The 142,101-nt window shown below is 32.7% G+C and overlaps 15 protein-coding genes and 4 non-coding genes across 24 annotated transcripts; 5 read left to right on the top strand and 14 right to left on the bottom strand.

The window, feature by feature from the left end:
• Nucleotides 1-7,946: 7,946 nt before the first annotated feature.
• On the bottom strand, nt 7,947-8,069 carry LOC112418841 (small nucleolar RNA SNORD14). Its single transcript, XR_003008918.1, has one exon. It is a non-coding gene; the product is annotated as a small nucleolar RNA SNORD14 (small nucleolar RNA).
• A 213-nt stretch (nt 8,070-8,282) lies between these two features.
• Nucleotides 8,283-8,405, bottom strand: LOC112418840 (small nucleolar RNA SNORD14). Its single transcript, XR_003008917.1, has one exon. It is a non-coding gene; the product is annotated as a small nucleolar RNA SNORD14 (small nucleolar RNA).
• Nucleotides 8,406-8,641: 236 nt separating this feature from the next.
• On the bottom strand, nt 8,642-8,763 carry LOC11412269 (small nucleolar RNA SNORD14). Its single transcript, XR_003008916.1, has one exon. It is a non-coding gene; the product is annotated as a small nucleolar RNA SNORD14 (small nucleolar RNA).
• A 199-nt stretch (nt 8,764-8,962) lies between these two features.
• Nucleotides 8,963-9,060, bottom strand: LOC112418797 (small nucleolar RNA Z43). The gene has a single exon (XR_003008877.1). It is a non-coding gene; the product is annotated as a small nucleolar RNA Z43 (small nucleolar RNA).
• A 2,444-nt stretch (nt 9,061-11,504) lies between these two features.
• On the bottom strand, nt 11,505-12,380 carry LOC11414435 (uncharacterized). Its single transcript, XM_003591341.4, has one exon. It carries the CDS (start codon nt 12,303-12,305, stop codon nt 11,565-11,567), a length of 741 nt encoding a protein of 246 aa, XP_003591389.1. The 5' UTR covers nt 12,306-12,380; the 3' UTR covers nt 11,505-11,564.
• A 1,269-nt stretch (nt 12,381-13,649) lies between these two features.
• Nucleotides 13,650-14,725, bottom strand: LOC11414434 (uncharacterized). Its single transcript, XM_003591340.3, has one exon. The coding sequence runs from the start codon at nt 14,465-14,467 to the stop codon at nt 13,703-13,705; it is 765 nt and encodes a 254-aa protein (XP_003591388.1). The 5' UTR covers nt 14,468-14,725; the 3' UTR covers nt 13,650-13,702.
• Nucleotides 14,726-17,418: 2,693 nt separating this feature from the next.
• On the bottom strand, nt 17,419-22,353 carry LOC11414433 (probable serine/threonine-protein kinase PBL7). 3 transcript variants are annotated; one of them, XM_039829801.1, is made up of 8 exons: nt 22,070-22,353; nt 21,782-21,973; nt 20,793-21,164; nt 19,803-20,009; nt 18,939-19,310; nt 18,575-18,818; nt 18,342-18,489; nt 17,419-18,175 (listed from the first exon to the last, which is right to left on the bottom strand). In XM_039829801.1, the coding sequence occupies exons 1-8, from the start codon at nt 22,071-22,073 to the stop codon at nt 17,798-17,800; spliced, it is 1,917 nt and encodes a 638-aa protein (XP_039685735.1). In that variant the 5' UTR covers nt 22,074-22,353; the 3' UTR covers nt 17,419-17,797. The 3 variants fall into 3 exon arrangements, with proteins under 3 accessions (XP_039685735.1, XP_039685736.1, XP_003591387.2); XM_039829802.1 differs by having other exon boundaries at nt 21,965-21,973; XM_003591339.3 differs by having other exon boundaries at nt 21,782-21,964.
• A 4,962-nt stretch (nt 22,354-27,315) lies between these two features.
• LOC11412268 (beta-carotene isomerase D27, chloroplastic) lies at nt 27,316-30,102 on the bottom strand. Its single transcript, XM_003591337.4, has 8 exons — nt 29,920-30,102; nt 29,750-29,839; nt 29,555-29,659; nt 28,568-28,667; nt 28,357-28,448; nt 28,182-28,262; nt 27,815-27,883; nt 27,316-27,728 (listed from the first exon to the last, which is right to left on the bottom strand). The coding sequence occupies exons 1-8, from the start codon at nt 30,025-30,027 to the stop codon at nt 27,591-27,593; spliced, it is 783 nt and encodes a 260-aa protein (XP_003591385.1). The 5' UTR covers nt 30,028-30,102; the 3' UTR covers nt 27,316-27,590.
• Nucleotides 30,103-33,799: 3,697 nt separating this feature from the next.
• Nucleotides 33,800-36,587, top strand: LOC11414882 (pentatricopeptide repeat-containing protein At1g02370, mitochondrial). The gene is made up of 2 exons (XM_003591336.4): nt 33,800-34,157; nt 34,981-36,587. The coding sequence occupies exons 1-2, from the start codon at nt 33,906-33,908 to the stop codon at nt 36,169-36,171; spliced, it is 1,443 nt and encodes a 480-aa protein (XP_003591384.2). The 5' UTR covers nt 33,800-33,905; the 3' UTR covers nt 36,172-36,587.
• Nucleotides 36,588-38,657: 2,070 nt separating this feature from the next.
• Nucleotides 38,658-46,466, bottom strand: LOC11412267 (uncharacterized). Its single transcript, XM_003591335.4, has 8 exons — nt 45,960-46,466; nt 45,801-45,868; nt 44,934-45,000; nt 43,783-43,937; nt 43,589-43,665; nt 41,928-41,996; nt 40,169-40,269; nt 38,658-39,122 (listed from the first exon to the last, which is right to left on the bottom strand). The coding sequence occupies exons 1-8, from the start codon at nt 46,215-46,217 to the stop codon at nt 38,820-38,822; spliced, it is 1,098 nt and encodes a 365-aa protein (XP_003591383.1). The 5' UTR covers nt 46,218-46,466; the 3' UTR covers nt 38,658-38,819.
• Nucleotides 46,467-60,980: 14,514 nt separating this feature from the next.
• LOC11416788 (WRKY transcription factor 23) lies at nt 60,981-63,112 on the top strand. The gene is made up of 3 exons (XM_003591333.4): nt 60,981-61,506; nt 61,922-62,065; nt 62,190-63,112. The coding sequence occupies exons 1-3, from the start codon at nt 61,118-61,120 to the stop codon at nt 62,632-62,634; spliced, it is 978 nt and encodes a 325-aa protein (XP_003591381.1). The 5' UTR covers nt 60,981-61,117; the 3' UTR covers nt 62,635-63,112.
• Nucleotides 63,113-71,035: 7,923 nt separating this feature from the next.
• LOC112419303 (uncharacterized) lies at nt 71,036-71,906 on the bottom strand. Its single transcript, XM_024776809.2, has one exon. The coding sequence runs from the start codon at nt 71,708-71,710 to the stop codon at nt 71,219-71,221; it is 492 nt and encodes a 163-aa protein (XP_024632577.1). The 5' UTR covers nt 71,711-71,906; the 3' UTR covers nt 71,036-71,218.
• A 2,856-nt stretch (nt 71,907-74,762) lies between these two features.
• On the bottom strand, nt 74,763-75,410 carry LOC11417068 (glutathione S-transferase T3). Its single transcript, XM_003591330.2, has one exon. The coding sequence runs from the start codon at nt 75,408-75,410 to the stop codon at nt 74,763-74,765; it is 648 nt and encodes a 215-aa protein (XP_003591378.2).
• Nucleotides 75,411-80,861: 5,451 nt separating this feature from the next.
• LOC112418634 (uncharacterized) lies at nt 80,862-81,401 on the bottom strand. Its single transcript, XM_024775074.1, has one exon. It carries the CDS (start codon nt 81,399-81,401, stop codon nt 80,862-80,864), a length of 540 nt encoding a protein of 179 aa, XP_024630842.1.
• Nucleotides 81,402-93,405: 12,004 nt separating this feature from the next.
• On the bottom strand, nt 93,406-94,053 carry LOC112418633 (uncharacterized). The gene is made up of 2 exons (XM_024775073.1): nt 93,892-94,053; nt 93,406-93,795 (listed from the first exon to the last, which is right to left on the bottom strand). Exons 1-2 carry the CDS (start codon nt 94,051-94,053, stop codon nt 93,406-93,408), a joined length of 552 nt encoding a protein of 183 aa, XP_024630841.1.
• A 3,323-nt stretch (nt 94,054-97,376) lies between these two features.
• Nucleotides 97,377-100,872, bottom strand: LOC112421996 (uncharacterized). The gene is made up of 4 exons (XM_039829800.1): nt 100,506-100,872; nt 99,917-99,958; nt 99,674-99,811; nt 97,377-98,561 (listed from the first exon to the last, which is right to left on the bottom strand). Exon 4 carries the CDS (start codon nt 98,435-98,437, stop codon nt 97,613-97,615), a length of 825 nt encoding a protein of 274 aa, XP_039685734.1. The 5' UTR covers nt 98,438-98,561; nt 99,674-99,811; nt 99,917-99,958; nt 100,506-100,872; the 3' UTR covers nt 97,377-97,612.
• A 1,785-nt stretch (nt 100,873-102,657) lies between these two features.
• Nucleotides 102,658-106,219, top strand: LOC25484746 (uncharacterized). 2 transcript variants are annotated; one of them, XM_039829799.1, is made up of 5 exons: nt 102,658-102,817; nt 103,082-103,250; nt 103,347-103,631; nt 105,631-105,774; nt 105,902-106,219. In XM_039829799.1, the coding sequence occupies exons 2-5, from the start codon at nt 103,082-103,084 to the stop codon at nt 105,916-105,918; spliced, it is 615 nt and encodes a 204-aa protein (XP_039685733.1). In that variant the 5' UTR covers nt 102,658-102,817; the 3' UTR covers nt 105,919-106,219. The 2 variants fall into 2 exon arrangements, with proteins under 2 accessions (XP_039685733.1, XP_013469155.1); XM_013613701.3 differs by having other exon boundaries at nt 103,082-103,631.
• Nucleotides 106,220-118,498: 12,279 nt separating this feature from the next.
• Nucleotides 118,499-120,526, top strand: LOC11408756 (probable glycerol-3-phosphate acyltransferase 2). The gene is made up of 2 exons (XM_003591324.3): nt 118,499-119,297; nt 119,411-120,526. The coding sequence occupies exons 1-2, from the start codon at nt 118,575-118,577 to the stop codon at nt 120,314-120,316; spliced, it is 1,629 nt and encodes a 542-aa protein (XP_003591372.1). The 5' UTR covers nt 118,499-118,574; the 3' UTR covers nt 120,317-120,526.
• A 9,842-nt stretch (nt 120,527-130,368) lies between these two features.
• LOC11407634 (probable pre-mRNA-splicing factor ATP-dependent RNA helicase DEAH2) lies at nt 130,369-135,401 on the top strand. 3 transcript variants are annotated; one of them, XM_003591323.3, is made up of 7 exons: nt 130,372-130,829; nt 131,667-131,869; nt 132,002-133,086; nt 133,499-133,624; nt 133,731-133,969; nt 134,081-134,199; nt 134,850-135,401. In XM_003591323.3, the coding sequence occupies exons 1-7, from the start codon at nt 130,563-130,565 to the stop codon at nt 134,974-134,976; spliced, it is 2,166 nt and encodes a 721-aa protein (XP_003591371.1). In that variant the 5' UTR covers nt 130,372-130,562; the 3' UTR covers nt 134,977-135,401. The 3 variants fall into 3 exon arrangements, with proteins under 3 accessions (XP_024639155.1, XP_024639158.1, XP_003591371.1); XM_024783387.2 differs by lacking the exons at nt 133,731-133,969; nt 134,081-134,199; nt 134,850-135,401 and having other exon boundaries at nt 130,369-130,829; nt 133,395-133,531; XM_024783390.2 differs by lacking the exons at nt 133,731-133,969; nt 134,081-134,199; nt 134,850-135,401 and having other exon boundaries at nt 130,369-130,829; nt 133,385-133,518.
• The last annotated feature ends 6,700 nt before the right edge of the window (nt 135,402-142,101 follow it).

The following is a 142,101-nucleotide window of genomic DNA, read 5'->3' as shown; positions in this document are numbered from 1 at the left end:
CAAAAGATCGTGTTTGGCAAAAAATCAACTCTTGGAATAGAAAATGCCTTTCTAAAGTAGGTCAAGAGTTCATGATCAAATCGGTTATGCAAGCTATTTCATCGTATCCCATGAGTATTTTTCTTCTCACTAGTACACTTATTAACACTATTGAAAAAAATGATGAATTCTTTCTAGTGGGGTCATGGTCGGTCCAATCATCGTGACATTCACTGGTTGTCATGGGAAAAACCGTCGGTTATAAGAATCATGGGATATATGGATCAAAGATCTCACTGCTTTTAATTTGGTTATGTTGGATAAGTAAGGTTGGAAGTTTCACATTGAGCCTACTTCTATAGTTTATCATTTGTTATGAGCTCAATACACATTCCAAATGGGAGCTACCTTACGACTACTATAAGGCATAGTTCACGCGAGCTCGTTTAGTCTAACGAATGTGTTGAGGTTGTTGGCCTACGCAAATTCGTTTACAGGATAAAGGTGTAACACCCCGTTACCCAAAACAAATAAAATAGCTTATATACATCAGAGTAATTCCACAAACGGGCATGCTACACGTCATTTGTAAAAATTCTTAAATAGAAAATAAAACTATTTAATCAAATCAACTTATATATATGAAAACATAGCAGCGGAATAGTTTTCAAAATCCATATCCTCATGAACATCCAACAATAATCTATGGCATTAAAACACCACCTAAGCCCAGCTTAGATGCATCACAGTATACAACAAACGGTTCTTCTGGTTTAGGCAAAATCAAAACAGGAGCAGTCGTCAATCTTCGCTTCAACTCATTGAAACTACTCTCACACTGAGCATCCCACACAAAAGACTTACCCTTACAGGTCAACTGTGTCAACGGAAGAGCCAACTTCGAAAACCCTTCTATGAACCTGCGGTAATAACCAGCCAAACCCAGAAAACTTCTGATCTCAGTTACCGACTTCGGAGTCTCCCATTGTGATACCGCATCAACCTTTGAAGAATCCACTGCAATACCACTACCAGAAATAATATGACCCAGAAAGCTCACTTCACTTAACCAGAACTCACATTTCGACAGCTTAGCATACAACCTCTTTTCCTTCAACACTTGCAATACAATTCTCAGATGCTCTGCATGCTCCTCCTCATTCTTGGAATAGATTAAAATATCATCAATAAATACCACAACAAACTTATCCAGGAAAGCATGGAAAATTTGGTTCATGTACTCCATAAAAACACCAGGCGCATTAGTAACACCGAAAGGCATCACCTTGTATTCGTAATGTCCATAACGTGTCCTAAAGGCCGTCTTCTGCATATCTTCATCCTTCACCTTTATCTGATGATAACCAGACCTCAAATCAATCTTACTGAAAATCTTAGCACCAACCAACTGATCCATCAAGTCGTCAATTCTAGGAAGCGGATATCTGTTCTTGATCGTAACTTTGTTCAACTGACGGTAATCTATACACAGTCTCATACTACCATCCTTCTTCTTTACCAACAACACCGGTGCTCCCCAAGGTGAAACACTGGGTCTTACAAACTTCTTATCTAACAGATCCTCCAACTGCTTCTTCAACTCAACTAACTCAGAAGCTGACATACGGTACGGTGCCATCGACACCGGCTTAGTTCCTGGAACAAGATCAATTGAAAATTCAACCTCCCTCTCTGGTGGCACATCAGGAATCTCATCAGGAAATACTTATGGAAATTCATTCACTACAGGTAAACCATCAATCACAGCTTGATTTTCTAACGACAATTGTGCCATTAGAGAATACATCAGGATACCATCACGTTCAAACTGTTTCATCTGTTTCGTAGACAGAAGCTCAACCTCACCTTCTTCTTCAGCAGAAGAGAAATGCACCGTCTTATTATAGCAGTTGATATGAACTCGATTATACTCTAACCAATTCATACCAAAAATCACATCCATACCCGTCAACGGCAGACAAACTAAATCAATCACAAAATCTCTACCAAACATAGATATAGGACACCGCAGACAAACAAGAGAAGTGGTTACTGAACCCTTAGCTGGAGTTTCAACAACCATTTTCCCTTTCATATCAGATACATCCAAACCCAACTTATATGCACATTCAATAGCAATAAAACAATGAGTAGCACCAGTATCAATAATAGCAATTAAAGGAGTACTATTAAAGAAACAAGTACCTCTGATAAGTCGGTCCTCATTAGGAGTCTGCGTACCAGTCAAGGCAAAAACCTTTCCACCAATTCTAGTCTTCTTCGGCTCAGGACACTGTGAACTGATATGACCTTCCCCATTGCAGTTGTAACAGACAATGTCCCCACGCTTGCATTCAGCTAAACTGTGACCCTTCTGACCACACCTGAAGCACTTCCTATCATCTCTTCCACAAACATTACTCTTGTGGCCTTTCTCACCACACTTGTAGCAAACAATCTCAACAGGAGCATCTCTCCTCTTGGGCCTCCTATCATCACCCATCCTCTGCTTTCCTTTGTCAGCAGGAGCACTGTAAGGTTTAGGACGATTCTGTTGTCCCTTACCCCTCCTCCCACTCATTATCTTGTAATGAGCTTTGGTGTCTTCTTCATAAATTCTACATCTGTTTACCAACTCAGAGAAGACTCTGATCTGCTGATACCCAATAGCTCTTTTGATGTCAGCTCTCAACCCATTCTCAAATTTGATACACTTAGAGAACTCAGCTGTCTCCACACTATAGTGAGGGTAGAACTTGGCAAGTTCCACAAACCTAGCAGCATACTCCGTAACGGACATATCACCCTGTTTCAGCTCCAGAAACTCAATTTCTTTCTTACCTCTGACATCCTCCGGAAAGTACCTACTCAGAAACTCCTTCCTGAACATAGCCCAAGTCACCACAGTATCACCCTGTTCCAGCACAGGCAACAAACTCACCCACCAGTCGTCAGCCTCTTCCGCTAACATATGCGTCCCAAACCGCACCTTCTGTGTCTCAGAACACTGCATGACCCTGAAAATCCTTTCAACTTCCTTCAGTCATTTCTGAGCACCGTCAGGATCATACCTACCCTTGAAAGTTGGTGGATGATTCCTCAGGAAAGTCTCTAACATCATGGTTCCATCACCACCAGTCTCAACCTTAGGTTGCTGTTGAACAGCTTGAGCTACAGCCTCAAGCGCAGCAACAAGAGCAGCATCACTACTTCCAGTCATCTCGAGATTCTACACGACAAACAACAACTCAGAACAACAACAAAAAGCAACATTAAAGTTGACACTCTATCCTAGGTGGCTCAACACGACTCTACTACTTGGCCGGACGGACCAACCTGCTCTGATACCAATTTGTAACACCCCGTTACCCAAAACAAATAAAATAGCTTATATACATCAGAGTAATTCCACAAACGGGCATGCTACACGTCATTTGTAAAAATTCTTAAATAGAAAATAAAACTATTTAATCAAATCAACTTATATATATGAAAACATAGCAGCGGAATAGTTTTCAAAATCCATATCCTCATGAACATCCAACAATAATCTATGGCATTAAAGGCCTTAACATAATTCAACATCATAGTTCAAAGACAACAAAAAGGCTCCACACTACAAGTTCCAAAATTTGATACATGGAAAGGAAAAGCAACAATAACAAAAATGATAATTCCCATCCCACGTATCAGAGCCCTAGACACGACTTTGAGCCACCACCTACTACTCAGGATCACCTGCAAGTTACCCATAGGAAGGGCAACGTTTTCAAGCAGAAGGGGTGAGATTCACAACAATAAATATAGATATTAAAATCATCAAATGAATCTAACACCCTAAAACTTCAAATATAATAATCTTGCAAATATCAATATTTAATTCACAAGTCACAACAACATCACCATAATAATCCATTTAGCAAGTATGTATACAATGTACATATTACCAATAACATCAACAACACATCAAGATCGCAATGAATATATATAAGTAAATGTATATTCAACATCAACATCAACATCAGATAAACCTGAAACAACAACCAAGACTCATGCAAATGACATGACCACTGCTAAGACACCATCTTAAACTTCTTAATGAAATGCATTATGCATGTGGTACCAATCAGGACCGAAGCCCTCACCGCTTTTGAATGGTTAAAGCATTCATCAGGACCGAAGCCCTCACCGCTGTTGAGCAACTAGTACTCCAGGACCGAAGCCCTCACCGCTGTTTTATGCATATGCAATGGACCTACTTGTGTATATCTACATACAACTGACCATGCAATGCAACTTCATGTGACTCCACTTAAACGACATGTATGATTAATAATTAAAACATACAATGCATTACTCATCATCAATCAACATCCAACAGAGATTCAACCATTCAGAATGATGCACAATTAAATATAATTATGCTTAAACAACAACACTCAAACCTTATTAATCAAGCAAGCAAAACTGCACTCAAACTGCACTAGCTCGCCTCGCGAGCACATCTGCTCGCCATGGCGAGTTCACAAAAACAGTAGCTCGCCGTGGCGAGTTCAAAGCGAACTCAAGGCGAGTGAAAATCAGGTACTCTCGGGAAAAGTGACATTTTCTCACTCAAACTCCAATTCTAAGCTCCCTATTCATCTTTTTAACCTAAAACTTTCACCATTCCTCTTTATTATCATCTAGGTACCTTAAACCAACCCCAAAACATCTTATAACAACTTTTCAAAAATCAAGTTTTGATCTGGGCTACTCGCCATGGCGAGTTGGACTGCTCGCGAGGCGAGCTATGAAGTTGCTCACTCGCCATGGCGAGAACAGCTACTCGCGAGGCGAGCGATGAACTTCAGTACGGGCAGAAAACTGGTTTTACCCAAAAATCCCATTTTCCTTCCAATCACTCCCCAAATCAGTTTACAGATGCAAATTAACTTTCTGTATGTACTTAGAACCTATTTCTAACATCAAATTTACACTCCCAACTCCAAAATCCACAATTTCAACATAAAACCCAAAATCCCCAATTTTTACCAAAACCTGTTAAACTCAAAATCAGACTTTAAATTCTACACTATTGAAGTAAATCTCACCCTTACCTTAGTTCAGAATGAAAATGCACAGCAAAAATGGATTCCCTTGGTTCTTCTCTCTTGTTCCTGGTTTCCTCTCCCTTGGCTTGGTTTCACGTAAAACAGTTTCTGATTCTTTCTTTTCCTAACTTCCCATTACTTAACTCCCTATATTTTCACTTAACTCCCCATTAACTTTAATAAATATTAAATAACTCCCCAAACTCCAAAATAATTATTATTTCATACTTATTCTAATTATTATTAAATAAACTATATAATAAAATAATACACCACATAAACACTCAAAATCACATGTATATATATATATATATATATAAATATATATATATATATACTCCGCATAAATCACTAAACATCATATATAAAAATATATACTCCACATAATTCAAATTAATTAAATAAATAACTAGGGCGTTACAAAAGGTGTCAAATACCCTACACTCATCTACATTAACTTGTTAAGGTGTCAAACAACCACGATAGCTTTCGTGGGACAGTCATCTACATTAACATACGCAAACACTCATGACGGTGCTTCAACCTCTTTCCCATCTTCTTCTTGATAGCAGTGCCCTCAACGTAGGCGTCTCAAATGTAACATTGATTCCTCTTTCTCACGTCAATGAATAGAACATGCATGGATGTGTGTTTGCATGAAAAAGATGGGGCTTTTGCATTGGTATAAAATCTATCCTTTATTCCTTTGTATCATGTGGATGTCGGTGAAACGCTATTTCATGCTTTGGGAAGGCCAAGTGATTTTCAGTTTGATAACGTCGACTTTGTGCTATATTTCAAAATGACGACAAATGTTTTCCACAATACGTATGTAGTTGCTACAAGAGCTTAGAAATATCATCTCAACATGAAGAAACTTATTTGCTTCTCATTTTAGAAACTATTGGGTGGAGTGTAATAGACGACAAACAAATGCAATTATAACTCTCAAGTTTTTAGGCTTGTTATGTTGTCTTCTTCCTCGGGGGTCAAGTGGTGGTGGAACCCATAGGAGTGTTGAAATAAGTCATTTCCAAATGTTTAACTGGGCTCGATGAGAATATGAGGCTCTGTTTTGAAGGATTTTGATCGGTTGGATTGTTTTTTGGAGTGGTTTGGTGAGCATAAGTTGTTAGGTGATTGGATTTAGTTTTTGTGGTCATTCATGAGAAAGGTTGGAGAGTTAGCTTTAACTTAGGCGTTGAATTTGATTTAAACGGTTAATTTTTTTTATCGATGTTAGTGATAGCCATGAGTTAAATGGCGTCCGTGTGGGGTTTTTATAAGTTTTTTTCATGCTTTGGGAAGGCCAAGTGATTTTCAGTTTGATAACGTCGACTTTGTGCTATATTTCAAAATGACGACAAATGTTTTCCACAATACGTATGTAGTTGCTACAAGAGTTTAGAAATACCATCTCAACATGAAGAAACTTATTTGCTTCTCATTTTAGAAACTATTGGGTGGAGTGTAATAGACGACAAACAAATGCAATTATAACTCTCAAGTTTTTAGGCTTGTTATGTTGTCTTCTTCCTCGGGGGTCAAGTGGTGGTGGAACCCATAGGAGTGTTGAAATAAGTCATTTCCAAATGTTTAACTGGGCTCGATGAGAATATGAGGCTCTGTTTTGAAGGATTTTGATCGGTTGGATTGTTTTTTGGAGTGGTTTGGTGAGCATAAGTTGTTAGGTGATTGGATTTAGTTTTTGTGGTCATTCATGAGAAAGGTTGGAGAGTTAGCTTTAACTTAGGCGTTGAATTTGATTTAAACGGTTAATTTTTTTTTATCGATGTTAGTGATAGCCATGAGTTAAATGGCGTCCGTGTGGTGTTTTTATAAGTTTTTTTTATGTGTTCCGCCTATATTCAATGTCTTCATGGAGACAAAAAACAACAAACAGTTGCATGTCTACATTTCATAATCCAAATAATCTTCTCCTTAATTTCATTACTTACGAAGCTGGTGGTAAAGATTAGAGTGTGATCATCTCTTTTCTTCTCGCCCACATTCATTTGGGGCTGTTCCAAGGACATGCATGTATTGGATTTTCATTTTCTTTTGTTCGTCTTGATTATGTTTAAATTAGAATAAAAAACTGTTTGACCGTCAAATTAGTGACCTGCATGCAAATTAGTTGTTGAGAAAATGGTGACACATCACCATATTCAGTCCATTGAGTGCTAAATCTCGCACAGACAATGACATCTTTACTAAATTGCAAGTAAAAATGAACGGATTTTGTTAACGAGTGCATCAGAGTACCCTTTTAACATTTCTCTTACTAATATAACTTGCCAAGAGGTACAACATCTTTAAAACTATTCAACCAATTATGGGTACATACAAGGGCATTCTGTACTTAGACAATACAGAAACCATAGTTGTAATGTCAAAGTTTAGAATGTAACAAATTGCTGCAAGTCAAGGAAATCAAATATTCTTCAACTTCCAATATTGATGGATGTCTCATCCCTGAAACTGTCTAAATTCTCGTTATACTCTTAATTGGATGCATGATTTCAAAGATGTTGACAATAACTGTTAGTAAGTTGGGATTAACAATAATATTTCATTTTAACTTAAACTTTTCTTGTATACTGAATTGCAGATGTGTGAAGAGTATAAAAGATTTCATTGTAGGAATTGTGTTTCATAGTCCGAAAGATTGGAAATGTGGAAAACAAGTGGACACGAAACAAAATTATCTCATTACATAAATATAAATTAAGAATGAAACATGTAATGCATCTATTACCAAAAAGAAAATGCAATCCATCACTCTTTCATAGCAATACATGCTATTGACATGCTAATTAGATGATTAGAACACATCACCAGACTTGCAAATCAACCCAAAAGCAAATAGAAATTAACCTCAGACATCCAAGGAAGGAAAGTAACTGCATTAGCTCTCAAGCCTGGCGAAGGCGAAAGCTATTAGGCAGCCACTGCGAATGTTTTGAGAAACAAGCCTTAGATTTATCATCATTGAGTTATAGACTTGGTAAAACACATGTCATCAAAGTTGATCATAATTGTGAATCACAGATTGTTTATGCAATCAAAAGGGAATCAAATCAATGACATCAAATTTTTTATATCAATCAAAACAACAATTAGATTAACTCCTGACTCATTCAAAATACATTCTCTGTTTCAATTGTAGTAGTAAACACATACATCAACAAAATCACAAGAGAATAATTTGACCTCAGACATCCAAGGAAGGAAATAGCAGCATTAACTCTCAAGCCCGGCGAAAGGCGAAAGTTCTTAGGCGGCCACTGCGAATGTTTTGAGAAACAAGCCTTAGATTTATCATCATTGGTCATTTATAATCAAATAAACAAAACATCAAAAATTGTCATTGTTCAATTTACATGAACAAGACGAGACACAAGATCAACTTTGCAGACACAATTTCAAGTCTTAAGCAAGTATTGGATCTTTTAACATTGCCCAAAAAAAAAACAAAAAATTGTGCTAACTACTAATAAACAATTTCTCCAATCAAGAGAAACAAGACAAATCGGTGTAATATGAACACAAGATATTCAAACAGACATTGTCTCAGACATCCAAGGAAGGATAAAACAGCACTAGCTCTCAAGCCTGGCGAAGGCGAAAGCTCTTAGGCGGCCACTGCGAATGTTTTGAGAAACAAGCCTTCAAGATATCATCATAGACAATAATCATATGACCATATGAAAATGATCCAAAAATTGGCATAAAAATCATGCACTACGTCATAAGAAAAATAAGTAGCACACAAAAATAACAATAACAATAACAATATCAAAAGTTATAAAAAGTTAAAAAATAAGAATGAAAAATCAACAAAAATTTATAATTTCAAATAAAAATAAGTAATTGTGATTATGAAGAAAGGACTCAGAATATGGGTGGTGATATAACAGGATGGTCGGCAAGGTCGAAAAAGACCAATTACGACGAACGAGACCTATCACAGAAATCTTCACAGTCCAATTTGTGTTTCAGATATCAAAAATCAAAAGTTTAGAACAAAAGGAACATAGAGATTAAACAACAACCCAGAAACTAAAATAAAACATAAACAATGAAAATAAAAAACAAACTTTGCATTGTGATTGAAAAACCCTAGAAAGCGATCCGGGAATTATCTAGGATCCATGTTGCGGCTAACTATTCTACGATTGTGAATGTGAGGGTTAGGGTTTTAAAGAGAGAGATCTGTTGGGCTTTTCTTTAGAAGACTAGAATGTTCTATTTCAAATTCATCCCAAATAAAGAAATTTATTTATTTAAAAAAAGCGCTTAAATGCTCTTTTGGTCTCTTAACTATTTAATTGGTATCACCTTATTTAATTGGTATCACCTTGGTCTCTTAACTAAAAAAAAGATTGTTTGAGGATTTTAAGTTTTTTTTTTAGTCTCGTTTTGGTCTCTTCTGTTAGGTTTCCGTTAGGGTTTTAAAAAAAAGTTAACTCCTGGACACGTGTCACCTTATAATTGGCTCTGACTTTTTTATTTTTTATTTTTAAATAATAATCTCAAAGCCAATGACAAAGTGACACGTGTCCAGAGTTAACCAATGACAAGGTGACACGTGTCCACACTTAACGTTTTTTTATTAAAACTAACGGAAACCTAACAGAAGGGACCAAAACGAGACTAAAAAAAACATAAAATCTTTAAACAATCTTTTTTTTAGTTAAGGGACCAAAGCGATTCCAATTAAATAGTCAAGGGACCAAAAGAACATTTAAGCCTTTAAAAAATTAAACATTTTAATTAAGATTATTTTTTTCATAAATCTTATTATTTAAACTTTTAAAAGTGTTATTAGTGCACTTGTTAGAATTTGTTTACCTATTATATTAATATTGGTCGTGCTAACGAGTGCCTTTAACGACATTGTTTAAGGAACCAACAAAAAGGGAAGTTTGTCTTGAAAATTCAAGTCAAACATATATAAAAGTCATAATTACACAATTTTCAATGTAAAAGTATTATTTTTAGATGCTTAAACAATGTCCTAAGAGCACCCACAATGGAGACACTCATTTTTGGGTTCTTAAATGGGTCTCACGTGTACATATCACTCATTTATAATTTTTTAATAGTAGTACCTAATAAGCACTCGATCACTCAAACTATTAATAACTTTATATCATTATATTTTAATTTTTTAATATTAAAAGAGTACGAGTCCCGCTTAAAAGTATGAGTCTTAAATAAGATTCCGGGTCTTATAAGACCCTGAAAAAGATTCCCCCCATTGGAGGTACCTAATAGGCACCGGGTCTTAAATAGTTAATACACTCTCAATATACGGAGATGGTCTAAGGGAACTTGTTAGCATTTTCATATTAATATTCATTAATAATCAAAGGGTAATAATGAATTTGGTATCTGAATGTGTAACGAATAGCCATAACAATTACTCAAGTGTATCAAAATTTCAAAATAGTCTTATTGTACATTTCGTTAATCAAAATAGTCTTTGGCATTGAAATGTTTCATTAATATTGTCATATTAATCTCTCAATATACTTACTGTCATATCAATCCTCATAAGTTAATGTCAGCATTGAGAGACTATTTTGACATTAAGAATTATTTTGACTAATAAAGCGCACAATCATGAACTATTTTGTAATTTCAATACAATGAGGGACTATTGTGACTACTCGTTACACGTTTAAGGATCAAAATGACTACTACCTTATAATCAAATTAAATATTGTGGTTAATTGTATCGAGTAATTATTTAATGAGTTGGTCCATAAGCACTAGCTCAACTATCATAATTGTCGAAATTGTTTGACGGATGTCATGATTCGAGTTCAAAATTTAACTTTTTCACTTATGTATAATTTTTCAATGATCATTGTCATTGATACTATATATTGAAAAAATACATAGTTTTGTGTTCACTTTTTCACTTTCAACTATACCTTTAAACAAATTTACATATAAAAATGTTAGATTTTTGTGTCATTCAAAAAGATAAAAATCTATATTATATTTATTATATTATATGTGTATTGAAAAAGATAAATATAATTTGTTCATGTATTAATGCAATAATAAAAAAACAAACAAATGGACACAAAATGCCAGTTCAAACACTAGTTATTCATATAATATTCATTAACTTTTTACTCAACATAATTAACCACATATTTAAATTATGTTATTTATCTAAATTGTTTCCAAATTTTAATGGGAATGCGTTATCCATTTTTGCAAAACATACATACTCTACCCTAATTAAGATCCTTGAACTTGCAATCATAGTATAGGCATCTATATTAATTTTTTCGGGAACTTTATCATTTCCGATGTATATTAGTCATCAATATACATATTATGATAATATCATCGTATTGCATAACAATATGAAAAGGGTACATAACATAGTGTTACTAATGAGATATAGCCTCACCAGTCACCACCTCCTTCTCCCTCCCATGCCATGCTCTCCCATTTCATGAACTAATTTATTTAAATCTTGTGGTTATTAACTAAAGTGTTCATGATGCCCAAACAATTACCACCCAAATCAAATAGAGTACTTGAATCCCGAGAAAATGGCATTTCAACTCCAGGAGATTTCACAAAAGCATCCTCACATGTAGTTTTGTATGATATCACAGAACTGAACTTGTAAAAAGAGTCCACGACATTGTGTTGTCCAAGTAACTCAACTGTCTCATTGATTGCATCCAGCATTGATTTGTATTGTGTTTGGCATATCTCGAGAGCCTTGACTGCTTTTTTGTCGGTACTAGGGTCTTTAAGCAACTCTGTAATGATAGCAGCTACACTCTTGGCTTGTTGGAGGGTGAGATCAACCTCAATCTCAAGTGCCTTGAGGGGGTCAAAAGGACCTTTCAAGAGTGATGAAATAGTTGCAGCACAAAGAGATGGACTTTCTCCGTCGACACATAATTTTACGATCTCAGGATCGGCATTCTTGGCAATGTCTTCTGAAACAGTTCCTAGCAAGTTTGGATCCTCTAATCGAAAAACGAAATCATCTGGAGAAGCGGAATTCTCTGGCATATTGAGACCAAAGTCTGTTTGCTCTGGGACAATGTAATCAATAACTTCGCTTGAAGGGGTTGGGGTTGGGACAGTTGTGGAAATGGAATCATCAATGCGAGTTGATGGGACGGCATTGGAAAATATAAGAAGAGAAGAGAAGGATAGGATGATAAGGAGGCTTTTATTGAAATCCATCATCTCTTCTCTTCGAAAAATATTCAAAGAGGAGAGACAAATGGAGACCGTAAAACTCAGGTTGTAACATATGACTCTTGTTTATAAGGGTCGAGTTTAATTTTTGTAGGTGGAAACAGAATTTCCACACAAATTTTGACACTTTTTTCAGTTATTAATCATAGGCTCTCATTATATTTTGCATAATAATAGTAACCTAAAAGGTTGGTATTCTTATCAGTAATTGTCGTCCGTACACATACTTAGAACCTTACACAAGGTTACATGCATATATAGAAAGAGACAGGTTGACTTGGTAAACTATTGAACTATAATTGAAATTTAATATAATGAAACTAATTCACTTTTATTTACTTTTTCCCTGAATTTTTTGGATTATAATTGAAGTTTTAAAATCAAATAATTCTAACATTCCACTCTCATTGCATGATTTGCCTGCGTAATTTAGGAATACAAAATTAGGAGATAAGGAGACTAATAATTTATCAATATATATAGAACGGAATATTGGAAGATATAGCGACCAATAAGAAAAAATTAGAAACCAGTCATCACCATTATTGTATTCATAGAAATTATTTTTAATAATTTAAATCAATAAGAAATAAATTTTATAATTCTTTAAAGTATGATATTTTTGGGCCTAAATGTACATATTTCCTATTGAGCCTGAATTATAGACCACCTAAAGAGGAGCCAAAATGACTTTTAGGCCAATTTCAGTCCCAAGGGCATATATATCAAGATATGGATAAAATGAGGAAGCTGAAAATGATAAACTATACGGATTTTTATGACCAAAAAATGCATATGATTGATTGATTCTAAATTAAAAAATGACATAAAACCATCTTCTTAGATGAGGGAAGGAAAAATAGAATTTAGAGAGAACATGAAGAATCTCTCTCTAAAATATATATTTATATGACGAAAGATCATATATATCCATATTGTTATTTCATTTTTTTTTATCACCAAAAAATATCATTTTTTTTGCTACCAAGCCTCCTTATTATTATTTTTTTTGAAAGGTAGTAAGCCTCCTTATTGTTTGCTTGTAAAGAATTAGGATATTTATATATAGCCTAAGCCTAGCAATTGCATTGAAGTGGTTAGGAGAAACAAGATTCCTTCAAACGCACGCAATTGGTAAAATGATTATATTGATCTATTCTTAGGACAGACGTGCCAATTACACGTTAAGCTTGTCTCTAATGAACTTGCAATCATAGTATAAGCATGTATATTAGTCATCAATATATATTATGATAATAGTATCATTGCATATATAACAATATGAAAATGGTACAAAACATAGTGTTAACAATCATACAACCTCACCAGTCATCACCTTCTTCTCCCTCCCATGTCATGATCTCCCATTTCATGAACCAATTAATTTAAAACTTGTGGTTATTAACTAAAGTGTTCATGATGCCCAAACAATTACCACCCAAATCAAATAGAGTACGTGAATCCTGAGAAAATGGTATTTCAACTCCAGGAGATTTCACAAAAGCATCCTCACATGTAGTTTTGTATGATATCACAGAACTGAACTTGTAAAAAGAGTCCACGACATTGTGTTGTCCAAGTAACTCAACTGTCTCATTGATTGCATCCAGCATTGAATTGTATTGTATTTGGCATATCTGAAGAGCTTTCATGGCTTTTTTGTCGGTGTTAGGGTCATTAAGCAACGCTGTAATGATAGCAGCTACACTCTTGGCTTGTTTGAGGGTGAAATCAACCTCAATCTCAAGTGCCTTGAGGGGGTCAAAAGGACCTTTCAAGAGTGATGAAATGGTTGCAGCACAAAGAGCTGGATTTTCTCCGTTGACACATAATTTTACGATCTCAGGATCAGCATTCTTGGCAACGTCTGCTGCAATGGATCCTAGCAAGTTTGGATCTTCAAACTGAAAATCGGAATCATCTGGAGAAACGGAAGCAGAGTTCTGTTTTTTAAGCGGGACAGAATTCTCAAACAGACCAATACCAGCGTTCGGTTTTCTTTTCGGGAGAATGTAATCAACATAGTGGATTGAAGGGGCTGGGGCTGGGACACTTGTGGAAATGTGAGTTGATGGGACGGCATTGGAAGATAGAAGAAGAGAAGAGAAGGATAGGATGACAAGGAGGCTTTTATTGAACCTAGAATCCATTGTCTCTTCTCTTCAAAAAATATTCAAAGAGCAGAGACAAAGAGAGACGGTGAAACTCAGGTTGTAAGGGTTGGGTTTTATTGTTGTAGGTGGAAAGAGAATTTCCACACAAATTTTGGCACCTTTGCAGTTTTTGATTATAGGCTCTCATTAGATTCTGCATAATAATAGCAACCTAAAAGGTTGGTATTCTTTCTGTCAAAACAAAAAAAAAAAGGCCGGTACTCTTGACATTAATTGTCGTCCGTACAAATACATAGAACCTTACACATAGTTAGTATCCACTCCATTTATAATTACCTTCATTTATTTCATTTGGAGAGGTAAAAACACAAAGTTTGAAAAATATTATAAAATAGAGAGACAGGTTGGCTTGGTAAACTAAATGATCTAAAATTGAAATTTAATACAACAAACTAATTCACCTTTATTTAATTTTTCTAAATTTACGATTCAAGTTTTATAATTCTAACTAACATTCCTCTCATTGCATGATAGACTGTGTAATTTAGTAATACAAAATTAGGAGATAAGGGGAATGATAATTTATCAGCATATATAGAACAAAAAATTGGAATATATAATATATAAGCGATCAATAATACAAAAATAAAGAATAAAATATTATATATTCAGATAAAAATTTGAAACCAATCAACGTCATTATTGTATTCATATTCTTCAAAAAAATCATTATTGTATTCATAGAAATTATTTTTAATAATTTAAATCAATAATAAATTTTACAATTCTTTAAAGTATGATAATTTTAGGCCTTAATATAGACCACATATTTCCTACTGAGCCTGAATAATATACCACCTAAAGGGCATATATCTGGTTATGATGATAATATGGATAAATTGAGGAAGCCAAAAATGATATTGAAACAATACGGATTTTTCTTTTTAATTAAGATTATTTTTTCTAAAGTCAACTAGTTACAAACCCGTGCTTCGCACGGGTTGAATAACGTATTTTTTTAAAATTTAGTTTCGAAGGAAAAAATCTTATAAATTACAGAAAATTGTTGTCATTTATAAATGTGAAAATCAAAGCTGCGTAAACCAAAATTTTGCAACATAGAGCCTAAAAACTACATGAAAAATAACATAACAACTATTATAATATCTTATTCCTTAAAATTAACTCGAACGCAAAATTTTGCCCAAGATTTAACCTAACTTCTTTGCTTAATTTTACTGTATTAACCCTATTTAATTTAATCAAAATGTTAACGTTAATTGTTAGGGAAATCAAAATAAACAAATCGCTTCTAATTTTTCTCCTTAATTTTACTAAACAAATTATATTAATCCTAGATTTAATTTATGCAAAATGTCATCTCTTATTTATAAACGTTAACCCGTGATGCAATATTAACCCTAGATTTAAACTAATTTTTTCGTGTGACTTTACTATATTAACCCTAGATTTAATTTATGCAAAATGTCATATCTTAATTTTAAATGTTAACCCGTGACGCAATATTAACCCTAGATTTAACCTAATTTTTTTGTGTGACTTTACTATATTAACCCTATATTTAATTTATGTAAAATGTCATCTCTTATTTCTAAATGTTAATCCGTGATGCAATATTAACCCTAGATTTAACCTATTTTTTCGTGCGACTTTACTATATTAACCCTAGGTTTAATTTATGCAAAATGTCATCTCTAATTTTAACCTAATTTTTCCCTCCACACTTTTGCATTTAATGTTTATCTAAAGTAAAATAAAAGTATATATGTTCCCAATTATATGATGTTTTTTTTGGAAAGGAATAACCGTTAACCCGTCTAACTATACTTAACTTAATCTCTTACTTATAAATGTTAACCCGTCTTGTTATACTTAACCTATTTTATTTTATTTCTTAAAGTTAACCCAGACGCAAAATTTTGCCCTAGAATTAACCTAACTTCTTTACTTAATTTTATTGTATTAACACTATTTAATTTAATCAAAATGTTAACGTTAATTGTTAGGGAAATCAAAATGAACAAATCGCTTCTAATTTTTCTCCTTAATTTTACTAAACAAATTATATTAACCCTAGATTTAATTTATGCAAAATGTCATCTCTTATTTATAAAAGTTAACCCGTGACGCAATATTAACCCTAGATTTAACCTAATTTTTTCGTGTGACTTTACTATATTAACCCTATATTTAATTTATGCAAAATGTCATCTCTTATTTCTAAATGTTAACCGGTGATGCAATATTAACCCTAGATTTAACCTATTTGTTTTAAAAGTACTTTTTTTAGTAAGTACTTAATTGATATTGTGTTTGACCTAACTTCTTAAAAATGTAGAGAAGTTTGAAAAATGTCGGGTCAAACGATACCTTAATCTTCCACAACGGAAATGTAGAAACAACTGAATTTGGGAGAAAAAATTGAAAGAGTTAAAAATATAAAAATTGGAAAATAATTAAAAGTTATTAAAAATATAAAAATTATAAAATAATTAAAAAAAATTGGTTAGAAAATTCATAGGCCATTGTTAAAAAAAATATATAATATTAAAAAATAAAGAAAAGGTTCTCGGCGTAAGTTGAAAAGAGATGTTTGTGAAATAAATTGTCGAGAAGTAGTTTTTTAAAGTAACATTCAACACCTTCTGGTCAAAGCTCATTCCATTCAATTTTATGCGTTCAAAAAAAGTATTTTTTTTAGTAAGTACTTAATTGATATTGTGTTTGACCTAACTTCTCTTTAAAACTGTAGAGAAGTTTGAAAAATGTCGGGTCAAACGATACCTTAATCTCCCACAACGGCAATGTAGAAACAACTGAATTTGGGATAAAAAATTGAAAAAGTTAAAAATATAAAAATTGGAAAATAATTAAAAGTTATTAAAAATATAAAAATTAGAAAATAATTAAAAAAAATTGGTTAGGGGCAAAAAGGGAAATTCATAGGCCATTTTAAAAAAAAAAACTTAACCAATAAGTAGATTACCAAATTGCCCCTTATAGGGGCAAAATGGTAAATTCAATGGACATTTACTTTCTTATTAGTATATAGATCTGAAAAACAAAGTAACATACTACAATGCACATATGTACAAAATTTTATCCACTTGGAACTACTGTCACTTAAGGGAGAACAGGACTGTGGTTTACCGTGGAGGATGGCGAAAACGACAACAGAAGAATCCCCTTCCTAGCGAACCAGCAACAACACATATAAACCTTCATTGCCCATCGGGTATGGTTCCATCCACCTTCAGCCATGATAAATAACAGATCTCTAAATTAAGATGTAAAAACATTTGGATTGTTTGCCGGTTCATGGTTAGCTTGCATTTCAAACTACATTCATCGTCCTTCATGAAGATCTTCAGAGAAAACAGCTGTCCTAGAAATGTTATCATAGTCAAAGGCACTTAGACCAGAATAAGGACCAGAAGAAAACATTGAAGATGCCCCATCAGAGTCATAAGTGGCAGAGGACTGTCTCAGGTTGGGCCTTGTGTTGGATGACGGTAATGCAGGATCATAATTTTCTGTGATGCGCTGAACCATTTTAAGTGACTGTACCACTTCCCCCATTGTAGGTCGTTGATTTGCTTCAGGTGCAACACAGGCTGCAGCAATAGTGCAAACACGGAAAAAATCTTCCTTTGGATACCTTCCCCCAAGCCTTGGATCAGCAAGTTCTTCTAACTGCTCCTTAACTCTAAGAATTGGCCTTGCCTGAAAGTATAGTTTGGTAAATTATTTTCTATGACCTATCAAGTGTAAACTACAAAGGACGAATTTAGTTTCATATTCCAATCATTTCCAACAGAAACCAGGTGGAAATGCTTTCGAGTTTGAACTGAATGAGAATAATGAGGAAATGTTGAGTTATGAATCTAACCCAAGTTACAAGATTCTCTTGTCCAGTTGGCTGTGACATTTCCACAGGTTTCCTTCCGGTCAACAATTCTAACAAGACAACCCCATAGCTATAAACATCGCTTTTAACGAGTAGGTGTCCAGTCATAGCATACTCAGGTGCTACATACCTACATAATAGTTTCATTTCATCTTAAATCTTCACTATAGATCAAACGGAAATAAAAGTGAAAGAAAGAAAAGAATGAAACTAACCCAAATGTGCCCATAACTCGAGTAGACAGATAATTAACTCTGCCTTCAGGTGCTAGTTTAGCTAGACCAAAATCAGCAACTTTAGCATGAAAGTTGTTCTCAAGCAATATATTAGATGCCTTGAAATCTCTGTGTATGACACATGGCTGTGAATCTTCATGCAGGTAAGCAAGTCCTCTTGCAGCATCAAGTGCAATCTTCATCCTGGTGTCCCAATCCAGAGAGCAATTTATTCCCAAGGGACCTAGGGAAATCAGGGAAAATTTCAATTAAGCATAATGAAATTATTTCTGAAAATAACTATCAATGTAACAGGTCATTCAAGATTAAAAAACTGAACCCATTATTCGAGAAATTACAATACCGTGAAGCCAGGCCTCCAAACTTCCATTTGGGACAAGCTCATAGCAAAGTAGGTTTTGTGATGAGTCACGATTGCTATAGTATCCAACTAGTTTTACAAGGTTACGGTGATGCAGCCGGCTAAGCATCTCAACCTCAACCAAAAGCTCTTTGTCACCCTGCTGCCCTCCATTAGTAAGCCTCTTAATCGCAACAGCAGTTCCATCATTCAAAACACCTTTAAAAACTCTACCAAAACCTCCTTCTCCAAGTACACTTGCTGGTTCAAAATTATTTGTTGCTTCTCTAAGATCTTCATAAGAAATAAATCGTGTACTGGTTGGGTGGCGATGTGATGCAACAGATGAAACTACATGTTCTATCCTTGGCTTTTCTGCAGGAAATAAAGCAAAGTGTCAGTAGCAGGCATCAAAGTATATACCACACATTTTACAGACGATAATAGAAATAATATTGTTTGTAAGTGTGCATCAATTTTCTAGTCCCAATTCAATAGATAAAATTGTACACTTAATCAAGTTTCTTGATCAATCACAAAAAATTCATACAGGTTCAAATTCAAATCTAATAAAAATTTCTCTAGTCTACAAACTTCTTTGAAAATACTTGTGCTAAATAAAAGCAATGAATTTGCTTCAGTCCAGAAAACTTTCTATCCATAAACTGCTTGTGTCATGAAGTAGTTTTTCTTTGAAAGGAACCCAATTTGCCTCGATTTAACTGTTACACTCACTGCCTTTATGATATCCAAATCAAGAAAGGTGACCAAGTGTATAACTTATAGCAGTTTTCACCAATAGAATGCTGTTATAGAAATGCAAAAATGAAAAATAAATACAATAACAATCACAACTAGAAAACTTGCCAGTTTCTGTAGGTCTTTTTGTTTTTGGCCTCAGCGTGCATAAACAAAGTATAAGTACACAGATAATGGACATGATGAGTATCCCAGTAACAATTCCAAGGATAACAAGCAAATTTGAATGCCTTCCCCTGTCTGAAGTACTCGATGATGTAGCTGTAGGTACTCGTCTCTCAGGAGTTTTCACAGTTGATGCAGCAAAAGTAGGAGCTGCAGTAGAATGCAAAGATACATTATAATACATAAATGCATAGGTATTTATTCTTAGACCCACTATCCAGGGATCCACCCCCAGAAGGAGGCACATGATTGCTATTCAACTTCTATCGGTAGTCACAGAAAAGTCTCCGGTACTATGCAAAATAGATGCAGTTGCTTAAATGGTCTAAAGCTTTGAATGAGCAAAAAACCTAACAGTATTCAGTAATGTTGCTATAAAATTAAACATGACTAACTAAATGAGTTATATAAAATTCGGGAACAAGGAAGACTGAGAGGCAGTAACATCTTTTAACGGTGAACGTATACAAGGTGCAAATCTATGATGGCTAAAATCTTCTAAGCATTGCTATGACATAAATATTTAACTATGTACAGTCAAAAATCCAGATTTAAGTTTGATAAAGAACAATGCAGCATAAGATTTTCATGAGCATCAGAATTACAAGATTTGGGCTAGCAGGAAAAATCAGAATAAGTCAAGAAGCCATGGTGAGTAAATATATTTTTCTTTCTTTCCTAACCGCATAGAAGTGAAGTAACAATGAAACAAAACAAATGGACAAGTAATCCATATACATGAAAATAATACAGTCTAAGTTTTTAAAACAGCAAGATTACATACATAACAAAGGTTTCAATACCAAGTGAGAAAAAAATTGACTATATATTTTTTGTACAATGATGATCTCATTGCAAGTACTTTTCAAATATTATGAACACCAAAAGATCACAATCTGTGGTGACATATTTCAGAAATTCAGACCAATTTACCTTTAGAAGGAGTTGGAGGTTTAAACCAGGTCAAATTGAGAACCCTGTAATCACCCACGAATCTACTGTCTAGTCGAACCTTATGAAATAAAAGGGAGGAGTTTATTTTAGATGCTTCCTTGGCAGAGAAACTGATCTCTTTTCGCGGAGTGATATACATTGATATATTCCAAGTCGATAAGCTGTGCACATAAAAGTTTATCAGCTCAATTTCTGTAGCACGCATCTCCAATTGTGCGGCCAATTCATCAAGAAAAAGATTCCAGTCGGGGTTTTCCGAGACATTCAAAAGTAGCAGGTCTAACTTTATAGGAAAAACACAATGGCAGCCTTCACTACCTCGTTTCAACACCATGTCTTTTTGACAACAATCTGGTCGAATAAAAAAATCATACTAAGTCATATAGCAAAACAAATTTACAACAACATATTCTAATTAATGGAAAGCAGCATTAGAAATCGGGAAAAAAAAAATCCCTTTACTAGCATTCTTTGATTTTTCATTTTCACTTAAACTTAAAAAAAGATTACAAAAAACAAGATTCAGTATTTTTCCCAGCATTTTCTTTTACCAAATAAAAAATTGTAAAAGAAAATGCTAACCATTTTCAAAAGTTTCCATTATTTCCAAAAATGCAGTCTTCCTACAAAGGCTTCCATCTTTTCTATGTCACAACTCACAACGGAGTCCATCATCTTATTGTTAGCAATTTAAAATAAACGGTTAAATATCTTTTTGATCCTTCTAAATACATCAATTTTCATTTTTAGTCCCTCTAAAAAATTTCATTGAATGATGATCCCTATAAACTTTTCCGCCTTCAAAATTAATCCCAACTAATTAACTCCCATTAACGGAAGCTGACACGGCAGATCCGTATTTAACCCTAAAACAAATTAGTATTTTTGAGAATGAAAATTGAAAATATTTATAGAAAGTAAACAGACCCATAATTTTCTTTTTATTGCAAAAGAGTGTAATGGCTTACTGGAAAGATAAGGGGACAATGGTGGATGAGCCATAACAGAAGGAATTGCATGCATAGGGGAAATAGATAAATGAGAAGCTTCTAGTGTTGTATCATATGCACCACATTCAACTATAAACACTGTACTAAATAAGAACACAAACACTCTTTTCAGCAATATGCATTGACCCATTTCAAACCCACCTGCATCAATTGTGAAAAATACTGAATCAGCGTAAATATATATCATATAGTATGATGAGGCATTAAATTAAGATTGGTTATTGTTGTAATGAAAAGTATAATTACCCATTGAAGAAAAAGGGGGGATTTTTGGGATGAGATGGATCTAAGGGAATTTGGATTGGATTCAAAAAGGAAAAGGGGGGATTTTGAATTGGGGAAGTGAAGTGTGTGCTTGCATGAGGAAGTTGAATCAGTGGGAGAGTTTGGTACTGTTTACAACTATCCCTGTGTGTCTTGTGTGTTTATTCTTTCTTTTTCTGGGTTTTGCTTTGGGAAAGGATTGGAAAGGATTTAGTGGTTTAGTTTTGTGTCATTGCTAGAGTGTGAAAGTGTCATCATGTTTGAAAATTTTGACCATTGTGGTCACATTTGAATAAGACTTCTTGGTGGAAAACCTAAAATGTCCTTCATTTTATAGACTAATATAACGATCTAACTTTTTTTGATATTTCACTTCTTCTAGCACCAAATTAATCGTCATATCGTAAAATGGACTCCTCTCAAGATAAATGTGTTAAGTTGAATATTGATGAAAGTTGTGAAAAATGTGTTAAGTTGAATATTAGTGGAAGTTATGATACTTCCCGTAACATTAGTTTTGGTGGTTTTCTTCGTGACAACAAGGGAGATTGGATGGTTGGCTTCTTTTCTAACGAGGAGTTGTGGGATGCGCTTTTTACTAAGTCATTTGTGGTTTATCATGATTTAATGTTGATAACAACTTTATTTAGCAGGTTATTTGCAAGACATATTCTTTAAAAGTCTTCAATCTTCTTCAACATCCAAATCACTCGCATATACGGTTCTTGCTAGTGATAATTTTTAATGGAGAATGTTAACGAGTGCCCATTCAAAGTTCTGTAATAGGCAGGTTTACATTGAAAAGTGGTATAATTATTGCTGAGACAAAAGTAAAGCCTTGGATTTCCAAGACAAAGTTTCTAATAAGAGATTCTTTAATCAAGGTCCTTAGTGCATTCGTTAGCAAAACTTTTTATTTTATTTAAAGGAGCTTATTCCTAACATTTCTTTTCAACATATGTTTAGAGAGGACAATTGTTGCGTGGATTTCTTGGCCAAACTCAAGCGCTCTTCAAGGCCAGGTGTGACCTTTTGACAGACTTTCCAGTCGGAGTTGGTAACACCCCGTTTTCGCAACTTGAATTTTTTTGCATAAATCAGAGTAAAACAACTCAAACAGGATGCTACACTTCTTTCAAATCTGAATATAGTAAAATTACTAATTATCTCAATCATCAAATTAAATTTTATTGCAGCAGAAATTATTTCAACGTTTAAAACAACCTTGACACAAAGGCCTCAAGGTAAAATCTCATAAAATTATTCCAACAACATGTTCATAAAACTTCATAAAATTATACGTAAGGAACAGAAAGCAACAACAAAATTATCATCTCGTTAAGTATCAGAGCACCTAAGACACACGTGAGAGAATCCACTCACGACCGCAACTATTTTTGGTTACCTGCAAGTTACCCAATCGTGAGGGCAACATTTCCAAGCAGAATGGGGTGAGATTTCACATTCAATAATAATAAGCATATAATTCATCAAATGCATTTAACAACTTAAACTTCATCAATTAATAACATTAACTCTTCATATAAGACTTCATTAATAACTCAATCAACTTCTAATCATCATTAACTTCTTGTTCAAAAAAAATCATCATTAACTTCATATTCATCACATTATATACAACATCATATAGCACATAATAATCAAATCATAAACATCATCATATAACAACATAATCATCACATCATAAACATCATTTTATAACATCATATACTTCACATCATAACATCATCTTATAACATCATATACTTCACATCATCATATAACAACATAAACAACAACGATTAATAAATATTAATACTTCACATAGTTCTTTATTAACAACTCATTGATAAATGACAACTTAACGACAACGACAATGCGACTTCTACAACTTAAACTCAACATATGCAACTTCAACTTCTTAATCATGCATGTGGTACCAACCAGGGCGTCAAGCCCTCAACATAAAGAGCATAAATACACTCACAAGGCATCAAGCCCTCAACATAAGAGCAAAAGCTCACAGAGCATCAAGTCCTCAACGTAAGAGCAAAAGCTCACAGAACATCAAACCCTCAACTTCAAATGAGTATGCATGGACTCAACAACTTACAACTTAGACAACTTCAACAACTCATATGACTCCAATATCTTGGAATAACAACTTACAACTTTGACCAACATATGCAACTTAATGATTTAATAATCAATAACAGCAGAAACAGCAACATACAACAACTTGAATCATAGCAACATTAATAATAACCACTTGGATGGTATAACAACATTATTTCTATATCATACAATATTCACATAATATATGTACCTCAAATTATTCAACAACAACATTCATATAATATATGTATTTCAAATTATTCAACAACAACATTCATATAATATATGTATTTCAACTTATCCAACAAAGATATCCACGTCAAACCAATTAGATCCATCACAACATAGGTTAAATACTCTTAAACCCCCTTAATTAAACTCCTAGTACTTCTAGTTTTGAGTTTTGTAATTATTCTCTAAGTTTTGGATTGACTTAGAAACGGTTATGCTGAATTTTCATAAAATTTCACTAAGACCTCTTTGGAGTATTTTCATCATACCTCAAAAATCAAAAATCATTTTCAAATCAAACCAAAGCCATTCGAAAGCTAACAAAATTATCTACAACTTTCATGTTTACACTAAAGGCCAATTCAAAACAAAAACGTGTGAAAAAGACGCAAGAACATGAAACAGAAGATGCTGTCAATGTGCAGCTCTCGGGAAAAACCCATTTTTCACCCCAAAATCCCAATTTTGACTTCCCAATGCCCAAATTTGATTCCAAAACTTGTCCAACCATTTCTATACATGATAAGGCACTCAAACCATATAAAACTTGACCCAAAACATTATTTTAGAAATTCACCAATTATCAACCTAATTCATCAGTTTATCTACTCTTTCTACGATCACTTTTAGTTTCAAACCCTAATTCTACAACATCAAAACCTATTAACAACTACAAGATTAAACCCTTTTTCAGGATTACATACTTATGATTAAAGAAGGTTAGTTTCACCCTTACCTTAGGTTAGATGATCACAAGTTTCTACCGCTTTCTCTTCTCGACTCTTCTCTTATCTTGGTTTCTCCCTTTTCTCCCAAAAACTGTTTTCACGTATTGTTATTTTCTAATTCTAACTCTCCCTTTTATATAAATCATTAACCTACTTATTTTCTATTCTAATATATATATATATATATATATATATATATATATAATATAATATAAAATATTTCTATAACAAATAACAAAAATATCTCTATAACAAATATATTTCTACACCAAATAAATATATATTTCTACACCAGATAACATTTATATTTCTACACCAAATAACATATATATTATACTAATAAATACCAACATATAACATAACAAAATATCACTCATCAAAATAAATCGACTAAATTATAAAAAGACATCTAAACTCAATAAAATAAATAAATATTAAAAAAGGGCGTTACAGGAGACAATGTTGGGGCTTGATGCCCGAAGTCGAGCCTTGTTTGTAAATTTTTTCTTCTTTTTTCCTTTGTCATTAAAAAGAAAAGCAACTATTAATTTTAAATGAATAGTATTACTTTTTTTTTTGTCAATAAGTCCTAGCTCAACTGGTAAAATACCGAAATTGTTAGGCCAGACGCCTTGACGGGGGGTCGAACCCCCGCCCCTCCACTTGTGTGTGTGAATTTATAATGGCTTTGCCATTTCGTCTATCTAACAAAAAAAAAAAGTATTGTATTTTTGTGTGTGAGAATGAATGAATATCACCACCAAATTATATATTTAGCAAATTTAATAGTATTATATTTTAGACCTCTAGTTTTTCAATTCTCAAAAGTCATTCTTTTAGGAAAGAGAAATTTAATTTTTCAATGTTATTTCATCGTCCTTCTATTCTTGCTCAATGGAAACAACTATAGAATGTTTTCCCAACTTTTGGAATTTTCTTTTCAGCTGCAGGATTAACATGCATTTCTCCTTCGGTGATAAACAGGCGTCGAGACAGAAGGGGAGAGATTACTCAACACAGATCAAAGCAGCTTATCTGAATTAACGGGCATGCAAAGGAAACAAATACCGCTTTTACAAGTAGAATCCGACAGAAAATAATAACAACAACATTGCCAAGTTTTTGTTTTGGATAGACAAAGGTTGATGGTTAAATCGTTAGATTATTACTTTTCCCATCTATGACCTTCTCCCGCGCCGCGCCCTGTAAAATTTTTAAAATTGTCCTTGTGCATTCTCGATTTTAAAATCCAGATTCATGTTTACTATTTGGGGTTTTATAATCCGGACAATTCTTATGTATAATCAGTCATCAAACTCTCATATTTAAGCAGTTTTGAGTTTTGCTTTTAAAAACAACAAAAAGACTAAGTAAAAAAATGCTAAAAACCTGTCAAATAAAATCATACAAATATAAAAATAGCACCAAAAAATTCTAAAAATCAAATAAAACTAATGCAAATTTTTTCGGATTTTTCTGAGAATATGAAAAATAAAAATGAAAAATGGGTCTAAACGATGGAATTTTGAATTTTGAGGGGCGGAGTCCCATAAGAAGTCCCTTCCAGGAGAGTTATGGTGCTTGAATTTTTTTTTATTTTTTGGGAAAGTTTCGGAGCAATCCGATCAAGTAGCCCGAAAACCCAATTTTTAACTAAGAACAAGTAACAATGACCCAAAACAGAAGGATGAGAGTTAGGAAAATTAATATTGTCCTTAAAATGACACATGTTTAGAATTTGTGCTGATACAGTTCGGATTATATAATCCGAAATGTTTTACCTTGAAAAAGGGTGTTTAAGGGGTTTCCGGATTATGTAATCTGAAACATCATGTAACACGCCCTCTTTTTTTAAGTGTAATCCGGAAAAATCTGTTACTCATTTTTTCACCCTTTAACAAAAGAAAACACCATTCCGGATTATATAATCCGGAATGCTCCGAAGGTAATTTTGGAAAAAAATAGGGCGCGCGAGGAAAGACATAAGGTCGGAAAAGTAATGCTTAAATTGTTAATGGATGGTAAACTGTTAGCAGCTGGGATCCAACGCGACATTCAACATAGAACTCCTTCGATATCTTAACTCAAAAATCGCTAAGCTACTCATTCGGTGTCTAAGATAAACCTCATCAACTTTGACATAGATTCATATTCTTGTTTTGATAAAAATGTTTTCAATGAATTCATTCGGGGAATACATTCATAATATACAATGAAGTCCAATGAATTAACAATATATTTACAGCGATGGGTTGTATTAATTAATAATTTCAAATACGAGCTATGTCAAAGATGAATTATCGTTATGGAAGACCCATTACCCGAGCCTTCAGTTCCATCTTCGAAGATAAGTTGGAGCTAGAATGTGCAAAAAGCCATGGAAAGTGTACATCAACGTTCTCAATGCTCTATGCCCAAGAAAAATATGTTCATGTCTTTGGGCAGGCAGTAACACCTTTGTTTCTGGAAGCCATTCTTCGTAGGGAAGCATTTGGACATGCTTCCAAGCAAGGCTCCTTCAGGACGGTGTCATCTTCAGGAAGTGGGGGAAGAACTCCAAATTTGAACTGCAAATTTAAAAGTTCAAGAAAATAGTGACATTAGCGACCTCATCATATAAATTTGGACTCCAAAAGAGATTACGTAATATTACCTGACAGCTATAATCAGCAAAGTTGGGCTTCATGAGTAATGGAACTCCCATATGATCCTTGAAGAAGGTCTAAATTTAAAACAGAGTCAGATCGAACCATCCATAAAATGCAACAACTTCAAATTTTTAACTCTTATACTAACATGAAAAAACCAAGGGATCGGACTCAAATGTTTAATGCATTTCAGTTAAAGACGAATCGTTTGGTTGAATCCGAGTTCAAATCCTGACTGAAACAATCACTGGCCATAATTTTGTTACCGTTGGTCAAACTCTAGATTACTAGAATCCCTTCCCATGAGAACTGGCAGGTGAAGACACAAAAAGACATGAAGAAAAAATGATAGTAGTTTGAAGAATCACTAACCTGTGTTGGAAACTTACAGGTGTTGAGGCAGATACCAACACACTTGCTTTCCTCCAGATACTTGCATCTTTCAACATGCACCTACAACATTTTATAGTACATAAACCACTTTCAATAATACAAGATGGTATTATTATTTAGTCATAAACACGCAAGGAAAGGTATAAGTGATCACCCCACTATTCCATGAGGTTCCATTTGGTAGCTCTACAGAATTGACTTTGCAGGGTCCCATGAGCCATTGACAAGTAAGTGCAGTAACCCTTGCTTCAAAACTTAAATAAAAATTTTAGGATATCTCAAAAAAGTTTCTCACTACCTTGTTACGTTCAGGGAAACATCATCTTGAAGAATTGTAAAATGAGACATAATCCTATCAGACTCACCAACCATTATAGCGGCAACTTTGCCTCCGCCTATAGGAGCTATGAGCATTTTATAGAGCTCCAAAAGGAATGGAGGAAACAAAGACCTCAAAATTCGTACCTGTAACAAGACATAAGGGCTAACAAACTTGCTCTGGACAAATGACCATTCAAAATTTAGAACAATCATATAAGGTGAATTACTATATCACAAATGTTATGACTTACTTTGCAGTGATGTGAAAAGTTGAAACACGTACATGTATGACCAGAATAAGTAACATTGTATTACGGTATGTCTGGAATTGTGGTATAGAGTTGAATCAATGGAGTGGATTGGAATAAAACGGAATAGAATTGAATGAAGTAAAGTCCATTTTTTCACAAAGATAACTAGCTTATTCCATTCCACTCTAGCCACCAACCCAAACATACCTGGTCTATACCAAACTCTTAAAACCAAAATGGTGGAGTTCTTCGCCATCCATCCCCCAAAACATCAAATTCTTATCTCATCATTTTTTCAAATAAAAGTCTACACGAAATAAGTTTCCATTTATATCATCTAATGATTTTTTTATTAACTTGAACCAAAAGATTTACTTTCTCTTTCTAAGGCCCTGTTTGGATACACATACACTACTCACAAGTGCTTATTATGGTAAGTGCTTGTACATAAGCTATTTCTATAGCAAAAGATAAATAACGCTAAATTGTCTTTGTATAAAATATAAGTTGTTTTCATAAGCTCTCTAGAGAACTTATGAAAATAAGTTGAAAACACCTTATGAACAATTTGATAATCTGTTTTCATAACTTCTCATAAACAGACAGTCACACAAAATTTAAGTCAGTCGATAAGCTCAAATAATGCAATCTAAACGTGCATTGCATTAACGGACTTGAATATAAACCTTTTGAAACCATGATTTTGGTTTGTAAGGAACACTTCTGAAGTGAAATATTATTATTATTACATGTTATCGAGATTTTGAAAGAGAAAATTACCGTAGCTTCTATGGTATCGGAGTTTGTAGTGCCTTTCATCATTAGACGGTTAGCAACTTCAATTAGTCCGTCATATCCAGGTTTCTTCGATTCCCATCCCACTTCCTGTTATAGTATTCATAATCACACGCCATTTCTTTCTAAAAGCTATAAATAAGTTAACTAGAAGGGGCTTGTTTGTGTTTGTTTGGTTACCTGAACCAATTTGGTGCGAAACAAATTGAGGAACAAATCATCAATAACCCCTGGCTTGTATTCACTCTTTGGAGCTGCTGCAACTCCCACCTAATTCAAATTCAATCAACACACACACACACACAAAATTTCATAATCGCACACGAAAAACAATAGCAAAATATGCAAACCGTTTTGGGTCCCGACGATGAAGAGGCTGAAACGCAGAACTGACGTTTACGAATTCCATTAGAACAAAGCGGTGGAACACCACCAACAACAATACCTACCGCCTTCATTTCTTTCTAACTGTAACAACTAAACTAACTAACCGCACTTCACTTTAAACTCTCCGTATTCGCTAAGGTCACCGCTTACCGGTTAATTGTTTTTTAACCATAAAATGAAAAGTATGTTAATTGTTTTGACAGAGAATTTGAACTTGGACATTTACCAATCAAGAGAGTTTTGCATTATGTTGAAAAAAATACTTTTCTGCTAATTTGTATCTAATTTATTGTAAAATTAGTCGTTCTAACACATTAATCCATGAGATATATTACTGTTGTTAAACTATGAGTTAATTTTCATTTTCACATTTTCTTAGGAGCCAGAGGATTAACATAATAAAAACTATGAGTTGGTTTATAATAATTTTTAAATGATTTTTAGAGTGTTCCATCTTTTTGCTATAACTTTTTTAAGAGAAATTTTCAAAGAAAACTTTGATTAAGAAGTTTGTTTAAATAGCTTATCACAAAAAGTCATATTAAATATTTCATCATTTGTTATGATTATTTTTTAATAAAAATTTAAAAATCAAAATTAAAATGAGAAGACATTTTTAGTAACTTCTCATAAAAATCATTTTCAAGATTTTTTTTTTTTTTTTTTACAAAAAAATCATTTTCAAGAGATAGTATCTTCTTTTAAAAAATACTTTATTTTTAATGGATTTAATTTATATGTATCTTGTTCCAACTACATTTAATAAAACCAAGGGTACCTTTTTAGGATAGTTCTTAAATTATCTTTTTTTTAGAGGGTCTTAAATTATCTTTATAAATATCTACCTGATATGATTTTAGGATAATTCTTAAATTATCTGTTTTTAGAGGTCTTAAACATGATTTTATACATGTTACAAAAGTTACACCATCGGTACATACAAATTAATTTCATTTTTTATATCCTTAAGTTTTAAAGATTTAAAATGAATATCTAAGTTATTAAATGTCATTTGTCAGAAAAAGTTATTAAATGTTAAAATTACTGTTTTCATTTATAATAAATGAGTTTATAATAGTTTCTACAAAATTTTCATTAAAAACTATTTTGAAAATATAAAGTTAAATCATTTTTTTTTAACCGAGTATATTATGCGTGCAACTCGATAGACTATTCTTAAGGTTTTTTTTTTTTTTTTTGGTTACAAAGGGTTGACAGGAGCAAGAAAAACAGAAGAAAAAAAAAAGAAACAAAAGAAAAACCAAAACAAGCAGCAATCTCCTAATAAAAACAGTGTCTATGGCATCAGTTCTAAGCAGAGGGAGGAGGTCAGCTGGAGGCGATTGGTGGACGACAAGATGAGCATCTGAATTAACACCCAACTTAGCAAAGAAATCCGCGCATTGGTTCCTCTATCTTAATGTGTGATGGAGAGAGATGTTCCGAACAATTAGCAAATCCTTTATATTCTGAATGAGGACGACGTAGGTGTGGTATCTCGAGTGTCATTCATAATAAGATTAACTGCAAGAAGGGAATCCGAGTAGCACATGACGTCATTCATATTCAAATCAATAATCATATTCAGCCCTTGGTGAATCGCTGTTAGCTTGGCCTACAAAATGTCCGTCGAATTCGGGATGAAACCGGAAAAACCTGAGATGAACAAGCCTGCACTATTACGGAGAATACCACCGTAACCAGTGCGGGAAGGAGTACCTAAGCAGCTGCCATCAACATTAAGAATGTAGTCAATGTGATTTTTGTTGTTCCATTTCACAAAACGGTCAGAATGATTCACATTTTCCTCACTATTAAAGGCCGAATTGATATCTACAGCTGTTGAAACGATATTGTTGCACAGTCGAATGAGAGACATGTTTTCATTATTAAGGCACATTAAGTTACGATGTCTCCAAACCCACCAAAGGCCAACGAAAAAGATATTCGGAAGGGAGCCAGACATACCGATCTTGATCCAATCGTGAGATGATGTAGCTGTGAAGAAATCATTACCTGTAAACCCAATGTTCTGCCATATGCTTCTAGAAAAATGACAATCCCTGACACAGTGCAGAAAGGTTTCATCTTCTTCTCCGCATCGAGCGCAGGAGGGAGAGGGAGCTATGTTTCTGTGGTGGAGCAAGGAAAGAGTTGGTACAACATTTTGACAAGCAAGCCAGATAAAAACTTGTACTTTTTCAGAACTTGCAAATTCCAAATCCAAGACCAAGAGGGGTGAGGAATGAGATCAGCTGCCGGGTCTCTGAAGGTGAGAAGCCAATTGATGCCGCTTTTTGTAGAATATGTACCAATTTGGTTTTGAGACCAAATTAAAGCATCCTCAACAAAGTCAATAACATAACATCAACCCTTAACTTTTTTTTTAATGGGAACTTTTTCCTGTCATTAAGGTTACCTTTGAGGAAGGTTTCAAATTCTTCGCACTCGTTCTCGTTGAGGTTGAAAATTAGATCTACATTCCCATCACAACGAATGTCAGTTTTCCTCGCTTGCCATATAAAAAAATAAAAATTTAATCATATTAAAACTATATTTTCTATTTAGTAGAGATTAAAATGTATAATATATAATCAAATATTACGGAAAATTGTGTATAAGAAAAAAAAATTAAATCATACTTTTTTTTTACTAATGTGACGTGTTCAAGGATGGATACAAGGCAAATATCTACATCCCCACCCTATCCTCGAATATGAATATAGAAAAAAAACCAAAATTGACACCCTTATTCGATTAAAATCAGCACGATTTTAAGTAGGTCATGGTTCTGATTTACGTTTCTATGTCGTCTATGAGAAATAAACTTGATTAACATCTTGCAATAATATTATTTTAATTTTTTTTATTATTTCAAAGATTAGGTTGATAGTTACTTCATATTTAAGGATGAACTTGGATATTTACTCCACACTTCACTAAGAGTATTGCTGTTGACACATCTTATTTGACTGATAAACACATGTAAAATATTAAAATATCCTTCGGCAGTTTACTGCCGAAGAACTCATATCATTTTTTTTGTTTAAAATGTTGCTTACGATATATGGATGGAGATACATATATCATAGTACATCACTTTCTCCCACCAAACATAAAAGTTAATCAGTGTACGTTTTGTATATACAAGATATGAACAACGTATCTTAATTTGAGTGGCTAACAAACATTATTATAAAAAGAAAATGAACTTAAACAATTTAGATTCATTGTTTGTTAGTTTACTTTCTAAGAAATTGGTTATGAAAGCACCAAGCAACACGTTGCGGAAAAATGGTTGTACTTTTGTATTTACATAGAGAAATAATATTTGAATAACCACTTTTTGACAACTTATGATAACTTGTGACAACTTTCTCTCTCATATACACATTGTTCTTCTACTTTTTCTTTCTATTGCTTTGATTTTTGTGTCACTACCTAAATTTCTTTATATAATATAGTTGTCCAACAAGTTGTCACATAAAAATGTTGTTCAAATAACATTGCTCATTTACACATCTTTATATGCCAAAAGGGCTATTAATATAACATGGCTATTTATCGGTTTAATGCCACAAATGCATCTCCATCCATATATCGTAAGCAAGTAACCATAATATTTTCAACAAAAAAATGAGATGAGTTCTTCGGCACTTAAGTGCCGAGTTTTCTTTTTTCCTCGGTAGTTAACCGCAGTCGGTTTTATAATTCGGTGGGTAACTGCCGAGAGGTATTTTCGTCTTTTACATGTGTTTCTCAGCCAAACCAAATGAAGAGCAATTCTCTCACTTTAACTATCCACTTTTTTTTTTACCGGTTACCGGTAAATTCAAGTGAAAGACAACACAACGCCAGAATTCGCGTTTTGATAAACCCTAATAAAACCCTTCAAGAAACAACAAGTAGACAAAATCCCTGGCGGAGGTTCGATCATAGAGACTCTGAGATGAATTACAGCCGTTTGATTTCCGGCGGAGGAAGGCTTCTCCGACGACTATGCACGGCTGCGACGGCGGCTGAGCTTCCGAATAAGAAGGCAAACCTTTACCGAAGACTAGCGGACCTAGAAAAGACCGGAGGAACCGTGTCGCAGACGTTGAACCAGTATATAATCGAAGGCAAAGCCTTAGGAAAAGATGAACTCGAGAGATGCGTCCAGGAGCTTCGAAAGTATCGTAGATTCCATCACGCATTCGAGGTATCGCAATTTTCCCACCCTAAATTTTGATTCATGTTTTATCATATATCTTTAGCACCGACACTATTGAAGGTGTGTCCGGTGTCTAACACTTGTTGATGTCTAACACCTATAGGACACTAACATATGTGATTAAATTGAGTTGTCATTTTCTCAAATTATTGTGGGTGTCCTTGCTTCATAATTTATCGTCACAATCCACATAAGCAAAACTAATTTATGTGTAATGAAAGTTTTTTTTTTTTTTTTTTGTTAACAAGTGAATCAACTTGCTTAGTCGTTTTACTTAAGTACCGCTCAAGCTGAAGGGACAATTATATAGTACAGTCTTAAGATTGGCGATGTTGTATGGGACATAGACTTGAGTGGTAAATAACTAACACGAGAATAAAATAAGTGTAGCAGAGATGAGGATGTTGCGTGGTATAAGTAGACAATGATAGAATTAGAAATGACAACATTAGAGAGAGTTGGGTTAGCATCTATCATAGAAAAGATTGTAAAAATTCGGCTTAGGTGGTTTAAGCATGTAGAGAGATGACCTGTAGATTTTGCAGCAAGGAGGGTAGACTAGATGGAGTGTAGTCAAATCACTATAGGCAGAGGAAGACCTAGGAAAACTACAAGGGAAAGTATCAAGTAAGATCTAAAGATTAACGAGTTGGATAGGGATATAGTATACGATAGAACATTATGGCGTCATTTGATCCATGTAGCCGAACCCACTTAGTGGGATAAGGCTTGGTTGTGGTTGTAATTAGAGATATTTTTAATTTGTTTGTGATGTTTTAAATTTTTATAATGATGTTTTGAATGGTTGCAGATAATGGAATGGATGATGATGAGGCAAATTAATTTTTCATGGGATAACTATGCAGTGTATTTAGATCTTGTGTCCAAAGTGAAAGGAGTGGTTGAAGCCGAGAATCACTTCAACAGTTTTCCTCCTCCTGCTAAGAACAAGTACACATACGGTTCTCTTCTAAACTGTTACTGCAAGGAACTAATGCTAGACAAGGCATTGTCTCATTTTGATAAGATGGATGAATTTGGTTATTTGACTAGTTTGTCTTTCACCAATTTGATGTCTATGTATATGAGGCTAAGTCAACCGTCGAAAGTTCCTCAGTTGGTTAATGTTATGAAGGAGAGGAAAATTCGCATGACTGAATTTACATACATTTTGTGGATGAATAGTTGTGCTGCTTTGAATGACCTTGGTGAGGTTGAACGTGTTTATGAGGAGATGAAAAGAGAAGATGAAGACAAAATTGACTGGAAGACTTATAGCAACCTTGCTGCTATCTATATAAAAGCTGGATTTTTTGAGAAAGCCGAGTTGATGCTTAAGAAGGTGGAAGGAGTAATGAAGCCGCGCCAACGCGAAACTTACCATTTCTTGCTGAGCCTTTATGCTGGGACTGGTAATGTTAAAGAGGTTTATAGAGTGTGGGGGACCCTCAAGAAGATCACCCCGGTGACCAATCGGAGCTATCTTATTATGCTTTCTAACCTTAGAAGGCTTAATGATATGGAGGGCATAATAAAATTGTTTAAGGAGTGGGAATCTAGGCATGTTAGTTATGATTCTAGGTTGGTTGGTGTTGCAGTGCAGGCTTACTTGAGTCAAAACATGGACAAGGAAGCTGTGTTGGTCTTTGAGGAAGCTCTCAAGAGCTGCAGAGGACCTTTCTTTAGGATTCGGGAAATGTTCATGGCATCTTTATTGGAGAAAGGTCAATTGGATGGTGCTATGAGCCACTTAGAGGCCGCACTTTCAGAAGCCAGCGATTATAAATACCAACCTTCACCACAAGTTGTGAGTGCTTTTCTGAAGTATTATGAAGAAGAAACAGATCTTGATGGTGTTGATGAGTTAAGCAAGATTCTTAGGAGTCACAATTTTGATGAATCCTATATTAAAACTTGCATTACTGCATCCGAATCATCTCCTGGTATTCATACAGTATTGAAGGAAGATTCTTATGTCAACCAAGCGCACGAGAACTTGTAACTTGGGAGCTGATGTTCACCATGAATACACCACACCCATCATTGAAAAAACAATCACGTGTGTATCATATGTAGGTACTGTTAATTCCGAGCTAGTGATGATTTGACAATCAGGATTGATTTTTTTTCCTTGAGATAAGTACTGGTTTTTCAAATTCTTTCAGAATTGAAAGGTTAGTCTAGTTGTTTTGATGAATCCTATATTAAAACTTGCATTACTGCATCCGAATCATCTCCTGGTATTCATTATTCAGACAGTATTGAAGGAAGATTCTTATGTCAACCAAGCGCACGAGAACTTGTAACTTGGGAGCTGATGTTCACCATGAATACACCACACCCATCATTAAAAAAACAATCACGAGTGTATCATATGTAGGTACTGTTAATTCCGAGCTAGTGATGGTTTGACAATCAGGATTGATTTTTTTTTTTTTCTTCCTTAAGATAAGTACTGGTTTTACAAATTCTTTCAGAATTGAAAGGTTAGTCTAGTTGTTTTGTTTGCTATGATGATTATAAGTTGAATTTTAAAAAAGACAAACTGTCGATGGAAACTAGTTTTACACTTGCATTGTTAGAGTGCTGCATGAGCTCAGTCCAATAGGAGGGAATGTTCTTGTGGGCTTAAGGCAGGATAGGCGCAAAATATGGATAGTCTATGAGAGGAGGAAGAAAAGAAAAGGTGAGATAGTGTTAAGGTGGGCATCTGGCCAATTAGTTATGATTTTCCAATAAGAATGGTGTAGGTTGAATATTGGAACACTCATGTCATCATTATTCTGTTAGGACCCTTAGTTGTAGGCAGAGACAGAATTGTTTTCTCCATTCTGATGAGCCTTAGCTTTGGTAATCTTGCATTGAGTTTTTCTCTCCTTTTCATTGCATTTGAATACAATTTACATTCCTTTTCTCTCTTTCTTTACCGTGAACTAACTTACATCCAATTAGAAACATCTATTTTTCCATTTCATATTACAAATTTCAGAAACATTTGTCAAAAATTTACGATGAAGCAAAATAATGGATTTTTATTGGATGTCGATGTAAACTTGGTTTATATTGTTATTTTTTGGTGAATTACATTGGTATTTTTTGTTTACATGGAATGTGTAATTTTTTTTTGGATATACAAATGTTAGTTGTTACTTTCTACTTCACGAGTTTGAACTCAAGTTCTCCAACTCCTTTAACTCTTAACTCAAACAAGTTTTGCTACTCAACTCCGATTACATGTATATTTAATAGATTGAAAGGAGATAATGTACATACTTAACTATTTAACAAATACATGTTTCGTATGGAATCCTTAAACAATATCTTCTGGTCATTTGTTAGCAAGTCCCAAATCCTTTTAATTTATGAAGATTATAACAACTCAACAGGGTTAGGAGTACTTAACAAAATTTATTTAGTATGCCCTACTTATTTTCCTATAATGTTTGGCTCAACTCTATACTTCACAAATGGCATTGAAAACTCGCACTCTAACTGTCACAATTTCCACAAGTCTTTTGTATCAAGCGATTTTTTTGTTACTAAACCAAAAAGGAGACAATCTGTAAATGTACTCTAGATTTTAAAGAGATTAGTCGGTAGCAGATATGTTGAGAAACCAAAAAAATATGAGTGAGACAGATTTTATCAATCGTCGTGTTTGATTCATCATTTTGAAAGGGAGAAAGTGATTTGAATTGACATTAACGTTACCTTTGGAGAAGGTTTCACAATTTACTCACAAAGACAATATCATAACATCAACCCTTAACATTTTCTTTGATTGATTCTCTCCACATGTTCGTTTGATGGAAACTTTTTCCTTTTGCTTTTAACTTTTAAGAACCATTATTTATGCATGAAGTATAAATTATTCATTGCTAAAATATAAATAAAACAAACCAAACGATTGAACATAAGTGGTTAGCAAGTTCCACCAAATGATAAATCACCGAATTCAATTCTTGAATGGAACAATTTTTGATCGGTCTATCCTTATCACACGGTCGAACTCCAGATTACCAGAGACTTAACAAAAATATCAAATATATCAATTAGCCAATTACAGAGGCAACCACCCCTAATTAATTTATATATTTATATCAGTTGTTTTTATGTTATTTTAGTGTCAATAAAAAAAGCTGAATATTACTAGGGCGCCCCTCCCTTAATTTGAAAGATTAAAACAAAACGATAAAAGTATAGTTGAAAAGGAATCGAATAGAATAAGAAGAAATTGAAAACTATTTATTGATTGCTTCAAGCAAGAATAAATAGAATGAGATAATTAGTTTCATTTCATCCAATGTATCATTTTCTTCTCTAATTTGCAAAATGTGAAATGTTCAATTATTGAAACACTTATGAGTTGACAATGTCATATTAGTATACTCCAGTTTTTTAGAAAAGAAAAATAGCCCCCTGTGAAAGGAAATTGCACGTTGCAACAACTAAGCACAAGATGGAACTCCATTATACTTGGACTATTGAACCAACACTTTTCTGACACTAACTAAAATAACTAAAGTAATACTTCAAATAGAATTAAAAAATAGGGCAAGAGAAAGCACTAAACAGTACAAACTACAAACCTATATAGTACAATCGTAAATGAATAGTACAATCCCAAACTCAAGCTGTTTGATACACTATTTAAAGGTTCTCCATAGGAGTAAAGGCTACACTCTTGGGGTGTAAAACCCGATAGCTCACAAACACAGACACACAAAGTGCTGCTACTGAAAGTATAAGCGAAAATGCACTTGCAAAATTCCATGAGCTACTTGATGCTGTCTCCACTGACTTGCCACTCAATGAACTGCTCTGAGATATATCAATTGGAACCCAATCACAGTTGACAGAGTAGTGTCCGGAACCGCGCCATGGCTTACCGTCTACTGGATACCAGAATCCGACAGACATCTTGCTTGTTCCGCCAATGGTGAATTGCACATCCTGTAAGGTATAAATTTGCATGATTTTAATTGTTTGTTATCGCATAAATGACATTCATGCGTGTTTGCATCATGTGTTGGTTTTGAGTTCTCACAAAGCTATAAAATGAATCTTTGCATATGAAGAATTAGGTTGAAACATAAACATTATATTTGAGAAGAACTTTATGATTTATTCCCTCCACTTCAACTATCACAAAAATAAAAACTAGTTTTAAATGTGTCATTGGTCCCTGCACTTTCATCAGATTTTGACATTGGTCCCTGCACTTTTTTTTTGTTTGGCATTGGTCCCTGCACTTCGTAAAAATATTGGTATTGGTCCGTTAACTTTCTGTTAAAAAAAAAAACACAAAACCAACGGAGTGCCACGTGGCCCAATCATTTCACGCCACGTGACACCAATATCAATATTTTTACAAAGTGCAGGGACCAATACCAATATTTTTACAAAGTGCAGGGACCGATACCAATAGTTTTGTGTTTTTTTTTTAACAGAAAGTTAATAGAGGGACCAATACCAATATTTTTACAAAGTGCAGGGACCAATTCCAAACAAAAAAAAGTGTAGGGACCAATGCCAAAATCTGATGAAAGTGCAAGGACTAAAGTCATATTTAAACCTAAACTAAAACTAAAAAAGACGGCACTTTAAAGTTTGTTAGTTTTAGCTATTGGGCATGGCGGAGAAATATTTCTTATGAAGGCAAGTTTCCTTTGTAAAGAAGGTATTGCAAAACAAACCGGTAGAAGATATCTTATCCAAAGCCAAAAGCCCAAAACTGTTCGACAAAATAGCATAGATCCATAATATCAGAAATACAAAATTGTAGTTTATTATGTGACTTGGGGCACTCTATGCCAGAATTCATTATGATTAATAAATAATGAAGTTCATATGTAGTCCACGTGTTATATAGAAGAATTTGACAGACCAAGAACTCAGTTAATTCAAAATAGGGATTCAAACATAAGAGGAAAGATCAACGTAATCTCTAAACAAATAAAACTCTTCAAAATGCATCATAAAGGTTTCTAACTTCTAACCTGTTGCAGATGATCCATAGTCCTCAAAGGCCTAGAGAATTCAAAAAAATATGTGCCCTTTTTTCCATTTTCTGCATAAGGGTTCTCATCCTTTACAAAACCTGTTATTAGAGAAACATGTGAGTAGTAGTTTACAGCAAAATGATCCAGAATAACTAAATGATAGGGTAGAACAATGCAGAAAGCTCATATTTAAGGTGCTCCGACTAAGGCCAATTTTAATATCATATATCGGGTTGCAACTTGCAACAGAATCCATAATATGCTTTAACATAAAAAATAGAAAAAACCCTTACTTTTGTCCTCCACATACATGTATCGTCAATTTAGTAATAACAAGGATTTGGTCATCAATTTACTCCCTTAATAATACAGAGTTCATTCATTTTGGCTCACCAAGTATTTTTCACATCAATTTAGTCTTTAAATAATGTAAAACATCATCGTTATAGTCTCTAAATAATGCAAAATTAGAGCTCCCTTACACTATCTACTTCAGCTCATTTCCCCATTCTATTGGAGTGGAGTGAAAGTTAGCCCAGTATTAGATTCTCCTTCAATCCAACAAAGACTGTTTTAATTTATGATACTTTGAAGCATTGAGAGACTCAATATCCATCAAGGATGAAAAAATGGGTTTTTCTAAATTAATTATAAAAGGAAAATATTGTGGATAAATGAATCCATAAGAAACAAACCAGTCGTCATCCTTCTTTTATGGATCACTAAACTTTTGGCCCTTAGTGGGAATTACATTAACCTACCTAGTTGGAACAGCACTAATTATATTATAAATTATTGAAAGCAGCAGGTAATTACTATTGGGAAAAACCCAAGTCCCACATCAGATAGATAAGACTCTTGATAAAAGTTTATAAAGAGGAGGCACTCCTCACCTTAAGAACCGGTTTTGTAAGGATGCGTTAGGCCTCAAATTTCAACATGGTATCAGAGCTTGTCGAATTCAAGGGCCACCTACCTATCCACGCACCAAGCCCAAAGAGTGCTGGACGTGAGGGGGGTGTATTGGGAAAAACCCCAAGTCCCACATCAGATCGATAAGACTCTTGATAAAAGTTTATAAAGTGGAGGCACTCCTCACCTTAAGAACCGGTTTTGTAAGGATGAGTTAGGCCTCAAATTTCAACAATTACACATGAAAAATTGCCGCCGATATATTTCCCGAGGACATAAATGATGTATTATGGACATGCTCTATGTCATACTATATGCATAACATTCAATTCATGGTTTATATTTTCAGTTTTTTACTTAATAATATATATACATATTATGCATTTATTTCTTTCTAAAATAACATTATGTATTAATTATTATATTTATAAGAAGAAAGTTTGAAAACATCTATTTCCATAAAAAAATTAAAAAAATAATGTTATGAACTCACCCCAAAAAAACAAACATCCTCCACCCCAGCAAAGTGGTATTTAAAAAGTTGGTGAATACCAGAAAACATATTGTACATATATTGGTATATTTACTTTTCAAATTATCTTTGACGCTATTAGTAGCAACTACATTACGTTGGAAGATATTTCTTTGGTATGAATATCGTTAAGAATCGGATGTGAAATCATATTTGAGATAAATAAATGATTACATGATTGTTTAGCTAATTATATGGAGAGATTTCGGGATTCATTCCACTACCAACCAATATTTCAGTCTAAAATCAGCTTCGGACGATAGTTAATTGATAGGACATTTTACTTTTCTTTTTGAACAGTAAAAGGATTACCTGAGTGAACTGTAAAGCTGCTATGCCACCAAGCACCTTTCCAGTCATTCTGTGCACTAGAATCATTAACTGAAAACAGAAAGAGGTCCAATGCTTAATGTATATCCCTAAAATAAAAATTAGACAACAGCCTAGGAAGTTATCAACAAATGAAGGGAATTGGAGAAAATATTAGATGTTTAACCCACATTGTAGGGTTATAGGTTATAGCTTATATATCCAATTGTATGGTCACAATGTGAGACATATCTTCTTTAGAAAGTCTCTAAATCTTTGAAAAGAGACATTATCATCACCCCACTTCAAATCATATGAAAGTATGAAACAATGGGATATTTGTAGAATTCCCAATTCATAAACATTAATAGCGCTACAACATGTCCAACAACTTTATGCACAAAATCTACATATGTAAATTCATTATTCACATTGGGATCAAACTTAAAAGTTGCCCAATGAAATGATGTTTTGCAAAGATAAAGAAAAGGACACAATCTGGTTGGGCATAACGAGGCTTCCAATTTTGTGCAGAAACGCCACATTTTGACCACAAACAGAACGAAGTGATTGCAAAAATCCCATTGAGACAAATAAAGGAATTGATGAAAAAAGCAATTATGATGATGAAATACTTCTTATGTTGAGAATCCTGGTTTGTGGTCCCAACAAATGTGTTTGTCGATCTTCTGTATGTCATTTTCTAACATAATTATCGGCTTATCTTATTTATCCAAGTTAGGCACTAATAAATTGTCTGTGTAATCTTAGCATAGAATATGCATAATCCCTCCATCTATTTGTCCCTTTCTATACCGATGCCTTAATTAATTCTTCCTTTCCTCCAATGTGGAAGAAGCAATCTTAAAGTAACTTAATACATCATGCTCATGCTCAAATCCAATCACTGCATAATCATTTTGGGATCCACTCTCATCTTGTGAAGTGGCACAAATTTTAAATTGGGTGTGTAGGGCAAACATAATTTATTCAACTTTTTTGTAAATGAACTTTATTATAATGTAAACTTAGAAAAGATTTATATCAAACGCAAACCTTGATTTGACATGGCTAAGCTAAAGGAATAAAATAATTGACATCCGCATGCAAGGTTTAAAACAATATGTCATTGCTTCTTATATGGCTGAAGCATGTAAAAGATATCAACAACAGCAACCAAGCATTTTCCCACTAAGTGGGGTCGGCTACATGGATCAAACGACGCCATAATGTTCTATCATATACCATATATCTATCCAACCCATTAATCGCTAGATCTTTCTTAATAATTTCTCTTATAGTTTTTCTAGGTCTTCTTCTGCCTCTAATGATTTGACTACCCTCCATCTAATCTACTCTCCTCGCTAGAGAATCTACTAGTGTTCTCTCTACATGCCCAAACCACCTAAGCCGAGTTTCCACCATCTTTTCTATGATAGGTGCTACTCCAACCCTCTCTTTAATGTTGTCATTAAAGAGAGGGTTAAAAAGGAGCATGAACTTTCAAACCATGAAGCAAACTACTTGATGGAAAAGTTGAGCAACTTTTCATGGATTGAACCCGCAGATACTTCCACTAGCTGTTTTAATCTCATTCATTCTCCTTTTTTATTTTAATCATATAAACATACAATTCCAACTAAAGATGTTACATTTGTGCATACCAGAACCTGAAGGACCAGTTCCATCCAAGTATCTGCAGTGTGGATTCCAGGCATAAAGATCAACCAAATGGCCAAACCTGTATGGACGATTATAGGAAACTGAATGAACACATCTCATGAAAAATAGCTCCACTATAGTCATCATAAATTGTCGGCCGATGTGGTTAAAGTTAAGGAGCTTTTATATTAATCACCTGTCACCGCCATTCCCATCCCTATTGTCAATGGGATTCCCGCCATAAAGCCGTCCCGGAATAGCATTTCCAATTGAAAAGTGCATAATGTCAACTTCATGACCTTTGCAGGTCTTATTTGTGCACGAGGTTGAATGTTCCTCACAGCCACCCATCTTACAACAATTAACAGAATTTTTTATCAATCACGATTCATAGAGATCTTACATAAAAATCAGGATTAGTGATGACTTTACAATAACTTATTTAGGTCAATCATATTACAAAAACACTTACATAATAAGTGTTCAAAAGAACTTGTGATATGTCAATAAATTGTTTCAAATTATTCTCATAAGCTCCTCATAATAACATATAAAAACACTTTATATAAAGCTTTTACGAAGTTTTCTTACATTCCTAAAACAGATTATACAAAAATATGATTACCATAAGCACTTTTTGGAAGTATTTAGTTAAGTTTCTTTTTAGGTAAACAACTTAATTAAGTAGTTATATCATAATCTTTTATCATATAAGCTATTTCTATACCAAAAGATTAAATAAAGTCAAAATGTTTTCATATATAAGCTTTAAACTGTTTTCATAAGTTATCTTGAAGAACTTATGAAAATAAGCTAAAAACAACTGATGGACATATCATAAGTTATTTCCATAAGCTCTCTCAAACAGTCACAAGTGTTTATGTCATTAGATAGACTCAAATACGTCCATCCAAACAGGCCCTAAGTTGTTTATCCAAATGCCCCTTAGGATTTGAAAAACATGAAGCGATGAAGTTTAGGAGGGGGAGAGGAGGGGGGGATTTGAGAAAAAGGAAGGAGAAAGTGTAAGGTATGAAGGGATTTGGGAGGGGGGAGCTTTAGGGAGTTTTATTCTTCATAATACAAAATCCCCCTAATTTGAGGGAACTCAAAATGTATTGAAGGAGGATATTTGAAGGTTTTGGAGGACTTAGGTAAATTCTTCAAATCCAATCTATGTTGTTATTTTAATCACAAAATTAAAAATATATTAATCTACAAAAACACTCTCTAAAAAGGTGAAAGATTTATCTCTCTACACCCCTCCCCCCAAAACCCTCTCGTCCCCTACCATCCAAACTCCCAAATAGACCCTTAGAGAATACGTTGTTGAGTACACCAACTTACATTATGATAAGAGGCACCATCCCCAATTTGAAACATGAGTGCAACAGAGGGACATTTCTTGCTTTCACTGCATCATCACAAAAACAAAAAATGCACCAACTTATTAAAAGTGTATCATATAGTAATATGAGAAAGTTATATTTTGTTTTTTTGTCTATATATCTAATCTTATATCCCATCATGTTGGACCCTCAACAAAAATATCATTACTTATAACGTTGTCAACATAAATAAATCAAGCTAATTCAGTAATCAAACAACTTAAAGTTCAAACCACTATTATATTGATCCGAGTAGAACGAAACAAAATTGATTATGCTAAAATGAGTAATGATTAATTAGCAAAGTGAGAAAATCAAGAGTTGATATTTTAACCACTCGTGATTTGTTATGAATAACCAAACAATATCAATCATTGAGACGCTTATCAACAACGAATATTATTGGGAGTCGGTAGCAACGGGTTAATGCTCCAAGACCACAAGAAAGACGCAACATCTCTTCCCAAAATCTTAAGACACTAAATATACCGGTCACCTCTTTATATATCCAACATTTTTATCACTCATAATCGATGTGAGACTAATCACTCTTGAACCCAATACTGGACTCGGATCCCTAAAGCAAGGTCACAAGTTCGAAACTTGTGGATAGAAAAAACGTGGTTAAGCGGGAAGACCCCACGAAAGGTGGCCAGTAAGGAGTTTCCCGACAAAGATTAGTCATCAAATCGGTGTATACTTCACACGGATAACATGATTACCGAAAAATCAAACTTAAACTAAACTATCACTAACTAAGCTCAATAAATCAAACTCATGGATTAGAACTAGATTCAGTTTTCTCTGCATGACACACACATCTTACCCATTAGAGTAGGCATAATCACCATCAACTTGCAACAAAAAGAAAATATCACGGCCATCATGCACACTCTGCAACAAAACAACAAACACCATGGTAAGAAGATAAACAGATAAATACTCAAATGTGAATAACAAAAGGAAAAAAAAAAGTGAATACTACCTTCACGGTCATTTTTCCGCCATTAAATTCATTTTCAGCATCAGGGTCGAGAGCAAGAAGAAGAGAAAAGTGGGACCCATCAATGTCCTTCCAATCATCGGCATGACCATCAAGTGTAATAACACCGGGTTGAAATTCGGACTCAACGTGAATCTCTGACCCGGTTTCACAGCTCCATGGACCCGACTCCTCATGTGAATAAACATCGTAGGATGATACTAACAATAACAATAACAAAACTAAGATGTAACGAAACATTGTATGTGTTTATTTGTTGGAAACTGTGTTTCTTGTAGATGTTTTTAAGATTATTGAAAAATAAATAAAAACGAGTTTATGTTCATCTAAGTGGATTTGAATTTGATAGATCGCGATTTGTGGTGTGCTTGACTTTTCTGAGCTTGGAAAATTTAGAGTACATCAATCAACAAAACACACATGTGACATGACACATGATGTTTTTTTTTTTAATTTCACCTTTTTTCACCAGTACTTGTTGCATTTTCCTTTTACATTCTCTTTACTCTTCTGTGTCTTGTTGCCAACTAAGGTTTATAATAGACCCGACAAATTCCATTTGTGATCTACCTTGCCACTTCATGTATCATAATCATCATCATAAAGAAATAATAATAGTTGTTCAACACTTTGATAAGATTTTGGTTCAAATCTCAGTTTTTTTGTATTAAAAAAATGTTTAGAGGGTTTGGATATTTGACTCCTAAGAACATCTACAATGGTGAGGTCTTCACCATCTAAGGTCTAACTTAAAACCTCATTTTAAGTGGACCCACATCACTTTTTATTAAAATAATAATTTTCATGGCTATTAAATAATATTTGTGGGACCCTATTAGACCTTTTGTTAGAGGATCTCAATTGGAGTGGTTAAGTACCTATTAAGTACTATTATTAAAGAATTATTAAAAAATAATGTGTCCATGTGGACCCATTTATGACCTTAAAGTTAAGGGTCTCAATTGTAGATGCTCTAAGAGAAAATTTTAATATTGATAGTGTCGAACACGACACATCTGTTTATAGATTATTCATCAACAAAATATGCATATCGATAGTGTGAGTTAAATCCATACTTTGGTGGAATACTCGTAGTTAAATCCACCAATCGGATAAATTGTAAATTAATTTGTGGTATATTAATAAAGTTGAAAATTTAAAGGAGATCTTATATATAAAAAAGGACAAAAAACTTAAGAGGTTTTATACTTAGGGATAAAAATAGTAATCGTATATATAAATATTAAAAAAAAAAATTGGTAATGGTAAAAATTGTATATAATTTGAATATTTCATATTTTAAAAATGTGTGTTAAGTGTGCATGTCAAAATCTACCTAAAAAATTATGAGAATTAAAGTGATCCTCTAATAGCACACTCTTGTAAAGTAATTTAACTAACATCCTGAAGATTGTCTGAAAGCGCTCTGATGGAGAAACACGTTCTGATGTATATGTTTACTTTAAAAATAAAGACATATTATAAAGCATATACATAATTTAGTGGAGTTTCACGCATTTAAATCATCTGTTTTCACTTACCATAATTCAAAACTTTGTGTCTAATGTGAGCATCTTCATCTCAACTCCCTAAGTCCAATCTTGATTCATTTAAGGACTACACATCAAATGGGCTTAAAGAACAGAATTAAAAGGACAAGGATGTGAAATGATAAGGTGTGGAGTGACATAAATCAACCATACACCACCTATCTTTAAGTAACTTCAATGGAGTATGTAGTAGTGCAGCAAAAATATATTCGAGACATTAAGGATTCCCGATGTTCATCAACAATCAGCTTCTACCAATGGTTTTTTTTTTTAAGGAAGCTTCTACCAATGGTTATTAACTATCTCCATTTTATATAGTAAAAAAGGAAGTTTATATATCGAAGAAGGTGCCATTTAACTTGGACCCATGAAGTTTTGGTCTAAGATGGACCAATTTTTTTAACCTTTAGATTGAATCAACAATCAATTCTTATCATGGTCCATCCACACCAAATACAATCCATCAATACATAATGAAATGTAAATAACATAAAAGAACATTCGTAATTCATAATAAAATATAAATCAATTAATATTTAAGATATTTAATAATTTAAATTAATCAATTTAATATATATTTTACATATTAATAAATTAATTTTTAAATTTTTTGGTCAAAATACTTAATTAATTTCTTTTGATTAAATTATATTTTTAATTTAATTCATTTCAATTTTTATATTTCATTTCAATTAAATAAATCATTATCAGTTTTTTTTTATAATATTTCAGTTTTAAGATTTATTTTACGTGTATCAGATTTTTTTCATTAATATTTAAGTATACAATTTTATTTTAAAAACAAAACAAAAAATAAGAAACCCATAAGATTAAAACAAAAATATTAAAGAAAGAAGAAGAACAACAACAACAACAATTCAAAAAGAAGTTATTTAATAACATAAGCAACAACAACTAGACTTTTTTTTCGTAAAAAAAAAAACCAATTGAATACTTATTTAATTCATGTTACTTATTTTTTTAAGAAATTTAATTCATATCCCTTCAAAACAAAATAAATTAATTCATGTATTACTTAAAAACTCGATTAATACAAAGTGCCGTAAAAAAAAGACTACTTTTTTTTTTAGGGAAGAAAAAGACTACTTGTATTGCTAAATGAAAAAAAAATATGTGACAAAAAAAAAAGTAGAGAGATTAAATGAGAGTTATGGAGAAGATGGGTGAGATTTGGTGTTTATAGACCATGATAAAATTTGGTGGATTCATATGATCTAATGGTACAAAAAATTGGTCCATCATAGACCAATATTTTTATAGGTTCATTTTATACTTCACCATCGAAGAAGTCACTCTATCACACAAGAAGACTAAAAAATATAGAGAAATCTCATCACCATTTTAGGCACTATTGTATTTCAAGTTCAAATATCTTAAATGCAAGATATAAAAAAGAGAGAAGTCTAGGAAACATTGAACGAAAGTGAATACCTAAATCCTTTCGTTTGAAAGTTATTTCCAATTGTATTTGAAATTATTTTTATATCCTCTCTTTGAGAGTAAACCTTTGTATTTTAAAGGGTTAATCAAAATGTTTATCCCAATAAATATACATATTTTGTTTTTTAGTTCCTTTAAAAAAGTTCTTCAAATAATGGTCATTCAAATGTTTTCGACCAACATTTTGTGTCCTTGCTTTTACGACATGGGTATCCTTCAAAATTCTGAACTTTTTTTTGGAATTATGTTTAGTACATTATAAAAATTTCTCCCATAATTTTTTTTTTAACAAGAGGTGAATTAGATATGAACTTTTATGATTTTGGTTCTTAAAAATTCATATTTAATTCATCTTGTGATAATAAAAAAAATTCTTAATTTTCGTGGAAGAGATACTTTATATGTTATAAACATGCTTGCGAAAAGTCATTTAAAAATTTAAAATGTACGCATGAGTTGATTTAAAAACAAAGAAAAAAATCTAATAAAAAACATTTGAATGACCATTGTTAGAAGAATTGTTTTAGAAAGACCAAGTAAACACTATTTTAAAGAACTTTGTAAAAACTGTAATCTGCCCGGTAGTGGCGTGAGTTCTCAAAAGGGTTGACCATACTAGGCCAGAAGTGTTTAACAAACTATAGTTTAATTGTTTTAAGTATGTGCGATTGTTTTAAGCAAATCTTTGAGGTTGAAGGGATTTTTTTTTTTTAAACTTTTACAGTACACCTCATAAAGGTGCTCTCGTTCAATAAATTTATAAATTAACGATCATTTTATGAAATAAAAAGTTATTTGTCAATATTTATATTTTAGAAAACATCATTTCATTGTTTATAAGAATCATATTGAATTTTAAACATTTTCTCATAAAAAATAATCAATATTCTTTATTATGAGTAATAAAAATTAAAAAAAAAATAAATTTTATTTCGTTGAAGCTTTTGATAAATAAGATTTAATTATTATAATTGTCAATGATAAACAGTAATTATTTTTCTTAAAAAAAACAACTTATTTAATTATTAATTTAGCCAATTAGTGTACTGGTACACTCAAATTTTTAGGTGTACCATAGAATTTGCATTTTTTGTGGTAGTCAGAGTTCGAACCCCAGACCTTGCATATTTTATGCATTGTCCATAGGGATTTGACTACATACTATAATTGTTGAATTATGTTCTATCTTTAATGTTAAAAAAAAAAAAAAAAAAAACTGTTTGTGTTTGTCAATTTGAAGTGTTATTGTTCATGAGGCTATTCACCAGGGATGTCCCAAGGCATAGGTTGGGATGCGGCGGCCTAGAGCCCATGTTCGTAGGGAGTCCAAAATTTTGTTTTATATGTGGAGGTGTATATAGAAACCTTTGTTTTCTAGAAAGTATATATAGTACAAATCGCAAAGAGGGCTCAACTATTTGTAAGACTTCAGCCCATCAGCCTTTCATCCTTTTTATTTTAGAGATTTACTTTTTCCACCCTATATCTTTCCTCGCGCGCCCTATTGTTTTTCCAATTTTATCCCTGGTCCGGATTTTGCTTTCCGGATTGCATTGTTAGAATTTTGTAGATGTATCTGAAATAGTGTTTTTCCATAACTTTTACAATTTTAAGCTTTACAAATCGTAAAATAAAATGCAAATAAAATAAAAAACAGAAATAAAAAGACACAAACATAAAACAACTCATTTTATTAATATATGAAAAATACATTACAATAATTTTCAAGCTTTTTAAGCTTATTACATAAGATCCTAAATCTATTTCTAATCTCCTAAGAGCCTAATTCTAATCTCCTAAGAGTCTAACCACTGCTATGTGATAGGACATATCAGTAGTTTCCCTATTGGAGGTCAACCGGAGGAGGAGGGAAGAGGAGGGCGGGAAGAAGAGAACAATGCCCCTGAAGGAGGTAGGGGTGCTCAAACTTACGCCCAGACAGGCCAAGCTAAGAACCACACTAACCCGCATGACCCTCATATGAGCCGCACTTCATTGCAGCGCAGTTCCATCCTCATTGACCGTTCATACAAACCCTGAAAGTTTTCCACGAGGCCCTTATCTATGAAAGGCCAACGATGGAAAACCATCGTTGTAGAAGGAAGAATAGGAGGAGAGGGTGGGAGGGGATGGTGTGAGAAATGGTGGGGTTTGGAAGGCTATTTATAGGGAGGGGTGAGTCAAAAACGGTTAGGAGATCATAAATGCAGTCAAAAAACGTGGTAAAACGCGTTTTTTTGACTTGACCACCGACAAAAACGTGTGGTGCATTCCGGCCATGACTGATGCATTCCGGAATATAAAATCCGGAATGCACATCTGTTTTCCGGAGTATATTTTCCGGATTAATGCGATAATAGTGAACGAGGGAAAAGTTGGTACTTCTTGTAGGGCTAAGGACGTTCCAGAATGTAAAATCCGGAAAGCTTCAACATTGGATTCTTTTGAAAGAGAGCCATTAATGTGGGTTTGGACGGTTACTACCACTAACACGTTTTCATTGAATGTATTAATGATCTATGACTTGTTTTAGGCTATAAATAGGCTTTCATCTTCAACAAATACCTTCATTCTTCACTTCACCTCTTTTCTTCCGTTTTCTTCAAATGTTTTTAGTTTTTTAGAGGTGTCGGTGGTGTCATCGTCATTGTTGACCGTTCATATGAATCCTGCAATTGCATTGCAGCTTGTGTGAGGTTCATATAACGGTCAACAGAGACCCTTGACATCTAAGAAAGACACAAAAAATCACATAACATCTGGTCCGGATTTCGTTTTCCGGAAACACTAACAATCGGGTCCGGATTATATAATCCGAACAAGGGGTATTTTTGGAAATTTTGCAGGGCGTGCGAGAAGGAAATAGGGTGGGAAAAGTAACTCTCTTTATTTTATAACTCAACAACATTTCTTTTTCATAGCCAAGTGCTTTCATTTTCCCACCCCCAACATTGGCCAAAATGCTAAACTTATAATTAAAATGTAAATCAGAGAAGCAACACGTAAAAAACAAAATCTCTACTCCTTTGCAAGAGACTATTTATTATTATTTTTTTTTAGGATGCTTTTTGGTGTTTTAAATTAAAGCTAATCTTAATTTGTATTTAGATTTCATAATATAATATGATTGTCATCATGAAAGTTTCATACTTGCGACATCAAATTTGATCTTGTGTGATTTTTTATAAGTAACATATCATTCTATTGAGGGAAGTGTATTTTATACTATTATGATCATGGGCGGTTCTATGGCCCGGCGACCCCGGGCACTCGCCCGGGCTCCGGCCCAAATTTTTTTCAATTTCTTATGTAAATTCCTATGAATTTCTTATATAAACCCCTATAAATTGGGCAATTTTTTTAGATTTTTTTATTATTTGCTTGCAATTTCTTATGTAAACCCCTATAAATGTGTTGATTTTTTTTTTGCCCGGGCTTTACAATAATCCTGACTCCGCCACTGATTATAATATTATGGTGACTGAGGCGGCGATAGCTGAGATGTCAATCGTCATAATTAATGCATGTGTTATCCATCATTTATAAAAAATATATGATATAATTATATAAAGGAAAATAAATGTTAGGGACCGGGCTCCTATTCACATACTATTTATTCATAAATTACCTCTTAGATATGAGTTATCTCCTGAACTAATCGCTACGTAACATTCAAATGCCTTATTTAGAGAACAGAAGAGTAATTTTCATTGCATATCCTAATAATAAGGTTGTGAATTTTGTTTGAGATTAGATTAATTAATTTCTTAATATTTGAATTTTCAAAACATGTAAGAATTGGTAGGGTCACACCACTAAAAGTGATTCCTCTAAAACGGATATTTAAAATAGGGATTTCCTCTTCTTCTAAGCATTATTATAAACAAAAAAGAATAGTTTTTTTTAGGTTTATTGAATTACTAATACATTTAAACTATAATATAAATTAAATACATTATTGAATAAATCTAAAAAAATAATAATTTATAATAGCAACTGGAAATAGTATTAAAATTAGTGTCACTATTATCAATCATCATCGAGTTCGGGTTCGATTCCCAGGGGTAACAATGTTTGGTCAATGCACATGCCTCTACGCACGAGTCAGATTAATCGCCCACCTTTGATGGGTCGAAAACCGGTGCAAAAACAAAAAAAAAAATCATTATTTTCACAAACGAGTACCGTTGCATGAATGCCCCTATATTAATTATTTTGATTACAACAATTTACTTACTTTTAATATTCTCTTAAATAAGGACACACATGACATTTAACTTCTAATACATTTGAAAATTGGTCAAAGTTTCTTATAAAAAGGATTAAAAAATTTGATTATTTTGTTTCTTATAAAAAGGACCGAATGGAGTATAATATAACGCCTAACAAAAATACTACTAATAGGTTATTTACCAAAAAAATAAAATAAAAAAATAGTTGGTCAAACAATTAAATAGCACTAGCTCATTTAATCACCACATGATTTTTACCTCTATCAATATTCCTATGTCTGTCATTCTTCATGTTGCACAACTATTATATAATTTTGAGAGTTGACCAATTTATATCCTGTAAAATAGAAACATAATATTATTTTAATTCTTCTTATAAATTTTCCTCATCCTCACAACAGTATTGTTTTTTCCTGTGAATTTTTTTTTGCACCATTTTTTTTCATCCTTTGAATTTTACTCAGCATATTGTCTTCTTTCATTTTTTTAATTAAAAGTTGTTGAAATAATTAAACAAAGACAAGATATTTTAAAGTCCAAAATAAATTAGCAATTCCAAAGATAAAACACATTCAAATAAGATATCAAATACAAATTCATTAAATGTGTAATTAAATCCTCTTCAAAACAAAACTGCATCCTTTAGAGAATATTGATCACAACTTTTATTAATTTTAATTAGTTACTTATTATTTCTCAATTTATTAAGGTAGATAAGTAGAATCTATGAATTTATTGCTTCTTAACCAGTGCCCCGGGGGCACCTAGATAGCATTACCCTACTTTTATTTAGAGAGAGAAAAAATACTATAAAACCATTAGGCTTTGTTTGCGAGTTTAAAACGGAATGGAATGAATGTTTTGAAAAACAGGAATAAGCAAGTGGAAGAAAAGAGGACATTGAGAGAGGAGAGCTTTGGGGGGTTAATTTTTCTTCATATATAAGTACAAAACTCTCCTCATTTGTGGAACTAAAAGTTGTATTGAATGAGATTTTTGGAGGGTTTATGTGAATTTTTTAAATTTAATTCATATTGTTATAATATTCTTAATATTAAAAATATATGAATCATTATCATTAGTTTATCATTCTCTAAAAAAAACATTCTTTCAAAAAATATGAATGATTTCTCAATTTCTCTCGATATTTTCCACCCAACAAAACTATCTTTTCCCCTCCATCTAAACCAAGCCTTAGAAAAACGAAACAGTAATCTTCTACAAATTAGGCCAATACTTGTCTTCCTTGTAGGAAAAAAAAAGGATTTCTATATGATTTTTGTTTAGGAAAACAAAAAAAAGACGGTTTTAATTTCTATATGTATTTTGAGGAAATCACATTTATTTTTTTATGTTAATTCTCCGATAGTCAGGAGAATCAGCTCGAAGATAGGTTAAATATAGCCAGAATCTACTCCATCCAAAAATCAAAGTTAAATTTCTCTTGAATAATTCTTTATTGATAAAACTCATCAACCACTTAAGTTTAATTGTTTTGATGAGAATCGCATGAAATGATAACAAGTAAATTAGTAAAAAAAATAAAAATAACATGTACGTAGTCAATGAAAATGATTTATCAATATTTGTGAGTTATAGATCTGTAAAATCACACCACCTAGAGCATTTTCTCAATGAAATGTCATAGTAGTTCATTAATTGATGTGGGTGATGATGGAGTAGTACGTACACATATATTAATTTCTCTATCTTAATCGGCGAATATACTAATCATAATCAACAAAGTTGTGGACAAATGTCAGCATTATCACAAAGTACAGGATGGGATAAACAGAGAGAAAAAGTTTCTAGTCGATCATCAATCATATAGTACTACACCAACACCAAGTCATGGGTTGGCGTTGCTCCTCCTCTTTCACCATTTATGCTATGTACTATTTTTTCCATGTTTGCAGCTTCTTGTAGCAAAATCTGAATGCTTGAAAGGTATATGTATGACAAGGGTACCACCGAAATAATTACTCAATCAATTATTTCATGTAACGTTTTTTAAAAATTATGAAATTTGTCAGAAATTTTGCGTGCACACAAAAACTTTCCCCCCACCCTTGTTGGAAGGAGACAGTTAACGGTGGGGCTATGTTGGTTGGATTCCACATACTAAATAGTTACATGAATATATAAAATTCGGGGATGAAAAAAATAATATTTTTTGAAAGAGAAAATAACAATAATTTATTCAGGAAAATATTATTTTATGTATATATATATGTTGGTGTTGTTTAATGATGATTGAAAAATCGAAAAAGTGTACACTGACTCCACATATATCCTATTATTAGTTTTCTTTGATAAATATATGTAGAAGCAAAATTTATGGTATAAATATGTCTTAGCTTTCATTTGGTTTGTAAAAAGGTAAATATAAAAGAGTCGATTTGTATCTTAACGTCTTAAATTTTTAGATGGAGATGTTGTGTCGTCCTCTTTTACGGCCGTAGAACATTGACATATTGTCGCATCCAATTCTCCGAAACTCCAAAATATATAGAAGGCAGGGCGAAAAGAGAAGAGAGAGGGAAATGATGGAGCGAGGGGAAATATGATAGAGAGAGGGGGGGAATATGAGTGAGAAATATATATATCATTTAATGTTTTATAATTGATAAAAAAAAAAGTAATGCATTTTTAAAGAATAATGTTTTTTGTTTATATTTAATATCAACAAACACACCTATGTTGCTTATATTTGAGATTAAAGAGAATACATAGTACTAAGTAAATAGGGGTGCTCGCGGTGCGGTTTGATTGGATAATCACATGTGGTTCAATTCGATTTGGATGACTATATTAAAAATTTTAAACTGATCCGATTCAATTATATACGGTTTAATTTTGATCGGTTTTTGGATACCAAAATGTAAAATATATATTTTTTAATTACTTTTTTAAGAATATAATATTTTTATTAATATTAATATTACGCAAACACAGTAAAATAATAGGTTTCATGTAAAATATATTAAAAAAATTAAAATTACAATATGAAAATAATCAATTATTTTTGAAACATATAAAGTAAGAAATAATGTAGATTAAATTTGTGCAATATATAATATGCAAAACCAACAAGCAACATTATATATAAAACCGAGGGAGTATATATGCATTGTTCATACAAATTAAAGTGTGCTTGCAAGGACAGAACTTTTATAGAGTATTTTTATTCAAAAAGAATTAATTATGAGAATTGTCTTAGTATGAAACTCAACCAATATTTTTGTACCAATCCATCTCTGTGCGCTGAAGACCGGAGACATTGACCTTATATTACGCACGCAAACTCATTCAAACGCTGAATAGATTCTTAATTTAAAATAATGATATACCACTGTTGATTACTACAGTGAACTTTTAAAAAAAATCTACAACGAGAAGCTTCACAACACCATCACAAATTGGATTTAGCTAAATGATGCCTTAAATTATGTCAATCTTCTAGAAGGTCTTCCCACAGATTGAGAGAGAAGATATGATTATTTAAGTTGATCGTGAAAAGGATAAAGCTCAACACACCAAGTGGGTCATTAGTGATCAAAAGTAACGGTTAGGTGGGGTAAGAAATCTAGGATCAAATATACATGAAATCATGATTCATGAGGCAATGGAAAACATCTAATGCTGCCAATTAAACCATTCATTTTCATTTTATAGGCCGGCAATAATACATGCGTACGCGGTTACTTTGTTACCGTATACACAAATCCAAATTAATATATTTTTTACAAAGTAATATAGAATGAAATATTGAATAAGTTAGAAAAATATGAGGTGTACATATTTACAAATTTAGTGATGCAGTAATTAGTTGAAAACTATTTTATGTAGACGACAAGATAAAATATTATTTGTATTATTAATAACTTTATCTTATTTTATTTGTTTGATGAGTTATTTTATTTTGTCTATTTATTGAGCTCCCCAAACGTATCTGACAAGCAAGTTAAGCAACCCCCAATCACAGCAACAAATTGATACTTTTATATCCCTATGTACATATTAGCAATAATCTATTAAGTATTTTATGTAAAACATCCCTAAATCCCGTAAAACTGAAAATTTTAAAATAGACCACAAAAGCAAACGTGTCAAGTACACTACCAAAAAAAAAAACGTGTCAGGTCAAAATTGTTCATTTTTCATCTTAATTTTAAAATAAAAAATTTGTAGAGGACCTTTTATTCCGTAAATGCTTGGTCAAAAAATAAATAAAATCCTAAATGTTTGGATCAGACTTCATTTCAACGTAACAAAAACATTTAGATAAGATGACACAAATTTCTTCTAACTGTACTCAGTTTAAATTCAACTTTAAGATGCAGCAACTTTAAAACTCTTAAGCGTGTGTTTGTAATCCATTTGAATCTCAGGCTTGACTGATTAGTTTCCGTAATTGCGCATGTAAAGGATACGGTTAAAAAAAAAAAACTTCAACACACTCACTCACCAATAAAAAGTGTACATCAATCCTTTTGCGGCAATCTAAAATTGGATCAGTTCTTTGCAAATAGAAACGCACGAACGTAAAAGGATTCCCAAATTCTTTTGCATGCTTGTGTTGTGAACATCCTTTGCTTTTGTTGAATGAATCCCATCACTTTTTCTCCTTTTGTGATTTATAATGTGAACAAACACACATGCAGATTAACTTGCCTTTTGTTTTACCGACAACTTAACTTTTCGTGAATCTAAAATGTAGATTTCTTATAAGAACAGTTATGGTACGTCATACAATTTTATTTCAAAACTTTGGATTTTCTTTTGGTTGTTTCAGTATCACTATATATTTTCCTTTAAGTTTCTTCAAAAATGTAGAAACGCATGTATGAAGAATTTGTAAGTACAACTAAGATGTTAACGATATGAACATTTCTAACTCATAATTCACGAATTTTTTAATACCTACTTGTATGTGAGATTTTCTGCTACATTTTTTCGAAAAAAAAATGTCCGAATAAAGTCGATGCCAGGCCAAATATTGGTTGTGACTTGTGATGTACAAGTGCCAAAACATTTTAAAAGCTTCTTCTTGGCTGTGAATGCGGTTGCAGAGCATTGTCTTTCATCTTATCTTGTAAATAAGAAACTCTAGAAGCTTTGTATCATTACAAAAAATGCTCTGGGAAATAATCGACCTAGTACGTATATATAGGTGACACATAAAAAGGACGTACACCAATAACTTCTGCACCAAGTAGTTTTGAAAATATTAATGAAATAATATTGTGTATGTTTGGTTCGATTGTGAAAAGTGAGTTAATCGTAAAATGATTTATTTTTTAATACATTTATGCAGGGTCGTTTCTACGAAATCAGAGACTCGGCTCTATAAGTGAAATGAGGCACATAATAAAATAAAAATGTATTTTTTTTTTAAAAGAACAGTGTTCTATTTAAATTTTTTAAATGATAAATACAAGGTGTCGTATATATGTTGTATATCCAAAGGTGAAAATCACTACCGTATACATGAGAACCTCAAACCATCATCCCAAAATTACTTTGCTATGAAGGTTCTGAATTGCGACAAGATTGGTGGTGCCTGGATGATGTTTTGATTCATAAAAATTGCGACACGATTGGATAAGGCGGTGCGATTGAGCAAGTCGGCAACAACCATATTGTGTACTTACTGCAAATCGCGATACAATTCAGGGCAAACACAACACGTTTTCTTCGGCATTTGTGTACCATATAAGCTTTTCATTCATCATTTCTTTGGGTAATCTTGAAAACCAAATGAGGAAACTATTATGAAAATTGGAAACTTCTTTGAGTGAGATTCTTGAGTTGAGAAACAACATTTTGAGTGGTGAGATCTCATTAGAGAAATTATGTGAATTCACATAATTTCTCAATAAAAACGACAATTTATTTTTAAAACCAACTTGAGAACTGCCCCGTGATCCCATTTCTTCGACGGATTAAAAGAGACATTAACTTACAAGGCTGAATTTAAAATTTCAATTTAACCGGTATGCATTAAACGGATCAATCCGACCAACGTAACCCATTTTGCCACGCGTAGAACAAAAAAAATCTTATTGACAAGTGCCCTAATGTCACTTGTCAAAAAAGAAACTAAAAATGAAAATAAATGATAAAATCAACGTAAAAAAAAAATCACTTTCTAAAATTTAAAGATAACAAATGCACCATTTTCTAATTTTTTATTTTTTTTAAAAACTTCTTATCAGCATTTCTCTATTTAAAAAACATGGTGAAATACCGAATTGATACGTGCTGCAAAAGTTTCGAGTACAAAAACAAAACAAAAAAATGAAAGAAAACAAAAGAAAGTGGACCAAGGATTGATCAGATTTTGTGGTTCACATGCACACGACCGAAAACTATTTCAATAAGCCATTTTGAGAATATAAAATAAATTAAAATATTGATTTGAATAAGAAAAATTGATTAAACGGCGTTAGAATCCAGAACGTGGCAGTGTATGCGGAACCCCGTTCACACACAAAACCTGTTAAGCAGTCAAACATCACGTATGAATGCATCGACTCAACTCTCTCCCTCCTTATGCATTCAATGAATGCCACCGGCTCAACCTTTTCTTTTATTTCATTTTTCTTTAAGAAGCAAAAATATAATTTTATTTCAATAAAAATGCACTTTAAAATACAAGAAATACTATGTTTTTTGTTTTTGTTTTGAAAGATCAGGAAATGCGATATTAGATGCCGATTCGAGTACATGATAACCTTTTATTTCATTAGTCCCATATTATATCACACAAAATTTTATTGACAAATTATATCACACAAATTAAAAAGGTACAATAAATTTTGTATGAAAAAAAAATAGGAGTTGTATTACAAAATTATTCTCCATTCAAGATAATAAAAAAAATTAATAAATAGTTAATGATATATTAGAAAAAACAACATTAAGTCCCCATAAATTTAGCTTCATTATTGGTAGAGACAATGGATATTTTATGCAGGAGCCGATATTCGAACCCCAAACACTCACTTCTCCACATTTAATTGTGTGAGTTCTAGCCACTAGGCTACTTGACAAAAAAAAGCATTAATGTCTCATTAGTACTATACAATGACTTATAATTTGGGGGAAAAAAAATCATGACTTATAATTTAGGATAGAGAGTATATACTTCATTCCTCTCATAATAATTGTCACTTTTAAACCAACTAATTGAACTTAAATGATTGAGAAGCTTTATGAAAGAGAAAAATTGATTAGAATAACAAGAGTTTAATCTTTGGATGGAACAATTTTGTTTTTATCAGGTAGCTTAGTGGTTAGAATTGACTTTATAAGGTGAACAAGTGAGGTGTCTGGGATTTGAACCCCGACACCTACATATAATAATGCATTGTCCTACCAACTGAGCTATTCTCACGGCGCAAGTAGATGAATGGTACGTAGTTACTTGGTACTTGTGGAACTTCAGATTACCTATTTTTCATGTTAACAAGAGAGTTAACAAATCCTTTTTTGTTATTTTGTATTTTTTCTCTTTCTCAAAATAAATGTATCTTTAAAATACTAATGAAACAATTATTATATTTTTCTATTCATAGTATATTTTTATTTATCAAATTTCATTTCACATTAAAATCAACTAAACTAACAATTTCTTTCTTCTAGAGCTGCCAACAATCCAAATGTGACAATTAAATTGAGAGGAGGGAGTACAATTTGGTGACCTACAATTGCCGGTCAACTATCCCCTTTCATTTTCTATACCTTTGTTCCTTTCACACACCTCTCTCACTCTTTTTTCTTGCAAACCCAAAACTCTCTTTTTTCTCTCTCTTCAACTTTTACTACTTACTATTACCACAAGAGCGTGTTGTCTACAAATGAAGGATTTGGATTTGTGCATTTGAGATATCATATGGAGAAGAAAGACATGGGTCTAAGTGTGAAGAGTGAGGATGTTGTTGATTCCTCCTCATCTTTGCTAAATAATGGTTATCAATTTTCAAGCGTGTTTGATTTCTGTGAGGTTGAAAGGAGTTCTTCTTTAGGGTTTATGGAGTTACTTGGTGGTCATGACTATAGTCCTCTCCTTGATGTACCACAACTATCAACCATGTCTACTGTTAAGGCTTCATCTGACACCACTGGAAAAGAGTGTTCTGAGGTTTTGAACCAGCAACAACCTGCAACTCCTAATTCTTGTTCGATTTCATCAGCATCTAGTGAAGCAGTCAATGATAATAAAACTCTTGTTGACCAAGCAGAAGAAGATGAAGAAGAAGAAAAGCAAAAGACAAATAAACAGTGGGTTTTTTTCTTCTTCTAATTTTCTCTTTTTTTTGGTGTTTACTCGTGAACATTTTTATTTCAGCTGTGTTGAAGAAGACAAATATTTAAACATTTTTTTTTTTTGGTGGGGTTATGGTTTTCTTGAGTTTCATTTCATTTCTCTCTAGTGTTTTTTTTGTTAGTACAAATAACTTCAAAAAAAGTGAATGGTTGTTGGAATCTCACTTCAAACATTTATAATTTGAGGTGGTATGGTATAAAGTACGTATGTGCTTTTATATAATCTAATTAGATTAGATTAATTAGCAAATGAATATGTTGGTGCGGACTTGCTTTTTGATTTTGTTTTGATCAGATTGATTAATTAAATTAGGATGGTTCTAATCAAGATTTGATGGATTATGGGATCTGGTTGTATATATGTGATTAGGTTGAAAACGAAGAAGACAAATCTAAAGAGACAGAGAGAACCAAGATTTGCTTTCATGACGAAAAGCGAGGTTGATCATCTGGAAGATGGATACCGATGGAGAAAGTACGGTCAAAAAGCTGTCAAAAATAGCCCTTTTCCAAGGTACCACTCATAAAAATTCTTTGAGTTCACACTCTTTTTGGTTTAATTAATTTAGATTTTAGACCCAAAAACATTTAGTAAACTAGTAACATTTGGAATATGCTATGTGTTTATGTTTGTGTAGGAGCTACTATCGTTGCACCACTGCTTCATGTAATGTCAAGAAACGTGTGGAACGTTCTTATACTGATCCAAGCATTGTAGTCACAACTTATGAAGGCCAACATACACATCCAAGTCCAACTATGTCCCGTTCCGCCTTTGCCGGAGTTCAAATACCACAACCCGCCGGTGTAGTCTCGGGTGGATTTTCAACCACTAACTTTGGTTCAGTTTTGCAAGGGAACTACTTATCACAATATCATCAACAACCCTATCAACATCAACAACTACTTGTTAATACATTGTCCTCTTTGAGTCACCCTTATAACAATTCTTCATCATTCAAGAATTCACCTTTTACTACTCAAGAGAGAGTACAGCTTTGTAATCCAGGAACAACTGCATTTCTTAGGGATAATGGGTTACTTCAAGATGTTGTTCCTTCACATATGTTGAAAGAAAAGTAGATAACTATATATGATTTGATAAATAACTTCATTATTGCTTTCTATGTTATTTATTTCTTTTTTTAGTAGTATATTTTGTTGCTGACTTTTTCTATAAGACTTAGGTAACAACTATGTAATTTTTCTTCCTAATATGACTGATAGGTGGTGATATTGGTGATGATCATACTTGTAAAGTCCACTTTATCTTTTTCCATGTAGCCCACATAATCATGATTATTGTACTGTACCATGATGGATCATGATCCAATGCAGGGTCTGGTTGTTGTTCTACTTTAATATTAGTATCTTAGTATAGAATTGAAAGAAAAAAGGAACAAAGTTATGTCATTGGTGGGGTTGTGCCGTGAGGGAAATTGAAATGGTAAAAAAATAGTGAAGAGTTTTCTTCTATATCTATTTTTAACCATATGATTTTGACTTCTCATTTGTCTTGTATTTTTGTTTCTTTTTGATGAAGGAATGTGCATTGATTTCACTGATGTATAGTTGTTAGGTTAAGGTTTTTAAAAAGGGAACCACTGGTGTAGAAGTCTTACTATGTTTTGTTCTTGTAAAACAAATTATAGTTTCAATTTTGTTCTTGTAAAACAAATTATAGTTTCAATTAGAAGAATTTTTGGTGAAAGTTTTGTAATATGGAAGCAAGGTTATAAATAGGGAAGAACAATTCAACCACTCCTATCTATTTTGAGTTAGAAGTTTAAATGCTTCTTTATATCCTGCACGCTATGCAATTGCAATCCATTGATAAAAGAAGAACATAAACAAAAGGAGAAAAAGCTATACAAGCTATAAGGATATGTGTGATATGGTCATATATATGATGTAATAGATCTTGATAAGGACACATGTTATCTTTCTTTATGAAGGAATAAAGACAACCCGTGCTTGTTTATAATTTTGGTTTTATTTGAACATGTGTGTGAGAGTATATCTTTGTGAAAGAATATAATTGAAATAATTCAAATTATATGGTCGTTCACGGATAGGTATATGCTAAGTTAACACATTGGTAGAGGTTATATTATATACGACACGCCACCGTTAAGAAGGACCACTTTGGCTTGGTCTCTTTCATTCTTTTATTATACGCTTTGGTTTTATTTCTCTTAAATGGTAAATGGCAGATACATTGTATCGAATAAAAATCATTCACTTGTTTAGCATAAAGCAGAGAACAATCAGTAACCTAGTTGTTTTTGTTCCAATGCCAAAATTGTGTTTTAAAATTTGTCAATATTCTTCTATTCCTCTGTACGTGGTCAGTGGCAAGTAAATGCTGCCCCTGTTACAAACCTGCTCACTTGATCAAGTACTAACTAAGCAATATATATCAAACTTATTTTTTTAATACACCAATGTATCAAACTTGAAATTAAGTGCATCTTCTTACTATATTATAAAGATAAATGCCTATGATTTTACCATTTTATCTTTAGAAGGGGCATTTTAATAATTTCCTATTGATGAGGTGTGCTTAGTGCCACCTCATCATTTTTAGGGTGCATTTCTCATTTTGCCCCTCGCCATTTTTTTTAATTATTTTATAATTTTAATATTTTTAATAACTTTTATAATTTTTATATTTTTAATAACTTTTAACTATTTTTCAATTTTTTCACCCAAATTCAGTTGCTTCTACATTGCCGTTGTGGGAGATTAAGGTATCATTTGACCCGACTTTTTTCCAACTTCTCTACATTTTTAAGGAGAAGTTAGGTCAAACACACTATCAATTATTTTAATTTCAATATTGTTTAATCATCATAACCTCATAAATATTTTTATTCACAATGTCATTTAATGATACCAAATACTTTTATTTCCTTTCTTCAACCTCGCAAATATTTACACATACACATTAACGTTTAGAGTAATATTTTATGTCCATTTGTCTGTGTTTTTGTTACGCTAATGCATATAACTTTTGACTATTTTCCAATTTTTTTATTTTTAACTATATTCTAATTTTTCCTCCCAAATTCAGTTGCTTCTACACTGCCGTTGTGGGAGATTAAGATACCGTTTGACCCGGTTCTTTTTCAACTTTTCTACATTTTTAAGGAGAAGTTAAACCAAGTACAATATCAATTAAGTACTTACTAAAAAATGTACTTTTTTTAATGCATAAAATTGAATGGAATGAGCTTTGGCCAAACATTGTTGAATGCTACTCTCTCCGTTTTTAAATATAAGCAAAATTGACTTTTTAGGTTCATTCATTTAATGATGTATGTGGTTTATAATATAGACCACATACATCATTAAATGAATGAACTTAAAAAATTATTTTTGCTTATATTTAAAAACGGAGGGAGTACTTCAAAAAACTACTTCTCGACAATTTATTTCACAAGCATCTATGATCACGTTGGGAACCTTTTATTTTATTTTATAATATTATATTTCAATATGTTTTTTTCTTCCATTTAATTTTTTTTTAGCCGTTTCATTTAAATTTTTTAAGGAGGTTCCATTTAATTTTAATACATTTTTTTCAAAGAAATTTGATTATCTTTTTATCACTTATATATTTAATTTAAATATCGTTTAATCATAACAACCTCACATATATTTTTATTCACGCTATCATTTAATGATACAAAATATTTTTATTTTCTTTCTTCAACTTCGCAAATATACAGTCACACATATTAGCATTTAGAGTAATACTTTATGTATGTCTGTTTTTTTGTTAATGCATATAATTTTTATAAAATTTTGATTTTAATTAAAAGTAAAATTGTAGATGTCTTTTCTTCAAAAAAAAGGCATATAAATTATGCATATCTTTTTCTTATTCAAAAAAACTAAACATTGCTAAATATAAAATGTATTATTTTCTATTTTGTCAGCATTAGACGATAGAATTTTGTATAAGTTTGATAATGACCCGAAAGATGTCTTTCTTTATGTAGTGGGAATATAGTTGATGTAACACTATGGGAAAAATACTATGTAGCTTTATCATTTACCATCTATTTACCTTGAGTTCTTTGCTTCCATTTTGTAGTCAACGGCAATCCAAATATATGTAACAATTGGTCAGGTTCGAGGCTTCTCATCAACCTACATCATCCGGTTGTTGAGAAGTTTAAGACTTAGTAAGTTTGCATTATGATTTCACAATACAGTGTTAGAGTAACTTATTATTTCACAATCCGATTTGATTGTTTTTTGACCATGTTTCTTGAATTGTTGTTGTGACCTTAACACTTCTTAAGCTCAGAGTCAAAGCTTCAGTTAGAACTTAAGTCAGAGTTTGACTTCTTCTCAACGTACTTCGTACAACGATTTTTCAAACTGTCTCAGGTTAGGCCAATTGCTGAATTTATAAACTTAGTCAATGTCTGCTTTTTTTATGCACAAACATGCTTTGAGTTTTTTTACGCACAAATTAAAAATACATATTGCATTATTCTTTATTTCATGTGCATAATTTGTGTTAGGAAACATACTGCATCACTATTTGGAAAACAACTAAATTCAACCCTAACCAGTTTGGATTGTATTATGAGAGTTGCACCAAATGTTCGAAGACATCAATGTCAAATGGTGCTAGCTATATATGCACGTGCGGAAGTGATGCTTAATTTTCATTTGTTTCAACAATGTTAATTGGTCAACGGGGTACATATAATGTACATGCATGCGTTTATCTAGACTTTATAGGAAGATAATAGGAAGATAAATTAGAAGTCATGCTACATTTTCTTTAGCTTAAAATCAGTCATGCTACCTTTATTTTATAAATTATATGTAAATATATTCAAATACATCTTATCCATGTAAATATGCATTAGACTAATATTGCAGTTATTTTCCTGTTTAGCATTTCCCAAACGAGGTGTCAAGAATAATTCTGAAAGGAAAGCGCAAAACAATCACTCTCATTGATGACCAGACACAGAGACTGTATAACTGTCACCTCATTACCGCCGATAGAGCAAGCTATAAAAATTACTTGGGTGGGAAGTGGTTCAATTTCTGCAGATAGCGAGTGATGGAAGAAGGTGGTAAGCTCATCTCTGATCTCGAAAAGTCACAGAAGAACTTGCAAATTCGAGTTATTCCAAAGTAGATCTTTGTTGTTGAACTATTTGAACTTCTACTATTTTGACGTATCGCTTTGGACAAACCATCTTGATTTTGGGATGTCATTTGTTCTTTTCATTTTGTCAGGTGTAAATATTGGCAAAAATCCCTTTTTGGTTAGTCTATGAAGCTTGCAATCTCTTTTATAAACCTAACTATTATGTAACGTTAATCTGATTGTTAGTTCCAATTAGTATCATGTTAATTGTACTATTGTTTTCCTAATATCTTGAACAAAATAAAACATGCTCTTTTCCTACAGTAAATCTTTATAATGCTTTGGTAAATATTTTAAAAATGTATATATATATATATATATATATATATATATATATATATATATATATATAACTTCTAATTAACAATGCAATTTGTTTTATACCTAGCACTTCTCAAATGAGATATCAATGACATTTCTAAAAGGAACACGGAAAACGATCACACTCATCGACAAACAAGCTCAAAAAAGGTATAAGTGTCGCTTGATAACGGCACAGAGAGCAAGTTACAAAAAATACTTAGGCGGCCAATGGTTCAAATTTTTCCGAGAACATATGTTTGAGGTAGGTGATAATTTAATTTTTGATCTAGAGAAGCCACCTAAAAATATGCACGTTCAAGTCGTTTTCAAATAAAGATTTGGTGTTCATGATCCGCACTTTCAACAGATCACCTTAACTCTAATCCTAGACTAGATTATCTTCAGTCACCGATTCTACTTCTTTGCTTGATTTCATTTGATGTAAATATGGGTATCAATCATTTTTTTGGTAACTCTATAACAACAACACTTTTTTTTTTTTTTTTTATAATTTTGGATAATACGTAAATTCACAGATCATTGGTTCCTTTATTGGTTCCAATTGTTTTCATCCTAAATATTATGTCAATTCCTAATCTCATAAACTGATTATATGCTCTCTTAATCAGCCCATACATATTTTATGATGAATCACAATGTTCCATCATTTTAACATCTCTTCTTTCGAAGAATTTTTTTATCGAATACGTTATTGAACCCGTACGAAACACGGGTTTGTAACTAGTTCATTTAAAAAATTAATAGACAAAAATATGTGAAAAAGTTGTATAGTGCCTAAAAAATTCCATATAGTTTTTTTTATCATGTCTTGTAGTATATTTTAAGTTTCACAGAAATCTTGATTTAGAAATTTTAAGTATGTTTGATGTTTGATATGAATTTTTAAAAATCCTAAAAAGGTAACATTTTACAAGAATTTTATGATTGGATTTTCTAGCAAAAATATCCACAAAAGGGTGAAAATCAAAGATACATTGAACCATGATTCTCACAAGCCATGATTCCTAAGAAAATTCCACACACTAAACGCCAAATTGAAAAGTAAGGAGTGATTTACGTTACACACGTCATGACTAAAAGGGTGAATCCTCAATAGAGCAGAACCCTGCACCAAAAACAAAAACCTGGTTATCTAAATATTACCATAAAAGGGTCGAGTAATTCAGTGTGTGTTTGGTTCTGAGGTGTGTAGAATTGATTCTGACAGAATTGATTTATGTTTGGATGCAATAATGCAGAATTGATTAAACAGAATGATTGTTGTTCGGATAGTTTTGATCAAAATTACTTTTGAATGTATAATTACCAAAATAGACATAGTTAAATACAAATAAATAGAAATTACTAAATTAAGATAATTAAGTGCAATATAGTCCTAAAATATAAGGTATTACAATACTAACATCATGAAAATAAAAATTACAAATAGATAATAGAATTTAAAGTGCAATAGAGTATTAAAATATTATTACAAAACTAACATAATGTGTATTATAGTACTAAAATATTGATATAATAATTTAAAGTACAATACTAATTATTTTGCCTGTGCTCAATAATTTCATTGCAGAATTTTTTCTTCTTGTTGTTCTCTTCACCACAATTTTTCCTTGTAGGAGATGATGTTGTTATATAAGCTGATGGTAATAAATTTTTGGATTAAATTTGGGAAGGGTGGTTGAATTATGGTTGAGAAAAGTGGACTGTGAAGGGGGAATGGAATTAATAGAATTGAGAGTTAAGACTGCAGAAAATAAATGTTATTCTCTTCACCAACATTTATTTTAATAAGACTGCAGAAAGAAAAAATTCGGTTGGAGAAGGGTTAGAAAAATTAATGAGGGCAGGGATGGAATTAATAGAATTGAGGGTGTAGAATTGATTCTAGGAAAGTAAGAAGCTAGGAATTGTAGCTTCAACTAGAATTGCTTTTGGAGGATAAAAGCTATTTTGAAAAGCCAAACCAAACATGTTAAATATTGCAGAATTGCTTTTGAAATGCTCCAGAATTGATTCTGGCTTTGCAAAAGCCAAACCAAACAGAGGCTCAACTTGTTTGAACTAATTAAAAAGAATTTAGAGATTTTGAGTTTAAACCTGGATGATGGAGTAAAAATATAGTTAACTATTAATATTTATCAGCTTATTTGGGTTGGTCTGATGATGTTGGTTTAAAACTTTGGAGAAGGTCTAAGTGATTCTCGCCGATACCATTTTTAATGGATTAGTTTGTCTTTTAAAAAAAAACTATTAACATTACCATTTAAAAATAAATTATCACCACAAAAATCAAATTTGAGTTTTTTTCTCACTCAGTTGGTGGCAGAGTAGTCTTCTGAAAGGAAGTAAAGCAATGCAATAAACATAATAAACTATTATCAGACTAATTCAGTAGCAATTTAGAAGGTCTTAACTTCAATGATAGTAATTGTAAACAATTTGGAATTTCATAAGACCAACAGATTTGTTTTGTCAAAACTAAACTTGTCTTTTGTCAAAACAACATGATTTGTTTTTGACAGCCCGTGGCCATGAACAAGATTTGTTTCCTCATTTCCTGTATAGTTGCATCATGTTAAGCTCATAAGTCAATGAATGTTGTGGTTACGAGGATTGATTTTGCTACCTAAAAAGGCCTAACGACGTAGTAGTTTGTTGCCCACTTGCTTTCTATTCATGTGTAATTAATCATTGATATATAAATACTTTTACATTGGATAAACCATATATAAAATTAAATTAGATTTTACATTTTGTTTATAAAAAAAGTGATAGAGTGTGATAGAGTCATACTTTAAGCAAGGCTCAAGAAGCAAAAACTGATCATTTGCAAGAAGTGGCAAAACATAAACATCCTCAATGCACAAACTTACTATAATAATTACAAAAAGTCCAATTATTCTAATTGTTTTATAGTTTCAACATTTTCGATGTGAAAACTTAAATCTGTTTCTTTAAAAGTAAATACCCAACCCTCACATTGGTCCCCCTTCAATTAAAAAATGTTAAGTTAGTACCTCATTTTGCATAAAGCTTGTCAAGTTAGTCCTTTCATCATGTATTTGTTAATCATGGTACCTCATTGATACCATGTAATTTCAGACACCAATTTAAGGGACCAATATGTCATGACAACGTTTCTAAGACACCAATATGATTCTGAAATTGATACACCCTATAAAATGAGGGGATGAGTTGGACATTTACTCATTTCTCTTAAACATAGAAGTTTCTAATTGTTCACTATGGGAAAAAAATGAGGGAAATTACTAATGGTTTTTAATTGATATACTAAACATCGAAGGGAACAAAACCAGTACAAATAGTTAACATAATAAATCGTCTTTTAATTAATTTTACTTGCACATTCTGACATAAGTTTACTAAAGTGTAATTAGTACAGAAAACTGGAACATGCCATCAGATCGTGACCATATGTAATATGTGGGACCTCATCAGACATGACATCGGAACTTGTACACGGCTACTCGCAGGTACCCTCCCGAATCCACCCTGTCTTTGACGGGCAAAACACAAATTGATTGGATTTGGGTTTTCCCCGATTTCAAAAGACGGGAGTTGGGGGAAACTAGGGACACTAATACCTATCTCCGATCCCGCCTTGCTTGTATCAAAATTCCATTATTATCTCTCTTAAATTAGAAATCCTCAAACAAACCCTTAAATTACATTCATATATTTTTATTTTTATTATGGTAAAGCCTTAAGCAAGTAGTTTCCTCTACTTTTTGTTTATAGCCATGTCTAGACTTCACTACAAGTAAGATAACTTAGATTTTCATTAATGAATCAGAATTTGGGCTTGGTAAATTCAACGGGGCTACAGAACAATTTTCAAAACAATTATGAACCAATTAGAATAAAAGAAAAGATCTAGAAAGGTAAAAAGGTTTTCAACTTCTTGAAACAGTAATGAAACGATTACTAGAATAAAAGAAGATCTATCAGCAGCTATAGAAATTCCATTAAAAGAAATTTGATTAATAAATAACCTAAAACATAGTTGTGGAGCAATGATTTATTGGTGAATTATGAATACCCTAATAATACCTTGATGTGCAAGTAAACCAGCAAACAAAGAGAAAAAATACCATGAGCTTTACAAACAAAAAAACAATCATAAGCTCCTCTAGAAAACCACTACTACTCCCAATCATAAGCAAGCAATTTTCTCCCAATCTTTTGATAAGAGTAAACATTAATAGTAGCGGTTTTAACAAGTTCTGTGAAATGTTTACGGTTTTCCCAATCATAGAAGATGCGTACAGGCCTTTGGTTTCGAAGAGAAAGCCCAGTGACCACAGAAAGCAGCTCATCAACACCGATATAAGCCAAACGAGGTTTCTTCATGGCAGTAGCAGCCAAGGGTCCAAGTTCAACAGCATTTATGATTCCACAACCATAATTTGACTCCAACTTAGCCACATTATCTTTGATACCAAAACCAACGAAGGTGTAATTTGGAAGATTAAGAAAACTAACCGGTGATTGGGGAACCCTTTCATAAGCACCACTAAACATAATAATGAGATACGAAACTCCATCGCAGAGGTGCACAGAGCTGCATTTAGACGATGGTGAATAAGGAGGCACATGCCACTCGGCACCAGACCCAAAAAACCTTTGTCGTGTCATAAGCTGGGCTCAAGAAACGCGAGATATAGTCATCAACCTCATGCGGCTCATCCCCATATACATCATGATCATATACAACAGTGGTATTGATGGAAACACCGTTCAGATTGAACGACTCAACACTAACATAATTCATGTTTTCCATGTCATGATGGAAGAAGAAGAATGGGAAAATGAAGCAGATGGAACTTGGAAGAAAGATACGGCGCAGCTTCTATAATGATAAATAGTTGATTTAGGGTTAAGCGTGTGTTTTATTATGGGCTTGGGCCATAATAAAATATTAAATCAAGTGAATTTCTCCTCTTATATAGGCTCTTGGATTTTTTTTGTTCCTTACCAAATTTAAGACATGAATTAGACACAAAAAGATCATACATGAGTTAAGTTTGTAGCACTCCTCTTGCAAGATGATGTGGTTTTTCAATCGGGTTAAATAACGCATGGAATGATTTCTTCGATTGTCCTAGGTCGAACCGAGGAAGATTCAAAAGCATGAAACAAATATAACCAATGTAATGTATAATTTGGTTGATGTCTTTGAATGATATTGTGCGCGTATAGAGAACATGATTCTCACATTGTTGTCTTTTTGAAATGTTATTTTCTTTGAACAGAACACATCCATATGAACCAATTGATGGGGAACAATACTCAACACATGCCAATCTAGTATCACCAAATTTGAGATGACCATTAAGTTGGCTCTTCAATTTAGAGAGTGTAACATTAGGTTTTTTATACATTATCCTTTGTTTAATTGGGGATAATTTATTTCTATCAAAGAAAAATCTAATTTTTTTCATCTTTATTCTTACAATTAGTTAATTTTCATCTCAAGAACATCAAACCTCTTCATCTTCTTCATTCGACATGTGATCTTGATCTTCTTCGTTCCACAATCGAATCCTACTTTTCATTAGGAGTTAATTACCGTCAGTTCATCAAGGGGTAATGTAGGTCTCACCAAAAAGATTTTTTTACAGTCACTTAGCATTTTAATCTCAAGGATCATCAAACTTCTCCATCTCGTTTATTTTAAATTAAATGAGATTTAAAATACGACCAACCAAATATCTTTACCAAAATCATAGAAGTCAGAAGTTACAAAATACATGTATCTCATGACCAAATATGTCAAAAAAAAATAAAAATACACCCATAATGTATTCTACTTTGACTTATGCACACCTCTCCTCATGCTTCCTTGGTAGTGGAAGACATCACTTGCTTCCATGAGAATATAATGCATAGAATCCCAAGCAGGAGTGACCTCTTGTTCCCCTCACCCCCCACTCCCAGCAAAAGCATCATAAAGGCTAAGTGTATCATACATCTATATCTTGGGATCAAGTCTGCGGGAGTACCTCTATGCTCATGTGGTGCTGCCACTGCAACCTTCTTCAGATGGCTTCATTTGCCCTCCTTCAAGTATGGATAATAGGTAAGGGAGGAGATTGTCTCCAGTTTTTTTCTCTCATGTGTAACCCAGGCCCTCCAATAAATAAGTGAAATAATGTATTTGAAATACCAAGGCATATATCTAAGTGCAGTATCCCATAGGTTGACGACACAAACGCCTCAATCCTCCTCTCCTAACACATGATTGATCTAGATACTAAGAATACGCTAGGTCTACATCATCTCTGGACATCAAATGTGGGTCTTTGTATAACTAGCTGCCTCAGGATACTCTGCACATATCCATATTCAAAAGAAAATTAACTACAACTTGTGTTTTTTTTTTTTTTTTTTGGTTCTTCACCAAGCAAGTCCAATTTAAATGGGTGCGAACCATTCTGGGGCAGTCACTAGTTTACCTACTCCAAATAGAACCTTTGGTAAAGGGAGAAATTTGAAACTAAATAACTCAATCTCACTTTGGTTCAAAATATTTGCTCGAAATTTCTGTAGTAATTAAATATAACTCGAAGAAGATAAAACCTCAAATTTCAGTATAACTTCAAATAATTTGAACCTTGATCCAAACTTCAACTTTTTACAATATTAACTCGAAGAAGTTATATTTTAAAGTTTGGATCAAGGTTCACTGTCAGAGACACCTTTTTACAAGCAATTACTTTAAATGTAGTAAATATAACTCGAAGAAGATAAAATTGGATCAAGGTTGTTTTCAGTATAAGACATGTGATAGCAGCAATATCAAATAACAGTTCAATACTTTTGACTTTCGCAAATAATTCACAACTGTTAAATAATTTTGCTTAAATAATTTAGAAGGGATTGTTGCTATTCTGCCTCATAATGGCAAAACAATTTGTTGGCAGCATACTTATTTTTTGTCTACTTCTGATATGCATGAATGGATTAAGGCTGATGGTGATAGTTTGATTTCTCACCTGTTCTTGGCATGCTCGCTATCGCTACTTAGCCAATGTCAAACAGATCAGAGGGGGGTATTTTAATTTCATTTTAACAGGATTAGGTGCAAGCCACTCGGTGTCAAACCCAATAACCTTTGTCTTATGATTGGAATTACTTGTTGAACCAAAAGAAAAAATATGGTCATCCACCACATTCTGCTTATCTGTAGTAATGGTTTTGATAGATATGAGTCCCTATATATAAGTACATTGTGTGGTGGACAGTGACAGATTTGAAATAAGTTATTGTAGGTGAAATAATGGGTACACAGTGGGCATAATTATTAAAGCAAATAGTAGGTGAAATAATGGGCATACAGTGAGCATAATTATTAAAGCAAATAGTAGGTGAAATAATGGGCACACAGTTGCCATAATTATTAAAGCAAATAGTAGGTGAAATAAGTCACGAGGGACTAGACAACACTAGGGACTATCACTGAGAACTTGACAACACTGACAATTATTAAAGCAAACACTGAGGTCTTGACAACACCGACAATTTTGACCGAATACAAACAAATATTGGATTGCAATTTTCAAAACAGCTCACGCTCCAACTTTTCCAACAACTCTTTTTTCCGGTCATCGAGATGCTCTTCGGAATTTAACTTTACATACAGTTTCATTTTCTTCAATCTGTTTTTCTCCTGTTGCACCAAGGTGAACTATTTCAATTGTTCAATCTCTTGTACTTTGATTTCTTTGAATTCAACCCACTCCTTTTTCACTTCCTCCAAGGAAGCAGCGTCCTTGCTTTTCTTTTTACCTTTTTTTTTAGCTGCCTCCCTACCCATTGGACGAGCACTAGATCCTACTGAGTCCCCGTGAGATCTCTTAGATCCACTATTTCCTGACCCAACATTTCCTCCCATTTGACTACCATGACGTGGTTGATCACGGAGAGCGCGGCATTCTTCCTTTAAAGTAAATTGAACATTCTTCCCACATGCATATAATTCCTGGGCTTTTGCCAAAACATCATCTTCTGACGAACCGCTTCCTTGCAAACGCTTAGCGCCATCATAAGCACCAACCCATTTATTTATTAATTTGCTCATATAATTAAAACGGTTTTGGCATGCAGCTGCATCGCGCGGAGAATTGAATGAGCAATGCTCATTACAATACTCAGCAATTTTACACCAATATGGTTCACTTGTCTGGTTTCTCCCGACAACACTGCATATTCCATATTTTATCCACCCACTAATTAATACTAAATTTTGTTCAGTGTTCCACGATGGTTGTTGGTTTTTCTTGCTCTTAGGAGTTGTATCCTCTGGAATTGGATTGACTTCATTAACTCTTGTCATTCCACCACGATTTATTTGTGATGAAAATTCAGGATATTCATCAGTATTTTCAATAAGCTTATGTTCTTCTTTTTTTTTTGACAGAAAATTGCAAAGTACTTCTTCTTCGATTCATCTTTTATTTGAATGAATTGCAACGTTGTTCTATGTTTGATCACATCATGGCAATAGCATCAGTTTAAAAAAACTAAAATTCCTATGAAGCCACGTCAATACAAAAATGTTTATACAAAAATCACAATGTAAAAAAAAAAAAAAAAACAAGTTGTTGCCGTTACGTAAAAAAAAAAGGTTGTCGCCATTATTACGTTAAAAAACAACGTTGATGTTAACAAATAAAAGTAAACAATTGCATCAGCTTATCATATACTGTCAAATTTTGACAATGCTGCACAAGATGAGATTTGATTAAAGTTGTGGAAGAATACGTATAAAACATTTTATGTGAATGCTCTACCATGGAAGATTGTTAACAAATTTGAGGAAGCATAAGATGGGGATTGGTAATCCTATGTGTAGGTTCTGTCATGATGAGATTGAGTCTGAAATTCATGTTTTGAGGGACTGTCCAAAAGCCACGGCACTTTGATTGTGTGCAGTGGACAATGCTGCAAGAACAAGTTTCTTTGAAGGTGATTTATCTAGTTGGATTATATTTAATTTGTTTACTAATGTCTATTGGAATCATAATGTGGAGTGGAGAGACTTTTGGGCCACCGCTTGTCACGCTATATGGAATTGGAGAAACAAGGAAACTCATAATGACAACTACCAAAGACCTTTACATGCTAAAAATATTATTATGAGTTATGTTAATTATTATCACAATGTATTAGCAAAGTCTGTTATTGTGATATCTCAGCCGAGACATTTGGAGGAAGTGGGATGGAAGGAACCACTGATTGCGTGGGTCAAGATCAATACTAACGAAGCTTGTAAGGATGGTAGTATCGCGGGGTGTGGAGGACTTAGGGTTCGTTTGACCCTACTTTTTTTTAGGTCTAAAGGTCACTTTTAGAATAAAGTTGAAAATTAAAACTTTGAAGTTGAAGTTAAAGTTGTTTGGTATTTGTTGTTTTTTTCAACTTAATTAGTACTTTTAAGTTCAAATTTGTTTGGCAAAATATTTTTAAAAGAGCTTTGAGATTTTATTACAAATTATCATAAATAAAATAAAAGATTTTTTTTTTCTTTTATAAAAAATTAAATTTTGTAAAGGCCTGATTTTTTTTAGACCAAATGAAAATGTATAAATTATTATATAAAACATTATCATAAATTAAATTGAAAGCGTTTGGTAATCCAATATTAGAAACATAACACATCATAAACTTGAACGATTTTTGTTTTCCAACAACTTAGTGGCTATTTGATTTCTAGCTCTGTCCATGTAGCTTCCATTATACAGCATGAGTTTCCATTCTAAACATATTATAACTTTCATCTCGGTGTTAAGAGTTTCTCGAATCCAAGTCCATCCATGAGAATAAAGAAATCTATTACCTTGCTTTAGTAAGTACTTTATATGATATTCATATGCAATCATCGCTGCCCCATAACATATTTTATAAAACATGCATTTTCTTTTTTTAACTTTTCTTGAATGCTCATTGATCTGATTAGAAGAAATCTATAAACAATTTCAAAAAAATGACATTAGTAGCCATAGTTGCAATTCATTTATTCTAAATGGATGAAAAAGAGATCTAAGAAAACTAATAGGTAAGAAACTGAATAGACTTACCGAGATAAAGATCCATATAAGATCAAAGGTAATCAAACAATATAATAAACAAAAAGCAAGCTAGTACTGATAGACAAAACACATAACTGAATTTAATATGGGCTTTTTAACAAGATTATCACTAAAGAATAAAATTACATATTTTGAATATGTTGATGACAGGAGAAAGCAACCAAAATATAATAACTATGTACAGTAATATATCATATAAAAGGCATAAGGAAAGATAAGCAACAAAAGGACAAAAATTAAACAAGATATATTTAAATCAAAAGAATAAAATATAAAAATGTACCTGCACCAATGGTCAGCGGCGGCAGCAAGCATAGGTGTGGCAGAAAGCACTGAAATGGAAGAGATATACTCCAAAAGTTTACTTTTTAGATTCATTCAATAAATGATGTATATGGTCATTTATATAGACTATATACATCATTTATTTAATGAATCTAAAAAATAAATTTTTGCTTATAATAGTGACCGGAGGGAGTATATGACTAGGTTTTATGCACTTTTGGCGGTTTCTTGAAAAGGGAAAAAAAGGATTGGCGGGATTTTACCAAAAATTAATAAAAAATAGGAATATGTTGGCCTGTGTTGAATGTGCAGAAGTAAATTTTACCTCCGAAAAGTTGTCCTAAAGTTCCCTTTCACAACTTATTTTCAAACTGACTTTTATTGGATTTCCTTCTTTGTAAAAAAGACATTTATTTTATGAGTAAATAGTCAATTTCCCCCATGAAATTGTAAGATTCATCAATTATCCTTTGAAATTAACAAAACTTCAATTACCCCCTGAAATTTCACAACGTTAGTCAATTTACCCCCTCCGTCAAATTTTTCTGTTAGTGAACATGACGTTTTGCAAATACCCCACTGAAGTTTTGCACATATGTGCAAAATGCCCCGAAACTTAAAAATTTATATTATTTTTTTCTTAAAAACAAACAATTAATAGTTAAATATTAAAGCTAACTATTAATTTTGGAGTTTGGAAAAACTACATACATATATACATCAAAATAGGGAAAAATTGTTATTTTTAAAGTGGCAATAATGGTTATTTCTAATAGACAAATTATTATTTTTAGAGGTTTATAAACAAATTAATAATCAGATTTAAATTTATATTTTCTCCTTCACCATCTTAGTCTTTTAGCTCCTCCAACTCCTTCAACAATTTGCTCAAACAATTTAAACTACACAACCCCCAATATTAATCCACAAATCATCCCATTATTGTCACTTTAAAAAATACATATTTTTCCCATTTTGGAGCCTATTTTGATGTATATATATGCACGTAGTTTTCCCAAATTCCAAAATTAATAGTTAGTTTTAATATTTAACTATTAATTGTTTGTTTTTAAGAAAAAAATAATATAAATTTTAAAGTTTAGGGGGCATTTTACACATAAGTGCAAATCTTCAGGGGGGGTATTTGCAAAACGTCATGTTCACTAACAGAAAAATTTGACGGAGGGGGTAAATTGACTAACGTTTTGAAATTTCAGGGGGGTAATTGAAGTTTTGTTATTTTATTAAGAGCTTTATGTGTTTGGCCCCACTTCTTCTTAGAAGTAGAAGAGAAGTGGAAAATAAGTAGGGTCAAACATGCTCTTATTAGAGGTTCGGAAGGCGAGTGGTTAGCGGGGTTCTCCAAATTTTTAGGGAAGTGTGATGCTTTTATTGCAGAGCTATGGGGAGTTTTGGAAGGTCTCCGGTGTGCAAAACGTATGGGGTTCACTGCAGTAGAATTAAATGTGGATTCTTTGGTGGTTGTGAATATTATTACGAGTGGGAAGGAAAGCAATGCGAGTGGTAGGAGTTTTGTTCAAAAAATTAGAAAACTTCTTCAAATGGAATGGGAAGTGAAGGTTAAACATTCGTATCGTGAAGCAACTAGGTGCGCTGATGCGTTAGCTAATATTGGATGTATCATGGGGAATGAGATGATGTTTTATGAGTCGTGTCCGACTCAAATTAACCATTTGTTAGCTGCTGATCAAGCGGGGGTTACTTTTCCGCGCTTGATTAAGATGTAATTTCTTCCGAGCTTCGGCCCTCCCTTTCATCAAAAAAAAAAAAAAAGTAAACAATGTTTCAAAAAAAAGTTACAAAAAGCAAATTACAATAATGCCCATCTATGAAAATGTTGTTTATTAAAGATGCAAGGTAGTTTTTGATAAAAAGTAAGTGGGAGTAGGCTTGCTAACTTACTCCTTCATGTTTTTAGGTGGGAGTAAGTTAGCAGCCCATATATATATATATATATATATTTCATGCACCACGACGACGCCGTCTGTCCCACCGGGCTTGGATCAAATTAATAGTACATGAGATATATATTCTTACTAGGTACATGTTTAAATTAATAAAAATAAATGTGCTAAAAAATAGTTGTGACCAAGTAAAATATCTATATCAATTGTATTGTATAGTTATTCTTTGATGTTATGGTTAACTTAAGCCGATCCGGTTTGTTACAACTGTTGGTTCATCGGTTTAGATTGAGTCATACCGGTTCGCGCCAATTTAAAAACATGGCCGATCTGACTATCAAATCGAACCGATCACCCAAATGATTCCTGGTTGGACTAGTCCAGCCGACCGGTCTGATTCAATTTTTAAAACCATGCTTATACTTCTCTCATGTTTATATGTATTTAATCCAAATTTAAATAAAAGCACTAACTTTTTGCTTATATATATATACAAGATCAATGAAAGTATTTTGTTAGGGCACATTTTAATGCCATATCAATAAGCTAACCATTCTCGTTATCGTTTGAGAGACCAACAATACAATCAAAGACATTAATTCGATGATGATATTGGCCTGGTGCATTTTTATAGGAGAATTTCACGAGCGTGTATTTTCTCTGTACCTTTCCTAACTTAACAACTCTCCCTCCCTGATTTCCGGCAAAAAGCAATTTTAATTGGCCAACAAGCATTTCGTGATTGGCTCGGGATAAACCTTGTTTAGAGAAATAGCACCGCTCATTTTTATAATATACTTTTAAAATATTCTAGTTATCGTTCTCGTTATATTGTATTTTACCATGATATGATCGGACATAGATGGTTTATTTCAAGAACAATATTTAACGAGTGCCCTGGTGACATTGGTTAGAGTAAACTAAAAGTAGTAAATTTATGTTAAAAAATTGTGTAATTATTACTTAGATAAAAGTAACAATTTGTATTTTTAAGAGAAAATTTATTTTACAGGAATTTTTATACAATGCTCATGTGACACTCGTTAGCAATATCTTTATTTTAATAATCAACTAAAAATGGATCATTTTTCTTCTAGGTGGCTTATCTGAAGTTCTGAACTCGGTATATTAGAGACTAACGACAGAATTGACTCAGAAATGAAAAAATTTCAATCGTGCGGTTCTGCCTTACCCCTTAGCAGCTGGTCAATTCAATTATCAGAAGCTCACTTCTTAACTTAGAACAGTCAACCGATGAGTAGAGAATACCATTAAACAAAAATTAAATTAAATAAACAGGGCTAAGTAGGATATAGAAACAAACAAACATACTTGATTAGTAAATAGTAGAACTAAATTCCAACTTAAGAAGCAAAACAATGCAAAGTACAAGTAATTATCTTGATTTAACAACTAATTAAGCAATGTGCTCCCGATCATGTAGTAAGAGTAAACATTAATAGTAGCAAGTTTAGCAAGTTTTTTTCAAAGGTTAGATTGACCCCAATCCTTATACAGCGTATTTAAAGGCCTATGCTTTCCAAGATCAAGCTTATTGACAGCAACAGTTAGTTCATCAACACCACAGAAAGCCAAACGAGGCACTTTCAAGACACTAGCAGCAAGAGGTCCAAGTTCCACAGCATTTCTGCATCTAATCCCATATTCCTTCTTAAGCTTAGCCAAATCATCTTTAATACCAACACTGACAAAGGTATAATCTGGCAGTCGAAGAAAGTTAAGCAATGATGTGGGAACTGAATCTAAATGACATAGCTGAATAATAAGACACAACTGGCCATTACATAGGTGCAGAGTTGCACATTCGGAATTGTCGTAGATTTCTTCCTCTGATACCTTATTTTCAAACATTGACAACTCGACATCGAACCCGATTACCTTTGGTCCATTATAATTTGCAGGACGTAAGAAGGACCATAGTAGGTTGTCAACCTCTTGCTGCTTGTTTGTTACGGTGGTCTTGATATGAACTCCGTTCAGCAGAAACGACTCAAGAAAACCCATAATTAGTACTGTATAATAATAGAAGAATGAGTTATGAAAAATTTATGTAACAAGAGGACGGGTATTTGTAGAGTGGCGTTGTGAATCTGCTGTGACGTTTGAATAGAATCTCGGAAGTCATGAAGGATTTGATGTAGAAAGCTGGAAGGTTTATCTCCTCTGACCTCTATAATTTCATTCTTTCAATGTTTCGAAAATATGTGAACTTAAATTTATACTACTCCCTCCGGTCCTATTTACAAGAGACAGTTGACTTTTTAAATACATTGAATAATATATGTATCTAGTCAAGAACCTAAACCAAATACATAAATTATTCAATGTATCTAAAAAGTAAATTGTCTCTTGTAAATAGGACCGGAGGTAGTATTTACTTTTGGTAAGCACGCATGGCTTATATCAAAAAAAAAAAAAAAATAGTAGGCTTAACAATGGGACGGAGTAAGGACAAATTTAACTTTTTATGTCCCTATCCTCGACTACATGTTATCATACTCATATCTAATGAGGATGAGGAATTAAATCATTTCGCCATCTCCAATTGGTTTTAGTATCCCGCTGCAACCTCGTCCCCAAAATGAATCATTTTAAAAAAAAATACTTTTTTTTTTTTCAAGCTCGAGGACAATGTTGTGATGTATCTAGTAATATGCTCCCTTTTTAACATTTTCTTTACCGAATGATTTGGTTACTCATTTACATATCAATGACATTTTTTATAACATGATAAATAGAGATGAATTTGAGTATGAGTTCAGGGTGTTGTAATTTTAAGGTTTTATTTTATTTCAAAAAGTTAATGCAATTAACTATTATCATTTAAGCACATTTAGGCCCCGTTTGGATAAACAACTTATATAGATGCTTATAGCATTAGAGCTTATACCATTAGAGTTTACATCATAAGCTCTTATACTTGATAAGCTATTTATGTTTAGATATGTACACTGAAAAGTACTTAAATAAATTGAAGTGTTTGGATGTGACATTACATAAGCAATTCTCGAAATTTTAAATATTTTTAATTTAACAAAAAAATCAAACAATTGAACCACAATTATCAATTTTTTTTTGATAAAATTAATCAAGATGTAAAAAAATATTATAATATATTAATTATAATTATATATATAGTATAATCAATATTCGTCCTTAAAAAATATCAATATTCATATAGTCTAAACATCATCATACACAAATATAATAATATATGATAAGCTTTCTTTTTAAAAAAAAATAATAATAATATAAATATAATAGTAAGAAATAATCACGTATGTAAAATTTTAATAGTCTTACACCATTGTTGAAAAAATCTTTATAAATAATAGTTAAAAACAAAAATAAAATAAAATAGATATCAGTGTACAGTTTGTTACCAAAAAAAGACAAGTTAAGTTTGTTTTTTTTATTTAGTTCAATTTATTACGTAACAAAAAAATAATAAAATTCTTCCTTAAAAAAAATAATAAAAATCTTAGTTACATGTTATACTTTAGTAAGATAAGTATAACAATTTTGTTACTACGCAAAGATAACTAACAAAAAAAATATATGTTTTGAAAAAGTGGATCCAGAGAGAATCGATGGAGGTTACATAAATTCATAAGCTCCTTGTTAAGCCGGAGGGTAAGCTGAAAATTTAGGCTTATTAAAATATGGCACAAGCAGCTTATGAAACTATGATAAGCTATTTTTATTTATTTACCCAAACACCTTTAAAAAGGCTTATGGAAGTAGATAAGCCGACATAAGCTCAAAATAAGCCAATCCAAACAGAGCCTTAATTGTTTACTGAGTCAAAGGCGGTTGCAATTTAGTAGCTATTATTAAGGCTTTATTTTTGGATTACAAAGCTAATTTTTACTTGCTTGGAAAATATTATTTTACGTGAAACAAAAGGAGTTAAGCTTTTTCTTTTTTCTAGCCTTTGATTAGTGGCAACAACATCAACAACTCTACTCACCTCCTAAATATAGTTTTCTTTCCTCTTAAATATTGAATTTTTGGGTTACATCTTCTCTTATCTTTTAGATAAATTCAAGTTGTTCTGCCAACTCTGATATGATTCATAGTAGGGAAGAACTTGTTTTATCCTGGGAAGATATGAGCTTATAAGGCGGATAAAATCCTTAAGGATAGTGACTTCGTCACGCCTCAAGTTATGTAACGGCTTACTATTTTGCAATCATGATTTCTTGTTTGTTTACGTCAATTCTGCCTTCTGCAAATCACCGCAATTTTAAGAACAGATAAGTTTATTGTTCTCTTTTACCTATATTTTATTGATGCTTATATTTATATAAGTTGATTATTATTCAGTGAAAATTATCTTGACTAATTTTACTACAATCTTAAGGATTTTACTTTTTGATATCATAAAACTAATCCCTAATTATATTTTATTTATTTATTCGGGTATTGTTATGTCTAAGGAATGGACTGTCAATTTTGAGAAACGAAAGCTAAAAATTGCGAATGACGAAACTGATCCAACAAAGAGAGAGTCTTGATGTCACTCCTGTTAAGAAGTACGGCGGTGGTTGCTACTTGTTTGGATTATCATCAATGGACTATGGTATTGGTCCTTAAATCAACGATTCCACCAAACAGGTTCCTTTTGTTCATATTCTTTGTTTTTTCTATTTTAAGTGCTCTGATGATATTCTTTTAAATTGCTAACATGGTTGCAATCCTAAAATTCATGTTTTTATCGAGGAATCAAATATTATTATATGCATAGTACTCTTTGAAAAGTATTTTCTACGGGGTTTTTTGGATAATAATATTATTATTGTGATTAATAGAATTTTCTATTACTTTTACGTTAAGATTTTCTTATTAGTTATTTGGTTATTAAATCGTCTCCACTCAGATAATCTAGTATGTTGTTTGAGCTGTTATGTTAGCCGGGTTAATCTATCGGTTACAAAATGAACTTTGTCACGTGCTATATGTTTATGTTACTATTTGTCTTTTTAAAACATATTTGTGAAATTGATTTTAAGAACGAAATCCAATTTCTCTATAATGTAAATCAATTCATCTATGTGTGCATGTCATATATATGGGTTTAGGATTTATTAATTTGATGTACATAAAATGTCATATATATGAACCTTAATGGTGGGATGTCATAAGCATGCATTGTGTGAACTTTGTAATGATTGTGTATGTATTTGTATTGCGTATATGACTTTTATAAATGCAAAATGTTTCTGAGAATGTGTAATTGATAGTTCATGTGGCCTAATTTATTTCTATTTTTTTAAGATCAATGTTTGATATGATGAGCTAATTGATCAAGAAAATTGTATATATGACAAAGACATCAATGACTAAATTGGTGAAACTTTGTGAATATGTCATGTTTATATTTTATCGAATTTTCAAGTCAGTTTTTAATAGTTTCTTTTAAAAGAAAAATTGGGAGTAATCTTTGGATTTGTTGTGAGTACTGGTTCATCTTATTTCTTGGTAGAGATACCATGGCTTTTATCCTTATATTTCTTTATCCCACTCCATTACCACAATATTTCTTGATGTTAACCGTGACGTAGTTAGACAATTATTGGTTTTATGAGGCTTACTTTTCTAGTTTATGGGCTTATGTGATTTTTTTACTTTGAGCTTGGCTGTATGATCTAATTATGTTTGTATTAATCAAAATTGTTTATCGGAATTGTTCTTGTCTGCATCATACTAGATGTAAGTTCATAAGGAAATGTGGTAGTATAATGTTTTTGACAAGTATATGATATTGAGAAATTTGTGGAGAACATTTATGATATACATGAGTAAAATAAGCGCAATAGAGATGTTGTCACTTGAAAATCATTCAAGTAGACCTGAATAAAAATATATTTATTTTATACAATGTGGGGGTATTGTCGTCTGAAAGTTTTTCAAGTAGACAAATATAATAAAATTAATCATAAATTTATTTTTCCCCTTTGTGAAGATGTTGTCGCATAGTATTTATCTAAGTATACCTGTTGAAATATATTATGGAAATTAGTTTGATAATATATGAGATATTGTTGACAGAATGGATAAACCTTTGTATTAAAATAATACAAAGATGTCAAATAGATATGAATCCAATGAGAATAAATCTATAGGTAGATTTATCTTATTGATGAACATATTGTCATTTAGTAGACAATGACTTGTATTAGTTTATTGTGTAATTCGAGTTTATTTTTATAAACTTGATGAAATATGAGGTTAATTGACTTAGAGACGTCTTGGTCAATATTTGTGAATTAAGTGGATCCGTATATATACAACCTATTGGGAAGAAATTTGGGAAATGAGACTACGCCATTCGAAAACGACAAGTAATGGGAACCCAACCTTTGTAATTGGAGATCCCATGAAGAACGTTCAATGGGTAAAAACAAGTTACTTGTTAGTTCTATTAGCACTAAAATAATGTTGTATGTTTCCTATAGTGTATGATAATGGATGAGATGTGCTAAATAATATAAAATTGAGGGATAAGTTTTAAAGACTTTAATGATTACCATAAGCCCTTATGGGTGGTGTATGGTCGTAGCATACGCTAGATAAAATCACTTATGTGAGTGTCAAGTGGGGCCGCTTGCATGAGATTGTGGCTGGTCTCTAGAGCACTCATGAATACCAAGTACGCGCACGGTCTATTAGCACACAACCGCGTAACAAGAATTGTGGGGGTGTAATGTGATTGTGAGACCTCTTGCATACAACAAGTGTCTTGGGTTCCATAGCTTGCTAAACCAATTCAATGTGTGTTAAGTCTCATTTATCTAGGACGGGTTCCATAGCTTGCTACATCGTTTCGATGCATTACATCTACGATGTTTACCCAAGAAAACTCTTTATAACCTCTTATTTTAACTTTTGAAATATGTGGGGGATTGTTGTAATTTTAAAGTTTTATTTTATTTCAAAAGTTAATGCAATTAACTATTATCATTTAAGCACATTTAGTTGTTTACAGAGTCAAAGGCGCAGTTACATTTCTTTTCCAACGTTCACAATTTAGTAGCTTTTATTAAGGCTTTATTTTTGGATTACAAAGCTAATTTTAACTTACTTGGAAAATATTATTTTACGTGAAATAAATGGAGTTAAGGTTTTTCTTTTTTTCTAGCCTTTGATCAGTAGCAACAACATCAACAGCTCTACTCACCTCCTAAATATAGTTTTCTCTCCTCCTAAATATTGAATTTTCGGGTTACATCTTCTGTTATCTTTGAGATAAATTCAAGTTGTTCTGCCACCTTTGATATGATTCATAGCAGAGAAGAACTTGTTGTATCCTGGGAGGATATGCGTTTATGAGGAGGATAAAATCCTTAAGGACAGTGACTTCGTCACACCTCAAGCTATGTAATGGCTTACTATTTTGCAGTCATGATTTCTTATTTGTTTACGTTAATTCTGCCGTCTGCAAATCACCGCAATTTTAAGAACAGATAAATTTATTGTTCTCTCTTTTACCTATGTTTTATTGATGCTTATATTTATATATGTTGATTATTATTTAGAGAAAATTATCTTGACTAATTTACTACACAGGGTGGTATTATATGCATGTTACTCATCCAGTACACATGTTTTAAAATCGTTGAAAACAGAAACTCATACACAAACTCATTCAAAGCTGAAAAAACCTGTCCAATCATGGTGTGTTTAGGCGGGTAATTGTTGTTATAGATTTTGTTGTCATGCCTAGTTAAAAGGTTGTCCGAGCAACTTGCATTTTGGAAATCTGAATAACGAAGGCTTTTGGAGGATTTTAGAATGTTAGGTTTATTTTTTTAAAATATATTTGATCAACTTTGCTTTACATTATGAACCAAATACCTCAATTTTAGTTTGTCAATCTGGGACGGATCTGACCAAGGCCGGGTGTGGCAAATGCCACACCAGCCTAGGTCCAATTTTTTTTATCAGTTCACTATATATTTTTACTTGTACATATGTTTATATTTTTATTCATATATTAATACCAAGATTTTAATTTCTACGCAACTGCGACTTACTTCCAAACAATAGTACAGCACGCTCACCCGTTCTATGCAGGGGTATCCTGCTAGAGCATTTGATTAATCTCTTGTAAGATATATAATCAGATAATATATCAATTACATTTGATTCATTTTTAAAAAACATTTTCTCCTTAACAAAAATATTTTTAAGTGTTCGTGATTAAAAAATAATAATACTCTCCTTCCTTCCAAAATTCTTCATCCATACTCTAGGTGTCATATTTTTTTTTTCCACTAATTGGAGAATGAGATGTATGATGCATTGGATTATGATAATAAAATTTAAGACTTTTTTTTTCTATCAAAATAACTCATCTCTTCTCAATTATCTCTAAAGTTTATTGGTTTATGTTGTAACTCTAGTTCTTTCCCTTGTACTCCCTCCGTTTCTAAATATAAACAAATTTTACGTTTTAGATTCATTCAATTAATGATGTATGTGGTCTATATTATGAACCACATACATCATTAATTGAATGAACATAAAAAATAAAATTTGCTTATATTTAAAAACGGATGGAGTAATTGCTTCTTTCAAATTCGTCCGGCCATCGTTAATTATGTATCACAGCCATTGGTTGGCCATATTAAAAAGAGATTATCGTGGTGGAAGAGCAGAGACTTGTGTTTGGGTGTCGTTTGGTTCTTCTTAGATATATCATGTCATCACTTTTGGTCTACTTACTTTCCTTTTTCAAAACGCCCTCAAATATCATCCCATCTATTAAATTTATTAATAAATAAATGATATGTTTTGGGTGGGGGAGGGGGTTGTGAGGATGTTAGGGAAATCACATGGATTATGAACTTGTACTTGTTTTATGTTCTTAAGGGCAAAAGTGTGCATTATAGCCAACAACTAAACCAAACATATTTAATTAATCACCGTGAGCTTAGCTCAATGGATATTGCATTTTAAAATGTGTGTCCAAGCAAACTTATGGCGGGTTGCTTCTTTTATTTTAGGTCAAATACCTCCCCGGGTCCTTTAAGTTTTATGTTTGTTTCAGATAGATCCTTTAAGTTTCCAAAGTTTCAGATAGGTCCTTTAAGTTTAGAGTTTGTTTCGGATAGGTCCTTTAAGTTTCTAAGGTTTCAGATAGGTCCATGCAGCTCATAAAAATTGGAAAATGTAAATTTGGTGCTGGAGACAAATTCTATCACTAGAAAAGAAAGAAAGTTTCTACGGTGCAGTCATGAAACTGACTTTTTTAAAAAAGTTAATTTTAATCTTAATATTTGTTTCATTTTTAAATTGTTGATTACTGATTAATGATCAATAGTAATTCATCTAGTAATGCTTGCAACATTTTAGACTTACAGGTATTATTTTATCGTTGGCATCTCTAACATGCAAACAGAGTTGCTGATATCATGTGATAGTCTTAAGTGTTACACTTTGTTGGGTGTTACACTTAAAATAAAGTAGGATAAAATTAGATTAAGTGTATTCTTGTTAATCTGATGAATTGATGATACTATGGGGATTGAACTTTTGATGACACTGTACAAATAGTGGGGTGTTACTCGCAACAATTTTGATGCTATAGTGTTAACTTAACCAGAAAAGTCATTCTCATGACTTCACCATAGAATTTTCCAGAAAAATATTCAAGTCTAATAACGAGTAAACTCAAGCGACAAAATTACAATAATAACATTAAAATATCTATTTTAGAAAAATTTAATAAACTTAGGCACATTAAAGCAAGTCTTCCTTAGCTCATTATAATATAAGCAGCAAAAACTCAACTTGCCAACTTAATCATCAAAGAGGGGTTCAGGTTTGATTTTCTTTTCGAATGGCGGTTGTGGTGGGATTAATGCATACCTTCCAAGCAATGTACTCCCAATCTTGTAGTAAGAGTAAACATTAACAGTAGCAAGTTTAAGAAGTTATATGCTAAGGGATTTACTACCCCAATTAAAGTCCAGGCTCAGAGGTCTGTGCTCCCTTAAATCAATCCCATTCACAACAAAAGCTAATTCATCAAGACCACAAAAACTCAAGCGAGGCATATCCATAACAGTAGCAGCAAGTGGTCCAAGTTCAAATGCATTTATTATGTATCCAATCCCACACTGCTTCTCTAACTTAACCAATTTATCTTTGATACCAACGCCTACAAAGGTATAATCTGGCATAGAGAGAAAATTATGCATCAATGGAAGAGGTAAAAATCTATGAAAACAATTACCAATTAGCAGAATAATAAGACACGAATGTCCAACACAAAAGTTCAGATTGGCGCATCTGAACCGAAAATGACATTCATTTTGCAAGTCATCCGACACAGAAAATTGGATGTCAAAAATTTATGTAAGTTAATATGCTTCAATTAATGAAAATAATTTCCATAAAAAATAAAAAGTCTTTTCATATTCATTTAAATAAACCTATAAAGTTTTGATTAGGGTCTAAAGTATGGTTATTTTAGCTAATTAGACTTTTAAGAAAATTTCTGCCAAGTCTAGTTAAAAAAAATCTAACCTAGTCGGTATAACCTATTTACACCCTACATAACACATACAAGAGTGATCATGTAAGTCTTTTGAGTGATCATGTGATCATTTTCATTTAATAAATGATAGATGTGGTGGACCACAACATCATTTATTCAATAAACCTAAAATATAAAAAGTTTGTTATAATTAAGAATGGTGGGAGTAATAGATTAATATATGTGGTACGAGATTGGAACTTGTTAAACAGGTTATCAAGTATTTGATCTCATACATTTTCGTGCACGAAGAAAATTTGGTTGAGATGAGAGAACGCACTTTGTGTGCCCAATAGATTTCTCGATGGAGATTAGTCACCCTAATCGGCGGTGGAACTTCAAACCATGGTAAAAGAAATTACTTTAATATCCAAAAAGATGTTAGACACAATATTTTTCTATTGTTGCCATCTATACCATAAAAATATAAGAATTTATATTATATTTATTATGTTTTTTGAAAGATATTATATTTGTTATACTGTTGGTATCATTGAAAAATAGAAGTATAATTTGTTACAATTTGAAAGTGAAAAATATTCATTATTTATACCTATAATTTTAATCAAAATTTCATAAAACTATCGTTTGTGCTAGGTTAACTTATCATCTTGTTAATTGTCTTAAGGCATACTCTACTTGACGCAGGTTCCAATCATAGCAAATAAGAATAAATAAAATTATTGTTTGTAATTTATAGTCATTAGTGCAATAAAATAGTAATAATAACTTATCTTACATTAAATCAAATAACGCTGTCTTAGGTACATTTCTAGTGGTTCTATAAGGTGTAAATATTTTATGTTCAAACACTACTATTCTAACACGGTAACTTTGAAAAGAAAAAAATAAAACCAATTGGGAGGTTCCAAATCAGAACTTAGAACAGAGATTTGTGGAGCCATGGTCGACTGCTGGATAGTGAACACCATCATACTAATACCTAATAACCACCCGGTAACCAAGAGAAGATGTTGCAATATCTGTTCAATATTTGATCAAGAGATTTAATTTCAGTAATCCAACTAAAGTGTTTAATTATTTTTTTTGCAAAAAATATAATCTGATAAGTTGCAAATCCAATTCTAATTGATTTTAAAATACAATAAAGATGGCCGAGTGAACCTAGAAACAAGCTTAATCACCATGGATTAATTAATATTAGAATCCACAACCAAAATCAAATCCAACTACAGAAACAAACCAACGGAAAGTAGTGGGGAACTTGATTAACTAACAATTACCATTAAGCAATGTGTTCACAATCATATAATAAGAGTAAACGTTAACAGTGGCAAGTTTAGCAAGTTTTTTGCCAAGATTACTTTGACCCCAATCCTTAAACAGCGTGGTTAAAGGTCTCTGATTTCGAAGATCAAGCTTATTGACAGCAACAGCAAGTTCATCAACGCCGCAAAAACTCAAACTAGGCATCTTCCTAACACTAGCAGCCAAGGGTCCAAGTTCCACAGCATTTCTGCATCTAACCCCATATTCCTTCTCAAGTTTAGCCAAATTATGATTGATACCAACACCAACAAAGGTATAATCTGGAAGACGAAGAAAATTAAGCAATGATGTGGGAAATGAATCTAAATGACATAGCTGAATAATAAGACACGAATGACCATTGCATAGATTCAAGATTGCACATTCGGTCTCAAAATTGGTTTCTTCTTCTGATACTTTATTTTCACACATCGACAACTCGATATCAAACCCGATAACCTTAGGTCCTTTATAATTTTCAGGATGTAAGAAAGACCATAGAATGTCGTCGATCACTTTCTGTTTATTTGTTACAGTGGTCTCTATAAGGACTCCGTTCAGCTGAAACTTCTCCACGAAACCCATGAGTGTTAGTTTTAGATGATAGAATATGAGTAGGAGGAGGAGGCTTTGAGCGTGTGTGGAGTAGTCTTGTGAATTTGTGACCTTTAAATAGAATCTGAAAAGTCCCGAAGGGTTTCAGTTACAAAACTGGAGGGTTTCATCTAGAAAATTGCATTTTATTCTTTTTGATAAAAATAAATTGCATTCTTTCAAGTTTCGAAAATAGGTGAAGCAAAATACGTCAATTAATTCTAAAATTGAAGCTGAATTTGGATTTATTTTTGGTAGTCAAAAGGCTGCCCAAGAAACTTGCCATTTCGAAAGTCTTAAGCGTCATTTTAATTTTTTTTTATACAACACTGCATCTAATTGGAAAATGTATGGTTAACAATAAACAAAATCAACTCTCCTTCAAAAAAAAAAAAAATAAACAAAATCAACTCAAAAATAGTTAAAAACTTGATTTGGTAATTTGTTCTTCGAACTTGATTCGTCAAGTAAATGAGTTGAACTTGATTTAAAAATTAAGCCCGTTAAATAATCGAGATGAATTTAAACTATATATAGTTCAACTCGTTTGATTAATGAGCAAACTCTACGTATTAAACTGGATATATCTTGTAAGACCATGATTTCAAATGAATTAAAAGATAAAATATCAATATTTAGATTTAATTTGATGTTTGAAACTCACGTGACTCACTCTACTTCTCTTTTCTAGGCTTTTTTTCCTTCTAAAATAACCTCTTGTCCCTTATATTGAAAAAAATTAGGATCTAAGAAATTGATAATTTTTGTCTGGTTTGAATTATTTGGCCCTTAGTAATTTTATGATTGATTTTTGAGATTACCGTTGTAGGCAAACATTATTTTTGTCTTTGGTTCATTTGATTTGAGCTATTAAGTTAAACATATCGAGTCAAACTGAACTTAAATTCTAACTAACAAAAGTTGTCATGAACTCGAGTCTAATTTCAAACGGATTCAATTTTATTGAGTCGAGTTGGACCAAATTTGCCTTAGCTCGACTCATTGTCAATGCTAAAACTTAGGATTGTTCTTATTTTTTTGTATTCAATTGGAGTAAGCCTGTAAAATTTTGCGAATATTCAATAGGAACAATGAAGATTTTCATAAATAAAATAGGGATAATCAAGATTTTTGAAAATGGATGTACAAACATTTAAATTTTGATGAATTAATCCATAAGGACTTAAGGAGTCTCTCTCTCATGTTTGTGCTCCTCTACATTTTTTTTTCTTTCCAAATACAATACTACTCTAAAATGTACAAGCAAAAAGGTCGTTCAAAAAGTTGATGCATGCGGTTTAAAATTTAGTCTACCATAAGTTACTTATTTGTAAAATTTAGTCTACCATTTTGCTAGAAAAAAAAGAAAGCAACAGCAAAATAACAATCTCAAGAATAATGGGACTCGTGAGAATCAAGTACAAGTGAAACAAAAGAGGAATGTTATCTGATAACAACCATTGTTGCTACAAAAATCACATCTTACTGGGAGATAGGCCAACATTTACTACCAAAAGATTGAAGAAAACGGACAGAATCAAGACAAACATTTAAATCACTAAAATAAATCCAGCAACCAAAGACGAACAAGGCCAGCACGTATCACATTTTCCTAATCAGTGAGTTTCCGATCATGTAATAAGAGTAAACATTAACAGTAGCAAGTTTAGCAAGTTCTTTGCTAAGAGGAATGCAAACATAGTCATAAGCAGATGATACAGGCCTATGCTCTCGAAGATCAAGTCCAAAGACCAAAATAACCAATTCATCAACACCACAAAAACTCAAACGAGGCTTCCTCATGACAGTAGCAGCTAACGGGCCAAGTTCCACAGCATTTCTACATCCAATCCCATAGTATGTTTCCAACTTGGCCACATTGTCTTTGATTCCAACTCCAACAAAGGTAACATTTGGCATACGAAGAAAGTTAAGTAGTGAACTGTACGCCAAATCATAATTCCAACTCTTAAAATATCGTAGATGATTAAGCTGAATGATAAGACAAGATTGTTCATCACAGAGAAGTACAGTTGCGCATTTGGACTACGCAAAGATTCCTTGAGATTGAATGTAACTACCAGTAACCATATACCACTCTGCATCAAAGCCGATAACTTTCGTTCTAATATTGTCTCTGTTAGAAGGGTGTAAGAAAGACGATGTATGCTTCTCAATCTCTTTCTCATCGGATGTAACTGTGGTCTTAATATGCTTTCGGTTCAGCTCAGACGTCTCCTCGTAATCCATAATTGTAGAAACAAGATGGTACTCACTCCGTTCGTTTTTAAGTGTTTCGAGAAATTTTTTATTTCTATTTAACTGTCACTTTTAAAATTCAATGCAACAATAAATGTTGTTTTAGCAACATTACCCTTAGTTATTTATTACGGAGAGAGAAATATGTGAAATAATATATTAAATGAATAAGGCTGTTATAGTAAAAGTATACATTATTATATTTTTATTGAATTGTCCTTGTTATTATTTTGAAACCTTCATTTTAAGTAATTATTACTTTCTTTGTTTCACTACAAACTTTTACATGGGGACCACAAAAAGTATTTATAAGGGGTAAATTTATCAAATTTTGCTTAGAAATTTGAGAAAGTCAAATATTATGGGACAAATATTTTTTTCAAATAGATCAAGTATTGAGGGACAGAGGGAAGTATCGTCTTAGAATTTAATTCTTTGGGTGGAATCTCGATATGCATAGTAGAATATTTGGGACGTTCAATCATTTCTTATACTCTTACTTCCAAAATTCGGGTTTTAGTACATATTTATAAAAAAAATAAAAATAAAAAATTCTACATATTTATAAAATAAAAATAAAAATTGGCTTTAAATTAATTTGTTTACATATTTCTCCAACTTAATTACGGGAATATGTGAAATTAAAAACCTTTCAAAAAAAAAAAACAATTTCTCCAACTTCCAAAACTCGGATTTACCTCTTGCTACTAAAGTTCAATATGTTCTCCTACTATCTTAATCCATAATAACATGGTCTTTTAACAATTTTTTTTTTTTTTAAGAAACGGTCTCTTTAACAATTGTACCCAAATTAAAAAATGTACACCATGAAGAGAAAGAGTCTTGTTAATTTGTGTTTCATCTAGAAGACATAGTTCATCTGACAAATGTCGATATTGAAAGACCGGACGTCGTGATCCGAGTTCGAACCCGAGACCTCACAATTGTGTGTGAATTTAATTTTAATTGTTTACCATTTTATCTAAGACAAAAAAAAAAAAAAAAAAAAACTTGTGTTTTTAAGGCACAAGTTAAAGATTTTAAAAGTAGCAAGTACTCCCTCCGTCCCAAATTGTATGACGTTTTGGACATTTCACACATATTAAAAAATGTAATTAATATTGTGTGGGAAAGAGATATTATGAGTTGTTTTACAAAATTGTCCTCAATAAATGATATGAGAAAGATAAATAAAGAAATTGAAAGAAGAGAGAGTAATAAATAGTTAAGGATATAATAGGAAAAGTAACATTAATTTTTCATTGGTATTGTAAACCGACATACAATTTGGGACAAATATTTTTTCTAAAGTGACATACAATTTGAGACGGATGGAGTAGTATATATTGAAAAGAATTAATTCACATGAATTATTTAACTTGTTGAGAAATAAATTAGCACAATTTCCAATATAAAATTTCTATTTTAGTACATTAACATGTGCACCTATGTTAACATTTTCTAAAGAGAAATTATACTATTATTTAAGAGAATTAATTTTATTAGCGGTATAAAAAAAAAGTTAAATTGAAAGAATTAAAAAAGATAGAATAATAAATAATAAAAATTGCATTATTTTATAGATATAGTAAAATGACATATAAAATAAGATTTTTTTTTTTTGTTAGAATGAAGTGTATTTTTAGACTAAGAGACTACTAACAAGTACTTCAAGGACACATTGTTAAGACTAGGTCTGGTAAACATATGTTAACGAATAATTAATATTGAATAAGTTAACTAATTGAATTTATAATGTTTGACAAAATTAACGGTTAAACTAATCTATAAATACAAAATGATATAGAAAATATATGTTTAATTAATTGACGAAAAATTATAATATGTAGGGTGCGTTTGTTTCAGCTTTGAAAAAAATAGATTTTGGACCGCTATTATTCCACAAAGGGCTCACTGCCCTCTACAAGAGTTCACTGACCATCTACAAGAGCGTCGCCAAAGCTCTAGAAAAAGATGTACCCTTCGTTATTGTCCCTGAAACCGCATTTCCTATATTTTGGGGTTAAATATTCGGCCAAGATACCCAGATTGACCTAAGCATGCACACTTTCTATATCAAAAGTGACTTAGGGCTTCAGTTACTAACCAAAAGTAACTCAGGGCCTGAGTCACGAACTAAGAGACTTAATAAGGCTATAAATATCCCACTTGAGACCATTATCAAGGCATGACTTAAACATATACTAAATCATAGTCATCGATATTGTACTCACTGCAAGTACATTTGATGTCCACCGTGAGACCTCAACAAAACTAACCTATACTGCATTTAAAACCTTAACAACCTTCTGGTTGTCTCAAAAAACGATCGGGATTGGGTTTGTCCACATCTTGATGGCGGTCATCATGTTCTTGTTCGTGTTGTTGGATCGTTGTCATGGAAGCTTCAAGGGCTTCATTCTACAGCAACAACTGCTTTATTTGGAGTAAACTTTGTTCACAACTTCACATTTAAATGAGATGACATACGCTTTATTATAATAATGCAAGGATTTAAACTGAACAATAAACTTAGGCTGTATTTGGTAACACAAAAAAGCTAGCTTATAGCTTGTTGGATTAGCTTATAAGCTCGTTAGATGAAAATGTGGCGTGTTTGGTAACAAGCTTTTTTCATGAGCTTATAGCGTTTTTTTGAAAAGCTATTTCAAGTAGCTTTTTATATTTTCTTCCAACTTTAACCTTATTAATTTAAATTAATTATTTTTTTAATTAAACAACTACTCATGTTCATCTTTATAACCGCCCCATTTTGTCCTTTTAAAAAAAATGTCACGTTGTTTTTTTTTTAAGGAGCACTTTATATATATATGTATGTATTTTTTTTAAGAAAATGTTTTATATTTTACTATAACTAACCTGCCGTACACCACACAAAAATAACTAGTCTATTTTTTTTAAAGGAAAAAATAATTAGTCTATTGTACGTTGTAAAATTTTATATATTCTAACTCATATTTTATTTCCACCTTTCTCTTATTTTTGGAATTCATAAAGCAGAGATCAAAATTATCGGTGAATATTTTTTTAAGATTAAAGGTCGAAGAATTTTTTTATGGAGACTAAGACCAAAAGTTTGAATATTTATAGGGTTAAATATATGTATATTAAATCCACTCTTTTGTTTAATATACATATTTTGATATACATATAAACACACACATGTTCTTTTATGTCATTTTATATTTATCAGCTGCTTCAACAACTAATTTATCAAATACATTATTTTTAATAAGCAAGCTTTTCAATTATAAGCTATCAGTTAGCTTTTCAGCTACCAAACAGAGCCTTAATAATATCCAAACAAAGTTTGCCTCTGCTATGTTGAATTAAGTTAACAGAGTACAGCAGTTACAGTAAAAATACGGCATATACAATACTGATAAACTAAACCATCGAGTTAATTAGTACTATTAAACAAAAACAAACGAGAAGCATAACAGGATTACTGATTTGGGGCTCAAATAATTCTTTGTCGTTATCCAACCCGGGCCTCTAATTCTTCCTCTTTAGGCTCTTATCTTTCTCATTAATCCTTCTCTCCATTACCTTTTCTCTTTCTCTTTCTCGCGACTGCTTGAGAGTTGCCACTTACATCTTTCTTCTCTTTATCTTTGCTTTTCTTTCTTGCACCTGTTTGAGAGGTACCATTAACAACCTTCTTATTTTTGTTTCTCTTTCTTGCAACCGCTTGAGAGGATCCATTTGCAGCATTACGCCCACCTGCAACATCACATTGAAGCAATTTGCTCCCAATCTTGTAATAAGAATAAACATTAACAGTAGCAAGTTTGGCAAGTTCTTTGCTTAGGCAACCCCAGTCATACACCGTTTTTAAAGGCCTGTACTTCCGTAAATCAAGTTTACATACCACAAAAGCTAATTCATCAACACCACAAAAACTCAAATGAGGCCTCTTCATAACACTTGCAGCAAAGGGTCCAAGTTCAACAGCATTTCTACATCCAAATCCATACTGCTTCTCCAACTTAGCCAAATTCTCTTTGATTCCAACTCCAACAAATGTAACATTTGGGAGACGAAGAAAATTAAGCAGTGATTTGTGGACAGAATCATATGCCCAACTCTCAAAGCAATTGAAACCATTTAGGTGAATGATAAGACACGAGTGTCCATCACAGAACTGCAGTGTTGCACATTTGGATTTGGTAACTGTTCCTGGCTCCGTGCCATGTAACAGAAGCCATTCAGCATCAAGCCCGATAACTTTGGTTCGATGATTGTTAGAACGATGCAAGAACGATCTTATATGATTCTCAATCTTTTGCTCATCGGATGTTGCTCTGGTCTTGATGTGTACTCCATTCAGCTCAAACGATCCCACATAACCCATGTGTGCTGAAGAAGTTTGTAAGGTGGCAATTCAATAAAGCATTGCAAGTGATAGAGAGACAAGGACTATTTATAGGCATATAACTTGCGGTAAGCTGAAAAGGCATAGTAATCGAGAGTAGAATCTGGAAAGGCATGGTGAAGTTTAATTGCAGTAAGCTTGAGAACATAGGAAGGAAATAGGAGAACAGATATTGGTAACATGTGAAATTAAATACCATCAATATTTTCAGATGCTACCCTACCATCCTAAATCCGAGATTTATATTTTTTTAGTTGAGAAGAAAAAAATAACTTTTACATTGTTTATGAGAAAAATCTTGGTCCCTCCAAAATAAAATAGAGAAGCTCACATTACTAATGTCTTACACAATGAGTTTCTCGACTAAAGAGAAGCTCCGAGATACTTCCTTGATCCTAAATTATAAGTCGTTTTGACCATACGTATGTACGTGAACGAAATATTATGAAATTGTCATTAAATTAGATAATTAAAAGAAGAAAGCGTAATAAATAGTTCAAGGAAAATGCTAACCAAGGAAATATTTTCTTAGTTAAATGTATGGTAAAAAAAAACACTAATGTTTCATTGATATTATAGAAGGACTTATAATTTAGGCCCACGTGAACTTAACTCGGTAGATATGAATATTACATAATATATGTAGAGGTCGGGTTTCAAACCCCGAACACCCCACTTCTTCACATTTAAAACGTGTGAGTTCCAACCATTAATCTAATAGAAAAAAAAGGACTTATAATTTGGAATGAACGGAGTAATAAAAAAAAACAATATTACATAGGCCTAGTATCAGTGGTTTTTTTGGCGCACACAATTATTAACTAAAAGTGACTTATGAGTTTAAAATCATACTTCTATGTATTTTATTATGGGTTTTTCTATCATGTGCAAATTTGCACATGTTAAGAAGTTCAAAATAGAAATTTTATATTGAAACTTGTACATTTAATATTAAATATAAAACTTTTGAATAAATAATTGTTGTTTTCTAAGAAAAAGTTACTACTATTAGTTGTTTTAACATGTACAATGTTGCACATGTTAAACAAACCCTTTTATTATAAGTCGATCCGACATTTTCACATAGTAATTTTATAAAATTATTCCTTGTTAAAAAATCATTAATGATGTACTGATAGTGTGTAGTGAGTTATAATAAAACACAAATATTTTTTTTAATGTCCCTCCGTTTTTAAATATAAACAAAAATCCTACTTGTTCTTGTCAGCCCAATATGCATAAACATCATAGAGACCTTGCTTTCATTAGCTTATCTCCAAACTTTAAGTCTCAAGCTCCTACATTCTTGCTTCAGCTTATGCTTATTCTTCAATTTCTTTCCAAGCTTTCCTACTTCAAACTAAATGTTTAAAATCAGTTTCTTTAAGTGCTCCTAAGCCTCCAGGGAATCAGAGTGACATGAAAAGACTATCCTCATGTTCCGAACATCTCACTTACCGGTTTGTATGGCTCACATATGTCAAACCCGCAGGGTCCACCCTGCAAATTCCAGCATCAGTACCTTAACTTTCACAATTTAATTAAAATACCAAATGATATCCGTTTTGAGCAAACGACCACTCATTGGAAAGCGTAGGGTGTCAGGATTACAAATATAATTTTTGTTTTGAGGGTTAACCATTCAATTGGTTCAGTTTAACAAAAGAGTGGGTATTTGTACAGAAACATGACCGAAACTTTCTCAAACTTGTAGGGAGCTTTTCTCCTACTATACTTAATGAAATTTAACAACTCTTGTGTCTAAACTGTAGGAAATTTTGTCTTCTTTGCAGTGGATTAACAATCATTAGCATATGACCTATATTCAGAGAGTTATGCTAATTTTACCACAGGTATGTCTACAGGAATTTCACACAAACAGCTCTTCTTTTATATGAACTTGCAAACCAAACATATACAACCCAATAATAGCCAAAACCAGTCCATTTAACTTATAAAATCCCTTTATTTTCCATCTTTTAGGGTCTCAGGGTTTGGCATGAAAGAGAAAGAAAAGAATAAAGAGAGAAGGTTTAATTCATCTTACCTCAGTTTCTAGACATCCAAAGCTTGATTCTCATGAGAATTTCGTACATGCAGTAGGAGGGTTTGAAGAATAGAAATGTGGGGGTTTTTGGGTTGATTCTAAACAGGAGGGAAAATGGAGAATTTGAGCAAAATATTACCGGAAATAGGTTTCTTTGATGATGGGTTTATGATTTTCATTCATGCACGTGCTTGATTTTGAGGGATTGGTGAGGAAGGAATTTGAAGGTGATGGCCAAGGTGAAGAAGAGAGGATGGGCGTCTGAGAAAATAAGAGAGATATGATGAAAAATTCTGATTTTCATTCCTCTTATTAATCACATTTAACCCTTTCCTCTTTTACTATTTTGCCCCTCCTTTTACTACTAAAGCATTATTGTTTCATCAATATTTCTCCAATTTAATATAATATATAAAATCTTATCTCATCCTTTATTTGGAGTCTCTAATTTACACCATTATTATTAATCAGAGCTGCTGGATCATTACAATTGTCTTGGTAATTTGAAGTCAATGTTGATTTATTGACTTTGAAATCAACAACGATATAAACCGTTAATCAATATGGTAATACTGCACTTATTTGATTTCTGAAATTTATTTTTATGTTTTTTGTGTCTCGATATTTATTATCTTTATGAACATTCTTTAATGTTGTCATTATGTTTATGTTTTTGTTTGATATTGAATATTTGAGGCTCATGTTGATTCTTACATTTGTAAAATACTGTTGGTATCGCACTAAACTAGTTAAGAAACAAATGTTGAATATTTTGAAAATATTACACTAAGAAACAATCTCTTAACATTGTTCTCCTAACTAGCCTATCTAATAGGTTAGTTAGATAGCATTGACACTTTTTTTTGTCGATGTTCGTCTTATTTTTTGTCGATATAACACCGACTTATTTTTAGTGGTCGGTTATGTAACGCCGATATTTGTGACCAACATGTAACTAACATTATATATATATAAAGTGAAATATTTTTTTGGTGGTCGGTTGTGTCACGCCAATTATTGCTCGCATTTTTTTATCTATAATTATTCAACTATTGATTTTATCTTTCATTTGGTTTTATTCTCATACTTGTTATTTCATTATATTGTGTGAAGTGAAACATGTCTGAAGATGCACAAGTTCCAATTGAAGCTCATGTCCGATACGTCGCCGTGAAAAAGAATATTAAGGTCTTTTTAACCCCCACCGACAAGGTTGACGAGTTGAAAGCACAACTTAACATATACTTTATCCATATTGGTGAAAATCAAAGAACATCTCATATGCGTAGATTTGGGGAGCACAAGGAATATAACTTTTAGAAGACCGTGTATTTTCCATAACGTATCAAAAACGATAGCAACATTGATTACATGTTTAGGTTAATGGTTCAAAATAACACTTTATGTCCGATCCATTGAAGTGTAATATTGAGTAACATGTAATAGTGTAATGTGTTCGAATTTGTGCCTGCAATGTTGAATTTTAATGAATTTGTGTTATGTGTAATTTAACGATAAATTTGTGTAATTTGAATCGTTTATGTGTCATTAAGTGTGATTAAGTGATTATGCGTCATTAACGACAAATTTGTGTAATTTGGATCGTTTATGTGTGATTGTGTGATTAACGACGAATTTGTGAAATTTGGATCGATTATGTGTGATTATGTTGTTAAACTGGTGTAATTCAAATCAATTATAAGTGTGTAAAGATTAGAAATCATTACCGACTTTGTTAATGACATTCAATGATGTCTGCTGCTATATCAGTGCACAGCGTGAATTAATCCACGCTGGCATGCAATGAACGTGAATTAACTCTCACGTTGAGTTCAATATGACCTAAGTCATGTTGGAGATATTTTGGTCGGTTTGTATGAGAGTGGACAAATCTTGATGAGAGAAGAGCAATATTTTTTTTTGAAAAGGACCCAATTGATAAAGCGATAGATAATGGATATGGATATATCATGGAAATAACCGTTGTTGTCTTCTTGTGGAGAATTGGGAGGGTAGTGTGTGTTTGTTGACTCTTTTCCGAATAAAAACAACTTTTCAAGTTTCAACCATTGACAAAAGAAAAACCTTATATTCTTGTCTTTTAAATTAAATAAATTAATGACAAAAAGAGAGAAAAACAACTGGCCATTAATAAAACCGAAAAACCTTAAATTCTTGTCTTTTTTTTATTATTATTTCGTTTTTTAAAATGTTTTGTCTTTGTATGAGTGCGCCTGCGTGCATCATTACATTCCTAGTTAAGAATGTTTCAACAATAACATCGTTTCTAGGGTTCTACCCTTTGACTTAAGGTACCTCCTTGACCCTCCTTTTTTTCTTCATCTTCTTTTCAATTTTTATTTGTTATCTTGATTATGTTCTTAATTTTTGAAAGCATTGTTTTTGAGCTATTTGTTTAAGCTTTTCATTATTAAAAATTGAATCTTTGGCATGATTGTGAAATGGGTTTTGTTTTTGAGTAATTGGTTCAAGCTTTTCATTATTAAAAATCATATCTTTAGCATGATTATTAGATGGGTTTTGTTTTAATTGTTGATTGAAATTGATTTAATTAGATGGGTCGTGCTATTCAAAGAGAAAAGGAAAAAGAGGTTGAATTTGACATTGAAAGTGGTGAGAACACAAGCGAAGAGGATACAAGCAATGATGAGAGAGATTCAAATTCAAAAAACGGTTTTCCTTGGTCATGGAATGGGGTTATGAATTTAGATGGATCAGAAAAGGGTAAAAATGGAATTGAAGCATCATGTAGCAGTTCTTCAAATTTTTGTGATGTTGTTGGTGTAGATGAATGTAATTTAGAATTGTTGGTGGATAAAGGTTTAGAACATGTTAATGGAAATCATGGAAAACAGAAAATTAAGTTTACTAATCCAAGAAAGCCTCAAAAGCCACCTTTGCCTCCTAGAGGTCCATCTTTGGATGCTGGTGATCATAAGTTTGTGAAGGAATTAGCTGAGCTTGCGTTGAGGAAGCGTGCGAGGATTAAGAAAATGAATGCAGTTAAAAAGATGAAAGCAAGCAAGTTGCCGTCGTCTTCAACATATACAAATCTTTCTGCTATGGTCATCACTATTTTTTTCTTCCTCGTCATCATATTTCACGGTAAATTACATGTTCCTTTGCTGGGTCTATTTCCATATGCTGTAATCAATGCTCATTTGGTTTCGATTAAATTTTAGATTATTTACTTTCAAGCATCTCTCTAGTTACATATATGCTTACATCTCAAATTGGTGTTGTGCCATATATGATCAGAACAGCTAAATAATCTCTCTATAAATTCTAAATTGTCAATTTTTAAAAAAAATAAATCAATTGAGCATAGAGCTGCCTGCATCAGTACATTGGCTTGGTTCATATGCATTTCACTTGCGGCTCTTCTAACATTTGGTTTAACGCATGCATTTCTCACCTGATTCTTGTGTTCTTTATCATATTTGATTCTTGTGTTAAGTTGCAAGGTGTCCTAGAATTCAATTGTATTTGTAATTAGTTTTAGTTGCTTCAGTTCTGCTACATCTCAAAATATGGTCAGTTTTTCTGACTACCACAACTAATATCTATCTTAATTGAGATAAAACATTTTCAAATTATGTGTACTGTGTAAAGAGTAGTCCGACCGGCGATGTTGTACGGTACAGAGTGTTGGGAGGTTAAGAGCACGAGAATTAAGTAAGCGTGGCGGATATGAGGATGTTGTGTTGGATAGTGGTAAGACCAGACGGGATAGAATTAGAAATGACACCATTAGAGAGAGAGAGAATGGGGGTAGCACCTATAGTAGAAAAGTTGGTAGAAAATAGACTTAGATGGTTTAGGCATGTAAAGAGAAGACCCTTAGATGCCGTCGTAAGAAGAGTAGACCAGATGGAGGAGAGTCAGATCAAAAGAGCTAGGGGAAGACCTAAGAAAACTATAAGAGAAACCATTAGAAAGGATTTAGAGGTCAACGAGTTGGATCCAAATATGGTTTATGATAGAACACTATGGCGTAATTTGTTCCATGTAGCCGACCCCACTTAGTGGGATAAGGCTTGGTTGTTGTTGTTGTGTAACCTAGTCATCACTTGGATCATATATGGGATATCACCTGGGGTTTGAATTACTTCTATTGATGTCCTATAACTTTTTGCTTTTTCAACTCTTATAAGGTCATTGTAACAATAACAAGCTCTATTTTGAAATCAAATTTGCATAGGATTCATACAAAGATGACACAACTTATGAATGTTATTTTGTTTAATGTATGTATTTTGCAAAGAAGTCTCATATCTGAGTCAATATATTCATTTCATGCTCACATTCGTCTTGAATCTGCAAAGGATTTTATATTAGTTGTTTTACAGGTATGAGGGTGTACCCTGATACTGAATAACCATTTCACAGTATACAGAGTGGATTTTGTGGTAACAAATGTACATTATGTCATAAGGAAACTACTATGTCCAAACATAAATTACATTATTTCCACTTCTGTAATTGCGAATTTGATTTTCGTACCTTCTTCAATCTTGATTGAACATCTTGAGACATCAGAAACTTACTATAGGGCCAAGGACTTGTTGATATTCTTTCAATGTGTTAGAAAATGACCCATTCCTTTCTAAATTTTCGTTGTGGTTACTGCCTTTCTGCTTTGAAAGGGCCTGAAGTTATGGCATAAAGAACACTAATCTATGATCGTACTGCTTTGTTGAAGTGCAACTAGAACGATAAACCATGTAGCACCTACACTTTTGGTTGAAGGTGTGCCTAACACGTGTAAATGTCCGACACCGACACATGTTACATTCAATCACTTTTGTTTTTTCAAATTATTATCGGTGCCGATGTGTCGTCGTGTCGTCGTGTCAGGTGTCTATGTCTGTGTTTCATAGAGGATAATTGGATGTCTAGGATCAGTATTGTTAAATAGTTTCCTATCAAACTCATCTGACATTGCTCTCACAAAAGCATCTTGCTTTTAACAACAAACTTTAGTTCATTCGAACTCAATTGGTATCTGTCTTCTAATAATCATCAAACTCTAAAGTTTTAGATGCATCTCTTTTCAAAGTTTTTTCTTAATGAAATACTGATTTAGCTAAGACTTTCCTTTCAGGAATCAAATCTGCGAGTAGTGCGTCTGTTGGGTTAACAGCTTCCCCTGAGTCAGCGGTTGCATCAGACGAAGGTTTAATTTCAGTTCAGTATCCTACGAACTTCAACACCAGTAATGGAGATGAACCTGGCTCTCGCTTTCCAAGTGTGTATTCTATTATATAATTCTTTTCCAAAGCTGTGCAATGGGAAAATTTATGTATATGTTGTGACGTAATTGTATAGAGATTGCTGTAACTAATTTTTTTTCCCATTTGTCTATATTGGTGCAGGTATGCAGGAAGGATGATATGGAAATTTTGAAGATTCTTTCCTTCGTTCACAGTGTGAGTTTAGGATATTTTTCATTAGTTTGATTTGTATGTGCTTTTGTACAGCCATTAGGAATTTCAGTTAGTTTGCTTGTACAGTGACTTGTTTGGTAATTTTGGCAATGTTTTTAAAAAAAGGACTTCTGATTAGATTGTTCATTGTTGTCTTTTCCAACTGAACATGTTGAGGTCAGTTTTTTGTTTTTGATCCACCTTGGTGGTGATGATGATGACATTGCTGATTTCTCTTAAGGATTGCATGTTTATAGTTCTGATTAATTTTTAGGTAGTTTATTTTTATTTTTAAATTTCAATTAGTGACATTTTTTTTCCCAAGGAGTGTGCATGTTCTAAGTAATTTTTCTAAAAATTTATTTAGTTAAGACTTTTAATACAAAATAGGCTAGTTCAAACAACATTAGGATACTATGATTTGTAGAATACCATAAAATATAAATCCATAATGCAGAAGTTCTGCTTTTTTGCGGCCATTATTTTTTAGATGGATTGTTTTTGGCATTTGAAAATGCTTTGTTGAATCCATCAATTTACTGTGTAAAATTCTTCAGAAATTATTCCATGTGCATGTCAGAGAATAATTAGTATGAGAAAAGTTATTTTAACGCTTTTTTTTAAAGGAAAAACCTAAAAGTTGTTCGACACCGTATTTTTATACGGATTTTGACGCTTTTCTTTTAAGGAAAAGTTATTTTGACAACCTAAAAATTGTTTGACACCGTATTTTTATACTGTTATCATTTTAATAATAATTTTTCTTTTCTTTAATTAAAGTAACACTTGTTTTAGGTGTACTTTTATACTATGTTCCAATAATCGTCAAATTTTAATTGTTCAAATATCACATTATACCTAGTTGACTACCTCGATTAAGCAATGGGTGGACAAATCAAACTACTAACAGAAGTTACAACCAAAAAATGCAAAGCCCACATTTGTTCTTTTTGGTTGAAAAGCCCACGTATGTGGAGATTCAAGAAAATTGCTGTTGACACATCACCTTTGACTGAAAAATACCAGTAAATTACTCAAATGCCCGTGGAAGTTTACTGGCGGTAGTTAATTGCTGAAGTTCAATTTCATCTATGAAGTGATGTGTCAACAGCAATTTTCGAGATTCAACCCTTGGTTCATTTTCAAGGGTAATCCAACACTTATGCGTATTTGTTAGAATTTTTTTATGCCTCCACAACTTATCTCCCACCCCGGTATTTTTCAAAAATTCAAATTTTATCCTCCTCCAATTTGTCACCTCCTTTCTCCATTTTTGCTGTAAATATATGTTTTTGGATAGCTATACATTTGAGTTTCTCGTAACATATTTATATTCAGGAATTTAAATAAGTTTTTCAGAAAAATTGTGTTTTCTTTTTTTTTTTTTTGCAAATTACCAAGGTTATAACCGTGGCTAAATATTTTTACTATAAAATGTCGTTTCAAACAATTTAGATTGAGCTTTTTGAAATTTTGGTGTTAAAGCTCAACTTTTAAATTGTCCGAGATAATTTTTTGCTTCAGACACCTAATTAACAAAACTTGGTATTTTAGAAAACAAAAGAAAAATCTGAGTTTTTGAAGAAAATAATACTATTTAAAAGGGATAAAGGATATTTTGGAATTTCTTACAATAATTGTGAAGACATTGGGTTATACAAAATTCTGCGTTATACCATTGACTATCTAAATACACGCACACAAAATATCTAACATTTGAGGTTGAGACCAAACTACAACAAGCATGGGGTTTTTCACCAATAAATTGTTTATATTGTTGTTTACAAGTGTGAGTTATACGTCCCACATCGAATAAAAGAGTAAAGGTTGAACACATTATAAGTAAGAGGATCCATAAACCCATAACCTTAAGGTTTTGGGTAAGAGTGTAGTGTCTCTCTTGCTTGTGCGGTTGTTCTAGCCTCGGTATATAATGTCCCCCGAGCTCCCCCAGTAACCCAACAGCTTCACCTACCACCGTTGAAGTTGTTCTACATATCAAAGACTACAAAGACTAAAAAAACTGTTATGGATTAATGTACATATAGATCACCAAAAATCTGAAGAGATCCAAATGAGATCTAGTAATAGATTTTTAGTGTCTAAGGCATTATAAGGTGATGTTTGTCATTTTTTATCGTTGATCTATCAAGTGTGAGTTAAAAAGTCTCATGTTGGAGGAACGAAGAGATGTTGAATACGTAAACGAGAAGATTCATATACTTAATGCATTAAGATTTTTGATGTAGATGTGATGTTCAACCTCACTTGTGTGGTTGCTCTTAACTCAATGTGATAATCCAACACAATATTGTCCCCTTAAAAGTACCATCAATAGTATCTTCGATTCGACTTGTTGGAGCAAAAGTGGCTCCTAGTGTTAGATCAAGAACGTGCCACACTTGAGTTGGAGAATGTTGATGTATTGTGAGTTAAAAGTTTCACATTCAATGAAAAATGAGACATTGAATAACATATAAGTGAGAATATTCATATACATAATGACTTAAAGTTTTGAATGAAGATGAATTGGTTGCTTGTAACTCAATATGATGATCCAACCTAATATTTTTCCGTTGAAGTCCCATCACTTATAAACTATTTTCGAACCTTATTTATTTTCAATTTCGAAACTGTTTTTTTTCCAATAAGAAGCATCTAGCACTCTCTAACACCCAAACAAATCCCTCAAAAAACAAAAACAAACAAAAAAAAAAACACCCAAACAAAATTGTGGGATCTACCTTGCGATTGGATAGTTGGGCGTAGGATTAGATTTGAGATTTATTAACATGATGATTATAGACTATGGTAATTATAGGAACAAAATTTTGCAAGTGTATTTGACTACTAATAAATTATTTTTTATGCTTAATCAAATCATGAATAACCTAAGACAATGACAAACGTTATTTCAACAAAGGATTTATGAGTAAGTGAATTGAACCCAGCCTTCGTTTGGAAGCGTGTTGGCATGGTTATTATCATGTTCCAATAACATTTTCACCGTGACTTTATGAAGCAACTAATTGGAGTTTGTAACCCATTCACAAGTCCACATTGTGATTTCCCCTTAAAAAAAAGTCCACATTTTGATTTCCATAAAATCAAAAGGGAAATGTTTGAGAGCACTGAATAAAGAAGCGAATACAGTAAGTATTATATTAGAAGTTGTGCAATCAATCCTTTAAAAGTAAAAAAAAAATGTCTTTTTAATTAAAAACTTTTTTATTGGTTTCTTTAACTGTTGTCTGAGGGCATGGATTAACAAGACTCTAATCAAAACACACGCTGTTTTCGTTGATTAGTAATATTTTTTTATGACGTGATTGAGTGTAACTAGTTGCATAGGAGAACAAGTGCGTCAAAAAACGGGGACAATGAAAGGATTCGATTCCTATTTGTTTTTCTCATGTAGGTAATTTCTTCTAAAAATTCAAAAAGGGTTAATAGTTAATTATCTACTTTATTTTCAGTTATTTAAAACACTTTGATTGATTTTATTTACCTTTTCAAATTTAATAAATCATAGTCGATTCATTAAGTAGAAACAACCTAGTTTTCACCCAAGAGGTATATGAAAAAAAGATTTCACCCAAGAGGTAGGTATATGACTTTTCACCCAAGAAACAACCTAGTAGTCGTTATTAAGTATATATATGAATAGAACTTTTCAGTATAATACTTGTTTAAAATCTTAGGAGAATTCATATATGCTAATCAACTCAATAACATTCATTAATTACAATAGATTCAGTATATCTACTTCAAAACTTGGGACAAGTTCTTCTACTCATATATACTTAGGTACCGTTTGGCCAGACTTTTTTTTGGTCTAAAAGCTACTTTAAAACAAAGTTAAAATAAAGCTCTTTAAGAAAAAGGCTAAAGCTGTTTGGTTTCTTTATTTTTTTTTAGTTCTAAAGTTATTTTTGAGTTAAAAGCTGTTTGGCAAAATATTATACAAAACTTTGAATTTATTATTTTTTGGTGGTGTAAGACCCCGTTTTCCCCAACTTAAAAATTTCAAACATATAATCAGAGTAAACAACATATAACGGGATATCACACTTCTTAGAATCTCAAAAATAGATAAATATCCTGCAGCATAAGCTTCAACATAAAGCAGCGGAATTAAATTCAACTTCATAAATTGTCTTGGCATGCATGCCTCATCAAAACACATCATAAGTTCAGTTAAGTAACATCAAGACATATCATGTACGTAAAGGAAAGAGAAATATCCACTAAGATCCCCTCTCGTTACGTATCAGAGCAACCTAAGACTCAGTGAGGCAAGGCCACTCACGACAGCACAAACAACAACCTACTCTGGATTACATGAAAGTTACTCATACGAAGAGCAACATTTCCAAGCAGAAGGGATGAGATTTCACAAAACAATAATATTAAGCATATAATTCAACAATTATATTTAACAACATAAAACATCTTATTAATCAGCATTGATAATAATATATCACAAATCACTTCATAATAATCTCAACTTAATCATTTTATCATCATCGACTCGACAAATGCAACTATGCAACTTAGACCTCTTATATGCATGTGGTACCAATACAGGGCATCAAGCCCCCATCGCTATTTGAGTATTAATATACTTCCAGGGCATCAAGCCCCCATCGCTAATTTTGAGTTAATGCTCCAACGTGGTGAGTACAAAGCTCCAGGGCATCAAGCCCCCAACTATGAATGCTTATGCATGGACTCGACCTCTTAAACAACTTAATTCGACAACCTCTTATATTAGTCCAATAATTTGGAACATCATCATCTTCAACATCTTAGACGACTCATGCAGCTTAGTTAAATAACAAACAGCAACATAGGCAGTGTGCAACAGCAAGACATAATTATATCAAATTCAATTCATCAACATATTATATATACAATTATTCTTCAAGTAATGCATAAACATTATAACACATCGTAATCAACAACAACATATCTTATTCAGCTTCACAAATTATAGTTAATCTCATTATTAAGTCTTAATCCTACCCAAGGGTTCAACTTCCGACAACTCGTACAACAAAGGTCGCAAAATCTAACAAGTCACTCTGTTTCTAGGTCACTCGCGAGGCGAGAGCCTCTACTCGCCGTGGCGAGTTCAGGTCAGAATCCCACAAGTTCAATTCCAGGTTCAATCACATCCTACATTCTTTCCTAATCATTATTAGACATGTTCAGGCACTCAAAGACATCTAAAGTTCAACTCAAAAGTCAAAAATATGAAATCTTGCATGCTCTCTGGTCTAGCTCGCTAGGTGAGTTCATCTGTTCGCTGTGGCGAGCTGCGACGTGCAACTCGTGAGGCGAGGGAAAATGGTTCGTGTGGCGAGCGATGAACTTCATCACTCGCGAGGCGAGGATCATCGTTCGCGAGGGCGAGCGATTAGTGTAGGCTCGGGCAGAAGTGCATTTTTTACGAAAATTCATCTTTTCTCATGGTTTTAAGCCTAACGTTGATTCCAGAATTCATCATATACATTATCTAAGGTCTAGAAACAGTTTCTACATCAATCTAACAACTTTTCACCGTTTAATCATCAATTCACTCAATTTGACCTAATTTTCGATTCTTCTTAAACTCATCCTAATTCATGTTAAATGTAACCATTGATTCATAGACTCAATAAAATTGCAAAGTTAGTCTCACCCTTACCTTGTATGATGAAAATCGCAGTCCCTCTAGGTCTTCTCCCTTCTCTTGGCTTTTTCTCCCTTTTTCCAAAAACTGATCGTACGTACAATGTTTTTTCTAAAACAAGGTTTCCCTTTTATACCTCCTCCAATTATCTTATCTTATCTCTCTTTCTCTCCCAAAACTCTCTAAAATATCAAAACAGCCCCTAAACTCAATATTTATTTTATTTTCAAATCTTATTTTATTAAACAATAAAATAAGTCACAACTCCTCATAAAAATCATATAAACCACCTCAATCATAAAAATCATCTAAAATAACTCTAGACTCAATTAAATAATTAAATAATTCGAAACGGGCGTTACAGGTGGTGTCTGGGGTTCGAACCCGGAACCTTGCATATATTTATGCATTGTCTATAAATAAAAAAACTTTGAATTCATTATGAATTAACATTATAAATAAAAAAATGTCTAAAATATTTTTTGAAGGTAAAAAATGTTTAAAATATAGAAGATATATTTTTACCAATACTATATTTACTCAATGACGTTTATTTTGTGTAACATGAATACAAATTTGTACAATATCTTTTCCAATTATACTCTATAACAAATTTTGTTATAAGAATACCATATTTTTAGTGTTTGTCAAAAAAATAATAATTTATATTATATAATATTATATTTGTTACATTGTTGGTGTCATTGAAAAAGATATGTTTAATTTTTTTAATAAGAAAAAGATATGCATAGTTTGTTACAATACAAATGTGTAAATTATATATAAGTATAGTTTTTTTAGGCAACTACACTTGTACTTTTAATTAAAATCAAAATTTTATAAAAATAATTATACGAATTACACAACACTAACAAAAATTATACGCATTAGCATAACAAAAAAAACAGAAAGAGAAACATAAAGTATTACTCTAAACGCTAACGTGCGTGTGTATTTCCGTGGTTGAAGAAATGGAATAAAAATATTCGGTGTCATTCATTGACAGCGTGAATACAAATATTTGCGAGGTTGTGATGATCAAAAGATATTGAAATTAATATATAAGTGATAAAAAGATAATAAAATTCCTTAAAAAAATAGATAATAAACTTAAATGGAACCTCATTAAAAAATTAAATTGACCGGTTAAAAAAAAAAAATGGAAGAAAAAAGCATATTAATTGAAAAAATAAAACAAGGTTGCCGGCGGGAGTTGAAGAGAGGTGTTTGTGAAATAAATTGGGGAGAAATAGTTTTTTGAAGTAGCATTCAACAACTTTTGGTTAAAGCTCATTCCATTCAATTTTATGCAATCTAAAAAAGGTACTTTTTTTCGAAGGTAATTTACTGATATTGTGTTTGGCCTAATTTCTCCTTAAAAACGTAGAAAAACTGAAAAAAAACCGGGTCAAACGGTACCTTAAAGCCTATAACATCCATTCTTCATGCATATGGACGAATATTAATTCACACTTCGTGCCCCATAATTAGATACATTGTGGCACGAATATCAAAGAAACTAGATAGAAATGATGAACATAATTACTACTATACTACTATATTATTATGAGGATAAATTGATCATGGGATGGATGCATAAGGTGATTTAATTATGGTACATAACCCTTGTAAATTCAAGCAGCAGGAACACCAAGAGGAATGGGAAAACTGGAGGCAAAATCCACGATCCTTCGTCAATCTATTTTCATGGGTTATGGTCTTTACGTTATGGTGTGCATGGTCTATATTAGCATGGGCATATATACCCGTGTTGGACCATTTTCTCATCTGACCATTAATACAATACAAATATAATAACAATTTAATAAAAGTCAATGAAATACACCATATCTTCTCATAGATTTTCCTATAATTTTTGGGACATGTTAGGACACTTATTAATTAGGGAAGTTTTTTTTAAGAGGCTAAAATGAAATATATTAGCACAATAAACGTCAATCAGCATAAGTAGTGTTTAGGAATATATCAAAGATCCAAGATACAATTCAAAGAAGAGAGAAAAGCAAGAGTCTAACAAAGAACATAAGGAAAAATTAAGTTAAGAAAATGATAAATGAATAATTGTGATTAATATATTTTTAATATTGGGGATATTCTAACAAATTAAATTGGATTTCAAGAATTTATCCTAAATCTCTAAAACCCTCCAAAATCCTCCTCTAAAGAAATTTTTCAATTCCTCCCAAGTAGGAGAATTCTAGAATATAAAGAAAAATAAACACTTCAAAGCCCTCCCTTATTAAAGACTTAATTCTTTCCACTTCATCGTTCCTTTTTATTCAAATCCATTCCTTCCTTTCTTAAACTGCCGAACACACCCTATGATTTTGTATGAATTTATGGTGTCCACACTCACTTGTCTAGTTGCTCTTAGTATAATGTGATTATTTACCTCAATATTTTTCTGACTCCCCTAGAAGTCCGAACTGAAGTATGATAGTCTAGTGAAGGTGTGTGGGAGGAGTTCTTGACGATGGATCATGAATGCATGTGGATAGTCTAATACTTGAGAGAGAATGTTGATGTGTGAGTTGGAAATAACATATTGGATGGAAGAGTAAGATTGAACAACATATGTGAGAAGGTTGATATAGTTAATATCTTAGATTTTAGGTTAAGATATGATGTTCAAACTAACTTTTGTGGTTGCTCTTAGTCATATGATTTTTTTTCTAAACGGTCAACATTAGTATGTTATTCCAGTTGTTAATTTTTAAGTGTCCTTTTGTCGTTTTTCACATGTATCAAAACAACTAATAATATCATTACTTATGATACTATTATTTATATTTTACCTATATTACCTTAACCATTTATTATCTCATCCCTAAATATATGACAGTTTTGAGATTATTTCTAAAAGGTAGAATTGGTTATGCCTCCTTAATTGATTATACTTGAAGTTATGATTTGTAACTTCTAAATCAAGAATTGATTTTCACACACAAATTTATAGTTCAACTCACTTTTAAATAATGTATGCAAACATAAATCACTTTTAATCAAATTTATTTTTAACCAAAATCAATTATCTCGCTGCAGAGCTTAGTGTTGTGGGCTCCTCCATAAGTCCTTGCACATGTCTCATAGACTCTTAACAAGGATGACTCCCTTTCAAGAGAAAAGCAAGGATTACTCAAGAAGCATTAATATTCCTTCAATGTTTGTATTTAAAGAAGCATGGGGTCATTGGCTAGTCAATTATGCCCACATGAGAGGTATTGTGTTTTCCTTTAATTAGCCATCCAAATTCATAAGACCATATCGAATTGCCAGCTCCAGCAGCAAGCATCACCCATGCGCATTGTTTGACAGATACTTCAAACCGTGGTCGGCACAAACGTAACCGCTCATTTTTCATTATTTTGCGTTGACATTCACAATTTCTCATGTACCTTCCATTGATGTTATCCGAGCAGGAGATAGAAATTTTGTCTTTATCTCCTGTGCTTTGATACACATTGAGCTACAGGAGATCAAGTAGAACAATACAGATTTTCTTTTACCTAAATACAGTTTGCAATATATGTATAATACACCAAAAAATCTTACATTGCTTGAAAATCGAGTTTAAGAGTAGTTTATAAACAACACACTTGTTATTCCTCTTTTACAAAAGACAAAACCGTGAAGAGTTCACATAAAACCCAAAGCGGATAATACTTCGAAAACTCAATGTTATAGATTGGAGGTTCGTAACATTAGTGCATTAGGTAGAGGTTGAACTTATGTCAAACTCAAGAGCTTGCATACTCTTTAGCTCCTTAGCCTCGAATATAATGAAGGGATGTTGTAATTTTTAAAATATAAATTATAACAATTTAATGAAAACTCCAAACAAATAATTTTTTAGATAAAGAATTTGATTTCTTTTTTCAAAAGGAATCTATAACATATGCGCCCTATAATTTCATATTATGTACGAGTTATTTGTAACCAAAAGAGGAAATGTGGTTAAAATATTTCAATATGTTGTAAGCGATTTTCATAACTAGGCATCATGGGAAGCTAAATGCTAATTGAAATTTATAGGTGTTGGGAAAGCAACAAAAGGAATATCTACACTAGCAGCACACTAACATAAAAGAAAAAGAAATTAAAAAACACAATCACAAATAAATTGTGTTTTGACACTTTATACCTATGTCCATAATCTCACAATCCTCCCTTCATCCAAAGACTTGTATGTCTTCTTCACTTTATCTTCTTCACGTTTGAAGAATGAGTATTGTTCAACTTTTTGTCTTCTCTTTTAAGTTTCGCAAATCCTTCATGAATTTTATATTTGTGTATTGTCATAAGGAGAAATTCATTCTTCCATCAAACAAAGGAATATCCAACTTCAATGTGTAGCCATAATAACAAGTATATTTAAAAATATTAATATTAGAACTATAACCTCTCTTCAAATGAATAACACAACACAGTAAACTTCTTCTCTTTCTCCATTGATCGAAACCTAAACTTTTTTTTTTGAAGAAGCTTGAAACCTCAACTTTGATACTAGTTGTTGGGAAAGCAACAAAATCAATATATACAATACATTAGAGGAAGCACACCCACAAAAGCCAAAAAGAAATACAAGATACAATTCAGAACTTGAATGTGGTCTGGCACTTTATACCTACATCAACAATCTCACAACAAACAATCTCACAACAAATATTTTATTATTCAATCTGCAATCTTTACAAAGACAAAATTGCAAATCTTCTCATACGAATTTTGCACATAAAAAAATACAAAACCTCTCAACTACAATTGTAATTTATACAAGGATAAAATTGCAAACCCTCTTGTTCCAAATTAGGCCAACACCTAATCCTCGGATCTATAGTCCACTCACAAAGCTAAAACCCAATGAGGCGTATAAACTCACTCACATATCACATGTACTGGTAAAGAGCTCTGAAACACCCAATAAGGTACTTTGAGCCAATTTGAGCCCTCTACACAATCAAACGGTCACCCGACATTTACGCCATTGAACAACCCACTGCAGAAGCATTTACACATGGAGATAAACCTTAAATAATTTCGAGACCTCGCTGACTTGAATTCTAAGGCTTTGTTTGCGAGTTTAGAGGAGAAGGAAAGGGAAGACTTGAGAAAAAAGGAATGAGCAAGTGGAAGAAATAGAGGACAATGGGTGAAGAGGGTTTTGGGGGGTTTTGGAAGGTTTATATGAATTCTTCAAATTTAATCTGTGTTGTTATTTTATTTCTAAAACTAAAAATATAGCTGCATTAATTTATCATAAAAATCAAAAACTGTTCTTTTAAAAAATTTGAAAGATTTCTTCATTTTCCCTCATATTTTCCACCTTTCAAAGCTTTCACTTCCCCTCCGCTCCAAACTCGCAAACAAAGTCGAAGGCTTTGTTTGGGAGTTTGGAGGGGAAGGGAGGGGAGAACTTTGGTGGGTTGGAAATATATAGAAAAATTGACAAAAAAATCACATTTTTTGAAAGAACAGTTTTTTAGAGAATGATAAACTAATGATGAATATACTTTTAATTTTAAGAATATTATAACAACATAGATTGAAATTGAAAAATTCATATAAACCCTCCAAAAACCTCCCAAAACCCTCCCCCAATAAAATTTTGAAGTTCCCCCAAATGAGGGGGATTTTTTATTATGAGTAAAAAATTAACCTCCAAAGCCCTCTCCTCCCAATATCTTCTATTTTTTCCACTTGCTCCTTCCTTTTTTTCAAAACCCTCCACTCCCCTCGCCTCCAAACTCCCAAACAAAGCCTAAGGGAAAAATAAAACTTGTGGTATAAGGTCATGGCATATATCCAAGTACCGTGAATTCAGAAACATTTGTAATTTGTTTCTATTTTCACCTTTTTCCTTTGGTTGCCATTGAGCAATTCAGACATATATATTACTAGTGCGTTGTAAATTTGTGTTTTTGCGTATATATACTAAATGGTGTGTAGATCTGTAAATTTGAGTCGTAATCGGTTCGAACGCCTTCCCTGATGCAAAACAAAGCACATATCTCACGATTTTCCGCTCTTCCTCTGCGTGCCTCCCGCTCCACCGTCTTCTCCGATCTTCGAGCCGCTCCAACTCGGTGAAACAATGTTGAAGCACGAGATCGTACGATCTTGAGATCTAACTCCCGATCTTGAGAACCATGTCAAACTCTTTAAAAATTTAAAAATTAGTACTTTTTTCAACACAAAACATTTAATATAATTTTTTAACACGTGTCCTTAAGACATCTGTTGGAAAAACCCATAACAATAAAAATGAGCTTGTAATAAAAACAAAATATTAAAAACAAAACTTATGTTTGAATTCCAATGACTATTTTTTTAACAAAATTTCCAATGATTAACACTCTTGAAAATTTAATAAAGAAAATAACTGTTGGAAACTTGATCAATCATTCTTCAAGAATTATTACAAAGCATAATTGCCTGCTATAAAAGCCACTTGCCGACTTAGTCATTTAATTTATTTATTTTTGTACAGTTAATTATTATTTCTCTTTATTATCACATAAAAATCAAATTGCATGGATTATTCATTCTCTACGAAACCGGAGTGTGATGACAGTGATTATAGTCAACAATGGCTTATTTTTAATTATTATAAAATAAAATCTAGCTAATGAGACCATTAAGAAAAAGCTGCTCTTATAATATCATATGAACTAGTCCAAAAAATAATCTAGTATATGAACTTAGGAACTTGGTCAACAAATTAAAAAATAGAAAAGTATACACAATAGTGGCCAAATCGTGTCAAGCTGGCTGTTGAGACTCAAGTTGCTACTCGTTGTAATAAATGAGATGTATCCGTATAGTTTAGTTCTATAAATACATGGTATTCCCACTTCACAAAATAGCAGCATACAACAAATAACCATACCTAAAATAACTACTACTGAAAATTCATTCCCTTATCAAAATATGGCTAAAGTGTTTAGAGCATATTTCCTCAAATCTCTTTTCATCTTTTGGTACCGTTTTCTCCTTAGGCAACTCAAAAACCTAATAGTCTTCCATAGAACTATTAGCAACACTTTTGCTAATACAACACAATCACAAATCAAATACCAAAAATTTTCATCTCTTCTTAACCGATCAGACCTCAATGATCACACATTAATCTTCGACGTCGAAAATGCTTTGCTTAAATCCACTTCTCTATTTCCATATTTCATGCTTGTAGCATTTGAAGCTGGAGGACTATTTAGAGCCATTGTTCTAGTGCTTTTGTACCCTTTAATCTTTTTATCAGGAGAAAAAATGGGGTTGAATATAATGGTGATGATATGCTTTTTTGGTCTCAAAGCAAAAGACTTTAGAATTGGAAGATCAGTTCTGCCAAAATTCTTCTTGGAAGATGTTGGTTCAGAAATTTTTGAGGTGATCAATCAAGGTGGGAAGAAAGTGGGTGTTAGTAATTTACCTCGTGTAATGGTGGAGAGTTTCTTGAAAGAGTATTTGAAAATTGATTTTGTTGCTGGTAGAGAGCTGAAAATGGTTTGTGGTTACTATGTTGGGTTGATGGATGAGACAAAAAATTTGCATGCTTTGAAACAAGTTCATGAAGGGAAAGGCTCTTTAGATATGATTGGTATTACAAGATTCAATAACATTCATGATGATGAAATTTTCTCTTCTTGCAAGGTTTGTTTTTCTTATTTTCTACTTATTTTAATCTTATTTTAATCATTTGTGTCATTGTTAACGGTGATATATTGGACCTTGAATTAAACTAATAAGTTGTTTTGTTATATCAGGAAGTCTATGCTGTCTCACAAGGTGACAAAAGAAGTTGGAAAAAGCTAGCAACAAAAAAATACCCAAAATCACTTATTTTCCACGATGGAAGACTAGCCCTAACACCAACTCCATTAAAGTCATTAGCAATGTTAATGTGGCTTCCATACGGAATAATCCTTTCCGTTATTAGAATCACACTTGCATTCACACTTCCATTCAAAATCTCAACTCCGTTATTAACATTTAGTGGACTCCGTCTCACATCATCAATTCCCGAAAATGCCCATAAATCCAACGGTCACGGTCATCTTTACGTGTGTAACCATAGAACCTTATTAGACCCACTCTACATTTCATTCTCATTACACAAGAAATTAATTGCGGTAACTTATAGCTTAAGTAAAATGTCTGAGATAATAGCACCAATTAAAACGGTACGTTTGTCAAGAAATAGAGATATTGATGCAAAAATGATGAAAACGTTGTTACAACAAGGGGATGTAGTTGTGTGTCCAGAAGGGACCACTTGTAGAGAACCTTATTTATTAAGGTTTAGCTCTTTGTTTTCTGAAATGTGTGATGAGATAACACCAGTTGCTGTTGATACACACGTCAGCATGTTTTATGGCACAACTGCTAGCGGTCTAAAGGCTTTGGACCCGGTTTTTTTCCTCGCCGATCCTTTCCCGGCTTACACGGTTGAGTTACTGACCCAAGTTCGTCCTTCACAATTTCCACGAGTTAGCGAGAATGCTGAGGAATGTAGGTTTGAAGTGGCGAACCATATTCAAGCGGAGATCGGTAACACTTTGGGATTTGAGTGTACAAAGCTTACAAGAAAAGATAAGTATTTGATGCTAGCTGGTAATGAAGGGGTAGTTTTCAACCGAAGGAACAGCATACCACGCAACAGTCAACAATAACCAACTTATTATTAGATGTGACGAAATGAAAATGAAAGGGTTACTTTCGTGGACCTAGAGAAAATAATGTTCATCTTTTTTTTTCTTTCTTTCTATCTTTTCTTTATTTGATTTAATTGATTGTTGGTTTTTTCTCTCTCTTTCAATCTGTGCTGTATATTTTGTACTACTGCTACATAATGCAAAGCAATGTTGATTCTTATCTAAATACTAAATAGTGCTATAATAGTTCTAGGGGAAACAACGATTGGCAAGTGCGCATGCCTCTACGCATGAGCCGAATTAGTCGTCCATCTTTGATGGATCAAAAACCGATACGAAAGAAAAAAAAGAAAAAAAACATTTTGATTTGATCCGTCAAATAAAAATCTATAAAGTAGTTTAATTTGTGCAGTTAATGTGGTTGGGGCTTGCCACCGCTTAAACGGCTAAACGTACGATAAAGTAGAAATTTAATTAACGTAATGTAATAAGTGAATAAGTGAATCATAAAATATCTGACCGATGGAAAAGGACCCTCCTCCTTCTCTTAATTATTCATAAATAAATCATAACTAACAAACTCTTAATTTAGTTACCATTGTCGCTTCATCCAAGTACAAAAAGAGTTTCTGATGAAGAAAATAACTAACACAATGATTAATTCCTCCGATCCTATTTATAAGAGATTTTTAGTCAACAAAAATTAATGTATTTTGTCTAAATTCTTAGTTAAATATATCACTTTTTATTGATCTAAAAGTTTTGTATAAATAAGACCCGGAATAATTGCTTATATTATTCCTTTAAAAAAAAGTTTGAGTTTTAAACTTTAAATATGATGTGATTTTTTTATTCAATAGATGGAAAAAAAAAATCCAAAACACATTCGGAGCACAAATAACACGTGACTCATTAAAAGTCTTATAAGATTACACAAAATCTAATGAAGGGAAAGAGTGTAAAGCAAAACAAAAGTTTGAGTCCTTGAAAGTTGAAACACATTAGCCTAAACGATAATTAATGTAACTAATTTATTTCGGTTAGAAAAGTATTGCCTACCGGATTTAGAAAGTGAGTTAGAGCATCTTCAATGAAGTTCCTTACTTAACAATGATCATTCTTTATTAAGGACATCCATAAAGGAATAAAAATAGAGTATTTATATAAGGTATCTCTCCCGTGAGCAACTAATGGGTCTCATGTTTAAAAAAGTAATAAAATATATACAAGTTGGTCTCACTTTTGAAAGAACTAATATTTTATGAGGTAATTTATAATTTAATAAATTACTTTTGTATAATGATGTAAAGTTAGTGAGACTTATTTAAGCATTTTTCATTGGAGTCTCTGGTACTGTATTTCCATTGGAGTTATTGAATCTTTAATATAAACTTTTATTAAAAAAATATAAATAAATGAGGTGTATATGTGAAGACGATTAAAGGAATCATTATTAGTGTACCATCATTATGGACGTTCTTAGTAAACAATGTTTAACGTTAGTTACTAGCTACTCCCGGTATATAATTCTTATCCAATTCAATCCTCTTTTCCAAAAGATAAAAATAAGGTTTTTTTCTAGATTACCTTTGAAGAATGGTTGGTAATTTACCCACCAACCAATGAAAATGAGCAATTTGTTGGTGGGGTCAAGATAGTTTATGGATACCACTTAAAAATATGCTTATGTGGCTAATGTGTATTGGTTGGGATAAATTACCCACCATTCTTCCATGGGTACCCTAGTTGTCACCTAAGAATAACTATACAAAAACTTTCATTTTTGGGTAAATAATACTATCCGACTTGTCTCGATCCTTATAAATAATATGATCAATCTTTTATTCAATATTGCACATATCCTCAATTGAATATCACTATCCATACTATACTGCTTTCAGTTAGTATGTCCAATACTACAGTTTTGTCGCTACATATGCATGTATCCAGTTCATCACAATTCACAAATGCTCTTCGCAACTAGCTCTCGTTAAATTTCTGTTTGGTGTTGTTATATGGTTAAGAAATAATGATAAAAAATTATCACAGGTGACAAAAAAAAATAAAAATTAGATCATTAACCCATATAATAATTAATAAAAAAAAAATTAAAAATTAATTAATTTAAAATTTAGCACTGCAAGTTCAAAGTTCAAACACGCCAATTGACCCTGCTGCCAAGAACAATTTGAAGAATATATGTGACCTGAAAATAAATGTTGTCATAAATGTTGCACCATTAAAATGCGGACCTGCACACAGATAGAGCAATATAAGGAGAGGATGGGAATGGCCAAATGAGAAGAGATATACAGATTTCTTTCATAAATAAAATATTATATCCACACCTACCTTGTGCTGAAGTGTGTGTGTATATATATTATATATATATAAGCAAAAATTCTCAACAAAAAAAAAAGTATAAGCTTTAAACAGGGAAGTTAATTAGGTACTAACATGACTGAGCATTTATGTTTGTTTATATTACTATATATCGATCTCGTAACATTGAGTCTATGAACAACGAATGCATGTATTTCTTGTGTAGTAGTATAAACCAAAACCATGTTCCAAAGGCTGTAATAGCCGCACAGGAATTTTTATAACGTGAAATGTGATATACTTTTGCCGCAGATCTAGGGAGAGAGATTATTGAGACCAAGTTGTAACGTAACTAATTCTTCAACATTATGAATTTATGATATGATGATTAAAAAAAAAGGCTTCAAAGCTTTTCCATCAATATTGATCTAGTAAGCGAGTCTGTGCCAGTGGTAGTCATATAGTATTAATAACCTGAAGTGATGGTATTGAATGTGACGGCATGCATTTGCAATAAGTCTGTAATATGCATGCATTCAAAGGATACAAAGATCCATAACTTTAGGTTTCAACTCTCTCAATACTCCTTGGCTATTTGTTTTATGGAAAATGTTAACTTGTGCCCTTAAGTATATGTTAAGAATTTTACTAATAGTAATTATGTATTGGAAATTGTGTTAATTTATTACTTAAGTTGTTTAATACTAAAAAAAAATTCATTAAATTCTTACTATTAATAGAATGAAATTAATGTTTAACATGTGCCATAATGACACAAGTTAACATAACCTTTGTTTTATTTGTCCTTCGAAAAATGCTAACAAGTATCTTTAGGGCATTGTTTAAGTTTTCAAAAGTAGCAACTTTTACATGGAAAATTGTTTAGTTATGACTTTCACAAGTGTTTGACTTGAATTTACAAGACAAAATTTCCTTTTATGGGCTCTTTAAACAATGTCTTTAAAATACTTGTTGAGTAAACAGGCAATTACCCCATGAAATTGTAAGTTTCGTCAATTACCCTCCTGAAATTTCACAACGTTAATCAATTTACCCCTTCCGTCAAATTTTTCTGTTAGTGAACATGACGTTTTGCAAATACCCCCCCTGAAGTTTTGCACTTATGTGCAAAATGCCCCCCAAACTTAAAAATTTATATTATTTTTTTCTTAAAAACAAACAATTAATAGTTAAATATTAAAACTAACTATTAATTTTGGAATTTGGGAAAATTACATGCATATATACATCAAAATAGGCTACAAAATGGGGAAAAATGTGTATTTTTTAAAGTGACAATAATGGAATGATTTGTGGATTAATTTCAAAGGTAAAGAAATATATGTCTAAGTGTTTGACATTTCTCAATAAGTGTTCCTCTATACATACCGATCACATATTTTATTTGCTGATGATTTGTGTCTTTCTTACATGAATATTACTTAATATGCTATATATGATATGTCTGTCTGATAGTATTGTTGTGTGAGCTAGATTGTATACGATGAATGATTGTCCCTGCCTGAAGCACAAACAAGAAGTTAGAATGAAGTTTTCTATAAAGTGTGTAAACAAGAACAAATCATATGAAAATATTGGGGGTTGTTTAGTTTAAATGGTTTGAGCAAATTGTTGAAGGAGTTGGATGAGTTAAAAGACTAAGATGGTGAAGTAGAAAATATAAATTTAAAACTGATTATTAATTTGTCTATAAACCCTTAAAAATAATAATTTGTCTATTAGAAATAACCATTATTGTCACTTTAAAAATACACATTTTCCCCTATTTTGATGTATACATGCATGTAGTTTTTCCAAACTCCAAAATTAATAGTTATCTTTAATATTTAATCGTTAATTGTTTGTCTTTAAGAAAAAAATAATATAAATTTTTAAGTTTGGGGGGCATTTTGCACATAAGTGCAAAACTTCAGGGGGGGTGTTTGCAAAACGTCATGTTCACTAACAGAAAAATTTGACGGAGGAGGTAAATTGATTAACGTTGTGAAATTTCAGGGGGATAATTGAAGTTTTGTTAATTTCAGGGGGATAATTGATGAAACTTACAATTTCAGGGGGGTAATTGCCTATTTACTCAATATTTGTTAGCAAGACCCTTCATAAATACTCCCCCCGTCTCTAAATAATAGTCGTTTAAGGTTTATGCACGATTATTAAGGAAATGATTGATTGTGTTGATTTTGATGGTAAAACTAGTATCATTTGCCAAAACATCCTTATTAATTATAGTTAGTGGAGTAGTTAAATTGGATGAAATTCAATAAATAAGGGTATAATAATGGGAAAAAAAAAAAATAAATGTTGCATTGCTATTCTAAAGTGACAATTATTTTGAGAAAAATAAAAGATGGTAAAGAGACGATTATTGTGAGACGGAGGGGGTACATAATACTTCCTTTGTAGTATAAGAAAAATGCTTATTGTTAGAGAAATTTGGTAAGAAGAACATTAATCTAATGTAGCAACATGTAAAACTGGAAGAAAAAAAACTATCATATAGTGATTGATTTAAAGTTCAATAATTTGATCATATATTTTTTTTTTTGGTACAAAGGAGGGCAAAGCCCAATTGTTGTAATAATTTGATCATATTATTCCATTCGTTCCGTAATAGATGATCCATTTGAAAATATGCAATTTTGATATAACTTACTTTGATCATATTTTTCAACTAATATACAAAGATAAATAATATCATATAAGATGTTGTTAGATTCGGTTCGATGAGTATTTTTAAAATATCAATTTTTCATAATTTTTTCTAATATATTATTAAAGATATTTAAACTCAAAATTATGTATTGATATGCGTAATAGGGTCAATTGTGTCATGTATTATGGGACGGAGGGAGTAGCAAGTTTGGCGACATTTTAAAAATCGTCATTAGTGGCTTTTTCACTCATTTTAAAATTCGGTTTATCGATCTCTGTTGTAATATTCCATGCAATTTGAATTTAGTTCGAATCCTATTATGCACATGTTGTTAAGAGTTGAGCAGATCTTGTACACGAATAATGACACCTTCCACCAACTTTGTTTTGCTAGTTTTACCATCTCAAAGCTTGGTAATCCGTTTTTCCCAAATACTTTCATGCAATCATAGCAAACATAGACATTTGATAGTCAAGAAACCCCTCGAATGGGGTAGGGTATCAGATCATTCATTGTTGACAACAGAGATACATTTTACCAACACTTAGAACGGTCAAAGAACAAGTGCCAAGAATTTTCAGTTTCAAAACATGTATATAGGCAAGGGGCGTGCAACGTTAACACCTCAAGTCTTCATGTTCTCTTTGTTGGGGAGGCAATTACATCCAAGTGTCCACATAAAAGTTGTGTTCATTTAAAAAAAAAAAAAATGTACCGTTAAAATGTAAAATAGTTTTACATCAACGTTTAATAATAATTGAATAACTTACCGTTATTTTTAAATACGGCGGGTATAAAACAGGCTTACGTGGTAATAAGATAAATTCTCATTAGATGTAGGTATAAAAATATTTTTACACCAAAAGTGTTTGACAATTAAACTCTAAAAATTAAAATAATGTTAATATCATTACGAAATTTCAATTATGTAAAAAAACATGCGTTTGGACAAAATAAATTTTACTAATTGTTAGCGTAAATAATAAAGCTATTTTTCTCGCAGTTTTACATCTATTATCTTAATTAAAAAAATATTAATTAAACATACTGTAACTAATATTTAACCTTTTCAAGTAAGATAACGAGTAAAATTGAGAGGCAAAATGATAAATTACAAACTTTAAGTTATAAGCTATTTGAATTAGCTTATCAAATTATGCTATAAGCTAATAAACGTAAGAAGGGTGTGTACTGGATTATGATTTCAAATTATTTGAAACGATTTTTGTTGAAAAAAAAATTGATATTTAATTGAGTTTTTTCACTACTTATAAAAAATCTCCCAATATTTAAAAGTCCATAGATTTTAATAGATTATTTTGTAAAATTAATTTTATGAGACTTTTGAATTAAAAATAGGGTTAAATATGTTTTTGGTCCTATAAATATTTTAACTTTTCATTTGATTTCCCCTAAAAAAAATCTTCGACTTTTAGTCCTCAAAATTTATCCCTCCACACTTTTGTTCCCTACTTTTAAATCAGGTCATATGTATCCTTCAGATTTTTTAAATGATTTTTCTTGCATGAATGTTTAGAATGTTACAAGAATCTCTTCCATTTAAAATCAGGTCCTATGAATGTTTAGAATGTTACAAGATGAATTGAATATGAATTTTTAAGAAAAAATAATAAAAATTCATATTGAATTCATCACTCGTTAAAAAAGTTAAACTTTTGTTAGAGAGAATTTTATATTGTATTATACATAACTATGAAAAGAAATTCATCTTTAAATGGTAGACATGAGTTTGACTTCAAAGCAATGATCAAAAGTTGTGATGAAATTTTTTTGAAAAATTAAAAGTTGAAGATAAATTTTTTTATAGTATTGCTAATGAGTGTCCTAAGAACATTAGTTAAATACACCTTAATAAAAACTTTGTCTTGAAAATTCAAAGTTTTACTTTTGTCTTAGAAATAACTACATTACATTTTAATCCAAACTTATTTATTTTAGAAATTTAACCAATGTCGTAATGATGCTGGTTGACATTTTTTTATAACAAATAAAAACATAAGTACTAGTTGTGTCAATATTCCCTATAAACTATAAAAAGACATGCAAGTGAATTGTTTTTTAGGAAAATAAAAGATGCAAGTGATGTTAATGTGTTTTGTTTTTTTAGAGGAAAGTGATGTTAATGTTATAACAAACATATAAATGCATGTGCATGTGGCATACAGGCTTGGAGGCTAAATACGTACGTTATGGTTGTTGGGTGATGGAATGGAACTATCAGTTATGTAGATGACAATATTTCATAGGTCAGTGTTATAAGTAAAAAACTACATTTTAGATTAATTCATTAAATAATGTACGTGATTTATAATAAAGACCACATATATTATTTAATGAATAAATCTAAAATATAGTTTTTTTTTTATAATAGTGACCGGATGTTGTATAAAAGAGTAGTAATAAACGAAATAACGAATTCATCAATAGTGGAAAATCAGTTTTGGAAATGATCAAACAGGAGGCAATTGTTTATACGTCAACTCCCAACTATATTCTTTCCATTGTTTTCAAACAACCACCAACTTGTTCTAGTTTTCAAAGATTGTAAAACACATGCATCCCCACAAATCTCGTTACGAATTTGGGAACTGTATTACAAACAAAATATGAAAGGTCTTACACCTTTTTGCTTCGATTTATAACATGCATATTTTTTCTGAGTAAACCATCAAATTTATCCCTATATTTATAAGTCATTTTTAAATTAGTCACTGACTTCTTAATCAAACTTGAAACAAAGGTCTACGAGTGATCTATTGATCGTGCTTAATCCTCCAGCTGAGCTTCATTTATTGCTTACGGTAGACAATATATGTGTTGCTTATTCTCGCGGTCATTAGTCTTTTTTTTGTTTTTGCTTTAACTTTTTCTCATGTAACCAAAAAAAATTTAGTCATTGACTCTATTAATATTTGAAGTGTCTTGTCGTGTGACAAAAATACAGAGACAATGATCTAATTAAGAAACTTTTGACAAAGACAATGACTATTTTAAAATATTAATAGAGTCATGGACTAATTTGAAAGTGACTTACAAAGATAAAGATCAAACTGATGGTTTACTCCTTTTTTCCTAACCATTTGATTTAAAGTAAGTGCACTCTAATGATCAATAATTGTTCAATCATAAATTGAACTCGAATTCTCTCAAACGATTCTTTTTATAGTGGAATGTATTAACCACTTGAGTCTAGTAACTTGATTTTCTTTTTTGAAGGGTAGTAACTTGATTTTATAACATACGTATTATTTGTATATTTGTCCGTTGTAAAATTATTTTGAAATTAATAAACTAACTACCTAAATGTTGTCTTTTTCATCCTTCTTTTTTGTAGAAGTCTTTTTCATCCATTTTATTATTTGTTTTCAATTGGGGAGTATCTCAACTAACTTGTACCACTTTTTTTTTTTATATAAATAAATAAAATTTACTCGTTCAAATTAAAAAAGTACACGTAAACAATACAAATTCAAAGTCTCTAAAAACAAAAATGATAAATTTGCGAGCAAACTCAAAACATCCATGTTAATAATATAAAATGACATAGTACATATGCCTATAAATATGACTATATTCAAGCCATCGAAATACTCATGTTTCCGGATCTGCAACTTTTATGATTAAAAAATCATTGATTGCATCTGCACTTGATCAAAGTTAATCTTTCAAACTGGATCAAATAAACATCACACTAAGACGAGAAATAAAAAACACACTGCACAAAAAGCGAAAATCAAAATAAACAAAGTTGTGCTGGACGACGAAATCACAAAAACGAACGAAGGAAAACTGAAAATATGTTAAAATCACTTATTTAACTAAAAGAGAAAGAAAAACAATTCAAATGAATGATTTCAGATCAAAATTAACCTTAAATCACCCCTTTTTGGTAGATCAATAAGAAGAAAGGTTGTGACAGTTAAGGTTTAGAAAAGAGAAAAGAGAAAAGAGAGACAGAGAAAGAAACATTTGCACCAAGTGTTATAATTTCAAGTTATTACATTTTATCTTTCATGTTCGAACCTTTTTATGGTAACTAGATCAAAGTGGTCGTCTTCATGTTTATTATTGATAAAATAATTAAAATTTTATTTGATTCCTTAAGAAGTATTAAGTTGTTTGATCAATGCGGAACAAACAGAAAAATCAAGAGTGATTATCTGTTAAACATGTTTTTTCATATGTTGTTTAATGATTGATATAAGTTGATGTTGATGCAGACATGGATATTTAAACACTTTAAGTGTGTCGAGGATAGAGATTATCAGAATGTTTACATGGAGGATCGACACTCACGTGTCATGTTGTTTGCTCCCACTAAGGGTCAAGTTTCACATATTCAACAAGATTCCACCTATATATAATCGGAAATGTGTCAACTTAAACACTATATTTTGTCTTTGGAGTGATCTACCAGGGGGTTTGACACATTTTAGATCATATAATAAGTCAAATAAATATTATAGTTTGTGGGTTGTATTTTTCAAAACATATAATTATAAATTTTGAATAAACCAAAGCAAATTTATGTGTTTTTCTAAATTTTTAAAGGTATCAGATTGCATAAATATCCGAATAAATATTTTCGGAATATTGAAAGGTTTGTGAGAAGAGAGAAAGTTGGAAAAAGTACGTGCCTAATAGTAGAGCACAGCTGAAACCTCCAAGTGTTTAGGATAACAATTTTTCTCCCAAAACTCCAAGATGTATTTTCTTCATAGTCGCCCCATAGAAAATTCCACACAAATAAAGTGAATGCAGTACCTCAAACCCAGTTGCAACATCCGACCTAACAATTTTAATCTTTCTGCTGGTTGAAATATAGAATTTCGGCATCGTAGCTCAACTAGAAAAAATATCAAAATGGTAGAATGAGCTCGAGAATTTGAAGCAGGAAGAATAAACCGTGGTGCATAAAAAAAGGTGCTAATAGTAATCCTTTTGCTTGATCAAAGACAGACAAAAGCATAAGCCAGGTACTAATAATAAATTTTGGCCCAAACTAAAAAGCCCAAAAAAGAACAAAGAACATAAAAAAAACATTAAAATTTCGGAGCAGCCACTGCCTCGTCTTCACAACACACAACTTAGCCCTAACCTTAAACCAGGGCCTGCGTGTGTTTTTCTAGGGTCTTCATTTTCACTCACAATTCCCAATATATTATTGTGGAATCTGTGAAACGCATATTCTTCGTGTTTCATTGAAACGGTGCCGAAAAATTCAAGAATATTATTATTAGGGTTTTGATGGGTACAGAGAGAAAGAGGAAGGTGAGTTTATTCGACGTCGTCGACGACGCTGCAGCTAAGATGGTGAAAACTAATGGCGGTTTAATTGGTAACAATCTCATTAACCGTTGGAATGGAAAACCTTACTCGCAAAGGTATCATGAGATTTTGGAAAAGAGGAAAACCCTTCCTGTTTGGCATCAGAAAGAGGATTTCTTGAAGGTTTTGAAGGATAATCAGACTTTGATTCTTGTTGGTGAAACTGGTAGTGGAAAAACCACTCAGGTTTGTTTCTATATTTTAGTTTGTTTGAGTCGTATGTTGTTTTTATATTTGTTTCTTAGGTTTTGATCATGTGGGAAATAATTGATTAATGAATAAACCATAGATTTAGTCCCTTAAATAATGGCTGCAGTTTTTACAAGGCTCTCATTACGGTTTACATGTTTTTGAATTTGGGTTAGTTTGGATTGGCTTATTTTTGAGTTATGCAAATAAATATGCTTTTATGTTAATTCATAAGTTCTCACTAACCAAAATTGTGGCTTCATAAGCTGATTTTTCATAAACTACTTCTACATCGACAAGCTTTTGAATGATACATAAAACTTATTTATTTGCATAAGCTCAAAAATAAGCCAATCAAAATGGGCTCTTAGTGTGATATGTTGAGTAGTAGTTCCTAAAGTATATGAAATCCGTTAATTTTGTTCTTAAAGGAGATAAAGTCATATATAAACACTAACTAAAAATTATATGAACACTAATTGGCAGCGTGTTTAAAATGCAGTCATTATTATGTAGTCGTTTCATGATAAGTGATGATATATTTAGCTCAATTTGGCACTAAAATTGAAGTTAATGAAGCAAAAAGATAATGGTAGGATTGGGACTTGGAGTGAATACTAGATTATGGGGATAAGATTGGTTATATAAGTGTGCGGGTTTCTAATATTGATCATACATTCAGCTGAAATTGGCACTAGAAATTAGAGTGGAATTGTATATAAAAAAAAGAGTAGAATTTTGTAGCTATCCGTTGTCCTTTTATGGGTGAAGATTGATTATCTAAGTCTGTAGTTTGCTAATTTAATTGCTTTGTTGTATAATTTTGGGTGACAGATCCCTCAGTTCGTTTTAGAAGCTGTTGAATTAGAGGCTCCAGATAAGCGCAAGAAGATGATGATTGCATGCACTCAGCCTCGTAGAGTGGCTGCCATGTCTGTTTCACGCCGTGTGGCTGAAGAAATGGATGTGAGTATTGGGGAAGAGGTTGGTTATAGCATCAGATTTGAAGATTGTAGTAGTGCAAGGACAGTTTTGAAGTATGTTTTATTTTTCCTTGAAATTACGTTGTGTAATTGATTTGAAGCTCATTGTTATACTATTTTTATATTAACTTGTTTTCCCCATCTCTTTTATTCTGAAATGTAATATTTTTTGCTCCCCCACCGCAGATATCTAACAGATGGTATGCTTTTGAGAGAAGCAATGACAGATCCACTTTTGGAGCGATACAAAGTAATAATTCTTGATGAGGCACATGAAAGGACTTTGGCTACAGATGTGCTATTTGGTCTTCTCAAGGAAGTTCTTAAAAACAGACCTGACTTGAAGTTGGTGGTTATGAGTGCAACACTTGAAGCTGAAAAGTTTCAGGGCTATTTTTTTGGTGCCCCTCTTATGAAAGTTCCTGGCAGGCTGCATCCAGTGGAAATTTTTTATACTCAGGAACCAGAAAGAGATTACTTGGAGGCTGCTATTAGGACAGTGGTGCAGATTCACATGTGTGAACCTGCTGGAGACATACTTGTTTTTCTTACCGGAGAGGAGGAGATAGAAGATGCATGCCGCAAAATATCTAAAGAAGTTGCAAACATGGGGGACCAGGTGGGCCCTGTGAAAGCCGTGCCATTATATTCTACTCTTCCCCCAGCTATGCAACAGAAGATTTTTGAGCCAGCTCCACCTCCAGTTAAGGAGGGAGGCCCCCCTGGAAGGAAGATTGTGGTATCAACAAACATAGCAGAAACTTCCTTGACAATTGATGGTATAGTCTATGTTATTGATCCTGGATTTGCTAAGCAGAAGGTCTATAACCCTCGAGTTCGTGTTGAGTCTTTGTTGGTGTCTCCAATATCAAAAGCTAGTGCACACCAGAGGTCTGGACGTGCTGGAAGAACTCAGCCGGGGAAATGCTTTAGACTTTATACCGAAAGAAGTTTCAATAATGATCTTCAGCCGCAGACCTATCCTGAAATTTTGAGATCTAATCTTGCCAACACAGTTCTTACATTGAAGAAACTGGGTATAGATGATTTAGTTCATTTTGACTTCATGGACCCTCCTGCCCCTGAAACCTTGATGCGTGCTTTGGAAGTGTTGAATTACTTGGGTGCACTGGATGATGAAGGTAACTTAACAAAGCTTGGTGAGATTATGAGTGAGTTTCCATTGGACCCTCAGATGTCAAAGATGCTTGTTGTTAGTCCTGAGTTCAACTGTTCGAATGAGATTCTTTCAATTTCTGCGATGTTGTCAGGTATGATTCATTTCTATTATTATTGCTTTGTGTCTGTCCAGAGTCCCACCATAAAGCTAAGGGAACTTAGTTGAGTTGGGCTTCTTTTGAAATGGAAGCCCAGCATTTGTTCATGTGTGCGGGCAATGCCGTGCATATGATCAAGATGTTTGACTGCTTACATGTGTGCTCAGTTTAGTTGCACATGAATGCAGTTGGTGGAGTGTGTCCAATTAGGTAGTCATCAGCAGCTGTCTTCTTTGGGTTCCATGCCCCCGGTTGGCATGTACCATTGGATTCTAAGTAAGTGCTGATGCAGATAGTTGCAGTTTCTCAGTATTCTCTCATGAAGAAAATGGTGTGCTCTCGACTCTATGCATCTGCTGACCTTCTTCCGTGGACCTCGTCTGTGATAATCAATTTCTTTCTTTAGTACCCAATTGCTTTATCCGGCCTAGGGAGGCACAAAAAGCTGCGGATGAAGCCAAAGCTAGGTTTGGACACATTGATGGAGATCATCTCACACTCTTGAATGTATACCATGCCTACAAGCAAAACAGTAAGTGCATACTTCCTCCTACTTTTTTTCATTTTATTCGCAATAATCTTGCTGTTTATTTTTTTCTGATTGGAAGTTTATTAAATGTATGCAAATGGCTTTTCAGACGAGGATGCTTCTTGGTGCTACGACAACTTCGTTAATAATAGGGCGCTTAAATCAGCTGATAATGTTCGACAACAGCTAGTGCGTATCATGGCTAGGTTTAACCTGAAGTTATGCAGCACTGACTTCAATAGTCGCGACTACTACGTCAACATAAGAAAGGCAATGTTAGCAGGATATTTCATGCAGGTGGCTCATCTTGAGCGGACAGGACACTACTTGACAGTTAAAGACAACCAGGTTTGCTAAATTGATTTATATTCCTCTGTTTTTCATTTTGTATTTGCCAAAATAGCTATTTGTCTAAGCCGAAGATTTGCTTTCATATTTAATGATTCTGCTCTGGTATAGGTGGTACACTTGCATCCATCAAATTGTCTGGACCACAAGCCCGAGTGGGTTATCTACAATGAATATGTTCTTACGAGTCGGAATTTCATACGTACTGTGACAGATATTCGTGGTGAATGGTAAGATTTTATTGTCGTAAATTGTAATACCCCGACCCTATGGTTGTCCTAGAAAAAGACTTAGTTTTAGAACCTTGAGCTGGCAAAATGCAAATTATTTTAATATGATATTTACTGGGATACTTGTGTTCAGTACAAATGGTGAAGCTAATCAGTGAATTTTGGACCTAGTTTAGATAAAAAAAAATTACAAGCCTTGACGGGGAAAGAAAGATTGATTTCATTTTTAAGTGTTGGAGCTTCTTGCAGAACTTTAAATCAGTTTGTATACCTCAAGTTTTTTCCGAAGTCCCTCATCTAACTTTGACACAAGTACCTAAATATTTTACAATATTTTTAATTAGTTGGAAAATGAATACGACGTTCAGTTAGAAAGGTAAGCTACAAGTATTGAACTGGCCCATTGTTTATAATCCGAAATTACTGAAACATCTGGTGGCACATGTGAAAGAAAATTCCTCTCATCAACGAATAACTTGAGTATATTAAGTGCAGAGTAGACACAATTTGTTATTTTGAATTCTATTCATTACTATGGACCTTAATGTTGCAAGACAAGAGAGCCAGTAATAATACTTTGGACCTTGTGGTTCTTGTTTTCATTGATGTTATTGAGATGTACTTAACTCTGATAATTTATTATCTGACAGGTTGGTTGATATAGCACCACATTACTATGATTTGTCTAATTTTCCACAATGTGAAGCAAAGCGTGTTCTTGAAAAGCTTTACAAGAAACGAGAGAAGGAAAAGGATGAAGCCCGGAATCGTAAATGAAGCCTTACCTGATCTTTTCTACCTTAAGATTGGGATTTTGATGTTTCATCTTCTGCACGTTGACATTAAAATGTCGTCATGTTCCGGCTTCGGATTTTGATGTTTCATCTTCTGCAAGTTGACATCAAAATATCGTCATGGGAATGTTCATTAGTACTACCTCGTACCTTTAAAGGACTGCTGGTTGTCAGTAATTTTAATGAAAGAATTGGCAGAGTTCCTTGTACTATTAGAGTAGTGACATGTTTTATATTCCTCGACCTTGTTCTGTTGTACCTTACAGATTTATTTATTGGCTTCAAATTTTTTTTTTGGGATGCTAGTGTCCGTCAAAGGCTAAATGCCTTGTCATTTTGCATACTGGTATATTTAGTAAACATTGATAATTAAGCATCTAGAATTAATGCATTTTTGCTTTAAAGTAATGTCAAGCTCTGCTTTTGCATTGGCTTCTTCCAGATTCGCTAAAACCTTTCTTTTCCACACTATTGGTCATATAAGTTCAGTTTAACTGTGTGTTCATTCTTTCTTTGATGGAACCATCCATCTTGTTGAGTGATGAGGCCTATGTTTGGTAACCAGTTGGTCCCGCACATCTATATGCCAGTCATTGTACTCAAAGCGGGTTGATGTCGTTATTTCTTTGATCACCAAACATGCAAAACCTATGATATTTTACTGAACTCAAATTGTGTCGAAAGCGAGTGTGATATATTAGTTGAATGTTGTTTGGCTTGGTGCACTCGCTCCTTCATATAAGTTCAGTGGAATTGTTTTCTTTATCCGATGGAACCAGTTTTCAAAATTCCCAGATTGATGGTATCTATATTAATCTTTTTGTTCCACACTGAAATGGTACATTCTTCAGTGGTTGATTGGATGCATCACTAAACCTTCAAGTTTTATGCAACAGAATTTATACTTTCAGAAGCCATTCCTCTGTTATTGTCTGTTTATTCACAAGCGATTTAACATGCGTAAATATTGGTAAACACCTCTTTTTGAGTTTTGCTGTTCCCACATATAGTATGGCTGTGCCACACCAGTAATTTACGCAAATACCCTCTCGGCAGTTAACTGCCGAGGTTTTTAGGAAACCGGCGGCAGATAACTACCGAGGAATTCCTCGGTAGTTAACTGCCGAGGGAAATGTTTCATACGATGAAACAGCTACCTGCTCCCCCTACACACTATTTTTCATCACCTTCATTTCCAACCTCATTTCAATCCCAAAATCCATTTTTTCTATAATCAATTTTTGATCCAAAATCATTCAAGCATCAAGCATAGGAGGTATCAACACACTATTGACGTAAAAAAACAGGTATTGTGCGTTTTATTTGAGTCATTTTTTGGGTGTTTTAGGGGTATCTACGTCAGTTACGTAGAACCCTGTCATGGGAATCCTCGGCAGTTAACTGCCGAGGAAAACTTCGGTTGTTTAGTGCCGAGGAAAACCTCGGTAGCTAGGTACCGAGGAACTCTTGGTGAAAATTTTCACCACGAAAAAATGGCAGCCACTGCCAAATTTTCAAAAAAAAATTTCTTTTGTTTTTTTTTTGTTTTTTTTTGTTTTGATTCATTATGGCATTGATGTTTATGCATTACTTAGTTGTTTATTCATATTTATGTGTTGTTTAATTATAGTAATGGTAAAGAATGCGAAAGATGTTCCGGGAGAGACAAAAGAAAATTTTGTCGAAAATTCCGGAGATGTCAAACCGCCTAATTTTGAAGCGAAAACAAACATAGATGAAGCTTCCGTCCATGTTGAAGCTTCAAAGTATGTTGGCGGCTCCGGTGTACTCCCACTTCAACCCCACGAGGTCGACACGGCTAAGTTTTTTTCAGACGACGTTAAGTCGAAAAATAGAGATGAATTGCTTGAGTGGGTGCGCCGACAAGCAAATAAGGCGGGATTTACCATTGTCACACAAAGATCAAGCTTGATCAATCCAATGTTCCGGCTAGTGTGTGAAAGGAGTGGAAGTCACATAGTTCCGAAAAAAAAACCGAAGCATGCGAACACGGCTCAAGAAAATGTGGTTGCTTATTCATGATTAGTGGATATCAAAGTAAGCAAACAAAGGAATGGGGATTGAACATTCTTAATGGAGTTCACAACCATCCCATGGAGCCGGCTTTAGAAGGACACATTCTTGCCGGTAGATTAAAGGAGGACGACAAGAAGATCGTACGTGACTTGACCAAGAGCAAGATGCTTCCAAGAAATATTTTGATACACTTGAAGAACCAGAGACCACATTGCATGACAAATGTGAAGCAAGTGTACAATGAACGTCAACAAATATGGAAGGCAAATATGGGTGACAAGAAGCCGTTGCAATTTCTAATCTCGAAGTTGGAGGAGCACAACTATACTTATTACTCAAGAACACAACTTGAAAGTAATACTATTGAAGATATTTTTTGGGCTCATCCAACATCCATTAAATTGTTTAACAATTTTCCAACGGTTTTGGTTATGGACTCCACGTACAAGACCAACATGTATAGGATGCCAATGTTTGAGGTAGTTGGGGTGACTTCAACCGATTTGACATATTCGGTTGGGTTTGAATTTATGACACATGAGAAAGAAGAAAACTTTGTTTGGGTTTTAACAATGTTGCGTAAACTTCTTTCGTCAAAGATGAATATGCCTAAGGTGATTGTTACCGATAGGGATATGTCTTTGATGAAAGCGGTTGCACATGTTTTTCCGGAAAGTTATGCATTGAATTGTTTTTTTTCATGTGCAAGCTAATGTTAAACAAAGGTGTGTCTTGAATTGTAAATATCCTTTGGGCTTTAAAAAGGATGGGAAAGAGGTGAGCAATCGGGATGTGGTGAAGAAGATAATGAACGCATGGAAAGCTATGGTTGAATCTCCCAATCAACAATTATATGCAAATGCATTAGTGGAGTTCAAAGATTCATGTAGTGATTTCCCAATTTTTGTAGATTATGCCATGACCACCTTGGATGAAGTGAAGGACAAAATTGTGAGGGCATGGACAGACCATGTGTTGCATCTTGGTTGCAGGACCACAAACAGGGTCGAATCGGCCCATGCTTTGTTGAAGAAATACTTGGACAATAGTGTGGGTGATTTGGGTACTTGTTGGGAGAAAATACATCACATGTTGTTGCTCCAGTTGACCGCTATACAAACATCCTTTGGTCAAAATGTTTGCGTGTTGGAACATAGATTCAAAGATGTCACTTTGTACTCGGGGTTAGGTGGTCATGTGTCTAGAAATGCTTTGGACAACATTGCTTTGGAAGAAAAACGTTGTAGGGAAACATTGTGCATGGACAATGACATTTGTGGTTGTGTTCAAAGGACATCTTATGGACTACCATGTGCATGTGAAATTGCTACAAAACTCCTTCAAGAGAAGCCAATTTTATTGGATGAGATATACCACCATTGGCTTCGGTTATCTATGGGTGAACAAAGTAATGAAGATGCTTTTTGTGTCGAGGTTGAGTTGAAGGCTATTGTAGAGCGTCTAAAGAAACTCCCTTTCCAAATGAAGCTTGAGGTCAAAGAGGGTTTGCGGCAATTGGCATTTCCTGAAACCACCTTGATGTCTCCACCACCACGAAAAGTACCAACCAAGGGAGCAAAGAAAAAAGTCGACATTGCGAGGTCTAAAGGAAAAATTACATCGACTAGTCGGATCCCTTCTTCTTGGGAGGTTGTTGATTCCCAAAATCCGGATAGCCAACCGTCACCATCACCAACTACATCATCATATAAAAGGAAAAAAGGTGCTCGTCTTGGTAAAACATCACTTTCCCCACTTCCACCACCTACTCGGTATCCAAAGCCTAAAGCTATCCCGGTTATGCGTCCTATTGATTATATGCCACGCTTCATGCTTCCATTTATTGAAAAAGTGGTGGATGTTATCGGCGATGGACATTGCGGATTCCGGGCTATAGCGGAGTTCATGGGCTTGACCGAAAAAAATCATCTCATGATTCGTACACGTCTTATCCAAGAGTTGATGGATCATAGAGATGATTATGTTGAAGTATTTGCGGGTGAGGATCGTTATAACTACATTTTAAACGGATTACATCCTCCCGCAAATACAAAAACTTGTGCACATCTTGTTGATAAGTGGTTGACATTTCCGGACATGGGACACATTGTTGCTAATTATTACAAAATGTGTGTGGTTGTGTTGACAAATCTTGAAGTTGGAAAATCGGAATCGTTTTTCCCACTAAGAGGGCCACCACCGCCGGGTAATCAAAAAACTCCCATCTTGTGCCTTGGGGCAATTCCAAATCATTTTGTGCTTATTTCCTTGAAGAATGGTTGTCCACTACCTCCATCATCTACGGAGTGGCACAATCACAAGAAAGAAGATGCGGTGACTTGGGAAGATGAGTATTTGGATCGACATGACTTGTTCCGAAAGCTCATGGCTATTGAAAGTGGAAACAAACCGTGCAAACCACAAAAGGAGTCAAACAAAGCGGCGCCTATTTTGTTGGACACTCCCGAAAAGCCAAAGCAACAATTTGAAGTTATTGCGGAAGATGAGGAAGATTCTATGTCACTTGATCTTCTCCAATCATTTGGTCTTTAATGAGTGATTTTTTTGTCGGTGTTAGTTCTTTTTTTTTGGTAGAAATTACACCGATGTATTTTTTTGGGTCGAAATTGTAACGCCAATTTTTTGGTGGCCAATATATAACTAACATTATGTAATTTATATTGATATATATATATATATATATATATATATATATATATATATATATATGATAATATGATTTTTATGTGGAGAAAATAATGCAATACTAATTTATAGTTTTTTAATGTTTTCCGCATTTCATTTATTCGTTATTACATTCCATTTAATTTTGTTCTAATATATGATTCTTTTGTTACAAAATTTTTCAAGTGAGACATGTCTGAGGTTGCACAAATTGAAGGGCGGGTTAGGTACTCCGCGTTTAAAAAGACGGTTAAGGTTATGATAACGCCGACGGACTCTCTTGACAATTTGAAAGCACAACTTAACACTTATTTTGAGCATCTTGGTGAAAATCAATATACACGTCACTTGTTTGGTCAAATGCCATGCATAGACCTAGGAGAAGATAGAGATGAATACGCATGGAAAACGGCAAGCTATATGCCTTTGCTTATCCGCGACGACGGTGACGTCGGATTTATGTTTCGGAATATGGTGGAAGACAATATATTATATATGTATGTTCGTTCCATATGTAATTGCATTGAATGTAAGTAGGGATTTAATTTAATGATGTGTAATGAGTAGTTTAATTATGGACACTTTGTAATGTTTTGATGAATTTCAAACGTCTGTTTAATTTTAACCAAATGTCGGTTTAATTTAATTATGAACAATTGTAAAGGATATTGTATTTATCTTCATTATGTCCGAGTTTCAATCATACATATGAATTATATTACCTTTGGAAATGCTCTGGTTTAATTACAGGTAAAAACTGGCCGAAAAAATGGCTTGGAAATACTTAGAATTATGCAGAACCTGCTGTCTGCATAATCAAATTTCCTCGGCAGTTAACTCCCGAGGTTTTCCTCGGCAGTTAACTGCCGCCGGTTTCCTAAAAACCTCGGTAGCAAACTGCCGAAGGGTATTTTGGTATTTTACTCGTGTGGCACAGCCAAACAACATGTGGGAACAGCAATACTCCCTCTTTTTTGTACCACTTTTGTACCACCCTATGTGGCAGGGATATTTTTGTAAATTTACCCATTTTTTATTTTGTTTTTCTGATTCATTCCCAGATCATCCTTTCTCTCTCTCAAATTTCCCTCACTGCTGTTCATCTCTAATCATCTGCCGCAATTCCATCTCCGGCGGTCCTGTTCGTTTTCCAACGGTATCTTTGTTTTCTCTCCGTCCAACCGTCAGTCACTTGTTTTTGTTCTCCTTTGCTGTCTTTGCTTTTGTCTTTATCGGCTTTGAAAACACTCTCCTTTGCCGTCTTTTTTTGACATCAGTGACAGTTATGGAGCTCCGATGTCATTTTCCGGTAAGGTGGCTGGATCCGCGGCGAAGCTCAAGACACGGTCCCTGAAACCTTGGTGGATCAGTCATTCAATCCTTCCCTCTTGATTGAGATGTGGTTGAACAAAAATGAAAAAAGATTGTTTTGTTTTGGGTTTGATGTTGAAAATCATGTTGCTGGTTATCTGCTTATGTTTTGGGAGGACAAAGGAGACGAGGAGGGAGGCCAGAATGAATTGGAGAAGAAGTGGTAGATCTAGAAAGGGAGGACTGGATAGTCGCAGGAAATGGAAGAGTTATAGGACGTTGTCGTCACTGATAACGGAAGAGGCAGAAGACGGTGTCGGAAACGGAATAGGAAGAGGCGGGGGAACGACGTCGTCATCGGAAACATCGCCGGAAACAGAAGCGTTATGGGGCGGCGACGGTGGTGTTTTGGATCTGTACATACAAATCATAAAGTCAAAAGAAAAAGAAACCTGCAGATTTTTATTTTTTTCCTTTTTTTTTGTGAGTTGGCAAGTGTTGATTATTTTAGATTAATCTGAGTGACATGTAAGGGTGTAGAGTGGATGGTATGCCACATGGGGTGGTACACATATCACCACTCTTTTAACATTTGCTTGATGTTTACATTTCTTGATATGTGGCAATGTCAGAATGAAGGATAGCGCTCTGACCATCTAGAATATTATGATAATCCACTATTTAGTTGATGAAGCTTACTAAGGGATCAAATATAGTTGATGAAGTTTACTAAGGGATCAAATATAGTAATAACGTATTAGAATTTGTTCAATTCTTTAAAAATCTAAGACAATCTTTTTAATACAAAATTTTCCTTTTTAGATTCCTTAACAAGTGTCCATTTGTTAGCATGATCCTACATCGTTAATTTGGATATTTTCTCCTATAAGTCATAATGGTTTTGAAGAAGACTGCACAATACAGCCGCTGCAAATCATGGAATTTCACAATATACAAGTAAGCTATTCTGATACCATATGGATATCCAAAATTTCAAGTTTGGACACAAACTGCTGATAAGGGTCACCCTTCTCAGCAGTTGAAAACAAACTATGGAAAAGCTTTTGTGAGAATG

The sequence above is a fragment of the Medicago truncatula genome, chromosome 1 (genome assembly GCF_003473485.1).
Source record: "Medicago truncatula cultivar Jemalong A17 chromosome 1, MtrunA17r5.0-ANR, whole genome shotgun sequence".
NCBI classification, from domain to species: domain Eukaryota; kingdom Viridiplantae; phylum Streptophyta; class Magnoliopsida; order Fabales; family Fabaceae; genus Medicago; species Medicago truncatula.
This window is presented reverse-complemented; position numbering and strand designations above follow the sequence as displayed.

Coding starts and splice junctions, on each gene's coding strand:
- LOC112419303 (XM_024776809.2), bottom strand. CDS start 71,710: ATGACACGACAAAGGTTTTTTGGGTCTGGTGCCGAGTGGCATGTGCCT.
- LOC112418634 (XM_024775074.1), bottom strand. CDS start 81,401: ATGGGTTTTCTTGAGTCGTTTCTGCTGAACGGAGTTCATATCAAGACC.
- LOC11407634 (XM_003591323.3), top strand. CDS start 130,563: ATGGGTACAGAGAGAAAGAGGAAGGTGAGTTTATTCGACGTCGTCGAC. Junction 133,625..133,730: donor CCATGCCTACAAGCAAAACA/GTAAGTGCATAC, acceptor ATGGCTTTTCAG/ACGAGGATGCTTCTTGGTGC. Junction 134,200..134,849: donor ACAGATATTCGTGGTGAATG/GTAAGATTTTAT, acceptor ATTATCTGACAG/GTTGGTTGATATAGCACCAC.
- LOC11414433 (XM_039829801.1), bottom strand. Junction 19,311..19,802: donor AAAAAGACCTACAGAAACTG/GCAAGTTTTCTA, acceptor TATTTCCTGCAG/AAAAGCCAAGGATAGAACAT. Junction 18,176..18,341: donor AAGAGAATCTTGTAACTTGG/GTTAGATTCATA, acceptor CTATACTTTCAG/GCAAGGCCAATTCTTAGAGT.
- LOC112418633 (XM_024775073.1), bottom strand. CDS start 94,053: ATGGATTACGAGGAGACGTCTGAGCTGAACCGAAAGCATATTAAGACC. Junction 93,796..93,891: donor TTGATGCAGAGTGGTATATG/GTTACTGGTAGT, acceptor CTTATCATTCAG/CTTAATCATCTACGATATTT.
- LOC11417068 (XM_003591330.2), bottom strand. CDS start 75,410: ATGACAAGAGTTAATGAAGTCAATCCAATTCCAGAGGATACAACTCCT.
- LOC112421996 (XM_039829800.1), bottom strand. CDS start 98,437: ATGGGTTATGTGGGATCGTTTGAGCTGAATGGAGTACACATCAAGACC.
- LOC11414434 (XM_003591340.3), bottom strand. CDS start 14,467: ATGGATTCTAGGTTCAATAAAAGCCTCCTTGTCATCCTATCCTTCTCT.
- LOC25484746 (XM_013613701.3), top strand. CDS start 103,082: ATGGGTCGTGCTATTCAAAGAGAAAAGGAAAAAGAGGTTGAATTTGAC. Junction 103,632..105,630: donor CCTCGTCATCATATTTCACG/GTAAATTACATG, acceptor CTTTCCTTTCAG/GAATCAAATCTGCGAGTAGT.
- LOC11412268 (XM_003591337.4), bottom strand. CDS start 30,027: ATGAAGGCGGTAGGTATTGTTGTTGGTGGTGTTCCACCGCTTTGTTCT. Junction 29,660..29,749: donor TTCGCACCAAATTGGTTCAG/GTAACCAAACAA, acceptor ATACTATAACAG/GAAGTGGGATGGGAATCGAA. Junction 28,263..28,356: donor GAACCTCATGGAATAGTGGG/GTGATCACTTAT, acceptor AAAATGTTGTAG/GTGCATGTTGAAAGATGCAA.
- LOC11414882 (XM_003591336.4), top strand. CDS start 33,906: ATGAATTACAGCCGTTTGATTTCCGGCGGAGGAAGGCTTCTCCGACGA. Junction 34,158..34,980: donor GATTCCATCACGCATTCGAG/GTATCGCAATTT, acceptor GAATGGTTGCAG/ATAATGGAATGGATGATGAT.
- LOC11416788 (XM_003591333.4), top strand. CDS start 61,118: ATGGAGAAGAAAGACATGGGTCTAAGTGTGAAGAGTGAGGATGTTGTT. Junction 61,507..61,921: donor AAGCAAAAGACAAATAAACA/GTGGGTTTTTTT, acceptor ATATGTGATTAG/GTTGAAAACGAAGAAGACAA. Junction 62,066..62,189: donor AAAAATAGCCCTTTTCCAAG/GTACCACTCATA, acceptor ATGTTTGTGTAG/GAGCTACTATCGTTGCACCA.
- LOC11408756 (XM_003591324.3), top strand. CDS start 118,575: ATGGCTAAAGTGTTTAGAGCATATTTCCTCAAATCTCTTTTCATCTTT. Junction 119,298..119,410: donor AAATTTTCTCTTCTTGCAAG/GTTTGTTTTTCT, acceptor TTGTTATATCAG/GAAGTCTATGCTGTCTCACA.
- LOC11412267 (XM_003591335.4), bottom strand. CDS start 46,217: ATGTTTCGTTACATCTTAGTTTTGTTATTGTTATTGTTAGTATCATCC. Junction 45,001..45,800: donor GATTATGCCTACTCTAATGG/GTAAGATGTGTG, acceptor GTGATGATGCAG/TGAAAGCAAGAAATGTCCCT. Junction 41,997..43,588: donor AACTGGTCCTTCAGGTTCTG/GTATGCACAAAT, acceptor TTCTGTTTTCAG/TTAATGATTCTAGTGCACAG.
- LOC11414435 (XM_003591341.4), bottom strand. CDS start 12,305: ATGATGGATTTCAATAAAAGCCTCCTTATCATCCTATCCTTCTCTTCT.